Source organism: Glycine max, chromosome 15 (assembly GCF_000004515.6).
Source record: "Glycine max cultivar Williams 82 chromosome 15, Glycine_max_v4.0, whole genome shotgun sequence".
NCBI lineage: Eukaryota > Viridiplantae > Streptophyta > Magnoliopsida > Fabales > Fabaceae > Glycine > Glycine max.
Genome location: NC_038251.2, coordinates 9000392 through 9126439, shown reverse-complemented (window position 1 = coordinate 9126439; position 126048 = coordinate 9000392). Strand labels below are relative to the sequence as shown.

At 31.4% G+C, this 126048-nt stretch overlaps 13 protein-coding genes, 4 non-coding genes and 1 pseudogene across 23 annotated transcripts in view; 11 read left to right on the top strand and 7 right to left on the bottom strand.

Annotated features, from left to right (window-relative positions):
* Nucleotides 1-13549: 13549 nt before the first annotated feature.
* On the top strand, nt 13550-17504 carry LOC100819190 (scarecrow-like protein 13). Its single transcript, XM_003546144.5, has 2 exons — nt 13550-13787; nt 15323-17504. The coding sequence occupies exon 2, from the start codon at nt 15553-15555 to the stop codon at nt 17209-17211; it is 1659 nt and encodes a 552-aa protein (XP_003546192.1). The 5' UTR covers nt 13550-13787; nt 15323-15552; the 3' UTR covers nt 17212-17504.
* Nucleotides 17505-18787: 1283 nt separating this feature from the next.
* LOC100810286 (uncharacterized) lies at nt 18788-22354 on the top strand. Of its 4 annotated transcripts, none has more exons than XM_041009991.1 (6): nt 18788-19055; nt 20055-20512; nt 20759-20944; nt 21058-21246; nt 21374-21459; nt 22102-22354. In XM_041009991.1, the coding sequence occupies exons 2-4, from the start codon at nt 20173-20175 to the stop codon at nt 21210-21212; spliced, it is 681 nt and encodes a 226-aa protein (XP_040865925.1). In that variant the 5' UTR covers nt 18788-19055; nt 20055-20172; the 3' UTR covers nt 21213-21246; nt 21374-21459; nt 22102-22354. The 4 variants fall into 4 exon arrangements, with proteins under 4 accessions (XP_040865925.1, XP_025981473.1, XP_040865924.1 ...); XM_026125688.2 differs by lacking the exon at nt 18788-19055 and adding an exon at nt 19444-19686; XM_041009990.1 differs by lacking the exon at nt 18788-19055 and adding an exon at nt 19444-19686 and having other exon boundaries at nt 20026-20512.
* A 1186-nt stretch (nt 22355-23540) lies between these two features.
* On the top strand, nt 23541-23632 carry LOC112999675 (small nucleolar RNA SNORD96 family). Its single transcript, XR_003264885.1, has one exon. It is a non-coding gene; the product is annotated as a small nucleolar RNA SNORD96 family (small nucleolar RNA).
* A 245-nt stretch (nt 23633-23877) lies between these two features.
* LOC112999661 (small nucleolar RNA snoR109) lies at nt 23878-23982 on the top strand. Its single transcript, XR_003264871.1, has one exon. It is a non-coding gene; the product is annotated as a small nucleolar RNA snoR109 (small nucleolar RNA).
* A 358-nt stretch (nt 23983-24340) lies between these two features.
* On the top strand, nt 24341-24429 carry LOC112999676 (small nucleolar RNA SNORD96 family). Its single transcript, XR_003264886.1, has one exon. It is a non-coding gene; the product is annotated as a small nucleolar RNA SNORD96 family (small nucleolar RNA).
* Nucleotides 24430-25167: 738 nt separating this feature from the next.
* Nucleotides 25168-28585, bottom strand: LOC100809756 (thymidine kinase a). The gene is made up of 4 exons (XM_003547233.4): nt 28160-28585; nt 26334-26478; nt 25997-26118; nt 25168-25791 (listed from the first exon to the last, which is right to left on the bottom strand). Exons 1-4 carry the CDS (start codon nt 28474-28476, stop codon nt 25536-25538), a joined length of 840 nt encoding a protein of 279 aa, XP_003547281.1. The 5' UTR covers nt 28477-28585; the 3' UTR covers nt 25168-25535.
* A 329-nt stretch (nt 28586-28914) lies between these two features.
* Nucleotides 28915-28995, top strand: TRNAL-CAG (transfer RNA leucine (anticodon CAG)). Its single transcript has one exon. It is a non-coding gene; the product is annotated as a tRNA-Leu (tRNA).
* A 1315-nt stretch (nt 28996-30310) lies between these two features.
* Nucleotides 30311-33522, top strand: LOC100809218 (inositol transporter 4-like; annotated as a pseudogene).
* A 4090-nt stretch (nt 33523-37612) lies between these two features.
* On the bottom strand, nt 37613-40666 carry LOC100818658 (U-box domain-containing protein 4). The gene is made up of 2 exons (XM_003546143.5): nt 38777-40666; nt 37613-38166 (listed from the first exon to the last, which is right to left on the bottom strand). Exons 1-2 carry the CDS (start codon nt 40082-40084, stop codon nt 38101-38103), a joined length of 1374 nt encoding a protein of 457 aa, XP_003546191.1. The 5' UTR covers nt 40085-40666; the 3' UTR covers nt 37613-38100.
* A 9921-nt stretch (nt 40667-50587) lies between these two features.
* Nucleotides 50588-51067, top strand: LOC102665524 (cytochrome b561 and DOMON domain-containing protein At5g47530). Its single transcript, XM_006598282.3, has one exon. It carries the CDS (start codon nt 50588-50590, stop codon nt 51065-51067), a length of 480 nt encoding a protein of 159 aa, XP_006598345.1.
* Nucleotides 51068-62729: 11662 nt separating this feature from the next.
* Nucleotides 62730-64888, top strand: LOC100818119 (cytochrome b561 and DOMON domain-containing protein At5g47530). The gene is made up of 3 exons (XM_003546142.5): nt 62730-63730; nt 63951-64205; nt 64300-64888. The coding sequence occupies exons 1-3, from the start codon at nt 63092-63094 to the stop codon at nt 64624-64626; spliced, it is 1221 nt and encodes a 406-aa protein (XP_003546190.1). The 5' UTR covers nt 62730-63091; the 3' UTR covers nt 64627-64888.
* Nucleotides 64889-66043: 1155 nt separating this feature from the next.
* Nucleotides 66044-71170, bottom strand: LOC100817591 (inositol-phosphate phosphatase). The gene is made up of 12 exons (NM_001255695.3): nt 71045-71170; nt 70887-70942; nt 70741-70791; nt 69263-69343; nt 69029-69132; nt 68847-68931; nt 68385-68439; nt 68239-68282; nt 66944-67012; nt 66761-66861; nt 66630-66686; nt 66044-66335 (listed from the first exon to the last, which is right to left on the bottom strand). Exons 1-12 carry the CDS (start codon nt 71055-71057, stop codon nt 66239-66241), a joined length of 813 nt encoding a protein of 270 aa, NP_001242624.2. The 5' UTR covers nt 71058-71170; the 3' UTR covers nt 66044-66238.
* Nucleotides 71171-72842: 1672 nt separating this feature from the next.
* Nucleotides 72843-77515, bottom strand: LOC100817060 (putative MO25-like protein At5g47540). 2 transcript variants are annotated; one of them, XM_006597539.4, is made up of 11 exons: nt 76984-77515; nt 76222-76386; nt 75901-76019; nt 75481-75555; nt 75052-75145; nt 74891-74950; nt 74168-74236; nt 73689-73787; nt 73346-73390; nt 73162-73264; nt 72843-73067 (listed from the first exon to the last, which is right to left on the bottom strand). In XM_006597539.4, exons 1-11 carry the CDS (start codon nt 77101-77103, stop codon nt 73009-73011), a joined length of 1008 nt encoding a protein of 335 aa, XP_006597602.1. In that variant the 5' UTR covers nt 77104-77515; the 3' UTR covers nt 72843-73008. The 2 variants fall into 2 exon arrangements, with proteins under 2 accessions (XP_006597602.1, XP_003546188.1); XM_003546140.5 differs by having other exon boundaries at nt 76222-76383; nt 76984-77453.
* Nucleotides 77516-81372: 3857 nt separating this feature from the next.
* LOC100816527 (cysteine proteinase inhibitor 1) lies at nt 81373-82210 on the bottom strand. Its single transcript, XM_003546139.4, has one exon. The coding sequence runs from the start codon at nt 82007-82009 to the stop codon at nt 81671-81673; it is 339 nt and encodes a 112-aa protein (XP_003546187.1). The 5' UTR covers nt 82010-82210; the 3' UTR covers nt 81373-81670.
* A 2432-nt stretch (nt 82211-84642) lies between these two features.
* LOC100808680 (tonoplast dicarboxylate transporter) lies at nt 84643-89347 on the bottom strand. Its single transcript, XM_003547231.5, has 6 exons — nt 88518-89347; nt 87231-87708; nt 85972-86015; nt 85763-85858; nt 85122-85635; nt 84643-85023 (listed from the first exon to the last, which is right to left on the bottom strand). The coding sequence occupies exons 1-6, from the start codon at nt 88956-88958 to the stop codon at nt 84986-84988; spliced, it is 1611 nt and encodes a 536-aa protein (XP_003547279.1). The 5' UTR covers nt 88959-89347; the 3' UTR covers nt 84643-84985.
* Nucleotides 89348-102425: 13078 nt separating this feature from the next.
* Nucleotides 102426-105132, top strand: LOC100813865 (F-box protein CPR1). 2 transcript variants are annotated; one of them, XR_418330.3, is made up of 3 exons: nt 102426-103748; nt 104367-104507; nt 104688-105132. XR_418330.3 is itself a non-coding variant. In XM_003546134.5 (2 exons), the coding sequence occupies exons 1-2, from the start codon at nt 102604-102606 to the stop codon at nt 104404-104406; spliced, it is 1185 nt and encodes a 394-aa protein (XP_003546182.1). In that variant the 5' UTR covers nt 102426-102603; the 3' UTR covers nt 104407-105132. The 2 variants fall into 2 exon arrangements, 1 of the variants encoding a protein (XP_003546182.1); XM_003546134.5 differs by having other exon boundaries at nt 104367-105132.
* Nucleotides 105133-111611: 6479 nt separating this feature from the next.
* LOC100814402 (putative surface protein SACOL0050) lies at nt 111612-113939 on the bottom strand. Its single transcript, XM_003546135.4, has 2 exons — nt 113693-113939; nt 111612-112490 (listed from the first exon to the last, which is right to left on the bottom strand). Exons 1-2 carry the CDS (start codon nt 113705-113707, stop codon nt 112002-112004), a joined length of 504 nt encoding a protein of 167 aa, XP_003546183.1. The 5' UTR covers nt 113708-113939; the 3' UTR covers nt 111612-112001.
* Nucleotides 113940-125755: 11816 nt separating this feature from the next.
* LOC100808156 (uncharacterized) overlaps nt 125756-126048 on the top strand; it is a 1950-nt gene continuing 1657 nt past the window's right edge. For both annotated transcript variants that reach the window (XR_418329.4, XM_003547230.5), the window contains exon 1: nt 125756-126048. This exon is cut by the window's right edge. Coding sequence is in view for 1 of the 2 variants with exons in the window: in XM_003547230.5 (XP_003547278.1) it covers nt 125978-126048 (71 nt within the window). In the remaining variant the exon portion in view is untranslated.

Below are 126048 nucleotides of genomic sequence, written 5' to 3'. Positions count from 1 at the left end.
ATCATAATATAAAATGGATACTATTCACTACCATGTATAGATATATTAACAATTTAATAATTAAACAGTTTAACTGCTTGGTGAGTAGAAAGGGAAAGGAAAGCATGCGGTACTGATTTTACTTGTCAGAGTGGCTCATTATGAAAACAAATAAATATAAATTCTTACATGTTCTGTGCCCTTAATATAATTAGGCAAATCATATAAAATTATAGCATCTCGGGTCATATAAAATTCTTACATGTTCTGTGCCCTGAATGGATGGAGGTTTATTGCAGAGTTTGAAATGCCCGTTATGGTCCGTTTTCTTTTACCTTTCTATTTATTTTCCTGTACTTCTTGCAGTAATGCAGTCTCTCTATCTGTTTTACTGAACCAAAGATAATAATATATAATCTCTGTTTTCTGTCTTCCTTCTACATCTAGATATTTGTCTCTACTATTAGCTCACCTAGATTGCTGAGTTGAATGAATTGAGCCTTTGTACTTCAGAATATCAATGTAGAGTTTGAACCTCAGCTTTAAGTTTTCCATTGTGAATTTTGGAATACTCAACTTGAATATAGTGTTTTACCAGAAGAATTTGTCATAATCGTAAAGATGAAGATGGTTTCTGTATGGTAGCACCGGAAGGGTTTTAGCTCAGGTATACCAACTGTGCTAACAAGTCCTTTTAAAGATAGTTTTGTCTCTGAATCAAATTCTTACCCCCAGCTTCTTTGTCTAACATTTTAGCCAAATGATAATTTATAATTATATACTAAAGTCTGCAATTGAGGATGAGGAGTAACATTTTGGAACATTCTTAACTTTCGTCACTGTGCTTTGCCTAAAGTTATTATAGGCTTACAAGAGAAAGTGTTCACAATTTCAATTTAACGACAACAGTACAATTGGCCTGTTCGAGGGAAGGAAAGGGAGGCACTTTCATAATCTTGCATGACTTCTCTTTGATGCGAATGCTTAATTTGATGAGTAACAATTAATCAGCAAAAATAAAAATGGAAAAACTTTTAAATTGGGAAAGGTTGATTAACTATCAGAATGAGTTTGTTTTCAATGTCCTCCCTTCATTAAGTGTCTGGCTTTTCAAAAATAAAAATAGAATATAAAAAATATAGCAAAAATAAAAGATAAAAAAATAGAAGAGCAAATCCATTTTATTGGTAAGAGGAAGATTGTGGAGCACTTTAGGATTGACTTGCTCTTACTCCAAAATTTTGGTTTTACTTCACTCTACAATCTTACCACTTCTCCCACGCTAGATTTGGTATTGCATATTTTGCTTAGTGTCATTATTTTCAAACGCAATTCTCAAACACATTTTTGGAGGAGCTACTTGTTATAATATCTTTTGATTTTTATTTTTTTCAAACAAAAATATAGAAAAGAATGGAGAGCAAGAGAGATATTTGTTGCACGTAACTTTTTTTTTTTAACATTTACAATGGATATGGATATGACTCTAGCAGTCTAGACACAAGAGAAGAGGACCGGAACTATAAGTACTATCGTCGGATTCAGACACAGGAAGTAAAGGAAGCGTTGAAAAGAATGAGTAATGGTAAGGCGGTGGGATCAGACAACATACCTATTGAAGTGTGGAAAACTCTTGGAGATAGAGGTCTTGAGTGGCTCACCGAACTCTTTAACGAAATTATGAGGTCAAAACGCATGCCGGAGGAATGGAGGAGAAGCACGTTAGTGCCAATCTATAAGAACAAGGGGGATATACAAAATTGTGCAAATTATAGGGGAATCAAGCTCATGAGTCATACCATGAAATTATGGGAAAGAGTGATCGAACAGAGATTAAGAAAGGAGACTCAAGTTACTGAGAATCAATTTGGTTTCATGCCGGGAAGGTCGACCATGGAAGCGATTTATTTATTACGGCGGGTGATGGAGCAATATCGCATGGCCCAACAAGACTTGCATTTGATTTTTATTGACTTGGAGAAAGCGTATGATAGAGTGCCTAGAGAGATTTTGTGGAAAGCTCTAGAGAAGAAAGGGGTTAGGGTTGCATATATTCGAGCTATCCAAGATATGTATGATAGGGTATCGACTAGTGTTAGGACACAGGGTGGAGAGTCAGACGATTTTCCAATCACAATTGGTTTACATCAAGGATCAACCCTTAGCCCCTACCTTTTTACCTTAATTCTGGATGTCCTCACGGAACAAATCCAAAAGATAGCGCCGAGATGCATGCTTTTTGCAGATGACATAGTCCTCCTTGGAGAGTCGAGGGAGGAGTTGAATGAGAGGTTGGAAACTTGGAGACGAGCTCTAGAAACACATGGCTTTCGCCTAAGCAGAAGCAAATCGGAGTATATGGAATGTAAGTTCAACAAAAGAAGGAGGGTTTCTAACTCAGAGGTGAAAATAGGAGACCATATTATCCCTCAAGTCACACGGTTTAAATATCTTGGGTCTGTAATACAGGATGATGGGGAAATTGAAGGGGATGTGAATCATCGCATTCAAGCAGGATGGATGAAATGGAGAAAAGCATTGGGGGTGTTATGTGATGCAAAGGTACCGATCAAGCTAAAGGGAAAGTTTTATCGGACTGCGGTAAGACCGGCGATTTTGTACGGAACAGAATGTTGGGCGGTCAAGAGCCAACATGAGAATAAAGTAGGTGTAGCGGAGATGAGGATGTTGCGGTGGATGTGTGGTAAGACTCGACAGGATAAAATTAGAAACGAAGCTATTAGAGAGAGGGTTGGAGTAGCGCCTATTGTAGAGAAGATGGTGGAAAATAGACTTAGGTGGTTTGGGCATGTAGAGAGAAGACCGGTAGACTCTGTAGTGAGGAGAGTAGACCAGATAGAGAGAAGACAAACAATTCGAGGCAGAGGAAGACCCAAAAAGACTATAAGAGAGGTTATAAAAAATGATCTCGAAATTAATGGTTTGGATAGAAGTATGGTACTTGATAGAACATTATGGCGGAAGTTGATCCATGTAGCCGACTCCACCTAGTGGGATAAGGCGTTGTTGTTGTTGTTGTTGTTGTTGTTACAACATTTGTTTATCATGTGTAATGTTTTCAAACAATTAAGATATGTCAGAATAATATTTTTCAAATATTTTTTTTATTGACAAATGTTGGTGTATTAGTTTTGTTAATAGGATCCAAGCCCATATAGGTAAATACCCTTATTAGCCAGCATATAGGTTTGTATTGCAAAAGATCATACAGGTAGAAGAAGTCTTTGAGACAACTGAATTAGTGAAAGTGCCACACTGGCTTTGTTTTCTATTCCTTTTCTCCCTTTCTTTTTCTGTGGAAATCCCTATGTGCGTGTGCTGCGTGTGACAAGTGAGAACTAAAACCATAAGTGTTGGAAACATCAGTTGTTGAGTTGGTTTTAGAAAGCAGTTCACACCTGATTTGCTTGACTGGACAAGATTAGTAATAGTGTGTTTGGATACCACACAAGAATCAATTTTATTATATAAAATAATGGTAACACCATGAAAAAGTAAAAGTAACTATTTATTATTTTACATTCACCATGAAAATTTAATTAATTATTTTTCACCATGAATCTAATCCAAACTATAAGTATGTGAAGTATGTGTCAGTTGATCGCAAGGATTGCAAAATGGTGAGGCTAGAATTTGCCAACAAAGGATGAATGGGCTTCAATTCGCAATTGTAAATCTCTTGGATGGTTTAAGGGGTTGTTTATATGTGAGTTAGAATTTGGAAATTAACAAAAAGAAAGAAGATAAATTTTTTTTATTTCTAATTTGATATTTTCAAAATGAAAAAAGTAAAATAATAATTTAATTTAATATCTTAATGATTTATTTATTTTTTAAAACATTACATGATTTTGAATTTAAAAGTAAAAAAAGTATCCTCTTCTTTTTTCCTTTCATAATATTACTCGTAAACATACCCGTCATGCTTTCCTGGTAAACAAGAGTGTAGTTGAAAGGATTGATTGGAGGTGTGGACAAAATTAAAAGTAGCCGATTCCTTCACATCCGAATGCCCAGACGAGTAAAGAAATAGAAAGAATGTGGAAAAACAAAAAGTAAACATAATTTTTCATGGGTTGAAAGAAGAAATTGGATTTAAACTATCCTATTTCTATTGAAGCCTTTTGGGAAATGGGAAATTCCAGATAAATCTGTACACTGGCACTCTAACAGTTACGTAAAAAAAAATTAAACACATTTAGTGTGTGTGTGTTTGAAAATCCATTAAGTCTATGTTGAAAAGAATTTTAGCATTTTAATACACAAATGATAAAGAAATTAAGGGGGCATTTTTATTTCAAGGTATCATAATGAATTTCGAGAAAATGAGCTTGAAAATATCACATTTTTATAATCGGCACAAGTTTAAAAAAAATATTTGCAATAATTATTGACTTCCAAGAATATAAAATCTTATTGAAAAAAATATCTTACTTCTTACTTTGATAGTAAAATTTGAGTATACTATATTTTCATTAGAACAAAAGTTATTTCCTAGAACAATTATCTCTCTCCACTTCATTATTTCATGTTTTTATTTTATTTTTTCAATTTTTAATTAAATATTTTCTAAAATTATCAAATGTCAACCAAACATATATGCGAATATTATTTCGAAAAATATATAATATTCTTAGAAGTATAATTCTCAAGTATATAATAGTATATTTTAAAACAAACACCCCCAAAAATATATTGAAGTTACATTAAACATAACTGATTTCCAAATATTTCCTTTAACCCTAAATAAGTGTTTCTATATATCAATCATAAAAATCGTGGATAATTTTGTCTTATTAAATGATCAGACTCTCTAGAAAATATAAAAAATGTCAAATGTGGAGTAGGATTGGCCGGCAACATGTGAGTATTTTTATCAACATGTGACATTTTTTATTTTATAAAAATATTTTTTTTTATTGATTTATGTTTTAGTTACTTTGTTCTTGTAACAATCCTGAGGTGGAGTGCTGGAAAAGAAACTAATCATGCTTTTGGTCGTACATATGTTACATAAGCCGCACCACTTTAAACATCTCAATCTTAGCTTTATAGAATGAGCGAGTGAAATTTTGAAGATAACTTTACGCACTTTGTTCCCTGTAACTGTAAGGAGTGGGGATTAGTATAATAACAATTATTGTTAGGTTAATAAAAACATGCAGCGTTCTCACTCTTCTACCATCGTTGTTGCTTTTCCAGATAAAAGAATTGCAACTTGCAAGCGCAGGCTACGTGTTGCCTACGAATTTTCTTGAGAGGCAATTAACTTATATATGTAAAGCCCTTACAGTGATTAGTAATATAACCCTTTTCATAAACTCTGTATAAATCTGTCATTAAACAATTCAATTGTATACGGCGAAAAGGAATCTGCACAAAATATTATTGATTAAATTTGCGTGTTAGCCCAAATAACATATTCGAAGAACATTCAAACTAAGCTGTACTTACTTACATTCATAATCATCTATTAAATTTCCAAAATAACATGCATATAATAAGTAGCGTTATTAATTAGCATTACACTTTAAACTTGTGAATTTATTGGTGGAGAATAATTACAGTACAAGGAGGGAGGTAATATAGATAGATAGAGGGGTATACTTACTTCAAAGATTAACTTGTTTTAAAGTTATTTTTTATTTTTATTATTCATTTTCTTGAGATTTAATAGTTAAGATTATTTATTTATTATAATTATTAAATCTTGAAAAAATAAATAATAAAAATGAAAAAAAATATTTTTGGAATAATTGAATCTCTCCGTTTATATATATATATAATTTAAACTATAAATCAATAAGATTTTAGTGTATAATTGTAAATGAATACAAAGAATTGAGACTTTTTATCATAAGCTAAAACCCATTCAAACAAGAGTCTAATAACACAATTTCATTAAAAAAAATGTTTTATTAAAAGAAGGAAGTAAATATAATTGTTAGGATCCAACTGTAATGTATGAAACTATAAGATTCTAGTATTGGTCTTGGACTCCCTAACTACAATAACTAACTTTCCTATTGTGATTCTCCTAAGATTCTTATGAATTGGATTAGAGTCTTTCATCATGCCTCTCAAATGCAACAGACTAGTGGTGTGGATGGTAATGCATTTTAGTGTTCACTCATGGCTGGTCAATAGGGCTAGTGCACAAGCACACTCAGTGGGAGTGGGTGCTGGTTTTGTGGAGCATGGTGGAGGGTTAGGATCTAATTACAATGTATGGAATTTAACTATATTTAAAGTATGAGATTTTAGGGTGGTATTATAAGACTTTAGGCTCTCCAACTATAAACAGTTAACTTTTGCAATGCGTTTCTCCCAAAGATCTTATTAATAATATAAACTAGAAATATAGATTTGTTCCAAATTTGTTGGGTGACAAGTTAGCGTTTGGATTTCCTACAAATGTAAAACAACCGCAACATTGAATTATAAGTTTTAGGGGGGAACTAAATCATTAGATTGTGACTATTGGATCAACATTTATTTTCCTGACAAAGTATATTATTAAAGGCTAATGATATTTTTAGTCTCTATAAAAATGACTCACTATTAATTTTGGTCTTCACTTTTTGAAACCAAATACATTTGAATTACCCAAATTATGGTGCTTCAACTTTACGATTGATGTGCCTAATAGCAAGTACACCACAACACAATACAGGTGGACACCTTGAGTGACGTGGTAGCCACATAGCATCCATATGTCACTCACATCACATGACATTTTGTGTAGCATACATGATATATGACGATGCGTGACATCTACATGGTGTTCATATTTTAGACCAGTTACTGAAAAATTAATGTAGAAACACATTCTAGATTTGTTTTCATATAACCAATGTAGATAATATTTTTCAAATCAATTCTGTCAATAGATCTAAAATGTCCATCTTAGTATTATAAAAAAATGTCATCATCTCGCATAAATACTATATTGATTTCAAGATATCAATATGATTAATTATCAAAGTAAGAAACATTTTTTTGTACTATTGGGATTAGCTTTTTTTCCTTACAAATAAATTATGATTTTTTTTTATCAAAAGCAACAACTAAAATAAAAGTTACTAAAAAATAAAGGACAAAAAAATATATTTTAACATTGTTAATGACCAAAGTGTTGTTGTACTCAACTGCAAGATAAGTAGTAATGTGTTTGTATAGTTATAGTATTCATTTTTTTTTTCTTTTCTTCACAATTTGAAGAGAGATTCTGAAGTTTTCTTTTAATATTTTAATAAATTATAATTTTGATCTTTCTTTAATTTTTAATTTGTGAATATGATTTTTTTTATTTTTCACAAATTTTAATTTTGTTGGATCCTCAATTTTACATATGCTTTATTTTTTTATTTTGAGTCAGTTGAATCACCTAGGATATTCATCTAAGTTACTATTTTTTTTTAAAATAGGAAACAAAAATGAAAAAAAAAAGAAAATAAAAATCGTCAGTCAATCAACCATTAAGGAGAGACTAAAATTGGAATTTACTATTTAGACTAAAAGAAAAAAAAAAATGTTATGTCCATTGTAACAAACTGAAAAAAGTTTTCTATCTTTCAGTCGTTCCCATCCTCTCCTTCTCTTCTTTCTTTACTATTTCTACCATAACAGACAAAAAATAAGCAATGTGAGACAAATTTAAAACTTGGAGACAGAAACTGGCAGTTAACTCACGACAAATCTTTTTTTATAGGAATTATCATGATTGGAGTTTTTTTTTAAAGATGTACAACTAATTATGATAAATTTTTAATCAAATACCATAGAAGTTAGGAATTTATAACGTTTACTTTTTTTTTATCAGCCAAATAAAAAAGATTCATTAAAATTTAACGTTTACTTAATTTTTATTATTTATTATTACTCTCCCTTTGCTGACTGTTTGATTCTTTAATCACCGAATATTGGTAAATGATAAGTGAGATTATTTCTAGGGCGAAATTAGTGTTGATTTTGTCTGACTCGCATGACGTTCTAACTGACACATTTGGACCCATTTTTGTGACGTGAGATGATTATTAAGTATTTGAGTTTAATAGTAATGTATGATTAGCGTAAGAAATTATACACAATAATATTCACCAAAAATTTATACACTATAAATCAATAAAAAAATTATTGTTAATATAATTTTTAATTTAGTTAAAAAAAATTAATAAATTTATTATATATAAATAATTTTTAATTAAATAATATTATAAAAACTACTTTATATTATCAATATATGACTTATTTTCTTTTTCCTTTAGCGAAAAAAATTCTGTTTTTTTTTTGTTTTTTTGTTTATCGCTGGTTTCGTTTTTTAAACTTCATTTCGGTAGCTGTAACTTGTAACAGTAGCCAGATGGTCAACTTTTCAATCTCGTTTTTAAATTAAATATTTTGTTGATACAGAAACGTTTATACTAAGCATGTAAAATATATAGCTATAAAAAATGATATAATTTTTCCTGATTTTTTTTACGGCATGTTCGTGATTTATTTGTTCATTTCTTTAAATCAAAGTGAATAAAGATTTTAATAGTAATTAGTTTTCTGTTATTAAGTCATGAACGATTAAGGAAAAATAATACTTTGTATCATAAAAATGAAATAACTTTTATTATCTCCTTTAAGTTTTAGAAAACATGATTCAGGTACGAGTATATAGAAACAAATATAAATTTAAAAATATATTGGATACAAAAAGTTATATAGATTGACAAATGAAATACTTAAACAACTAAAATATTCAAGTTAGGCAATACTGCAATAGAGCTGACAATTAGAGTTACTCATATTGCGTTATTGATTGGTAGTATAAAATGTTTCTTATACTACTAATAATATTTTTTATTAGTTTGTAACATTTATTTTAAATATAAAGAATATTTTAAATATTATTATACATTATTTTAAAATTTTACATTTACTTATTAATAAATTATTTTTTTTCATTATAAATATATTTTATCTTATTTTCCATTAAATTTATTACTATAGTATTTTGTTTATTAATTTTTTTAAAAGTATAATTTAAAATTATTTTTTAGTTTACTTTATCTTACAACTTGTACTAGTTTTTAATTAGAAATTAGAAAGGTGAAAAACAATAACACAAACATGTAAAGAACGTGACGTAAATTATATATATTATATAAATTGAAAACAATAACTCTACCGAGTAAATAAATAAAGAAAAATACTGAGAAGGGTCTTTGCAATATTCATTAAAGAGTTATAAAGATAAAAAAATTATCCGTAATTATTTTTAATGCTTCTGTGATCTTTATAATAAATAATTGTTTTTCTTAATTCTTTAATTATTGTTTGAAGACGGATAAATAAATACCACTGCCGGGTAAGGTATCCAAATTCCAAACAGGAAGGAAGGAGGAAGGGTCCAAGGGTTTCCTAACTTTATTGCCTCTGCTGCTGCCACGTGCATAATTCATTTATCATTACAGAACTAGCCAAATATGAAGCCAGTTTTTCATGTCATTATTGTTATTTTGTGTTTTTGAAAATGTAAAGACATAATTATTATTTTTAAGTAATTAAAATAATTTAATACATACTGTTAAATATTTCTAAATGAACTCGAGTATCCTTAGAATTACAAAATCAATAAGTTTTGCATCTATATTTTTACAATCATTTTTCACCACTATATTAAATCAGCCATTAAAAATTGGAGAGAAAAAACTGTAATATATACATATATATATATATATATATTTAAATGTAAAAAAAAGGGAAAAATTTGTATCACACTTATTTTGTGGACAGTCGTTATTCCATGTGATTCTCCAAGAATAATAGAATTTTCGAAGAAACTGAGTTGATTGGTTGGCCTATCCGTGGAAGCCAATGTAATATTGGTCAAATTTTCCAGGGAAAATAATATAATACCCCGCAGACTTTAATAAATCAATACTCAACAATGCCATGTGGCGTGTACGCAACCTAATGCCAATGGCAATTCTGTCACAGGATTCTCAAATTAAGGTTATGGTCTTTTATTAATTTTTTTTGTTATGATGTGAAATTTAAAGGATTTAAATACATTTTTGTGTTTATAATTTATTTCAATTCTAAATTTTGTTTTTATATTTGAAAAAAAATGAATTTTAATTCTTATAATTTTGCAAGTTTAAGATTTGTTGGGAGTGGTTGTTAGTTTTAAGTTTTTAAAATCATTAGAAAGATCAGATTTAGGTGTAATATCTTATATAATTATATTTATATGCTTTTGATCTTTTTATTTTAATTGATATTGGAGTTTGCCTTCGTAAGCAATTTAATTTGCATTTTAAAGGTCATCAAGTGTTTACTAAGATGGAACTCTAGCTAATATTAATTATTTTGAGATCTATTACATGTATAAAAGTTATAAATTTAAATTTTATTTAGTTAAAAACTAAAAGTAGTTTTTAGTTTTATTACTTTCAATTATTTTATAGTTTTAATTTTTTTAAACTACTCAAAAAGTAGTTTCTAAGAAGTGTTTTTTTTTTATAAAAGAAAAGAAAAATATTTGTGAACATGTTTTTCGAAATAGTTTTCTCTTCTCAATACATCAACATTAAAAATAGTCTTGACGGTGACCACTATTGTTGTTGTTATTTAAAGTATATTTCATAAAAATAAGAAAATTAAATATGCCCACATATAAATAATTGGAAATAAAAATATTAGCTAGATGGAAAAAACTGCCACATTTTGAAATTAACAGATATAAAAATTGAAAAAAAAAATGTAACTACTAACTTATAAAATATGCACTACTTCAATTAATTTTTTTACAGACAAATAAATAATATGTTAATATAAGAGTACCAAAGGTACCATAGAGATAGAGATAGACAACCAATTCCCGTCACATGTTAGAAATTATAATATCAAGTTATTGAATAAAATATCACTAAACCCGAGGATCCAACAAAAAAGAAAGTTACATATCAAGCCAATAACATTCTCACCCATTGAAATCACACCCCAACCCAACTAATAAACCAAGATTATGAATTCCCTCCTTTGGATTAACATTCAAAATTTGAAATTCCTTGGAGAGTGGCAATTCCCTCTGCACTTCTTCCTCATTCCTGTCACAAAGATATCTTTTTGTCTCTACCAAACCCTACCAACATTGATATTTGCACCCCACCTTCTACTCTTGTCTCAACCCCTTTCACCTACAACACCATCGAGTACTCATCTCCTTGTATCTTCACCCTCTGCCTTCGTCTTTCACCTCAATCTCTCCTTTCCCCAAGACAAAACTCCCACCCATGAAGAATGAGCTTCTCCTCCTCTTCCATCACTAATTGCTTGATCACACCCTCGTCACTCATCACCTTCGACTTCATGGTCTATCTCATCACACTACTTCAATTAGTATGTTAAATCAGAGCTGTTAAGCTAGTGGCTTAAAAAACAACTTGACCAAACACTTATTTTTTGGTTTAGTACGATAGTCGACTAATTTTTAAGTTACCTAATTATTAACCTAAAGAGGTCATGCGATATATTTGAAAAGAAAGTAAATTAAAAGAAATTTTAACCCTCAAAAGAAAAGGCAAAGGATAGACACCTGGGTGAGAGTGCTTACCTTACCACTCAAACCAAGCCAAATTTACGCTTCTTTAAGTTTGTTTGTACTTGTTATCTTAAACAGTCATTCTTTTATCTCTTTCAGTCAAATACGAAATATCTCATTAAGTAATAATTAATGATACAAATACAATATTACATATGTTTGTCATATACGAATCATATAATGATATAAAAGAGTGGAAAAACTTCTGTTCAATAATGGTACTAACCAATAGCATTATAATAATTAAGGAGGGCTTGAAAAAAAAATTATATTTGTATTTTTATCTTTACAAATGATTATAAAATAGTATCTTATTATCATTATTTTTAAATAATTATACTGATATATATATATATATTTAAGTAATTACACACACACACATATAAATATAAATATTTGAAAATAAAAGGATTTTCATAATAATTTATAAAAAAAAAATAATAAAAAACATTTCTTATCAGCAAGTTATTGTTTCAATTAATTAACGTTAAAATTAGGCTGTCAAAATTGAACTTCTAACTCCAAATTTATGAATGAATTGATGGACACAAACTTGACATCACGGATGATATCAATATTTTCAAATTGTTTTCCTTTTCACGATAAAATAATGGTTTTCCAATCTGCTGCTTTTGGATGGATAGTACGCGAGATCTCTTGGATCAAGCCTCCTTTTAATAATCACGGATCCACGCTTTTAATTAGTAAGGCTGGTCCCGGGATTCAATGTTAGTATCATTTTAGGATTGGATTAACTTTAATTAAAGGTTAAAAAAGTATTATAATTTGATTAAATTTAATTAAGTTGGATTAGATTGACTTCTTGTACCAAAAACAATTGATTTTGTCAAAAATTGTAAATAAACTCAAGTTGAACTTGATTAGAAGTTAAATCAATATATTTACAATTTTAAATTTTCGAAAAGGAAACAATTCTTTAAAAAATAGTTGTGCTTGAACAATTCTTTAAGAGAGGAAATTTCGTATCATATATAAGGTGATAAGGTGTGCTTGAAAGAGTTATGGAAAGTTTATTTAAGTTTATCAAAATATATTATAGTTTAATTATATGATTCTATTAATATTTATATATAGTTTATTTTTAAGTCTCTTTTCTAGTGTACTTGATGATGATTCAATTCGACCAAGTACACAGTTTAATACTCGATTGGATAATGTTGGATTGCTCTTGAATCTTGATGATTCAACTCAACTAAGTATTCAAATTAACCCAGTACCTTTTTTTTACAACAAAAGGGTATAATTTTCTCGGTAAATTATACATTTGAGATAAGTTACATGCATTAAAATAGAAACTTAAAATTAAGTTGATTATTAATTTATGTCTTGTATAAACTTCATTTCAAAATTAAATTATTTTTTTTATCTCCTACATCTTAAAGTAAGTAGTAAATAATTTTTAACTTCATTCCCGCTTTCAACATGATTTCCATGATTTTGGACTCTCTTTTAAATTTGTTTCTTCTTAACTTCCGAAACGTGTGTCCAGTCCACACGCTAAATGAAATCAACAATCATTAATGAGTTTTGAAATAGTAACCGTAATAGTAATCGCTTACAGATTAATAAAACACTATGCGAGGTTAAAAAAAGTCAGCAACAAGATAAGGTACATATATGAACATTTTTTTTCCCTTTGTTTTTTAATGTATTAGTGTGAATGTGAGACTGCGAGTAAAAGAACGGTTTGTCTGATAAATGATAATTACTCGGAGAACCTACTTTACTCGGAGTCGGAGAAGAACCTTCAATAGTTCTATTGATTTTTCTATGCTCTGTTCTATTCCATATCTTTCTGGTGGCTGTTGCTAACTCTGAAACCGAGTGGCACTGTGACATGCCGGTCCCACGTTAAGGGTCATCACGTAATTATATTTCATTCATAAGGGCAATTCTTAATTAGCATGCATTTATTTATTATAAATTTATATGTCCTATGATGATATGATGTAATATGTAACATTAAAATCACAGAAACAACGCTCACTGATTACCAATCCATCGTTTTTTGGACTCCTCATTCACACAAGGCTAAACTAAACTAAACACCTCTCTCTGCAAAACAAAACAAAACAAAGTTACTCTCTTCCTTCCCACGAATCTCTGCCACATAGCACATAACACTGAACATATCAACCTAAGACCTGCCTCTGATTCTGAGTAACAAAAGGTACGTTCTGTCCTTTCTCTATGGTTGATGAGTTGAGATGAGATGGGTTTGTGTTGTTGGCAACATATATTATTTACGTGGTGTTTTCTTTCTGTTCTTGTTGTTGGACTCTGCTAATGGTTTTGTTTGAGCCTTTGAGGACCATGTTTGACTATAGAATTAATCTGGGTTTCTGTTAGAATCTGCTGAAACATCGGTTTCTATTTTCAAAAGTCAAAATTTTCGGGTCTGATTTGTTGTTGGAAGACATGTTTCTTGTATCTCGAGCTTATTGGTTCCATTTCTTTGACATGGAGGTTGTGGGTGTGCTTGGACCGTGTTTGGGTTGATTTTGTTCTAACATATGGCTTTTGGAGCATTGTTATTTGTGTTCTGGTGTTTTACTGATTTTTCTTGCCGACTTTGTTAATACAAAAAAAACAAGAGAAAAAACTAAAAACTACTTTCTCTTTATTTTGGGCTTTTGGCAGTTACCCTTTTTCTCTCTCCTAAAACTTTGTAGAATTTACATTTTTTTTCTTGGAATATATGAATTTTTATTTTATCTCTAGCAATAATTATGCTTGTTTCATATTTCCTTTGTTAATGACTTTCAATTTTGAGAGTCCTTATGTTCTGTAAAGTGAATTACGTGATAGTCTATAAGCTCAAAGTTATTTCTCAGGAAAAAGGAATGAAACTTGTTTTTGCTTCTTGCTTTGTGCTTTTGGTTGCCAAACTCTTCTCTGATCTCTAATTACATAAACTATTATAAGTTTTACTAGTGGATGATTTTTTTAAAGGTATTGCTAATTAACATCTATAAGATATTAGAGTTTTGACAGCAACACCTTGTTACATGAAAGAAATTCTAATTGGAGTGCGCATCTGTTTGCCCTTATCTTTTTCCCTTTCTTTTGACCCTTTCTAAATTTGACTCACATTGAGTTTGCATCTCGTGATTTCTAGAGCACCTGAATGGTCTTTCCCTTTTTCTATAATTCTCTTTCCCTTCCTTTGCCTTGTGGTAGAGAACTTCTAAAACAGAAATAAAATATAATCTTCTTAGTTTTTTTCCCTTTCTTTTGCACCTCTAGAAATTGTGCTACCCTTCCCAAGTCATCATGATCACAAGGTTGGGATATGTTGTGGGCATGCTATAATTAAATTTTTCTATTGTGGTATATTGTATTACATGATTCAATACAAACAAACATATCCTTGACTTGTTATTTGAGTATGAAAAGACAAGTGAGTAATTAAAACTACTCTCTTCCATAGTGATGGAGTCCTTGCTTCCTTTCATTTTTTGTGTTCCAATTGTGCCATCAGTGTTTGTGCTGGTGGATGCTAGCATGATTTTAGATTTTTTTCTCTCTATATAGAACCTCCTCAGTGGCCTGAAATGTTTGTATTATAGATTGTATCAGCATCATATTTCCAAGTTTGAATGTACTTTTATCTACTACATCTTCATTTTATCAGATCTTGCTTTGGCAGACTGTTAAAATTTTAATTAACATTTAACTTCATTGACACTTTATTCTATTATGCAGGCTTTGGCTCTTTTAACACATTGGTGAACCTTTGTACACAACACTTTTGCTCATATCTAAAGCATCCTAGCAGCTTAAAAAAGGGAGACTAACCATCCAGAAAAACTGTATGGTAGAGCTTTATGCATTTGATGAAAGGGTGACCAGGAACTGCTAGGAATACAATTACAAAGTTTGACCACTCATTGTTCTGATAACTTTTCTCCACTAAGTAAATAATTTCTTTTTAGATGCAAACTTCTCAGAAGCACCCAACTTCAGCTGGTATCCATTTATACCACCAGCCTGCACAAGATATTGATCCCTACACTCATTACCAAATACTACAAAGCAATTCATGCCATGAAATCCATGATAATAGCAGCAGCCAGGGAACCACTATTTCTTTTGAAACCAGCAAGGATCAATACTTTACCCTTGAATCATCCCCAGTAATCAATGATCTCATAGGTTGTGATTCTCCTTCCTATGCTAGTGTGTCATCTAATAGGAGTCCTTTTTCTCCACAAGCTTCTCATTCATACCATTCTGACCAGCATCAGTCATCAGACAACACATATGGATCACCAACAAGTTCACACTCTACTGCTGATGACAGCTACGAATTGAAGAACAAGCTTAGAGAACTCGAGATTTCGTTGTTGGGGCCTGATTCAGACATTGTTGACAGTTGCCACTGCTCCTACAAGGGTGGTTGCCACGGAGCATCTCCAATGGCTAAATACAATTGGGATCAGATTGTGGAAATGATTCCAAAATTAAACTTGAAAGAAGTCCTCATTCGGTGTGCACAAGCCGTGGCTGATGATGATATTGAAACAGCAGTGGGATTTATGAACAATGTATTGGCAAAGATGGTATCAGTTGGGGGTGATCCAATTCAGAGGTTAGGTGCTTACATGTTGGAGGGTCTAAGAGCAAGGTTGGAGTCTTCAGGGAGCATAATCTACAAAGCCTTGAAATGTGAACAACCAACAAGCAATGATCTCATGACTTACATGCACATCCTGTACCAGATTTGCCCATATTGGAAGTTTGCTTACACATCTGCAAATGCTGTCATTGGAGAAGCAATGCTAAATGAATCAAGAATTCGCATAATTGACTTCCAAATTGCACAGGGGACTCAGTGGTTGTTGCTTATTCAGGCTCTTGCATCTCGTCCAGGTGGACCACCTTTCGTTCACGTAACCGGTGTTGATGATTCCCAATCATTTCATGCAAGGGGTGGAGGACTTCACATTGTAGGGAAACGCCTCTCAGATTATGCCAAATCTTGTGGAGTGCCATTTGAGTTCCACAGTGCTGCAATGTGTGGAAGTGAGGTTGAACTAGAAAACCTTGTAATTCAACCAGGGGAAGCACTAGTTGTGAACTTCCCTTTTGTTTTGCACCACATGCCAGATGAGAGTGTGAGCACAGAGAACCACAGAGACAGGCTATTGAGATTGGTCAAAAGCTTGTCACCCAAGGTTGTGACACTTGTTGAGCAAGAATCCAACACCAACACTTCTCCCTTTTTCCAAAGGTTTGCTGAGACCTTGAGTTACTACACTGCTATGTTTGAGTCCATAGATGTGGCCCTCCCCAGAGATGATAAGCAAAGGATCAATGCAGAACAACACTGCGTGGCTCGCGACATTGTTAACATGGTAGCTTGTGAGGGGGATGAGAGGGTGGAAAGGCATGAACTCTTGGGGAAGTGGAGGTCAAGATTTTCAATGGCTGGTTTTGCACCATGCCCTTTGAGTTCCTTAGTCACGGATGCAGTTAGAAATATGTTGAATGAATTCAATGAAAATTATAGGCTCGAATATAGAGATGGTGCTCTCTATCTAGGATGGAAGAATAGAGCTATGTGTACCTCTTCTGCTTGGAGATGTTACTGACTCATTGTCATAGCCTCATAGGTATATGTATATTTTCCTCCTTGTTAATTTCTTCCCTTTTTTGGACACTTAGTCATTATTCAGTCGTATCTTCAGTTTCTCAATAGAACTAGCTAGTTAGAGACTTAGCTTTCTTCCAACGTGTATCCTTTACCTTTTGTGGGTTCAGCTGAGTCTTTTAACATTTTTGTACATTTCAATGCTACATAGAAGGTAAGAGAAAACCTCAGTTATTGACTTACCCTCTTCTGCAACTTTTTGAGTTCAATATAGTAGTTACTTACTTACTTTGAGATGAGGTGGTAACTCATTTTATTCACAACTTTATTTCCTTTTCCTTTTTTTTTTTTACATGAATCTTTAAAAGCTAAAGCTTTAATAGTACTACTGTTTGCTTTAAAGAAGAAAAGGAACAAGATCTTAACGAAAGAGAGACACAACTTGTTTTGTTAAAAGGAGAAAGACGAGGAGGAGAAATAAATATTATAGTATAATATTATATATTTAGAATAATCAAATAAAGCCATTGAGTTAATTAAGGATAATTTAATTTAATTAGTGTAAAAGTTACTCTCCCTACCAAATGTTCCAATTTTAGAGGAGAGTCAAAATTAATTGGGGAGGGATTTTAATTTTCCTCCCCTTTCCTTCAAAATTTTGAACTAAACAACATAAATTTATAAAAATCCCTACCTCCAACCAAACACTATATTTAAAGTACATGCATGGATCACAAGGGTTTGGTCTGTACTATTTTCCTTTGCTATTTTAAATTCAGAAAACAGCGAGTAGAATATTATTGAGCACGTTGCGACAAATTAATTAATGTAAACTGTTACAATAATGTAAATAGTCATTAATATATGCTGAAAAACATGATAGAATCCAAAGAGAAAAGATCCATTAAGAGGGATTGAAAAAAATCAGTAAATTTTATTATTAATTGAAATGAGAAAGATGAATAAATGAGGATAAATGAATCCAATGTGTGGCCCAAATGAAACAGGACATGAATTCTATAAATAAGGTATTCGGATGAAAAACAAGGGATTAAAATGTGACTTATCATAAATACTTTGCGTCAAAAAAAGCTAAATGAACCTTATATTCAAGGGGAATTAACTAACTCCTAATCAAGCAATGTTAATTGCGTAGCTAATTAATTGTAACTAATTAGTCAATCTTTTCAATCATATTTTTTGTATCCGCAAAATATATGTGACACATTCAGAGATATAACCCTCCATGTTTGTTCCGGTTACATGAGCACGGACATATGATCCTTAGTACTGGGCTCTCCAACAAATATGTTATCTCTAACATGTTAATATTTAAATTTATTTGAATATCTTATTTATTGATAAATAATTAATTATCTATAACCCCACACATTATCTATAAGCAATTTTTTATCTCTACCATTATCTATAAGCTCACACATTATCTACAAAGGTAAAACATCTATAAACAAATGTTTATCTCTAACATTATCTATAAGCTCCGAGCTATTATCTAGAAGCCTGAAATTATATGCAAAAAGCTGCAACAATCCCTACAAATAAGGATCGACAATCACCCTCAACTAATATAAATACAAAACTCCTCTATGCTATTTCATCACACACTCAACACACAAGCAGTAGCAAGCTTGTGTCTCTTTCACTCATATGAGTTTTACTTAAATTTATACTTGCTTATTTCTCTTCACTCATATTTGATTTGAGTGTCCGAGTGATTTGTTTTACAGGTCTCCTTCCCGTGAAAGATATATTTCCAAGCCAACGTGTGAAGCCTGAGACCCACTCAATCAAGTCCACCTTAACGTGTCACCCTTCCAGATTTTGGTAAGATCATCATCTAATTTCTGTAAAAAGATACTCGTGTAGAAACCTTGTTATGCAAAACTCATGAACAGCCGGTTAATATATGATAAGTCGTGCGTGATATACTACCTGAATACTTTTCCAAAGTTTTAACAAATTCTATTTTATTATATAAGGTAGATAATAATCTTTTGAAAGAAAAAAACAATACGTTACTTAAAAAGCCGATGTTAAATTAAGAATTTGTCATGCAAAAACGTAAAGGATGTCGTGATTCGTTTTTTTGGCATGTAAAACGAAATTAAATAATCCCTTTTTTTTCGGGTTTGCTACTAAATTTAAACTAAATAACAGTCATATTGATTACAAGGCATACCTTATATAGAAGCGACCACACCGTTAAGTGTCAATCACTGATTTGGCAAATTCTCCATTGAACCGTTATTATGGGACGCAGAAGCAAGGGAGGTCCACGAACCTTAGTCATGCAAATCTCAAGCAAAAAAAGAAGAAAAAGACTAATTAATTAAATAAAGATTTATTTTCTTTTATCATTTGCATCCCGCGTTTCATTTCATTTTAATGCATTTTATGTAACACACAAATAGCTTCCCTCTGTATCCCTAGTATTAATTCATATCTGCAGTGACAGGTAAGAAAATGTCTTCTTTCCCAATCTTCATTTGCCAAATCCACACATACTCACCCTTTTCAAGTATATAAGTATATTATTACTATTAGCCTTCTAAATAAAGAATGATCCTTGAAACTTTAATGTTCAATTTTCATAAATGAACCTCTTGTTATTTCATATTTGATACTACCAGTTTTAGCTTAAACACCATTATCATCATCTGGGATTTAGCTGGATTTCCATGAATTTCTAATTTGATTAGAGGCTTTACATTTAAGGATTCCATCCATATGAAATGTGCTGCATAATATAAGTTTCATCTTGATTCAGAATTCCTGTTCCTTGTTTTTTGGTTAGGAAAGCACATAACTGTCAATGTTTTGTAGAGGGTCAACAATTGTTATTCATCCAAAAAGATAAAAGAAAAAAAGTGGGGTGTTAAGAAGAGAGGTTATAAGGGTGAGTGAGCATCCAGGAGTTTCCAGAGAGAGGAGAATTAAGAGAATGCAGAGAGAGCAAGAGAGGGAGAGGAGGCGCATCCGTGACAGGCAGAGGAGACAATCAATGACTCGAGAACAAAGGGAAAGACATCTTGCAAGACGCCGCAGAAACTATCAGCTTCGAAGACAAAGAGCTGCAAATGCTCAAATTCCATATTCTCCTGTTCCTCAACTTCAACTTCTAGAATCAAGTGCAGGTGAAGCCAGTACCAGTGATGAGCTTCAAGTTGTCACTTCTTCTACCTTTCTAGACTATGGAGTCCTTTCTCAAGGCATTGTTTCCCCTCATCATGGCCTCAACCAAGGACAAGAAACATTACATTTTGGAACCAAAGTTCTTGAAGGTGAATTTTTCTTATTTTCACAAATGGAAATTATAAATCAAGATCAGACAACTACACAAGAATGGTCAAGATTATAAGTTAGCTGTTGATGTTCACATGATCACTTAAAAAACTTACGTGCATTTTTTTTAATCTTGATTATTCAATTCGGATCTAATAGTTAATATATATATTCCTTTCTTTTCAAGTTAGACGAGTTTATGCTTCTTTTTTTCCTTATGGTGTAAATTGTAATGCAACCAATAGGATCATCACTTCCGTTGGAAACTCTAGTTTATAAACCAGCCAATTCACCAAGGAGGATGCGTCTGAATCATATTAAAGGTCTTATGCGAAACCGGACACATTCAATAGATGATCCTGCTGTTACTCACCAGTTGGCAGCAGAGTTGATAGCTAAGGAAGATCAAGATGTATCACTTGGTAATTTTGGTGAGTTGTGTTATTTGATTAAAGAGAAATGTCCAAGAAAATATTTTTAGTGGAAAAATATGTTGTTGGCAACTTTGATTATTATTAGTTTGATTGTCCTAAAAATAATTCAGGAAGCACACCAAAATCCATGCGTTTGAACTGTGTGAAGCGTCTTGCCCGGTCAAAAAATTCTCCTCCCAAAGAGACTGCAGATCAAAAAGACCTTAAATTGCCACCAGAAGGAATTCAAGTACTTGGTAACGAGAGCTTCATAGCCTCTAACTAACTTTCTGAAATGAAGCCAAATAGTTCACTCAAAGGTACATTACAAACTGTTGCATATCTATGAATGTAATTGATACATACAGAAAAACTAATTATGTCTGTGGATTAAGTAAGTCATTTTTACTTTGTTTTCGCTAAAAATAATCACATCATGAATTTCAGGTAAATGCCTATCAAGTCTTTTGAGGAATGTGAGTTAGCATAGCAATTTCCAGTGGACACTGACAGAATATTCTTATTGAATAAATGTGAGTTTGCAGTGACATGTTGAAGATTTTTTGCTGATTTATCTCCATTTTATTATTTGAAATGCCATTTTTATTATGACATGAATGAAGAGTTTGTGGTTGGTTTTGACTTTTGATAACAGCTAACTTGCATTTAAGCGTCACATACACACACAAAAATTTACATTGGAAGGAAATGACTGCACTATGGTGGAGTGAATAGTGATAATCATTAATCAACGTCAACATTATGATAATTCTCCAGTATACATTCCTTTATATTTTATTGCGTCTAGCTGGTAGATGATGGCAGATCTTACTAGACTGATTTCTATATTTCTTTACATGTTAGTATATTTAGATAAGTACTAGATGAACTGCTTTCCTTGTCCTTCTTTTTACATTTCCTTTTTCATAAAGCTGAGATTGGTTCCCAATTATAGTGTTCACTGTAAAGAATTTCACCAATTGAGCCAATTGACATCTTTTCACATTATATAATAAATATACTTTACACCCTGTTGATGTTACGAATCTTAATCATTATCTTTCTTTTCTTTTCTTTTTTTCCGTTACTATCCAGCAATTGCATTATCAAGCATCAGCATTCATATACTTAGTTTAACTAGTAATTTCTTAATTCATTTTTGCCCCAATGAATAGGATGGAGAAAGCACGCGGGTAGCAAGAGATTGAAAATTTGGTTCTTGAAGATCAGCACCTTGGTGAACTGGATGGGGAAAAGAATCTTTCTAATACTTGGTCTTTAGCCTACAAAGATTTTAAAATACATAGTTTAAAAAATTAATTATTTACTCATGCTAGATTTCTCAGTCTGTTATTTCATTTAACTGTCCATTTATTTTCCCCATTTTCTTGTATACGACACTACCGAATAATTTGTGGTTTAAGAAAATGATGAGTATAATTATTACGTGTTTCACATTAGATAATTGATTCTAAGTTTAAAATTAATTTTAAATAAATGTTATATGTTTGATATAGTATTATAAAAGGGTTTGATTTAATTATAAGTTGAACCTTTGGATGTTGAACATCCTTTCAAGTGAAGAATCATAGATTAATTTTTTTGAAATACACAAATTCATTTAAAGAGTTTACCTTTTCACCATAAATAAATAAATTTAGTATTTATTTCTTTTAACAAATGTTCTTTTATATACACAATTTTTATTTGTTTCATTTTACAGCGCCTATGCACCCATTCTTAAAGAGTTTAATTTCTTGCTCTATTATCTTATCATATGATCCTATTAGAAGTAGAAGATGTTCTGGTGGATCCTCACACACAGAAAAAGATTATATTCAGTTTGATATGGGTTAAGTGACGTAGTTTTTTTTTAAAAGCTTCCAATTCTTCCAATAAGATTAAATTGATTAGTTAAAGGCTTAAAACTATTTAAATTTGATTAAACCAAATGTAAACTTTTGTTTGATGAATTGCGATTCATTTGGATATTCAAAAAATTAAAAGGGTTATGCTCAATTAAAATTAAAGATTTACCAATGAAGTTCAACACAATTGATAGATAGATAGTTGAATCCTATAAATATATTGTTGATTTCTAGTGGGAAGCCATTCAGTCCCGAAAGATGGTATTTTGGTGATTGATATCATCATCGGCTACATTTCGGTTTTAGAATAATAACACAAAGGAAAGAATGAGCTTTGATTCTTCACCTGATTTCTAATGGGAAGCTTTGAGAACAGAGAGGCGTGGCCCATGGGAAACATTAAAATAATTGGAAATATATTTTTATATAATAATAATAATAATAATAATAATAATAATAATAAAGGGAAGTGAAAATAACAATTTTTTTTTCAACTGAGTTATTGGACATAATAAAGCAACAAAGAGGGTGTGGCCCATAGGCCCAAATCAGCAAAGTCTAGCATCTATAAAAAAAATCTAACGCTAACAGCAAAAAGCAAACATAAACATAGCAAGAGAAACCCTCTTTTTAAACCTAGTTTTCACTGTGGTGCCGCCTCTCTGTTCTCAAAGCTTCCCATTAGAAATTAGGTGAAGAATCAAAGCTCATTCTTTCCTTTGTGTTTTTATTCTAAAACCGAAATGTAGCCAATGATGATATCAATCACCAAAATACCATCTTTCGGGACTGAATGGCTTGTTTGCCTTGCTGTTATTATTCTGCAATTCTGAGGCTGCTTGCAATTTTAGTTGTTATTATTATTTGATTAAGATATAAGTCTTTGGTGTTGTGAAAATGGCTTTTGATTTTGTGATTTAAAAAGTCTTGAATTTGTTGTGGGCAAACTCTTGTTTGTGTTTTCATAATGGTCCCAATCGAAAACGTTGGTTAGTTGATATTGGTGTTCTTGTGGTGAGGCTACATGTACCAAGGGAAGGGTTTCAGCAAAAAAGTGTACCCTTGATCTTGAATGTGCCATAGTGGCTGTAGCTATATCAATTCTATTACAGAAGCTAACTGGCCGGTTGTTGTGATATCCTTTTGGGGTCTCTGTCATCAAATCTGCTTACCGAGCTTCTCACATTCACTCTCTTCCTCTTGAAGTTCTTTTCTTTTTGTTTTGTTTGACCCTTTGGGGTTTGTGCTGAGAAGGGGAGAAGAGGAAAATAAGCCTACGATTTCGCTTTTTTCAGAGACCCTTCTCTTACATTGAACACTCAAATGGGTCACTTTCCAGGCAATCTGCTTTGATATTCCAGCAGTTTGCGTCTATGAGTGCCTACAGACACAATACTGCTTTATTATAGATTTTTTTTCCTTACCTTTGCTAAAGTTGAAATTCCTATGTGTGAATCATATATATTTTAATATTCTAAGCTTAACTTTGATTGCTAGTGTGTGTCCAACTTTTTTCATTTGTCTGTCCAAATGACAGTATAGCCACCTGCCAATGATGATAACATTTACCATAACCATCTTTCGGGACTGAATGGCTTTGTTATGCCTTGATGTTATTCTGCAATTCTGAGGTCTTGGCTATAGAAGTTTTATATTGTTCTCTCTGATTTTATTAATTGAAAATAATCATTTTTGTTACGAGGCTTATCGATTTCTCATGACCTGCTATCGTTTTGTTTTTGTTAACCTTGGTTTTATATAGTTTGCAATGATAGTGAGTGCCTGAAGAGAATCTTTGAAAGAGGAGTCGTGGAAGGGAAAGGTGATGAAAATATAAATGTATCTTTAAACTGAGAAGAATGTCACGATAACATCCTTGGTTTTATCATATAAATTAACAAAAAAAAAACTGAAAAATGTCACGAAAATAGTGTTTCATGATACTTAAAATTAATACGATTAGTAAATAAAATTGATGAATGACCAATTTATTCTATCAGAACCATCCTAGAGGACCAAATAAAACTTCCCTCATCTACCAGGATGTCACTTTAACCATCACTAATTAAAGAAAAAATTAAAATCGATTAATATTTTAATAACCCAAATAAATAATTGCATCAGAAATGGCCTTAAAAGTGCAGCTATGCAGCAGTTCTTTGATATCTGAAACAATCAGGCAGAAGCACAAGACCCTGAAAGGACCAAGTACTAGGAGGTTAGGTGTTCACCGATTCTCAGAACAAGAAAAACAAACTGCTATTGACTAATCCAACCCTGAAGTTTTGTACTTCAGTACTCCTTGAAAGCCATATAGAAGTGTCCAGTCAATTTGGATTTCCTTCACATTCACAGGTATAATAAAAGCAGCGATGTTGAACACGGGAAGATTGAAACTGGGATAGCAGTGACAATAGAGTGGTAGAGATTACTCAAGTGGTGCAGCACGAATAAATTGTTATTTTCAGATTGATTAATCCACATTTATATAGTCCCAAGCTGCACCAACCTCACAATCTAAACACAACATACATCAATGGTTTCATCTTAAAATTTGAATTGGGAAGAAGGGCGTTATATACTCCTCCCTGGCCCTCGTCTCTTCTCTGAGCTATTTGATCCACATTGACATGCTTACTTGAAAAATAATCTACTAGTTTCTTTCAATATATAGATATGGGACAACCATGAATAAACACTAGACAGGCAGGCAGGCAACCTGCTAAGAAATGTGGACCAATTCATGTATGGGAGCCACATTCAACCTTCTTAGATTCAAGGACATGCCTTGTGGCTTCCATGGCTACCTGTCCACTAGCATAGTGCTGCCGACACACTGGCATGTAGACATCAACACCACCAATCAGCTCAATCTGCTTATCCTGTGTCTTCCTCAGGGTAAAGCAAGCACGCTTCCCACATATTTCACATCTAGCAGTTAACTTGGTTACTGAATCAGCAAGGGGAATTATATCAAGGACGGAACCAAAGCTCCTCCTGCCAGTAAATGTAGAAACACTTTCAGCATGGACTCGATAATGTAAAATTCAACCATAACCTACTGGTAAAACCCCTATTAACACAAGAATAAACAAATAGAACTTATATGGAACAAGTCAAGCTTGTGTTATGACAAAACATCTGAAAGTATGGCTTCATTGCAACCCTACCAAAAAAAAATAATTTTAAAACTTAGTATTACCTCAAATAGTTACCATCTAGTCCTGCAACTATTACTGTTTTTCCATCATGATCAGCAGCTTGACGACAGAATTCATATAGGTCGTCAAAGAATTGAGCTTCATCAATACCAATCACATCCAGCTGTCATCATCAATAAATTGAGGGTCAACAAAATGCAGGAAGTAAACTAGTATACCTTGGAGGGGAAGGGGGAAAAATAAAATCATCAACAGTCATGCATCACACAAACCAATCATATAATTACCAATTAGAATCCATGTATACAACTACACATTGAATTTTCTGTGGTATAAATGATAAATAAATACAAGTTACAGAACTTCAAACTACAATACCTTCTCATAAGCATCCATTCCAAACTTCTGCTTGAATGATGATAAGTTTGCCAGTGCCCAACATGGTAATTTTGCACCATCGTGTGTAACAATTGAGTCTAATCCATATCTTGTATCTTTGCTTGATTTAATTATTGCTACATTTCTGCATCAAAGAAACATAAAATTAAAATATGCATCTCATGAATCATGTTATTGCCAAACCATTTAGTGAGTTTCCTGAAAGATAAACAAATATAACAATCAGGAACTTGCTATACATCCAGAGTCATCCCAGCAACATAAGCTTCACATATCAGTCTATCAGTATTCACATCCAGAATTAACTTTCCTTGCTTTCCAAAAGATGAAAGTAAGGAACCATTTGTTTCCAACCACTAGGTGTGACTCAATTGGAAAATTGAGCTCAAGGTGAGCAGACTTTAATGCAGTATAGGAATTCAAAACCCACCAAAGCACCTTATGCTCAGAGCCAAGCAAGCAGGTTAAAGATACATTATAGGTATTCAAAACCCACCAAAGCACCTTAAGCTCAGGGCCAAGACAACATTCCAATGCTTGGGGAGAGATTAGACTCATACCCAAAGGATGTGGACCAGCAATCCTGCTGTGACCAGGCTCCTTTGTAGCCCTAACCTCCTTAACATTGTCCCAGAACCCAGAGGAGGCATAAGCATTGCCAAGGCAACATAATATCCAGCATCTACACGTTTAAATTTAAAATACTTCTTAAATGTAATTTTTAACATGTCTAAGTCACCATTAATGTTGCAAGCCCCAAGGCACCCCATATCACTGAGTGCTCTTTACAAAGTGACTCGAGAACAAATCATAAGCCTCTTTTAAGTTCCCAGCATGCACTATAAGGTCAACATTGGTGCCTAATGTTTAGCTTGTGGCATAGTTTCATACTCTTTAATCATTGATTGAAAATACCTATGCCTTTCGCCAACCAAAACTGTAAGAAAAGTAACATAATTTGGTTTAAAATCTTCAGATATCTTTGAAAACAATCTAAAACCTCCACCCCTTATACTATTTCCAGAATAAGCGTTCCTGCAGCATCAGAGAATAAGAACCAATCCCATTGGGAACAAGAGCCCAATTACCTTCTCCAACCTTTGAGATATACACTATGAAGCACAGACACCTCTCTTATACGAAGTGTCGCTGCCGTGTTGGACACATTTCCAATACTGACAAATCCCAACACTTGTTGGGCACTTCTTATTAGGTGTCTAATTCAAAAATTACTTTTTTGTTGGCTTAATACTTAAGCCATCATCTATACACAATTAATATACTTGGAAAATAATAGAAGGTTGGTTTAAAAAGATGAATATACCATCAATTTAGATACTTTGTTATATGTTACTCACATTTCATTTCATTAGAATCTATGTTTGTGTGTGTGTGCAGTGTTCCCGTGTCTTATATTTTAGAGATTAGTTGTGTCGTCCTTGCTTCATAGGATATACACAGACCTCCCAAGAGGCCAAGACCTTACTCAAGTTGGGGTCTTTTCTGCAAGGCTTGACCTCAAAGTTGACAATATCTGACCAGTGAATATGGCATTGCACAGAAAAAGCCTTTCCAAGTCAAAGCACAAAACAATAATGACTTTGGGAATCAATAGTTGCAAGCATGATGCCCCTATAACCGTAAATGCATCTAGCCATGGCCCATGACAAACTACACTCAACAACCAATTAATCAAGCAGATAAATTAAGATAAGCAAAAATAAACAAACAAATAACCACTTCAGGTGAAAGGGTTTTGTTCTGTTAATAAGAAAACTAAAGATAAAGAGAGAAGAAGGGTTGACCTGCCGTTGGCGGTTTCTGACTGAATCCGACGAAGGAGCGAGGTGGTTTTTCCGGCGAACATGGGCCCCACAATGACGTGAATCTCGCCGGAGGGAGGCGGCGAGGGCTCCGTTTGCAAGCTTCGATTTTGAATGGCGCAAATGAAATTATTGGACGAAAAGGGTGGTGGGTTGAGGCGGAGGAGACGATTGGGGATTCGACGCGGGTTGCTGCGGAAAGAGAATCGAGTTGTGGATTGAGAAGGAAGTGAGAACAGAGCAAAAGGAGAGGCTTTGGGAGATAAAGCTGAGAACTTTGGGTTCAGAAGAGACTTCATAGCGTGGAAGGGGTTTAACGGTTTTGCAACTGGGAACAGAGATTTTGCATTTTATGCACTGAGTTGGAGGGAAATCTTGGGGGAACCACACTGACACACTGCTATATTTTAACTCAAGTTGTAATATTTTTAGGGTGAGCAAAGCATTCATGAAAATTAAAGAAAAATAATGAAATTCGTCTAAAAAATTAATACGGAGATAAATTAATTCTATTAAAGTGTAATATTTAATAATTAATTTCATCATAAATTATATTTTTTTAATTAATTTAATATTAAATTATATGTAAAATTAATTTATCGCATAGGGCTAAATTTAAAATTTTCAAATAAATTTACTGTCATTTCACAATTTTAATATTTAATCGAGAATTAATTTTGATTGGTTAAAACCAGATTTTTGGTTAATTAAATGTTATAGCCAAGTCTTCATTATATGTCAAGATGGCCGAGTTGGTCTAAGGCGCCAGTTTCAGGTACTGGTCCGAAAGGGCATGGGTTCGAATCCCATTCTTGACAATACTGTACCATTTATATTTTCTTATACCACACAGCCCCATAATAATTACATCATATTTAATTCATTTTTTTGTCAATGCCTTTGCGTCTTTTTAGATTTCACATTTTAGAGCTCATGGCCTTATTTAAAATAATAATAATAAGTACCTTGATCCGAGCAATGGGTTGGATTAAGTTAATATGTACGTTTACACTAAAATGATTATCAAATCAAAATAAAAAAGGCACCAAATGTTGTTGTAAGATTAACAAATAGTAATTGTGTTTATTGAATTGAAAGTGATTAGGCTATTTGGACATTTCACCATTTTCAACATTTTATGAATATTTTTTATTTCTTTTTATTTATGTTTTTTTATCATATCATATCACCTATTATATTTATATATTTTTTAAATTAACTATTAGTAACATGAATTAGTAACATGAATTAGTTGAAAGTATTTTATAATTAGAAACGAAAGAAATATATTTTTCCTATCGAGATAGAAAATTGTACTATCAAGAATAACAATAATAATTTGTACATTCTCTTGTGATTTTTACACTAAATATTTTTTCTTTTAGTTTTTTAATCAATTTACCAAGACATTAATTAACAAGAACATTTCTATTTACTTCAACATCACGTTAATGTAAACATGTCTCCTTTAGAAATATATTGTTGTAGCTTCTATGTCATTTAGATAGTTTGAAGCATTTTGGGTATCGGATGATGATATACACTTTGACATTAAGATAAAAAAAAAATTATTCTTTATTTATATATAAATTATGACAAATGTTAACTACTGTTTTTACAACATGTTAAAAAATTAAAACAATAAATATTTTTATTAAAATCCGTAAAATTTTATTGTTGATAATTTTTTTATAATTTTAATATTAAATATTTTTTTCTTTTAATTCTTTAATCAACATCTAAAAAAATTATTAACAAGACTGTTAGACATAATTTATAATGCAGCAGGCATATTATTAGGCACAAATCCAATAAACACATACATACGGTGGTTCTAAAAAATTACTATAGTATGAATTTCCGTAAGATTGCCACCTGGGGGGAAAGAGTGCAGAATTGACAATGTTCTTTAGGAAACTATGGAATTCACAGTTGCAATTCATGAACACGCCATGTGGGTCCAACACATCTTACTTGGATTCAGAGAAGTTTCACATGCGTTTTAGGGTCATTAATTATTAATAATTAATTTGACATGAAAACCATGTTCTTCTTCTTTAGTTTTACTTGTTCCATTTTGAGTTTTTGACACACACTTCACTTCCATGCATCTGTAACCTTTCAAGCTTCAAGATGGAGGAAAGGGTAGCAAGCAAGACCGAGTTCACAGAATGCTGGCGCAGAACAACTGAGTCACCTTACATCATGCGCCTTGCTTTATCTGCTGGCATAGGAGGCCTCCTCTTTGGTTATGATACAGGTCATACAAATACAAGCCTTGTTCAATTCACTTTTATTCTGTGTTTTGTTGAATATTTGTAAAAATGATTTTACAAAATTTATTTGGTTCGAATTGATATTGAAGTGAAGCAATTTATGTTTAAATGCTCGAGTTACATCCTTGATTTTGAAGTAAGTTAGTAGTCATATTTAGTCTAAATTTTTCTTATCCAACACGTAAGTTACACAAAATTATTTCAACTCAATCATCAATTTTGTACTTGAAATAATTCTTTTGACTTTTGACCAAACCCGTGAATATTAGTCTAAAATCATGTCAGTTGATGTTTCAATGTGATTTTACATTACTCATTGCAAAACCAAACATGCACCAAGTGTTTATTAGAGATGTTGATGTTGTGATCACATTGAATGACATTTATTTTTGACAAAATTACTCGCATATAGGGGTGATTTCTAGGGCTTTGTTATACATCCGTGATGATTTTGACCAAGTTGACAAGAAAACATGCTCCAAGTAAGTTTGTTTTGCTTTCTTCCATTTGGAACTAAGGGGGTGGGGGGCATTGATTTTTTTTTTTTATCCAATGTTCTGCAGGAAACCATTGTGAGTGTGGCTGTTGCTGGAGCTGTAATTGGTGTGCATTTGGAGGGTGGATGAATGACAAACTAGGGAGAAAGGGAACTATTTTGGTGGCTGATGTTGTATTCTTTATTGGTGCTTTGGTTATGGCCATTGCTCCTGCTCCATGGGTCATCATACTTGGAAGAGTGTTTGTTGGTTTGGGAGTAGGAATGGCATCTATGACAGCCCCTCTATACATCTCTGAAGCTTCCCCGGCTAAGATCAGAGGTGCTTTAGTCAGTATCAATGCTTTTCTCATCACTGGTGGCCAGTTTCTGTCTTACCTCATCAATTTGGCATTCACCAAGGTACATGCATATGCAAGATTGGAAGGCTTGTAGTTATTTGAAGTTCATTAACTTGAATGGTGTATATAAACACTTAATAAAGTGATTGTTTTCTTGTCATCAATTTGATTTGTTTCAGGCTCCTGGAAGCTGGCGTTGGATGCTTGGGGTGGCAGGAGTTCCCGCTGTGATACAGTTTGTGTCAATGTTGTCCCTCCCTGAATCACCTAGATGGCTCTATAGACAGGTAGTAATGCTGTTTGTCATGCATCATATTTTCCCTGCCATGCCAATGAAAATTGAGTTTTTCGTGCATTCTTTTTGACAGATTCTTAATACACTAAAAAACTTGTTCTGTTCGTGACGAAATATTTGCTTAAATATGTTTGTTGGGTGGCTGTGTTTTGATGTCTTAAGCATAATTAAAAATTTACGATGGAACCTGTCTTTCATTAACTTCTCTTACAGATTAAATTCATAATTCGGTCCGTGTACAAGTTACTACTTTTTTTTTTTTTTCTGTAGTGCCTACATAAAAAAGAAATCTCTACATGAAAAGAAAGTTTACAAGTCAGTTGTTTGCCAAAGTTATAACTTAATAAGAATAAAACAAAAATGGTGTTAAATATAAGAATAAATTTTAATTTAACGTACCTAACTTAACAAAATCTAATATCATCATGTTTGAAACTTTGACAAACGAAAGGGATTGATTTAATAAACATTTTTCAATGTAGGAACTAGAATGTTAGTTTTATTGTACAGACTAAAAGATATGGTGTTGAGTTAAGGGCCATGTTTAGAGTGTATCTGGTTTTTTGTAATACAAATTTCCAAACATGCAAACCAAAAAGTGATAACTAGTTATTTCTTAACAAATGTATATTATGCTCTATCCCAGCTAAAAAAACAAACTTTATCTTTTTTATATCTCACATTCACATTGCATAATGTTAAGGTTAATTATTTCTGAGCGTTCTCAGTTGCTATATATATTTAGCTGCGATGTGTGTATAAAGTGCAACTAAATTGTTACCTTTACATAGGAGTCTTTTAAATTGCATTGAACGTGACTTCATTTCTAACTTTGAATGATTAACATAAAACACAAATAAGTCCATAGTTTTCTTTTTTTGTAAGACTTGACTCTATAGATATCAGTGTTTTATTTCATGGCTCCATTTGTGAATGATCAAAGAGTAACGTCTTAATTTTTCACAAATATACTGTCTAAACAATCCTTTAGTCAGCTTTATGGCTTTTTTTTGGCTCATCTGCTATCGATCACAACAACAAAATATTATCCACAAGGGAAGGTCAGCTATATAAATCACATGATACCATTAAATTTGGTTAAAAACACTGCCTATGTTTTCATCGTCGGTCCCAAGCTCTGGTTAAGGAGGGTGTTGTTAGCCTCTTGGCAATTATCATAAAATTTGCAGATATACTGAACATGAATCACTCTTTTGACTACTCTCCTACCCCGTTAAAAAAATCGTTTTTGGAGTCTATTTCATGTCCACTATTTAATTTCTTTTCCCCAGAACAAGGAAGAGGAGGCAAAGTACATTCTGTCAAAAATCTATCGTCCAAGTGAAGTTGAAGACGAAATGAGAGCCATGCAAGAATCAATTGAAACTGAGAGGGAAGAGGAAGGTTTGATTGGGCATAGTCTAGCACAGAAACTGAAGAATGCCTTGGCTAATGTTGTAGTTCGAAGAGCGCTCTACGCAGGCATCACTGTCCAAGTGGCTCAACAGTTTGTTGGCATCAATACTGTCATGTATTACAGTCCAACCATAGTTCAGTTTGCTGGAATTGACTCCAACTCCACAGCTCTTGCCCTTTCTCTGGTTACTTCTGGATTGAACGCTGTTGGCTCTATCTTGAGCAAGGTTTTCAGTGATAGATATGGAAGGAGAAAGTTGATGCTCATATCCATGATTGGAATCATTGTTTGCCTCATAATGTTAAGTGTTACATTCAACCAAGCAGCTCATCATGCTCCTGCCATTAGTAACCAGGATACCCTTAGCTTTGGTGCTAACTCTACATGCCGGGCTTACACAAAGGCCCCAAATTTCTCCTCATGGAACTGCATGCATTGTTTGCAAGTGGACTGTGCCTTTTGTGCCAGTAGCAAGCGTGATGTAAGTGTTACTAAAGATTTGAGTTTACTTTTGATATAGTGTTAGTATAAAGTTTTTCACACAATCAACCAATTAGATATCATCCTAAACAAGTAAACATAGATCCTAAACTAGTAAACATAGAAATTATTACAAAAGTCAACAATCTTATCATACGTGACAATTTATGTTTGAAAACTCATTGAGAGGTAAGAAATCATGTATGATATGTGGAAGTTATAACTATTAACTTCTCAGCACCAGGTTAGCAACTGAATTCCGAACATTCTCACCATTGGGAATTACGAAAAGATAGGAGCGGAGAGAAAAATCCTTTTTATCCTAACTTTTTCTTTTCCCGTAGAAACCTAAAATTGTCTGAGTAAAACTATGATCATAAACTCGTTAATCGTTGGATTATTGTGAAATTTTGATATGTGGTTCAAGATTCATTTTCGCACATCTTCACCGTTGGGATTTGCAAAATATTGTTTGTGGAGGGATAAATACTCATCGCACATAGACAGTGGAATAAAGACTTCAATTCTTTCTCCTTCTCTCTAACGTTTAGGAATCCTATCAAAGCAAAAAATTTAAGGAATAAATTGCTAGAGATGCCGCTATTGCTGCCGAAACACACGTGAGCCGGCTTAGAGGTCAGGGATGAGTTTATCGCAATTGAAGTTAGAATGAACATGTGTAGAGATCCTTAGAGGATTAAATTGGGGTTTATTTTGAGATGTTTATTGAATTATAATTTTTCCTTTAAGATTATAAATACAATATTGTTATGTTTTACGTACCAATTGATGTTCTTATGAGAATTGATTGATAAATTTGAGTGTTCTTGATGTTTTTATGTTTTGACCTATGATTTTGATATAATTGTGCGAAATTATTTGGGGGATTTTACTCCCCATGTTGTGATAAACCTTTTGTATGAATTGTTATATTGAGATTATGAAATTTTGATTCAAATCGTGAGTATGTGATAAATTGAACCTGTGATTAAAGGTAAAATGCATGTATTGAGTTGTGAGCTATAAACTGTGCAATCATACAATTGTAAGACCCTTTAAGGGCGACGAGTATTGTGATGAGATCCACTATGGGAACCCGACGAGTTAAAATGATTTTGAAAACAATTGAATAGTTGTGTGTATTGCATAGTTCATAGGTAAGTGTATATTATTCATGAGGTGTGATAACGTGTTAAATTGAGATTATACCATTGTGATTGAGATCGAGTGTATGTGATAAATTGAGTATGTATGTCATTGATATGTTGTGTGCATTGAGTTATGAACTATGAATTGTACAATCGCACGACTATAAGACCCTTTAAGGGCGACGAGTTAAGGCGCGATGATTATTGTGATGAGAACCACTATGAAGACCCGACAAGTTTAATCACAAGCACAACGAGATAAAACTATTTTGAGAACAATTGAGGAGTCGTGTGTTTTGTACAGTTCATAGATAGAGTCTGTGTGCTAAAATGTTTTCTGGGTTGAACCTGAATCAGGAGGGAGAGACCTTGACGGACTCTTCGGAGTGTAAGCCTTGGGAGTAAATACACCCGGTTTACGTGCTCCTTTAAGCTTACGTCGATCCCACATGGTTGGAGCATTTTCGCAAAACAGTGTGACCCTGACTGGTCTCCCTATAATTTTATCTAGTGAGAGTGACCTGACTTACTAGTGTGTGGTTTGTCTTGTCATGTACTCTTAGGTGCCCGACGAGATTTTTCACTAACATGGTATCACATTGCATATAGGATTGAGTCTTAGTGTATATGTTGCATAACGCTTGTGTATTGATTGATATTGATTGACTTGGTGATATTGTGCTTTGATCCTTGAGTACGTGAATGTTGTGAAAATGAATGAGACGTGTTGTGTTGTGATGTGATGTTGGGCAACAAAGTGATGAAATGACATGAGCTATGTTTGAGTAAGTTTTATTTTGTTTATATGATATTTATACTTACATGTTGTCTTTTTTCTCTCCATTAGTTAGGAATGTGATAACTCACTCCCCGTGTGCTATTTGTGTTTAGATCCTGTGATGATCTCGAATTTTGTGTTCCTGGAAGTAGATGGTTAGGTGAATGACTATGAAGAACCTCATGCTAGAGGACATGACAACACAATACTCTGATAGGATGTGACATTGGGGTATAGATTTCTATATTTATTGCATGAAGTCTTGAATGACCTTGTTTTGAGCCGAGATAATTTATTATTTATTTGGACAAATTTTATTATGATGTTAGAAAAGTGAATGTGAGTCTTTTACCCTCTTTAAAGACTTGTACTTAAATATGTTTTAAAAACTTCTAATTAAATCTGATTCTTTATTCCTTTTATTATTAATACATATATACTCTCCTGGAATGGGAATTGTGCCTTGGGTTCTAAACTCTGAGATTTATCCATTGAGATCCAGAGGTCTTGGTGGGGGTATAGCAACAGTTTCCAATTTTGTGCCTGAAACCAAAGGTCTTCAGTTCGAGGAGGTCGGCTCTGTCATGTCTTTTGTTGGGGGGGGGAGGGGGGAGCCCATGACTGGATTTCATAAAAATAAACTTATGTAACTTATTTGAATGAAGTGTGAAAAATATTATACCATTATGTATAATTTGTTTTTATTTTCAAGAAATTGATTGAGAAACGTAAATTTATGATTAGGTATTTTAATTCATTAATATTTTGGGATTAAGATTGATGCTTGTATTGTAGGAAAAATTGTATTTCATGTGTGTTAAATTACCAAAAAGAGCGTTGAGGCATTTGGGGTAAAATGATATTGGGGGGGGGGGGGGGGGGGAGTTTGCTAAATCTGAATGTCATAAATAACCAGCTATTATAATTAATTTAAAATCTATGTAGAAAAAACAACTAAAAGGAAGTTGTCGTTATTAATCATTCACAAGCATCCCCTTGGTATATAAGCAGAACTAATGGAAAACTTAGTCAATATATATTATCATAAATAGTAAGAGTAACATTAAGTGTATAACTCTTATAGAAACCCTCCTCCCCCAAAAAAGTTTGATTGGTAGGGATTAAATAATTGTTAAAAGTTGCTGAATTCTATTTTATCTACTGGTTTTTTATTTTTTATTTTTCATTTTCTCCTGAAATGATGTAGATGTAAAAATTGAATAGTTTGAAGCCAACTTTGAGTAAAAGTTTTGCAAAATACTATAGAGGTGGTAGCTTAGTGATAGAAAACGTGAGAATTCAACTATCTTGGTGAAATCTTCTACGTTCCAAGATGTTTCAAACTTTTGCTTAAGATAAACCAGTACCATCTCTCACCAAACAGATTCGCCTTTTGATGATGCAAACAATGAACCTAAGTAATATATATAAGGCCCATACTTTTAAATGAATGAAAGAAGAGAACACCGACACGGGTTATTCAAAACCTCAAGATTAGAAAGTGCAACCATCCAAACAAACGGCAGGACAAAACATACCTGCCCTGCCAGCTAATTGGTGATTATTATAAGCGACAAGAAGATTTGAAAGGGGGAAAAAGAAAATAAAAATGATGCAAGGTGCTAGATGAGGAAAAATTGTACGGCAAAAATGATGCAATCTGTGGTGGAATTAAACTGCGAGGTGGGGCTATGATTTGCCATACAGATGTAACTAGGAACTTGACATGGTAGCATGCAGCGGGTGTACCGCTTCACAACAAGGACAACAAGCCTCAGGGACCTACACCATGTATCATAGTTTTTCACTACCAAACATTTCTTTCGATCTGGGTTAAGATCTTCTTCCACTACCATCTAAACGGTCCTTCTTACCAGGCTCATCTTAACTGAATTTATCTGAGTCGTGCTTTACTCTTTTCAGAACTTTGATTAAAAAAAAGTTTTCTTAAAGACTCTTCTGTCTTTTTTAGAATTCAGTTATATGCTGAGAAATTTCTTGCAAGTCACCACAAACCTAGTCCTTACAGAGTATTCCTAAAGACTTCAGCAAGAACATATTCCATATTTTATTTCTCAACTCTCAAGGCAAGCATATTCCAATATTTCAATTTTCATGGCAAAGTAGCACAAAATAAGGAATCAAATAAAGTACTGGCCACTGGGCATGAAAAATATGTATACGTTTTCAGAGTAACAGTTGAATCGCCAAAAACACCACACTCCAGTTGATCTAGACTGTCCAATACACAGTATCAAATCAAATAAACGAAACTCAAGCTGTGCTGACTCGAGAAATTATGGCCACAAACATTCCTGGATTTGCAGTACAAGCTCCGTACTTTCATTACGAGCGCAAATTAATTACCATACAATAATACAATCAGAAACCCTTTTCACAAAACTAGGGTCATCTAAACAAAAGGGAACCTAATCAACCCGAAAAAGACAACCATGTAACTCCAGGAAACACCAGCAAATCGAAACAAGGGAAAGCAAACTCCCAAACCTAGCTATATTCATACATCTAAAGGGTCAGTCTATAGATCGCTAGCTTCTTCTAACTTCAATAAACACGGTTCCAATTCCAACTATCTTAACCACACTGTACAAACCATCAAAAACACTATATATACAACAACCAATTACATTGTATAATTACCAACTTCCCAAGTAGCAATGTAATCACTTGTCTAAGAACTTGAAGTAGATGCTGCCTCTTGTCTTGATTCCCTCAAATATCGAAGAAGTGTTTCAGCCTGCAAAACAAACAAGCAAGCCAGAAGCGTTAACATCTAGTTCCATTTTTGAACATGACCATAAATCCCCAAATACAATTAAAACATACTTACATGCAATGCCTAGTAATGCTTAAGAAAAGACTAAATCAAACTAGTACTTTAGTATGTATCTGAGTGTATGTTTAGATTTCAGTTGGGAGAGCTCAAAATTACTATTACTTTCAAAAACATTATTTTTTTCCATAGCCTGGATGAGCATTTTGAAAAATGATTCTGAATAAAATTCATTTTGATTAGAATTAATTTTGAAGCAAAACCATTTATGTATGGATTTTTTTAATTCTAAAAGCAAGCTAGTAGCAAATCTCAGGAAAAAAAATTATGTAATACAATAAAACTAGTTGCTTCAACTCAAAATCAACTCTGACCCAGAATCAATTTGTCAACTTAAAATCAAACAAGTGAACATTCACCTAAATTTAGGTTAACAGTCATGTTATTATCTGAATACCATAATGATATGATTTGGGATGACTGAACATGAAACCAACAATCCATTTAATACAAAGATTGAATTGAAGTTTGTTAGTATGATCGAATAGAGAGGTTTGATTTGAGTTTGACTAACCTTGTGCTTAGCTCGAACACTCCCAGTTTGAGAAAGAGCAACGAGAGGAGGAATCCCACCCTCCCTAACAAGAAACCCTCTGTTTCTGACACTATCAACACAGAGCTGAAGAAGTGTCAAAACCGCAAATTCCTTCCCTTTCACAGACCCATCCTCAATAGCTTCCACAAGAGCAGCAATTCCACCTTCTTCAACAATCGCATTTTTCCCTTCCTGAATCCCCGCCAGGCTATTCAGCACCACCATGGCCTTCTCCGCCATGCCGCTCCCCTGCTCCGCCACTAGCTCCACCAGCGGCTTCACCGCGCCGGCACTCACCGTTCTCTCCTTGTTCTGCCTCACCGAACAGAGCTTATAAAGCGTCGTCAGCGCGTCCTTCTTCCCTCTGCTCGAACCATTCAGAAGCAAAGAAACCAGCGGCGGTATCGCACCTGAAGCCCCGATCGAGCTCTTGTTCTCTTCCACCAAAGCAAGGCTTAGAAGCGCGCACGCCGCGTTCTGCTTCGAAGTTTCGGTTCCGGTCTTTAGAACATAAACCAGAGACTTCACTGCTCCGGCATTGGTTATCAGCATTTTATTGTCCTCGTGGAGAGAGAGGTTTAACAGCGCGGTGACAGCGTGTTCCTGCGTCCACGGATCGCTGCACCGGAGAAGCGGAGCGAGGACGGGGACGGCGCCGGACTCCGCGATCAGAACGCGGTTGTCGGCGCGGTTTTTTGCGAGTAGGCGGAGTTTCGCCGCGGCGGAGCGCTTCACCGCCACCGACTGCGACTGGAGGCCGTCGATGCACATCTTCACCGTCGGCTGGAGATCCTCCGGCGAAATGCTCTCGATGATCTCCGTAGAGAAATTCTCCCTCTGCAGGAACCCCATGCAGGGCTCAATCTCCGGCTCCGGCGCCTCGTTCTCGCCGGAGAAGTCGCTCTTCTTCGGCGACGGCAGCGTGGCCAGACGCTGCAGCTCGCCGGAGATGTCGCTGCTGCAGGCGGAGAAGTCGCTGAAGGCCTGCGACAAATCGAGGAGCTCCTCCTCCGTCGGCGAGTATTTCACCGATTTGCTGTTCCGCAGCGCCAGCTCGCCGAGACGGAGGTCGACGACGGAGTCGGTGAGGTTTTCCGAGAGACACGTGGATTTCTCGGTGAAGGAGCAGCTGCTGCTGTTGTCGTCTTGGAAGAAATTGGAGCGTATAGTGCGCATGGACCTTCCAATTTGACGCTGCGTTTTGGACGAAACCGAGGAGTGGTACTGGTAACTCCTCGCCAAGGGGAAACGGCTCGAATTCGAGCGAGATTCCTCCAGCGAAACCATTCTCGAACCTTTCCACGCACAGGAATTGCAGAGATTAGGGTTTTGCGTTTTGTGTTATGTTATTTTGATCTCATTTCAGAGTTTCATAGTGGAAAAAAGTGAGTGAAGGCTGCGCCAGGTTGAAGACGACGAATAATAATTAATAATAATAAAGAGAAGGAGAATAACTGTTTGATTTTTCTTTTTTATTTTCGTATTATATTCTTATTTGGCTGAGTGTGAGTGGGGGAGGGCTTTGGTATGCGGGGCGGGCTACTCTAAGTGGGCGTTCAGATTTGTAGCGTGACAGGCGGTGATGATAAGGTGGGACCCTTTGAATCGACGTGACAAATGTGTTGGAAGGTGAACCAAGTGAGGGAGGAGATTGGGATAATAGTATCATGTGGGGTCGTCGGCGTCGGGCAGAACCGTCGTCGTTTTGTGCGACCTTTTTAAAACTTGAGTTCGTGTCTGGTTGAAATGACCTGATTTGGTGGCATGGATGGGAGGATTCTGGTGCTGGGAAATACAGTTGTCAAGTATAAGGAACGAGTGGCACGTGTTGATGGAATCAGAGCATGGGTGTTGCACTTTACCTGAACTTACTTGTATCTGCGCCGTATGATCTTGTGATCTGAGTTATTTATTGCAAGTCAAAGTCTTATTATGGCACGTAACCCAGATATGTTGTATGGGACTATGCCTTAGCTAAGACCACAGCTATGTATTGCATGGCCTTTGCTTTCGTATCCCAACATTTTAAAATTAAAAGAACGTACTATTGTTTGCCTTTAATTAAAAAGTAAAAAAAAAAAAAGTATTATGATTATACATGCAATGCAATGAAATCTGCACCCGTGGTATATGTGTCCAAACTCGTACTTATTTTGATGGAAAATACTCCTCGAGTTGATTGGACACAGATTCAGGAATTATTTAACTTTTTTAATCGGGAATAAGAATGTTAAATTATTAAATTTTTATTAATTATTTTTATAATTTTTATATAATTTAATTTTTTTTTATGATTTTTATAGATAAATCGGTTGCAAACTCAATCAATTTTTTAAATTAGATTTTTAATATTTTTTTTAAATAATTTTTTTTTTATAAATTTGATCCGAGAACCAGAATATCCAATATCCAACTGATACAAATATAGGTAACAAATTTCAAAACGAATACAGGTAATACCCATGTCTGGTCGCCATGTATAATTATGTTCTTGCTTTATTCAATTGTTATTGCCCGCTTTAAAATTAATATCTGAAAAACGTTTATAATTTAATATCTGGCTTCAACTAGTATCTCTCATCTCTCCCCACGGATAGTATCTTGTTTGGTGGTCCTCCGCGTACAGCCATAAAATGAATTTGTGTTAAAATTAGATAGTACTGGCCAAATGATCGTGGGGGAGTAGTACCAATCAACCATAGGAAATGGTAAATTTGACTCTTTTAAAGTAAATTAACATTTAAAATGAAAAAATAAAGAAATATTTAATATTGATTTGAGTAAGAATATTTTATAAATTTAACAGCGGTATTTTTAGTTTCTTTTCCATTTTATGTACTTAGTTACTTTAAAAAATAGAGTTAAATCATGAATTGAAATTGCCAAACAATCATTGAATTGGGTGTATCTAATATTAAGGTGATGTTAAATTTCAAGATGCACTCAATGAGTAATTAATTCTAATAGTAACACCTAATTTCTTTTAAACAAAGTCATGAATTTGATTTTTTTTTTATAAAAAAAACACTAAATAAAATCTTTGTACTTGAGTGTTATTTTAGACTTAAAAAAGCTTTAAACGTTTACACGTGGATAAATGTTCAGTTGGAAATCCATGTGCCTATGGGTGCTGGCATGCTGGGATAGCAAATGCGTTCTACTTGCCTAAATTTCGTGGCGCTTCTAGATTCTATGCTATGAATATTTTTATATTAATTAATAAATTATAAAAGTAAATAGGTCTTTGAGGAAATTTTGAATATTTTATTTAATTAATCAATTATAAAATTAAATTAAGTCTTTTGAGAAAATTCTTGTATATTTGAATGTTTTACTAATTTTATTTTATCATTTATAATAAATTTATTAATTTTTATGATAATTATTTTAAAAATCATATTAATGATAATTTGTAATTATATAACTACTAAACTATTTAATTATCCTTCGTGAAACACATGTCTCTAGAATTAAGTTAGGTAGACCAAAGTGATTAAACTTGACTGCAAGTCAATTTTAAATTAAACTATAATTAGTAATAATATTATTGAGAAAATTATACGAACATGCCAACACTCTTGCGTGTAAAATTGAAGATTTATAGTAATTATTATAAAATTAATTTTCCTAGAAATATTATAAATTTATTTAAATTGACATAAAAACATCAGAGAAAAAAAATTCAATAAATAATTATTGTGACAAACATTATTACTTGACAACTTGGATTTTAAATAAAATTTTAAAAAAATAAAGAATTTAAACATTTAGTGACTAGAGGCCTCAAGCAATTATCTCATTAACATAATGATACCCACGGGGCCACGGTCCTATATATACAGATATTGTAAATAATAATGTCTTTGTCAAAAAAATTGCAAATTGTAAATAATATAAATATACGCACATAATATAGATTGCAGTACTACGTACTCTGCATCCTTCAATAATTAAATTAAATGTAATAATTTAATTTTATTGTTATGTAAGGATGCAGCATTATGAGCTGTCCACAACCTTAGTTGTATTTTAATATAGATATAGATATATAGATAGAGTATTGGTTTCGTTCATACTTGGCAGGGTTTCGCTTTTCTGAAAATTTTATTATCTTGTGCACGCAGCGGATTCAGAAAATTTATATTACTGAAATTAACATTTTTTTTCTTTGAGAGTGACTGAAAATAACTAATGAATGAAGCAAATTGGATTGCATATCAATGAACAACTTGCCGAAAATGAAACAATAATTTCAAAGTCAGTGCGAAAGTTGAATGTCTAAGCCACACCAACACTTTGCCAATTTTCAGCAAATCCATGAACAATATAAAATTTTGCAGCTTACATTATTAATTAACTAGTGGATGATCCTGTGTGATGTATGGGACAAAATATAAATGGAAGTAATATTTTTATTATTTTAAAACTAAAATTAAAACTTACGAAGAAGAAGAATAAAATAAATAAATATTTTTTTATAAAATTAATATGAAATTACAACGACAAAAATTATTTTATCTTTAAATATAAAAAAAATCATATCCATAACCATTGGATAATGTTAACAAAAACGTTAAAAAAAATACTCCTTTTTATTTTTAAAATACGATGCTCTGTTAAAAGAAAAGAATACAGTGTAGTTTCTTAAGCTCTAATTAGAATATTTGAAACGTACAAATGAGACGTAATGATTATAACTGATACTTTGAAAAAAGTTATAATTTTTTGTTGGAATAGGTATTTAAATAATTAAATTACTTGAGTTTAATTAGTTGAACTAACGAATGTGATCCACGACAACGCGTTTTTGACCAAAAAAAAATCAGAAAGCCACCTACTGATGCCATCAGCTAAAGAACGTACTGCAAAGTGTTGGTTAGGGAATTGGGAAGTTGAACACGCAAAGAAGTGAGATCACAAAGAGTGGGGTTTACAGGAAGATCATTAAGAAACGAAAGATTATTTTGTATTCACATTAACAAAGTTACTTTTTGAGCTTTTATCTCTTCTCTTTATGAGACTAATGATGGCTACGCACACTTACTTATTTGTGCTCGCACTTTTGTAAATAATATAAAACATAGAAAACTTGTGCCAAATAAAAGGAATACGAATACCACTCGTATTAGTGGTCTTAATCACGTACTACTTACATTTGTGCACTGTCATTCTACTACATTTTGCAGCTTATGTATCTCGAATGTTCTATTATACATTAACAATTATGAAATACTGGATTATATACTTTATTATGAATTAGATTTATTTTTTAACTCATGTACCATCTAGGGTTAGCTTTTTTTACGGTCCATCTAGGGTTAGCTTGCTGCGAGAAACTTTGAAATTTTGGATAGTGAAAATCAAAGTAATATATACTCTTTAAAACATATTAAAATATGAATATGATTATCTTTTTAGTTTCTATAAATAATATATAATTATAATTTAACAGTTGGATTAATTAAATTGATGTGTTATAAAAAGTTATTGAACTATGTAATAATTTACATAAGTTATCTGATATCACTTGATCTCTCCGTGTATTTTTTACATAATTTATATTAAAAAAATGGATTGTGGGAGGAAAGTTAAAGACAATAAAATACTAATGAGAACCTAATTAAATTATACTAAGGAATTGTGAAAAAAATCTCTTAAGTAGATATGTATTAACTAGTATATGAAAAAAATGAAGAGAACAATAATTATATAAAATATTAATAAATTTAATGTTATTAATGAAATTTCTTCATTTTATAAATTGGTTAAAAGAATATTAATTAACTTTGGGAAGATCGGGTTGTTGTGGAACAAAATAAAACGAAACATGTCAAACTACTTAAATGAATCTTTTGGAATTTTATTAAATTATGTGGGTAAACAACTCTTATTATTGTACATCAAAAAATAGGTAGGAAAATGATAATACTAAGCTCGATGACGTATTGTAGTAAAAGACAAAATATTAAGGACAGAATTATAATTTCTTTCATTAAAATAAAAATTTCACATGAATAATTCATATAATAAAATTTGATTTTAAAAATTAATAAAAATTATGTAAATAAACTTTAATTTTAATTAAAGAATAACATAAAAAAATATGTATAATATCATACTTAATTTTTGTCGTATTAATGATGGTTAGGATGAATGCCATTTGAAATGGACAATAATGTGTTGACCTCACATTATTAGGTGCTTATCTCAAAATTAATGACCCTACAATGTTATTCGGAATCTCTTAGTCACAATCCACGTGGGGGCAGTGTATCCAAGAGCTAGAGTTTCATTTTTCAATGGATCCCTCCCGAGCATTCAAAAGGTTACTAGCATTGCATTATGCCTACAAATGAGTGTGTGGAGTGACATTGGTTGTTTTTAATTTTCATTTTCCTTCATCATTCTTCCCTGTTTACCATTCTTTTGAAATTGGATCCTTGTACAGTAGACACCTTGTTAAAAGAATCATCAGTTCCTAGTTATCATTGAGGGGATCGATTATCATTTTAATAATCGCAAAGTTTAACATTGCTTAAGAATCAAGATCACATATTATTTATTAACATTATCTCCTCTCAACCTAATGAAGCATCTTTTACAAGGATAAAATTGTGGCGATCGTCAAATATCAAAGCAGACAATAATTCAGATAGAGAAATCCTAACAATGTCTATAAATTTGAGGTTGAAACAATAATAATAAAAATGAATGCTATCTTATTCATTCTAAAAAAAAGTTGTCCTGGATAACTATCTCATTAAACAACACATTGGTTCATCCTTGCAACCAAAAAACGGAGGTCAATGTTAAAGATTGCCTTGGTCTGTGCATGTGCTATTGACCAGAGAAGAATTTTAAAATAGTGCTCTGCTTTTGGTTTTGACAGTGTTGCACGCTCTCTTTGTTTTTGCTCTTCCTTTTATCCTTCCCGAATCCAATTATAATATCAAACAAAATGCAAAAATTAAATATTAAATTTAACTTGTTGATGAGTTTATTATTTTTTATTCTAATTTATGGCAATCTAGTTCACTTTCACATCAATAGTGAGTTAGGAAAATAGACCTTACGATTCTGTAGAAAGAAATTATTTCCGTATACTCTATATGGTCGTACCAACCGTGTTCAAAAATCAAAACCAATCCCTCTCGTGTTGTCGTCTGCATTGTTTTTATATATCACCGACACTTCACCTATCTCTAGTTACAAGTAAAATAGATAGTACTGTACACAGTTGCAAATTAAACACTTAAATATGAATTTATTCTATGTAAATTTGTTTTTTTAGTTCTGGTAAGTTTTTTTCAGTTTTTGTATTTTCGTTTTTTAAGTTTTTCTTTTAATTCTTATAAGGTTACATTTTTTTTTTTATTTTGATCGCGAAAGCACAAACTTAAAATACAGGAACTAAAAATTAAAAAAAAAACTAAAATCTTAAAAGAGACTAAAATTGAAAAAAAACAAACTTACATAAAATAAAATGAACCAAAAATAACTTAAAAGAATCAAAATTGAAAAAAAATTAAAACTTATAATAATTCACATGAAAAAATCGCCAAAATGTCATATTATTACTTAACCGCTTACGTCAATAATAAAGACTAAAAATAAGATGAAAAATTATAAGACACTAAGACTAATAATTTATGTTTAGAAGGAGTTGGTAAATAAACTTATCTTCTTAACTTTTAATATTTTCTTACAATAAATAAAAAGATAAAATATGTTATTGGTATGTTTATTTTCAATCAAACTTGGTCTTAGTTCATAATAAAAAGACTTTGGTCCCTGTATTCTCTAAAATAAGTGTAATTCACCCTAACTCTATCAATCATGTATGTTGACGTAGCAAGTTTAAGGAAAGATAAATACACCCTCGAACTCGACTCCACTTCTATAAATGGTTAGTCACTTTAGTAAACAAGGTTAATAAAATTAGGATGAGGGATCAATTCCACTAATATAAAAAAAAGAGGATCAAAAGTACAAAGAAATCTAAAACAAAGAGATCTAAGCTAGCTTGATCGATAATAGAAAGACCTAAAACACATTTTACTCAAAATATAAACATACACTCATTTTCTTTTTCATGACATTTTTTCCCACCTCTTTATTCTTTTTTCACCATATTACTTATACTATACTAGTACACTACTAAAAATTTCCTTTTTTATAAGTATTTTCTATAACAGTCGCCAAAAAACCATTTTAATATATAAGGCGGTGATAATTTTATATAATTTTTTAATGAAAATTATTTTTATAAAACCGTTCTAAAAACTCACATTCCACGACAATTTTTGGTAAAAATTTCCTTTATATCATTTGCATTACACAAAATAAATGTTTATTTTATACAACTAAAATTTATAATTTATAATAAATAATTATTTCTAAATATATACAATATGTAATAATAAAAATTTTAACATATAAATTATATTTTAAATTAATAATAAATAACTTATGTTCCGATACGTTGTTATTTTTTTTTAAAAAAATCATATTCAAGTTAAAATTAAAGATGTTGAAAATGATAGTTTGAAAGAAAAAAATTAAAACATATTTAAATTTTGAAGATAATGTTATATATATATATATATATATATATATATATATATATATATATATATATATATATATATATATATATATATATATATATATTCCCTTGAAACTGTTTTATTTTTAGTATGTTAGTAAAAAATGAAAATAGTTTCTTTTACTTACAAAAAAGATCATATCCAATATAAATTCTTTATTTAGCATCAAATAATTCTATATCCTAAATCAAATTTTAACTTATTTACTGGCCATAAATTAAGCTTATTAAAGAAATACACTACGCCTATACCATCTGTTCCTTAGCAATTTCCTGCGGGCAGAAGAATAACAAAAAGTTCAAAACGACAGCTACATCACTCATGCACTCAAGCAGAACAGAATCTGCAAACATAAGGGAACAGTTGCAGTATGGGCCTAATTCCTAAGATAGAAAAGAACAAATAGAGATTTTATTCCCCTTCAATTACGAATCCCATCGTGAAGATAGTGGGAGCAAAATATTTTGATAATTGATTAGAGATTTTTACGAATCCATTGTTTTTCAGAGGCCCGTTGGAATCACACAGTGTAGTAGCACGCATCATAGACATTGAGATTTGAGTGAGTGTTTAAAAATAGGAACACAAAACTTTGGAGTATTCATTCAGAATCTAGCACCGTCCCTTGCATATCTAAAATTAATCTATCCCTCCGAAATGCAAATCATCATGACTGATGATGGCTGGCAAAAGAACGTAATTTTTAGTTTTTATCCACTCGACTGGCTGAGGATTTGCATATATATTAACGAGGATAATGATATTTACAATGTGAATCTAGTCTTAATCCAATTTTATAATATTGACTTATTATATATTCAATCTTAAAATTATTTCTAGTAAATGTGAAATTATGTTACATTAACTAGAATATGACAATGTTAGTTATTCTTTACATAAACTTTTCAAAATAAAAAATAATTAAACAAGTGTAATTTTAGTTATTAAAAGTAAAAATTTTAAAAATTAAAATAAATAATCTATACACTTTTAAAAAAAATCTCTTGAACCATTTTTCTTCCTCCTATTTTTTCTTGAAAGAAAATAAGAAATATAGTGCATAAATGTCTTATCCTAGCGGGTTGGAATAAAATTTTATTGACATCAAAATTGTGGATTGAGATTTAATTTGTTATTAGAGTTTATATAATTACATAAATTAGCTCATATATTGTATTAAGTTTAAGGAAAGGAAGATCCCTTGCCAAACCATGACAAAATTCAGAGGACAAAAACATGATGACTAAATATGTTTAGGAGCATGTCTTTGAAATGCAAATGGCGAGTTTGTTGCTGCAAGAACGTCATTACATGCTGGTCCCATTCCCATTGCTGAAGCCGAAGCTTCATCTCTTCTAGCAGCTATCAACTGGGTCATTGACTTGAGGCCACACAACGTGATCTTTGAGCTTAGTTGTAAGTAGGTCTTTGTTATGATCAGAACTTTGAAAGGAATGATCCTCCAAAGGAAAGGTGAGAAAAAGAGAGTTTTATTTCTGCTTGTCCATTAGAATACATCATTCATGCTTATATAGGCAATGTTCTAACAGATTTCTAAGGGAATTTGGCACTACTTGCCTTAGTGGAATTTAAATACAAGGGACCAAGGGAATAATTCCTAACAGAAAAGGAAATGCTTGCCAGCTCATCATTCTTCTTCATAGACAATTATACGAAATCCTTGAGGCGGCGAAGTTTGCTGATTTTCCTTTTGGACCTTTGATTCTCTTCTTTTTCTTTGTCTGATTGTTGCTCTGTGTCATATTGCCTACTGCTCCCTGTCATAACAGTCTTCGACAACGTTCACAACAGCACAAACATGATATCAGAACTGGGCTTCATTTTGAATGTATGTAATTAGAAACTTGGTTTTGTAAGCAATTCATCCATGAGTTTGATTCGTAAACAAGTCAATTAAGTTGTTTATATTCTTGGAAGGGCTGCTCAGTTTTTTGCTAATCCACATTTTATTGACACTCCCCTGATTACATCTATATATTGTGTTTATTAATGATATTTTGAAGTAAAAATAAATATGTTGAACAGAATAGATAAATAGATGGTGACACTTGTACATATGTATTATTTAATGTATATATTTAATAATAAATTTTAAGAAAATAATAAATCTTATTAAATACAATTAGTATGTATTTAATAAGTATTTATTAAATAATATTATATAATTAGGTAAGTGTTAATCAGTGTTTTTAAAATATTGATTAAGAAATTAAAAAAATTATCGGGATGTACAAAATTAAGCTACTATGACTTCTTTTTTTACGTATTATTATAATTTTCACTATAAATATTTTCTTTTTTTATTCATACCCATATAATTAATATTTTGTTATAAAGTACTATACCATTAATGTATGTATTTAATACAAACATATATAATTAACGTATCAAATAGTATTAATGTATATATTTAATTAATATTTAATATTGGGTTTGTGTCTACTCATTTCTCTGTTGATAAAATAAATATATTTGTACATTAAATCTTTATTAAAGAAATAGCATTGCTATATAGTGCAAGGTTTTCCACACGAACCCAAAAAGAAATGACATATTTAAATCTCATTGGTTGATATATTAATTCAAAAAATAACAAAAAATAAGTTTTTGACGGAATTCACGCAATATGTTACTAAAAAATGGTTTTCGTCAAAATCGTGCAGTATTTTTTCATATCATTAAGTATTTCCCTTAAACCAAACCAATTATATCATATCCTTTTTAGAAAGAAATAATTCACCCAAAAAATATCCTTTTTAGAAAGAAACAAAATAAATCTAATAAATGATTAACATTCTTTCTTTATTTTAATTTACTAGTTATAAATTTTCTATTGATTATGTTTAAAAATGAAGTGTATATGTTGAATTTGTACCCAACCAATAGCTTCTCATAGATGATGACGTGTTTAAGATTTAACTCCTTTTTTTTTTAATAATGTCTTTTTCTTTTTCTTTTTTCGATTCTTTTTCTTGTCTCAAACTGGTCATCATTGAACGTTATAGAATCAAAACAACTATTCCACTCCTATAAAAAAAAAAAAAAATCCATTTTTCCTTCTTTTTCTCTCACAACTAGTTTATTCAATTTTGAGAAGGTTGGATTTGTTATATAGAAGCAGATTGGAGAGAAACAACAACGATACAATAAGTTAGATAGCAACATGGTTGGAAAGTTGTTGGTGATGAGGCTTGTGTTGGTCATCTATATGTTGAGCACTGTCATTTTGAAATCCTCAGCACAAGCATGCAAGAACAAGACCTTCAATGACAACAAGGTGTTCGCCAAATGTCGTGATCTTCCTCAGTCATCCTCATATCTCTACTGGACCTATGATCAAGCCACAGGGAAGTTGGACATGACATTCACACATGCTGGAATCACTGCACCAGAAAGGTGGGTCGCATGGGCTATCAATCCCAACAACAACCTCAAAACAGCTATGGTTGGAGCACATGCAGGCTCTGGTGGTGCTCCAAGGGCATATACTACTTCCACAACCAATTACTCAACTCATTTGGAAGAAGGGAACATTTCGTATCCTCACTCAGGCTTGGCGGCTACCCGTCAAAACAATGAGATCACTATCTATGCTATCCTGCACCAAAGTTGTTCACCTTTGGCAAGATGGTCCTCTCTCTAGTTCTATCCCTCAAGCCCATCAACTAGCTACTTCTAACATCCAAGCCAAGGGAATCTTACATCTTGTCTAATTTTGGTATATGTATCTATTATCAATTTCCGAGTACATAATAATCATGAATTAATGAAGGAAGTTTAATTCGATTGAGTGAGCACTGCGTGAGTTGTTGTAAACTTCTAGCATTATGTTTAACTCTTCTATAAGAATAAAAAAATAATCATAAACTATACAAATATATTTTATATATAACAACTTATTATTATATTTAAATGTCATTTTGATAGATGCATAGAGAAAACTAACTATGAGAAAAATTATATACAAATATATTTTAACTCTTCTATAAGAATAAAAAAATAATCATAAACCATACAAATATATTTTATATATAACAACTTATTATTATATTTAAATGTCATTTTGATGGATGCATAGAGAAAATAATTAAGAGTATAGAAGTCAATGTATTAATTTTAACACATGACGAGAAGTGCATGAGACAAGATCTAAGATTTAAAATGTGTTAAATGTGTTGAATCGTTAAACAGATCTCCCATGGGGGCGTAAGGTATAATTTACTTGTAAAGTTTGAAATTAACTTATTTAAAATAATTGGCCTCAACTTTAAGTTTAATAATATTTAGTTTCAGTTAAATAAATAAATGTAATTAAGTATTTAATAAACTTAAACTGATTAACTTACTAATAGCACAACAAAAAATAAGTTTCTGTTGTGTTTCTGAAACTGTAACAACATAAATTAGTTTCCGTTAAATCAGGAAACCAAAAAAAAAACCCTAATGGGCGAGTAAGCAACAAAAGAGAGAGAACAGAGAGCTTGACAACTATAGTGAGAAAGGGAGAGGGGATGGGCCGGGCTGGGGACGTTAAAAGTTTAAACGGAAGGGGGTTGAAGTTTAGGAATAGTTGATATAATTTTTAAACTTATTCTTTTTAGTTCCTATATTTAGTAAGTTGATTTTTTTAGTTCTAAAATTTAATAATTGAATTTTTTAATCCCTGAAATTTAAATTTTAATTCTCAAAATGTCTTTACTATTAAATTTTTTTTAACTTCGTTAGTTAAAAAAAATTAACAACAAGGACCTTTTTGGAATTAAAATATGTAAATTTCAAGGACTAAAAAATCTATTTATTAACCATAGGGCCTAAAAAGGATAAATTTAAAACAATGGATAATTAAACCTTTCATATATTTTTAAATAGAGGGTTAATAGTAAAATGTAGGGGGCCAATAATAATGCCCTCAAAAAATTATATGTAGCCACTTTGTATTTACAAAATGGGCCAATAGAATAGAAATTTGGCTGAACAAAACCCAACATTGTGGGCTGATCACTTGGGCTATCTGAATTATTATTACCAATAAAATAGTTTTCGGATATTCTCAACATAAAGGTGCTTTTTAACCCGAAAAATATTTTTTAAATACAAATTTAGTTTTTTAGGATATATATTTTAGATTGTATATATAAAAAAAAGAAGATAAAAAGCAAGTAGAAGATAAGAAAAAATATATAATATGTTTGATGTTAGGGTAATGAAATTATTTTTACCCCAGGCATATTAACTATAATTAAAAGGGACATGACCACAAAAATTGTCGAGATTGAAAGGAAAAATATTATTAGCGGGGAAATGCATTATATGGGACATGAGAAGCAAGAAAGGCTATATTAAGCCCAATATCCATGCGAAGCATTATTTTGATCTCTAACAACATTTCACAGTGAGGTTTCCAGCAATAATTTTTCTTTTGAATAATTTCCTACGTTTTGTTAATCTCTCTTGTGCATGACCTAGTATCCCACCGTCCTTATTTTGTTAATCTCTCTTTCTTTCCACGCTATTTTGTTCTGTAAAACCTTCACCTTCAAATAGAAATTAATATCTATATAAATTAAAGCTAGTTCATAAGATCAAACCATTTGTCGCAGGCATGCACTGCTTAACTGGTCAACCTAGCCCAAAGCCCGTAACTGGGTCTAACAAACGATTCGATACTCGCAAATTAATATCTATATATATTGTTTTGTACGGGTGTGAGAGAGAACTAGTAAACAAAACATAAATATTATTTTATTTGCCAATAAAAAAGAAGAATGCATTCTTGAGAAGGCTTCAAGTTAAAAGCATTTGTCCCGGATCTTAAACTTCAGAGATTGAGTTTAAAAGTTAAAAATGGATACTGATGGAGATGTTACACGAACCTTGGTTCCAAGACCATGCCCATCAACAAAAGATCTTGTTTGAAGCTTGAGGGGGTCAAGGTTATTTTCTGAAGACTTTCAGCCACCTACCTTATGAAGTAATATTATATTTTTTAATTAAATATTATAAAGAAAAGAAACGTTAATGGACAATTATCTTGAAAACTTGTGACTTGACTGAGATATCTCCACCAACGACTCCGCCAAATTTACTACTCGTAACTTCTAATCAAGCTTCAAGCATTAAAATCATCTCGGATCTTTTTTTATTATTATTTTTATTTCTTGCAAATTTCTTACGCTAAATATTTTTCAATAGGTCATAACACATGTCAATCTCCCAAGCAACACGTCACTCAGATCAATGGGGGTGTGCTGGGAACGAAGAAAAAATCGTTCATATAAAACAAAAGTCTTCATATATCAACCAAGCGGTGACGAATTCAGGGCTTAATATTCAAATTAATGCAACTATTTCGGAGCTTTTTATACCTTCCTCATCAAGCATGCTTACGTAGGTCCTGGTGCGGTTCTTCTAACTTTTTTAAACGTCTCTTTTTATTCAGTTGTAAAAAAAAATGAAAAAGGGTTTAAGGGCATGACAAATACTACGATTAAGCTTAAATGTTCACACATTAATAATATTTTTTTGGTTAATAATGAAATACGGTACTCCTTGAATAAGCTATATATATATATATATATATATATATATATATATATATATATATATATATATATATATATATATATATATATATATATATATATATATATATATATATGTAGCTTTCTAGAGTATAAGTACAAAACATTCCTACTCCTTTATTTTTGTTGGGTTTCTAAAGTCAGGTGAGTCCAACATACCCAATTTCATCGGATGCATGTCCCCTAAGGAAAGGTGAATCCGATATACGCACAAGTCAACTACGAAATTAAAGTAAAACTTAAATCGGAGTAGGAATTTGCACAAGCATACTTGTGATGCAGTTCTCAATTGCACCTCCAACTCTTAATTTCTTAATTTCGGACCTTTGTCGACTTGTTACATTAATGGCAGTTGTCAACACAAGAATTAGTATCAATATACGTTTAATATACTATTTAGTATTTGCAACCCATTTTTATTGAATGACTTTTATGTAAATATAATTCAGTTAAACAGCGAACGAACTTGTATAGATTATTTAGTAATATACACATGAAATAATAAACTAATAATGATAAAAAAATAATGTCAAAATTAATGGCACGTTTTTTTTCTTCTCAAATTAAAGGCATGTTATTACAATCTTTTATCATTAATTCAAATAAGGAAAATGATCTACACAACATTACGGATTACGGTCCATTCAATTTTACCAATTACCACCTCTTTTGTTAACTTCAAATACAATAGGTTTCCAATATGACTTCCACAAATGACTTCAAACATTTTATTAATTAATAAGGCTCTTTCTTCCATTATTTTTCTTTGTCTGTACCTATACGATGAAAATGCACGGCTTTGGAATTTTGAAAGTCTGACCATTACGTTCTCAACCATGAATTGGATTCACATATCTAAAATAAAAAACGTAAGATTATAAACGGAAGAATTCAATAGTATATATATTACTTCCTCCATTTTAAAATATAAAATAAGCCGACCTTCAAGTTTTTCTTTAAAAAAAAAAAAATAACATAATGACTATAACAATTTTACTAAATTATATATTAATTGGTTGCTGAAAAATTGATGCACAAAATACACAAAAACCATTATGTTTCTTTTTTAGTATAATTAGAATAAAAGGTTCAATATTTTATATTGAAAACTAAAATGCTACGTATTTTGAAATAATATAAATAAAATTATATATAACAACGAGGTTGTCACTAATTAATATTTTTCTTTCCTTCACATATATATAACACACGTCAATTTAGTGAATTTACATGTGATGAAGAACACATAGTTGATCAATACATGCTAAACGATCGATATTAAATTGAGAAGACTATTCAACTACTCTATATATATTTGGTTTCCAATTAGTAAACTTGGTTGACAAAATTTATTTTGACTCTATCACGTATTAATTGAATTAATAATTTGAATGTAGACTCCTTTTTCCTTCAACGGTAAGATCAGCATGCGCGATTGCTTTTGAAAGCTTTTAATAGTATTATAAAAGTTTCTGTCACAAATTAATAGTCTTATAATTACGTTCACATAAAGTTATGTATCGTGACATATTACATGAGTCATATGGGATCCTATTTACGTCTATTATGGATGGTATATAATGAATTCACACACACACAATTCAAAATAGAAAATTTTGATGTATTTCCAACATGAATTACTATAAAAAAAAATAGATTTTGCATTAATTATAAGAAATTTTATTTTTAAAAGTTTGGATATATTAAACTTTTGTATTCTCTTACACACACATATTAACCTTTATACAATAACTAAACTAATTAATTATAAGCATTTTTATTTTTTAAGAAGTGTGAATATATATATTAAACTTTATTATTCTTTTACACACTGACACACACATGTTTGAAGTGGTAAGGTATTCACCAATCGTTACTCTTGAAAATAGTCAGTAAATCATTTAGCCTTTATACAATAATTAAAATAATTAATTATAAGCATTTTAAATTTTTTGAAAGTATGAATGTATTAAACTTTATTATTCTCTTCCTTTATTAATATTTTATCATTTTACTTGGTAGAAATATTAAAAATAAACATGAAGCGAAAAAAAAATAATTAACGTTTTTTAATAGATGAATAATTAAAATTGCAGAACTCGTGAACTTTGACGAGTGTGTTTTCTTGCTATGATATTTAGCCTGTCATTGTTGCACATGGCAAGTTGGCAACGTAGATAAGTTCCGAGGGTGATAAGTGATAACTGATAAAAAAAAAAAGATTGACCCATTAACGTTGGAGTTGGGGGGCTTTTCTACTCTGGAAAACCATTGAGGGAAGGTGATAACTGATAAAAATGACACGGAAGAAAGAAATATCAGAGAGAAGCTAAGGAGATATAAAGTTGAGCAACTTATTAGGGGAAGAGGAAGAGAGAGAGGGAGAAGTTACTGATCTAATAACATTTGTCAATAAAAAAACCATAATAAACAAAGAGAGAAGCTATTTTTCAATACTTTCTTTAAATTAAAAACTAAGGTGTAGAATCGAACTTGATTGACGAAGCAAATAAAATTTGATATTTATTTTTACACATATTCTAATTAGCATGCAAACACAAAGAAAGAAATGGCATGAATGTAGTTTCTTTCTCAACCAAAAACCAAACTCGTACAAAACAGTGAAAACAAATGTTACAATATAACATGCTCAACTTGTACTGGGTTCATAATCTGTAGTCTGAACCATTGGATCTGCATACTTAATATATATTTATGTATGGCTCTGATTTTTTCACCTAGGCAGTGACACACATCATCTATGACTGGAACTATATATAAGGCGTAATAACTTGCTTCAGCTGTTACCTAAAGAGGGATGTAAGCGTAGGCAAAGTAGATAGAAAGCAAGCAAACCAATAGTGACATTAAACAAGAATCGCGTGCTACAAATTGACTTGTTAAACAGATGTTTTAACTATAAAATACTATTATAATTCCATAGTTTAGTGTTAATTAATCAATATACTCCAAATTACTCGTTTCAGCTTTTCCGGACTTATGCTAAACTTGTCTGGAAAAAGTCAGTAACTCAACCAAAGGTTTCAAAATGAGTGATAACTAATCAATGTACTCCAAATTGCTCGTTTCATATTTTGTAACTTCTGTTAAACAAGTAAGGAAAATGTTAATAACACGACAAAAATGTGGAATACATTGCCATATACGTACCCAGAGTTACTAAAAAAAAGAAGGAAAAAACAACAACCGAGTTAATTATTAATTTAAGTCTCTTTATTTATTTAGAATGTTTAATTAGGTCATTTGATTTCTAAAACTTATAATCAGCACCTTTATAATTTTTAAAAAATACTTCAATGCAGTTCTTTATTATTTAATTTGATTTAATTTCATCTTTTATTTTTTTTAAATATCTTAATGTAGTCCTTTTTTGCCGGAATTTGCAACTTAATATTGCTATCTCAATTAGATGGAAAGAATCACATCGAGGATTTTTTTAAAAAATAAAGGATCATCTTGAAGCATTTTAAAAAACAAAGAACCTAAAAGTTTTTAAAAATAGAGGAATTTTATTGAATATTTCAAATAAATAAAGGAACCAAATTAATAATTAAATCAAAACAAAAAATACACATGGAAGTTTGCTTCAAGGATTATTTTTTTAATTTTGAGAACATTTTTCTTAAAAATATGATATGAGAATGTTATTCTTGAGTATTTAGAAAAATGTGATATATTTTATAATAATTATTTTATTACTTCATAATAAACATGAGAATAATTTTTTTCAATCTCGTATTTCTTTTAAAAAATAAATAATCCATGAAACAACCTCTCCCTAATAATTTTGATATATTGGTGAAAAAAAAGAAGTAAATAATACTTCAAACATGATGAGTCTAATTATGTCAACAGAGTTCAAGTGGGAGCAATATATATAATTTAATTCAGAACCTATTTATTATTTTTCTAACAAATATTCTAAAAAGTACAAAATGAGAGAAGTCAGTCAATAGACTTTTTAAGTTTGTTCTCGTTAGACATAACACTCAAAACACTTACATGCAGAACTAACGAAGTAGTTTCTCATTGTCTTTTCTTAGTTTAGGAATTATTGCATACGTCACATTAAAATGTCATAAGCGGAAATGAAAGTTTGGTAGAATTCAGAAAATAGAAATTCAATTGTTATTCATTTTAGAAGAAAAAAAATACAATTTGCTTTTAGAACCATATTATATTAATTTAAGTTTAATTTAAAATACAGTACAATTATCTGTAATATTCTGAGTAGATTTTGGTTTTATATTGTTTGATTATATTAAATTACTTCTTTAATGATCAACACAATCAATGATTTAAATTATGAGAACCATCTTTTTCAAAAGTAAAAATTATTTATTTGATAAGAATAATTTAATTTTCATGAATACAAATTAAAAGAACATAAATAAACAATGGAAATTTACATAAATAAAATTAACAATGAAAATCTAAAAAACGTTATAAATGTTAAATATATTGTATTTTCTATATAAATTTTGAAAATATTATTTTTTTCTTTATTTTTTTTATTACATCATTTTCTCTCTTTCCATGTTATATCTTTTTTTGTTTATTATTTAAATACAATCTTCCATAGTAGTAGTATTTTCAGCGGTGAATTTTTTATTTGTGGTTTGAATAAAGAGAGAAGACCGGCGTACGGAACGATCGCCAGAATGGAAAAAAAGTGGCAACGTATAACGCGGGGCGCCCTCTGTGGGTCCCATTATGAAATCTGAAACCCTTTGACGCGGTACTCCTCCTCCCCCACACGCCGGTGTACTGTGCGGTGCCGTTTAACTTTCCGTTGGTGAAAAAACGTTTTTTTGTCTCTTTCATTCTCTACCTCATTTTTTATAGATTAGATTAATTTATTGATTCTCTAATTTATTTTTTACATTTATTTAGTTTTTTATTTTTTTATTCATTTTGATTTTTAAAATTTATTTAACGTTATTTTTATTTTTATTATCCATCAATCAATCCATGATTTCAATCCTTGTTGTATTTAGACACTCAAAATTGGAAGATTATGTACCTTAATGATTATTCATTGACTCACCCAAGACTTCTCTCACGTAGTCTAATCTTTATTCATTGGTTTCCACCCAATTCCTTCCTAGTAACCATAAATCATTCTTATAACCTCATTTGAAATTGGAATAGTTGTCCAAAAGTCATTATAAAACACTCATAATAATGATTAATTGAAAATTAAAGGCAAATGCGATCAATACAAAGCTTAGGAGAAGATCGTGTCTATAAGAACCTCAAAAACAGAGCCCAGAAAATAAGTTACATTTGATCTCAATTGAATGTTCTTGGATTAGGTCCAATAAATCTTAAATAAGATTTAGTCATAGGAACATGTTTAATTTAGTTCTCTAATTTTTAAAGTCTGCTCAATTTGATCATGTGTCTATATTAATTAGATTGATCATATAATCTAAATTTGATCATATGGTAGTAGCAATCTAAAACCATCACTAAATAATTTTGAGTAATCATAAAATGTGATTTCTTAATATTATTTATCTAATTTAGATGATATGATCAAATTAAATCAATTTTAAAAATTAGAAAATTAAATTAAATTCCAAAAATTAAATAACAAAATCGAACATAAGAAATAAATTAATTTAACTTTTTATATTCTTTTTAATTTATGTACTATTATTCCGTTCTTAAGAATTCCCATATATCATAATTATATAATTACCTCCGAATAGAAACTAATTAAATAACAAAAGTTAAGGATAGGCATAAAAAAAAAAGAATGTAGGTGTAAAGAAAAAGTTGTGGAAAATTTAAAGTATTTCCAACACCTATGTACCAACCAAGCCGATTCAATTTATAATATCTGAGATTTAAAAAATATTGATTGACTCGAAGTTACACATTGTGGAAGACTACTCAGAGTGGAAATCTACGCGGAATGTATACTTCAAAGTTCAAGCAGTGTTTTATCACTTTAAATCACTTCGGTAGCTTTTTAAAGTGACTTGAATGAGATTGAATAGAAGGGAAATAATTTCTTAGTTTAAGGTCACTTATATGAGAAACATATTTAGGATTTAAATTCATTTGTTTAAAATTAAAATAATTTCATACTTAATCCATCAACTCAGTAACTATAAAAGTGAAAGAATTAATAAGTTTTACATGTGCATGTGTTTATTACTCTTAATTATTTAATATGCCAATATTACTTTTTAATCAAAATATTTACACTATTACATGCTTTTGGCACATCTTGTCCTTAAGCTAGTTTTCTTTTATATAATTGAATCTTTTGCTTAAAAAAATATAAATGATTTAAACATAAATTACTTCAAACTTATTTTTAATCAAAATAAATTTATAAAATCTAAATCATTTAAAATCAAGCCGCCAAACACATGGGCTCTCAAAGGAAATATAGTAGCTAGTTATGGTAGCTTTCAAAACAAATATTTTTTCTAAACTTCATGTAAACTCAATACTCCCCTTGAGAGTAATATTATTCTATATATAAAAGTAATATTTTGGATTCAAATATTATGAATATGAAAATAAAAAAGCGTTAGAAAAATGTAACCCTTGCTCGTTCTATTTTAGATCAAAATCCAAAATGATTTTCTGAATACTATAGATTCTAAAAATAACATTATAAAAACATTTCAAACAAGTACACTTTTGCTCAATCAAACAGTCTAAAAGCTTACTCGTTGATTTATTTTAAGAAAAAAATATCACTTTTTATTGTTTGTTTATTGGAAAGGCATGAAAAAATGCACCATTATTCCTCTAATATGGAGATGACCTAATCTGGACAAAATTCCTCTTCCACCGCATTAAAGGGTATTGATTCGTTGGTTGTTAGCTAAAGCACATGTTAATGCTAACTAATGCTAATGATCAAAAACTGAGTCCCAGTCTTAGGTGTATGGAATTGGTTGCATTAGCTTAGTTCCGCTTGCGTTTCTTGACTTGTGACGCGTCTTCCAATTTCCATGTGAGTGCCAATTCTAGCTTCGCTGACTAACTCAAATGAGGCAGCCACAATAGTTGAAATAAATTACTCATAACTAAACACATTCTCCTAGTTGACTCCCACCCAAACTTGCGGAGAATGCTAATGCCCTGTGTCATAATCTATATATTGCTCAATGAAAGACTATGGGGAAAAAAAATAGAACACTTAAAAGAAACAAAAATTTAAGAATCTTCTAACGTTGACTACGACATTTTATTGCACTTAACAAATATGTTTGTTAACTCAATATGCTTTGATGAAGATCCCTTAATTATTCAATCATCACTGCTAAATTTATTTCCAGCCACATGGTAACGATGTACCGGTTAAGAAGTCTTCTCTTTGCCCCGTTAAGGCTTATAAAAAGTATTCAGAAACTTAAATTGGAAGTCTATGATTATTCGTTTTGGAATAATTATAAATTTGTAGTTTTCTTTTTTAAGTTAGCTTAAAAGAATTTCTCTAGTTAATTTAACATAAATGTGCTTAATTCATTCCGTACTATGGAATTATATATAACAAATATCTGCATGTTTGATTCCCGGTCTAACATCCTATACCGTGCATCAAAAACATGAAAGAAACACAAGTTATACAAAGTTATTTTTACTTGAAGGTGGAAAATGGAGGTGTATTACTTTTAATGTAATGTTAAACCAAACACCCACTATATCGATAAATTTGCAAACCTTACATGCAAAATATCATAAAATCAGTCTTAAATTCATAAAATTTAATATTATCCGATAGTTGAAACTTCAAAATCGTGTTTTGAGAATATAAATAGACACAATTTTTTTTGTATACGTCGACATAATGAATTGATGCTTGTGAATTCGAATTCTAAGTTATATTAACATTTTCATCGAAAAATAATATATATTAACCTTGAAGCCAACTTTTGATGGGAAACATGAGATTGCATAATGCTTAAAAGGTTAAGTAAATATTGGTATCTAATGGAGTATACATAATTAAATACCACTACCGCACCGTATGTCTATGTCATGGGGTAAAAAATACGCTCAACCCCGTTGGTGTGGGACTGACGATATTACAACGCAAGCAAGCCAAAACGGATGAAAGAAAGAGGTTGCTAGACAGTACAAATGGCACCGTTTGGTTAAACCGGCCAACAATATTATTTCTGATCCTTCACTTCAACCATAAAAATCAGGTTTGCAAATTTATATTTGAAAAAAAAAACAAAAAACAAATGTGCTTGTGAAGCCTTGAGTTGCACAAAGAGACAGGTGTGAAAGGGGGATGGGCGTTTCACAATCACAAGTCGTAATTCCAATTTATTTTTTGGAACAAATCAAATTGCTTGTTCATGGCACACGTAATGGAAACTTCCTCTCATAGGGAGGGTGGACCAGTGGTGAGACATAACGCGCCGTTTATAATTGATATTTTAAGAGGTGTTTCTATGTCAATAAAAAAATTATACCTTTTTTTAATTTTAATTGATACAAAGGAATAAAAAATAAATAAATATTAATAAGTGTTTTAAAGACAAGAAATATTTTTGTTAAAAGATGAAAAATTACGTTTTCTTATCATTTATATAATAAATATTTTTTTTTTAATTTTTTAATTAATTTCCTTACGAAAGTGGTCAGTAACATCCTAATGAATATCATAATGTAAAATAAATTCATACTTTTACATGAATTAATTAGAGCATCTAGATTTTGCGGTGTTTTAATTTAAGATTTAACCCCTTACTGTTTGTTTTTTTGTTTTTCTTCTCTCAGACTTTAGTCATCTTGGACATCAACCACTCAACTACCTAAACCCACCCACCCCTATAATAACCCCTCTCATCCCTCTTTCTCTCCCACAACCTGCTCCAGTTCATTAAACTTGTTTTTTGCTAGAAGCAGGAAGAGAAGCGAAACAAACAAACAACAAAATAATCAATTGAGCCACTTACCATCAGATTTAGATCTCCCAACAGAGAGTTTCTCAAAATTGCCAAGTACCCTTTTCAGGATCAAGGAAGAGAATCAAGAACCACCAAAAGGTGTTGTTCTTTGTTGTAGTTGTTTGTAACTGTAGCAACATGAAGATGGTTAGAAAGTTGGTTGTGGTGAGGCTTGTGTTGGCCATATCTGTGTTGAGCTCTCTCCTTCTGACAACCTCGGCACAGACAGCATGCAGGGGCCAGGCCTTCACCGAAAACAAGGTTTTCTCCTCATGCCGTGATCTTCCTCACCTATCCTCGTACCTCCACTGGAACTTTAACCAGAGCACAGGGAAGTTGGACATAGCATTCAGACACACAGGAATCTCTGGAACAGACAAGTGGGTTGCATGGGCTATCAATCCCAGCAACAACCTCAATTCAGCTATGACGGGAGCACAAGCACTGGTGGCTATCATACCATCTAGCGGTGCCCCAAATGCATATACTTCTTCCATCCAAAATCCCGGAACCACACTGGCAGAGGGAGCCATCTCTTATAATCACTCAGGATTGACGGCTACCCATCAGAACACTGAGGTCACCATCTATGCTACCCTCACTCTTCCCAGTGGTACCACCACTTTGGTCCACCTTTGGAACGATGGTCCTGTGTCTTCTGGTACCCCTGCAATGCATGCTATGACTTCTTCTAACACCCAATCCAAGGAAAGCTTGGATCTTCTTTCTGGCTCCAGTCAAGCAGGAAGTGGGAATTCACTTAGGAGAAGAAGAAATGTAAGTACCTGTTATTCTACTTGCTTTTTTTTTTTCGACAAATGTTGGTTTTGTTAGAGAGGGGATTGAACCCACCACCTTTCCCTTCCCCCTTAACCATCCAATCCACCTTATATCTCCCTGCATGGTTTCCTTGGCATCAAACCATAAGGGATGTTTGGAAATTCGTTTTCTTCTTTTTTAGGGAGATTGATTGAAGAGTGTATGTTGATTTGTTCAGGTCCATGGAGTCCTGAATGCACTGAGCTGGGGGATTTTGATGCCCGTTGGTGCCATAATAGCAAGGTATTTGAAGGTGTTCAAATCTGCAGACCCTGCTTGGTTTTACCTTCATGTTACATGCCAAACCTCTGCCTACATAGTTGGTGTTGCTGGGTGGGGAACTGGTCTCAAACTCGGAAGTGACTCGGTTGGTATTAAGTATAACACCCATAGAGCACTCGGGATCACCCTCTTCTGCCTTGGAACCCTTCAGGTATATGACTTAGGAGATGTTCTTGATTTGTTTGTTTCTTAAGCCTCTGGAATGTTATGGGACTCACAGAAACTATCTATTTTGTTGAATACAGGTTTTTGCTCTGCTCTTGAGGCCCAACAAAGACCACAAAATCAGAATCTACTGGAACATTTACCACTACGCCGTTGGATACTCCACCATAATCATCAGCATCATCAACGTCTTTAAAGGGTTTGATGCATTGGAGACTTCTGTAGGGGATCGCTACAATGACTGGAAGCATGCTTACATTGGCATCATTGCAGCTTTGGGTGGCATTGCTGTGCTTTTGGAGGCCTACACATGGATCGTTGTGTTGAAGAGGAGGAACTCAGAGAACAAGACAGCACATGGCGTCAATGGAACAAATGGGTATGATTCTAGGGGACAGCAGGTGTAAGGGAAAGTGGCCTCAGAGATACTGGATTTTTTGCTTCGGAATTCTACTTATATGAGTTTGGTTGTTAAAACTTATAACATTTTCTGTTTGTATATTTGTTCACTTATATGGAGTGTATTTAGGACACTCCCGGTAGCTTAGAGTCTGGTTTTGATATAAAATTCTTTCATAGGATAGACAGTGAGTTCCTGGGGCATGGTTTCCGGAGGATACCTTGTATTGATTTTCTTCATATTTGTATTTATTGTTTACGTTTATCTTACTCTTTCTCCATACCTTCCAGTTTCAAATATCTTGGCTTGTTATGTTATCTCTCTGGATTAGATGAAGGTATTCGATTCTTCTTTGTTCCTTTCGGCTGGGGGCAACAACCTAGTGGATTTTATTGCATGTACAATTTGGTAAAGTTCTTCCAAAAACTTTGTATCGAATCAAATTTATTTCTGCATATTGGATTTCAAAAGTGAAGCTGCGAATAGCATAAAGGCTATAAAGAATACAGTCTGTACATGACATATTTTGGTGAGCATCATTGACCAAACCTCTTGGGAATCGTTTGAATTTATCAAACCGAAGGGATGGATGCATTATGCTCCCTGTTTGTCATATTCCTTCCTCTATTTGGACATTTGGACCATTCTCTTCGTACCTGACTTTACACTATTCCGCATCAATCATTTTCTATATTTAATACACCGTGTTCCCCTTTTTCTGAGAGTTTGAAAACCAAACCCACAAGCGGGAGCGCACGCCATCTTATTTTAATTAGCAATGAGTTGCTAGTTGCATGTCTTCTCGTATTTCGGCCAAACTTTGTTAACACCGTGCCAAGAGACAAAGGCACAAGGCCATAGCGGTATCACAGTAAATTAGATTAAAAAGAAAAGTCACGAGAAAATGTCAAAAGAATCCCAGCATAATCCATGACGAAAGTTTACGGGAAACCTCTCATACCCCATGTGAATGGAATTAATTTAAAGCGAGTTGCATCGTTAACACGTGAGACAATCAATCAGAATTAGAGTATATATGCTCAAACAATCACATTACCATCAAATTCTATCAGAGTAGCGCTATTCTCACTAATTTTTTTCTGCAATACTTTCTACAGAGAGAAAAAGAGATAGAAACCAAAGAGAAATTTGAAATAAAATAAATAATGTGATAAAAAGGGATAGAAGAAAAAAATGAATTGCTAAAAAAAAGTTATGAAAATTTTCAGTGAAAATAACATTACTTATTCTATTATTAGATGATAAAAAAATTGTAGGCCTTGCTAAATAACTGTACTCAACCCTTTTATTTAATGGGAGCATTCTCTACCCAATCACCGATGATGAAAAAAATATCAAAAGAGCGTGTTTTAACATTCTTAATATACTGATATTTTAGCAATGTAATATAAAAGGAATTGTACTTGTTTGAAAGGATTTAAAGTGATTTATTATTGAATACTCTGAATCCACAGAAGAAGTTAAAAATTCTAAAACATTTTTATCATGCAACTTTTACTTAAAACTGAGAATCTAAAAAATTATTTGAGCAAAAGCTAAACGAACTAACAAAGATGGCTTATATGATAAGTTCTTGCCATTGATTAATAGTAAATTTCTCACACCATTTGGCGCAGAGTATCAACAAGTGCATCCTTTAAGAAAGGGTTTGAAGCTGCTACTCGCTGAGATGTTATGTCAAAATCTGCACCGGACCTGAAGCAAGTGAAACATCAGACGTTGACATAAGCACGAAATCTTTCCAACATATCTATGCAACTTTGTGTTATAGCTTTATAAAGTGCTAGTAAGTCCTGTCAACGGTGCATAAAATAATAAAATATATCACAATGCATGTCCATCCAACAATGTCTACATAACTGTCCACAAGATGAAGATGCAACATGCGAAGAGCCAAATGGACTATGTACCTAACTGTGCGGAGACTATCTAGAACTAAATACTTAGTCCCTTCGTGAAGAATAAGGATATCTAAGCAAAGTTACTTACGGATCAAATACAACACCTCCAGCTTCTCTAACAATGACAGCACCACCTGCTACATCCCTGGAAAAAGAAAGAGGCCTTGTGAATCACATTATCGCATTACCCAACATTAATGTAGAAGGAGATATTCATACCAAGGACCACCAAAGCCAAGTTCAAAGAATACATCCAGCCTTCCACATGCAATTCCACACAGATTCAGAGCACAGGAGCCACTCATTCGAAGAGATCTCACCTGACATAGAAAAGGTATGGTTATGGCAGAATCAGCAGCATCAACTTAGTCCAATAGATTCCATGGTAAGTCCCAGCTTTACCTTGAAAAGTAAGCTTTTAATCCTATCGGTAGAGGCATCTACTGTTTCTTTGTCACGTTTTGTTCCAGCCTGCTCTTTCAGAAGGGGAAAAAACACTTAATGAATTTCAAATTTGTCTTGTTTCAAAAGGCAAAATAGTTATGTGGATCTGACCAAATAATCTGGGACTTCCTAGTTAAGTTGGTATAAGATAACCTTACTGACCAAAAGGACCAGATTTGTAGGTAATTAAGCACAATAATGCAGGTAAAAAACACATGCACGTTCAGTGGGGATACAACCTAAAGCAGACTTAGTAAGCACAAGTTACAATCTGCTAGATGATCACATTGATATTTTGGGATGTTTGCAGTTTCCTAAGACTAAAATATACTCATATAAAATGCAAATTTCACTTCCAAAATTAGATTCTTATTATTTGTTCAACAACTCAGAGTTATAGCCTGATTAAAACAAAAAGTTTAGAAGTTGTTGCTTTCAAGAACGCAAACAACACTCAACTGATTACAAAGGTTATGATATGCATACATAGGGAATAAGCTTAAAACTTGGAAGATTTGGGTGGCATATAGGAATCAAAATGTAAGGCTCTAATATAATTTGCCTGCCCTGATATGATTTCAAATCATTTTAAAAAACATCTAGATGTGGAGGAGTGAGTAAAAATTTTAAATTCAATCAGGCAAATTACAGACATACGGATAATTTGATACACATTTTTTTAGAATAGTTTTTATGAAAATAGAGACACTTCAGAGGGGTTACTAGCAGTATATAAAGTGGAATCATAAAAAGGTACCATAAGGGGAAAAGTGAGTATCATGATTTAAATGGGTTCAGCAGTAATGGCCATGACTTATGCACAGTGTCATAATAAAAAGATTACACACTAGCTACTGAGATTTAAAATGTTAAACAACTACAGATCTAAAAAGTTAGTCTGATGCAAATTGTGTTGAACAAGACTATTTCGTTGCAATAGGAATCATCTACTTAATAGAAAGTCATGCCATATATAAGTCGAATTGGGTGTTAGACCAACCAAATACAGGACATAAACAATATTACTATTCACAGGGTTTATACGTAGCCAACTTGATTAACTGAAAGAAGCATTCTTACTTAGAAGGCCATTCCACCCATTGATATTTTGCAGCAAACTATATTTATCAGTTCCATGTGTTATCAACACAAATGCACAGTAAGGACAGGGAGTGAAATGCACTTCAATGATGCAAAAAATATATGGAAAAAAAATAGATTTCACATAGTAAACTATAACAGGTTTGACTTACCTCAGTTGCAAGAAGAGAGCTGATTAGTTCAGTTTGTGACGATACTGTGAAATTTCAAGGCATAAGCATAACATTTTTTTTAATGCAATAAGCATAACATTTAAATTAACAACAATCAATCAAAACATAAAGAACAGATGACACACCTTTTATGGGATTCCCATTCAAAAAGGCACCTTTTCCATGGATTCCAGTAAAAAGCTACATACAGCAATCCCAGATTTTAATTTCTATACTAAGCAACAGAGGAAAATAAATTAAAAATACTACAAAGTGTCATACTATTAAGGCTAATTTACACATAAATTAGAGTGTCATGCCTAAATAAATCACTTCAAAGTCTAGTCTCCAACAAGTCTTTTATCACATCAAGGATACAAAAAAGAATGATGATAAAAGAAGACAAAAGAACAATTGATTAAAATTTGCCCATAAAATTCAATTTTGTCCTGTTTCTACATTTTCAGTGTTCCAGAACCACAAACAAAAAATACTACATACAGAATTTTAACATTGTATAAAACTTTGCATGTTTCTAACTTATGGAAATTTTAATTGTTTTGTAGTCAATCACTTATAAAGCATCAGTAAGAGGGAAGATTTGTCACCTCATTAATTATTGGATTGTATACAACACCAATTGTAGGAGTTTTTCCAATTGTGAGACCAATGGAGACACAAACAAAGGGGAACCTACAAAGTACAAATAGTAGAATTATAGTCAACCAACATGGAAATATTAGTGTATAACTAATCCACAGTCAACTTAAAAATCAGAATTGATGATTACCCATGCACAAAGTTAGTAGTTCCATCCAGGGGATCAACTATCCATGTGGGTTCATCTGTAAGTTCTGTAGTGCCATAGGCAGCTGTGGTCTCTTCCCCAATGAACTAAGAACACCAATTTAAATGAACTTAAGGAAATATATACTGGCAAAAAAGAGAAAAAATAGCCACTCATCTTAAACTTGATTAATGATTATATGTATGGTTGTTCAGTTTAAAGGAGATATGAATTGACCTTGTGAGTGGGATAAAGCTGTTTCAGATGATTAAATATGAGTTCTTCACATGCTTTATCAGTTTCTGTGACCAAATCAACCTGTTCATCACATAAAAACATTAAAATACGGTAAGCAAAAGAGATATAATTCAATGCATAACAGTCAAAATGAACTTCAAAATAGACAAAGACTATGTAAGGGTACACTTTCACAGTGGCTTCATGTAATAACATCCTCTTTACATAGTGGCTTCGCATGATAACAACCTCTTTCTTTTTATTTGCATGACTCATTTTTCACCCTTTCGGATCATGGAGCACATGCACAGGACACAACAACAAAATAGAGATATAACAGCAAAAACAAAAAACAGAGTGTAGGAGACCGTGGGACCTTGAATAATGAATGCAAGCAGCAATAAATACTAGGAAACACAGAATAGATGAAGCATGCGAAGTGTGTTGGAGACTGGAGGGAGGGGGGAAGACATTAATTGAATTGATCCAGGGCGAAGCATGACCCCTAGTTTGAGATTACTACTAGGTGAATACACCTGGGATTGTGATAAGCATGATATGTATAGATGAGTTGAGTACTTCTCGGCTAGAACTTATTTGGTTCTTCATACGTGTTGGAACCAAGGGCATTTCATGTTCATAAGCCCTAAAAGTTTTGATAACTACCTTTCCTTAACAAAATTGCCTAGAGTACAGAATCAGATGATGTCCATAATAATCAGCGATAGTCTGAAGTCTTCGATGAAAGAATCATATAAGGATTGTCTAAAGTATTGTCTCTTGAAAGCTTGTACTACCTCGTTTAAAATCAAACATGATACACTTAAATTTTAAAGTTTGTAATGTGCTCAGTACACTACAGTATAAAGACACAGAGAAAAAAAACAATGAAGTTCTGTCATTTCAATACAGAAAGAAGAAAAACACAAACAAAATACGATAAATCTTTGAAAAGTAGATTGGCTCCCAATTAAAGCAAACTATACCACAAGACAAGTCCAAAAAGGTGGCACCGTTTTAAATTTAATATTAATACTATATTGAAATCAAGGTTTAAAAAACGGTTGCAAACCACAATTGCAGCCACAATGTAAAGGTTTTTGAGGTCTCTGCAATCACATTGCAGCTGCAAGTGTGGCCCCACCAGCTGCATTTTTCGCGATATTAAGAATCGTCACAAAACCACAAATTGCAACTGTAACGCAATTTTAAAACATTAATTAAAATTATAAGGTTTTAGGTACAGACTGAATCATCTGAAAGTGGTTTTAACTTCATATGATGTGATCTATTACAATGCAATGATAAAACATAAACTAACCCTTATGTATACCAATTTGAAAACTGATTTGAGAACTTCATTCATCACCAAAAGTTTAATTTAACACATACTCGTACACAAGCTGACACCACAACATAAGTTTGAAGTATGCACTAGTGAAATCGACCTGAAGGCGAGGAAGAAAAATGAAACAAACCTGTCCTTTGTGTTCCACATTTTTGGTCTGGTAGAAGCCTTTTCGAATAATCTGGAAAAATGGAAATCAACAAAATACAATTACAAGAGAATCAGAAAAGGAACGAAATCGAAAAATGGAGAGGCGTAGAATGAAAATGAAGTTACCTCGCCAGCTTTCTGAGCCGCGTCGACCGCAGATGCGAGGAATTCCGAGAGCGAATCTACAGTTCAATTTGAGTGAGTGAAGTTCATAATCAATAATTAGGTACGGCTACGAGATCCCACATCATAAAGTAAAAGGAGAGAAAGATAGTAGGAGGTACCATTGTCAACCATTTTCTTCTTCAATTGTTGTGTGTGAGAGACTGGGAGAAAGAGAAGGTACTGAAATGTGAATGTGATGATGTAGTAGAGGCTCTGCTTTCTTCTTGCGATTTCCTTTTCACGTAGTGTACACTATTTCCTACACCTGCTATATATAGCTACATTTTGGAAAAACAACTAAATTCGCTATTAAATAAGTTCTTATATAAATAACTATTATATATAATTGAAAAAAATAGAATGGGATTATTTTCATCCAAGCAAGCAATTTTTCAAAAGTTGAAAGCAACTTATTCACGTATTAGAGTTTTTTTTTTAACTTCTCTCAAAAACTTATGCAAGTGTTTATAAAATAACTCTCAACAAATTGTAATTAAGTTCTTTTAAATGCATTTATATCATGATCTTTTATACTAAAACGAAAATGGAGACTTCTGTTAAATGGAAAGAATCTCTACTCACTTAGCAATAAATCAAGAAGGAATTTGTTAACTAATCCCTTTAAATATTGATTAAGAAACTAAAACGAAAAAATATTTATTATATAAATTATACTATGAATAGTGTATTTTTTTTTCTCTTCATAAAAATATTTATATTTTGAGTTTCTTGATCAAATAATCTTGAGAAACTGGTTAGCATTTGTCAATGAAGAAAGTAGAAAAGAGAGATTATGAGTTCAAACATCCTCCATTGATTAAAAATTAATCATTAATAATTAATATTTGTTGATAAAAAAATGAATTTTAATTTTTAAATAATTCTGAAGACATATGGAATATGCTCTAGATTATGCTGATGCGTTGTTTTCATTCCGCACCATACACTTTTCCAAGTTCTAGGTTCCGTAGTCATGTTCATATAGGTACCGAACATATATAACTGAGAAAGTGGGGGATGGCCCCCCATCTTATGATTCTCTTTTATTGGTTCGTAAAAGCCTCCTCTCAAGTCTCAACCACAAATGAAGAAAAGCCCCACTCTTAGTATTATTGCAAAATAGAGAAAAAGGACATGTATATACTTGATTGACTGCTAGTTCTTCATCCTTCCAAGAAGAAATGCAATTATGATTTCCATTTTTGGGAACTTAGGTTGGAAATTATGGTATTTGAAATCGACCAGCGTCAAGGAAACAAAGTCATGGACGCAAATCAACAAGGCCTGTGGAGAGTGCAAACTTCCAAAACTTTCAACTAGTTTTGGAAATAATGAAGCCTTGCTAGTACAATCTCATCCTATGAGCAATTTCCCAACAGATCTTTGGCTGAAAATTAATTTCCCAGGATAAAAGAGAAAAGGAGTAGTTCACTTGACAGTATAAAAACCTTTGCTGAGACATCCAATTTAATCACAACCCATAATGTATATTGTATGATAAATTTATTATTTTTTCAAAAAATTATCTTAAATTAATTTAAACGATGATTTAATATACTTTCACCGATCATAATTTAATAAAAATCACAAAAACTTGCAAGTTGCACATCTTATCAAATTTTTCTCTCTCAATAGTTTTTAATAAATTTTAACTAACAGGATAGAATGTGTTAGAAACAGTACTTCCTTACCATCTTCTCCACAAAATACTAGATTATATCCCAACCAAGCAGCATAACGCCATCACCCATGAGTAACAGTTTAGTTAAACAAATGTGATTGTCAGATTATTGCATGACCTTGCACAATTAATAATTTACACGGCAGCTTGGAAGACCTTATTACTAACACCTACAAAGACACTAATAATGTAGCTCATTTAAGCAATTATTTATCTACAATTTTAAAGGACGGTTATAAAATTACAGAAAGGATGCATTGAAGTCTGTATGAAACGGATGGTCTCATATCGTGATAAAGACTAACAGAACTATTACAATACACAATTCGCTAAAGTGAAATGCCACATTGCAACTTGCCACTTAACACAATTTGCAGTTCAGGTGCGTCGTTGTTCCCTTGTTTAAAGAGCTTCAATTTCCCTCATCACTTGAGCTTTGTCGGCTTCAAATTGTTCATCCTCTGCACAATCACAACACACATGTGATCATGAATGAGAAACTGATAATTGATACCATAAAAAGCAACTAAACTATCCAGAGATGACATCACTTACCTTTATCAATTTTGAAGTCTTCCAATAGTCTCAGCATCTTACTTTTGTTCGCAACAAATATACTGACGATATCAGCTGGCTTATGTTGGTTGGCAGCAAATAGCTGTTATGACAAGAAATCATCAATAAACGCATGATTAAGACCAGTCACTTCCAAATGTGTGCTATAATATTATTATAGTACCTTGAAAACATGAAATGCTTCAATCTGTATGCTCTTGCTTGACTCCTGCAGAAAGAAATCAACACCAACCCATTAAATTCAACTTTAAACACATACCCAATTTCTTAATTTTCTCTCAGAAGCTCAATTTGAACATTAGTGTTCAGTATTCTAATATTGATGCTTAGACAAACTGCAACAATAGCAGCGGGGTGAAGGGCTATATATTTTGATGGAACTGATGCACTTGCACTAGCTAAAAACAGCAAAATAATCGAAGATAGGAAAAATATAACAAGGATACATAAGGATTGGAAGACAGGCAGCACACAAGCAAGGCAAGAAGGTAAGTAATAAGACATACTCTAAGAAGATTCATTAAAATCCTCAAGTTGTCTCTTGAGCTCACATATCGTGTCATTACAGCTGAATTTGAACGATCAAGTAACATATCTCCCAACAACTGTGAAAGAGAAAGAAATCAACTAAGCAATCATATATGCATCTATTCAACATGAAACTAACATTAATTAAACAGTAGACTGCAAAAACCAAAAATCCAAAATTCTTGGGGGGAAAAACAAAGGAAATCCACTAGCAATGTAACTGTTGACTAGATGTGATTTTTTTTAATTTTTCAGGAACATTCATAGGTCAAATGAACTGCAAATGTATACACAAACAAGAGAAGGTTTCTCAAACCCAAATTTAAGTTTTCAACAGGGAAATTTCTAATTCCCAAACATCAGCCGCTTACTTCATTCAATGTTCTTACAAATTAGCAAGTTATAGTTGAGGTCAAAGTAGAATTTATATGGATAGACCAAAAAAAATATATAGAACCTTGACAGCTTGGCGCCTTGTAATATAATTGGAAGATTCCAACAGCTTAGTGTTATATTCTGCAAAAAACTGAAAGCAGCAACAACGACGTTAGTAGTTGATAAAAATTGAAATGTAACTACTTAAATAAACCAGGTACAAATAAAACATTAATATAATGTTAAAACAAATCTTAAAAAATGTAGTATTTAAAAAAAAAAATCACTAAATATAGTGAAGGAACATGCTTGTCTGGTTAGCAATCATATAAAAAAATACGCAAGTTAATAACCACAAAAACAAATATGGCTATTTGATAGAAAATGTGTTCATCCACCATGCATGCAGAATAATTTTCCAGAAGTGTGTATTTTAATCTGTACAGAAGTCAATGTTTAGAAGCAGAGAAACAAAAAATATAGATCTACTAGGACCATGCCATATGAATGAAAAGAATAAAAATTAGAATAGTTGTCAGAACTAGAGGTTCTAAAATTGTTTGTCAGATTATAATTTATACCAAAAGCATTGCCCATCAAAACTCTTTAATTCTAAAATCAAAATTTATGCCATGCCCATATTAGCACCAAACTATAAACCCTTATACGAGAACCTTTATCAATCAAATATTTCATCCATGCATGTTATTTACCAATAGAATGTTAGGAAAAGAAAAAGGCGGTATACAAGTGTATAAATTAAAATTAAAATGCTACTTTAAACTGGGGTTGAAAGGGAACCTACCCATTCATAATTCTTGGATAGGAATTCAGCTACAGTAGATTTATGTCTTGTCAAGAGCTCCTGAAACAACACAACACCATATACCATTGACTCTGCTGCAAAAAAGTGCATGGCACAAAATATGGAAACTGTGATCACGACTTCTTTCACAGAAAACCCACCTTAAAGGTTGCTGCAGCATCCGCAGCAATGTCAAAATTTGGAAGTTGGATATAGTCAAAAAACTTCTTCATACGAGGTGAGTTCAGCACATATCTGATACAAAACCATGAAGAATTACAGCAACACAATAGTTATGATGGGGAAAAAAATTATAAGACCTAGGCCATTTTCCCTTTTCTAATTCTAGTGTTCAGTTCTTTATACGAGCTTCCTACACAGCTACACAGCACCATCCACATTTGGCAAGAATCTAGAAGTGCACTTAAAATGAAAAGTATAGGAACCAAAAGTGCCAGCATATGACTAGAAAATGCAATACTATTCTAACAGAGATTACAACCCTGATAGTTTCTAGCAGTCATCTACCATTAATAGCTTTGAGCTTGATAACACACAACACAATGAATTATCACATTCTTTTTCCTTACTTTGCAACAATCTGGTGTCTTATGCACTCCCTCAGCATCGCACCATAGTGTAAAGCCATATCTTGGTTTTCATAGCTGAAAGGCAACAGTTGTTAGTCATTTGCACACTAGAATTAGAGCCTATAAGGGTAAGCGTAATTTAATGACAACCGCAATGTGAAACATAAGAAATAACATGGGCATCACAAGATATGAACAAGACATACATAAGACAAAACTAAATTTAAAAATCACCAAAAATCAGTGATCAGGGACATGACATTGCCGTGTCTAATTGATGGAGATATTAAATTTTCAAGGTTGGTAAAAAAATTGATTTCTATTCATTTGATCAAGCAGAAGAAGAGTCCACCATACTGATTGCAAAGCTTACTAGAAGAAGAATCAAGAAATCAAAAGTGTCATCCAATGTTTTCTTACCCAACTATCAAAATATCCATAAGATCCATATTTTTCTCCAGGTAATCAGATGCAATCAACTTAAACTGAACCTGTTGCCTTTGTAAATTTGCAACAACTTGAGTGGCATCTTTTCTGGCCTGCAAAGCCCATAGTCTCCAGGTTACCAAATAGTAAACAATCGCAGTACAGCATCAAAATAAACATGTGATTCCACTGATCACCCAGATTCTTATTTCTTAATAAGCATAACCATCTTTCAGAGGGAATCTAACAGAATCAAACAGGTAAGCACAACATATTTATTGACTGCAAGAGGTCTATCATAAATTTCTTTACTACCTCCAAATTCAATTTTGGAAGACATTTGATAAGCAGTCGCAACGTGTCCTCCTTAAAGAACTCCTGAGTCAACTGCGCACAAGCTTCTGAGACTGGTTCAGATTCACTATTTCCATACAGGATTGACTTTAGCTCCCTGATATTTTTAAATAGCTCGGACATCTGCTGTTAGATGGACCACACGAACATCAAATAAGAACGGGGCGGGTGACTTTGCCGGCCCAAGAAGCCAAGATCCAATAAAAAAAACAAGCAAAATAATTCCAGCAGTTCATTTTTGCTCACACAAATTCCCACTACTGCTCGTATAATGCCTGATGATGGCATGTCGAGCTCAATTATACTTACCACTAAGCTCCGCCTCGCAAAGCCAAACAAATGAACAAAAATTGGAATACCAAAACGCGAGCATTAACCACCAACAATTGAAATATGTAAAACAAATCACCACCTACTACAGTGATTAATCATATTATGCGCTAAACTGAACTAATAAGATACAGTAGCAATCATCAAGTAAAAGAACATCATCAACAGCACAGAGATTATTCTGATTCACCAATCAAGGCTCTAAGGTTCCGCTCAACGGTGATGTAATGATGTTATTAAGCATTGGGAATCCAATAAAGAGCTTTATTTTTATTTATTTATCAGCGAGCAAACACAATTGCAGAGAGTTAGTTGAGATCAGACTCACGAAGATAAAAACAAAAGCATAAAAATTTAAAATTTGAGATCCAAAGATAATGAAACGAGATGAACCTTCTCCTCACGTTTGCTTTCGCGGGTTTCGGGGCTGCGATCAACAAAGAGCAGAAGATCTCTGGTCTGGCGCACTACATCTGCAGGAGTGCGAGGCTTAGACTTGAAGAGACCCTTCATCTGTTTAAATTTCTTTATCTGAAATCCCAAACACTGATTAGGGTTTCTGATTCGGGAGACCAGAAGAAAAAGGGGGCAAAATAAGAACAAGATGAATCCCGATATCTTTATTAATTGTAAATAAAAATGCTATTTTTTAATTTATTTATGTTTGAGATTTTGTTGGAAAATTAAGGAGGAGAAGATAAAATGAAAATCCACACAGAGGAAGCATGGATACATAGAGCTAACACTAACACCAGAAAAAACAACCCTGCTTTCATAATTCATGTCTACCAATTTTAATTTAACCGCTCCAGTTTCAGCAAAACTAAAAACACTCCCATTTAGCAAAAACATAAACCAATTAAATTGTAAAAAAAAAATAAAAAAAATCCACTGCTGTAACGGAGCAGCAAATTTCTTACCTAATAATTTGTTTTTTTAACGGAACAACGGTTCTGTCGCTGTTATTATCCATTCGTGTTAAATAGTACTAACTACTAGTATTATTTTAATTTAAGTAGTGGGTTGTAGAGGATAAATAATTATTTTTATATAATTAAATATTTAAATTTATAGTAATATTTTTAATCTATTAATTATATTTTAGATTTATCATGAATAATTAAAGTTCTAATCTCAGATTTTTTTAAGTATTAATAAGTTTTTGCTAATTATTAAATTTAATTTAGAATTAAAAAGATTGGTATACGAATAAAAATAAAAGGAGAATAGTAAACAAATACTTTTTAACATGTAAATCATATCGTAGTAAAAACTCATAATTTATAAATAATTTAAGTTATAATGTAAGGTTGTTTTTAATGACAGTTATTTCATTTGTAACAAAAAATATTAAATTCAATTTAGAAGTAAGAAGATGGGTAGATAGTTAAAAATAAACGGAGAGTTGCTTGATATGACTAAAAGATAAATTTTTGTTCATGCACGTTTAAAGAAGGAGAGAAAAAATATATTAAAAATATTTAATTAAGAGAGTAAAGATATCAAGGATGAATTTGGTGATTAAAATATGATAGATAAGATACAAGAGTATGATAAATTTAAATTTCATCTAATAGTGCATAACAGATAATATATCATCTCAATTTATCTATAAGAAAATAATTAAATTATGATTTTTATTTATATTATCATAAATTTAAATTTGATTTCAAAATTATCTATAGAATTAACGGGTTTAAGTAGTGATCAGATATAATAGCACTACTCGTACCTATAAAATGATTTTTTCAACCAATGAACATGAGCTATTTTATTTATCAATATATTATTAATTATTAATAACTAAATAAATGCATCAACTTTTTAAAAAAATGGACAATATCCATCATAAATCATATACCGCTACCATCTGTGAAAAAGAATGGTGATGTGTGAATTATGATAGATAATTATGATAAATAATTTAAAATTAATTTAATTGACAAAATCCGCACAATCGCAGACTTTAAGGATTAAAAGTAAAATTAAGTTTTAATAATATTATATGTTCCGTAATTAACATAAGTTTTTGTAATAAAAAAAAATAATAATAATAACATAAGTTGGAGATCGCATATGCACTACCCATTACCCAAGGCCTATAACACAAGTTTCCGGCATTTATGACATTCACATGTTTCCGGTACTTAGCCAATTAGCTTTTATGTAAGTTCTACTACCCAAGCTAGGTTAAACTAAATACAGTAACATGTGAGGACGGGTTAGCACTTTGCACAAATATGAACCCAATTTAATGCTAAAGGACTTTTAAGAGTCACAAACACGTATCTTAAAGGAAGAGAAGTGTTTTAGTCGAAGATAAGGTTCAAAACGACAATTATAAAGGACATATAGTTACCCACTCTAAAGAGATTAATGCAAACTTTGCTTATAAGATAATAAGATCGATCTTATGCTAAGTTTTCTTCATATTTGTGGTTTTGATAAACAGAAAATGAATCTACGTACATTTTTTTAGTTAAAAAGATGACTGTTTATATCAAATCAAGTGGTTTTTAAATCTATGGTTAAAATATATAACTCAAAAAATATTATTTTTCGCACCTGTTTTTTTCCTTCCCCGCACCTTACATTTTATGGTAAGAATTAGGAAAAAAATAGTTTCAGATTCTCTTTCATCCTTGATGGTTGTAAAAATAATATAAAAGAATGTTATGAAAACGATCACCATCAAATTTATGGTAAAGTATTTAAAATTTTCTCCTTTAGCGCATATTTTAACAACTTATCAATCAAGCAGTTCAACGTGATTTAACTTAAAATACTAAAATAATATATACCTTTGTCGCAAACTAGATATGATACATTAATAGATTGATTTGTAAGAATTTTATATTATCTTCGTATCTTACCTTTTAATATAAAAGAGAAAATAAAAATTCTCTCTTTCGTTTTCTAATCATGAAGTATAAATAATATATTTTGGTAGACTTTATTTACATGATTTTTTTAGAGTAAATTATACTCACACTTTAAAGTTTTTTGAGAGGGCACATAACTCATCTTCTTTTTTTAACGTTTTCAACAATTTTCTTCGTTGGTTTGTAACATACAATGTTTTTCAAACAATTAAAATAAGTTAATGTAAAGTTTGAGTCGTGTCAACGCAATAATTTCAAAGAATTAAATGGATATAGACATAAAAAAATATTAGTAAAATATTTGTTATATCAGAAATATAAAATTACCACTCTATATACTTTATTTTTTTTAGCAAAAACTTTCTAATTTTAATTTTTTAAAATCAACCCCTGACAAAATATTTTAAATTTTCCGACATTTATGCAACCATAATTTAATATATTATCATGAATTCAACACTACACTACACGGCAAAGAAAAATGTTCGCAAAGATTTAAATGGAAACGGCCCTACACAGTTCCATATCCAAAACAACAAGCTGCAAACAAACAAGAGGCGAAAAGATCAGACTCTAATAATTCATTTCTCAAACAACTAGCATGCATCATCAAAATTTTAAATTATATACTACTATGACAGTAATATCATGATTTAGAAAAATTTCACAATCACATTACCCATATTTCTTCATAATTTTTACACAAGTTGTTCAACAATCACTATTCACTACCCAACCCCAGTCACAATATTACTAAAGACTCGAGTCATTTAAAACCTTGAGCCGCATTTGACCCCGTTCCACAACCTTGCTGCTTTTTCTCTTCCATGGTTTCAAAGAAGAGAAATTATACTTGTATAAATGTTTGTAAAATTAATTTTGAATGAAATTAATTTTTATAAAAAAATTAAAAATAATTTTAAAATAACATGACTTATATTTAAATATTTTTATTATAAAAATAAGTTAAAAAATTCAATTTTTTATTTAATATAAAAGTTACTTGATATATACTCCCTCCTGTTCCAAGTATAAAGAAAAAAATATTCACTCTAATTAAAAAAAGTTAATTAATCACATTTAATTATATCAATCTCAATTAAAAATTATTTTTCTTAACTTATCCTTTCTTAAAACTTATAATGAGAAATAAATAAGAGCTATTGGAACTAAAACATCAAATAAAGGATGTCTTAAAGATAGATGGTAACATTAAATAAGTTAACAAATTTTATATTTGACTAAAAAAATATTTTCTCTTATATTTGAGAAATAGGGTAGAATTTAAATAAAATCACGTTAATTAATATTTCAAGGTTATAAATTGACTTGTTGGTTGGAAATTTAATGGTGGAAGGAAGATTGAGGGAGTTGGAAGTTTAAGGATAAAATGGAGAGGAGAGATGAATCCATTATTAATCTTTTAACAAAAAACAAAGAACAACTACTCCCCCTGTTTCTTTTTTAAGTGCCGCATTTTTTTAAATTTTTTTGTTATTTTTTATCTGTCATTTTCAGATTTCAAGGTAATTTTTTCTCAATTACACCTTTGTATCCTTTAATTATTTTATATATTTTTCATAAAATTAGATAATAAATAATTAAAAAATCCAAGGGTATACTTATTACCAATCAACCAAAAGAACATGAATTGTTGCATGGAGAGAAGTTTCAATACTTTGTATCTCACAAAACGTTTTGTTTTCCAATAAGAGAACTTGTTAGTGCAAACTTTAAATGTGAGAGAATAAATTTATGATAGTTAATTTGAAGAATTATGTGAAAACAAATCATTTAAAAGGAATAAAATAGGAAATATATTAACAAAATCACTTAAAAAAAAAATTTACTCGGTTATGTCAATTTAAATTAAAAAGAAAAAAGAGGAGTAACATATTTATTTACAGGTACAAAATCATTAAATTACTATTTCAAATTGATATGGGTAACTAAATACACACTTAGACATTGAAATTACAAAGTCGAATCGCCCACAGAAATAAATATGAAAACCTGAAAAGCAGAAACCACAAACAAAATTTCCAGAAAAACCCGAGAGCGAGAGAATAGAGGAATCCATAATCCAACATACAATTTGAGATTAATTAGCACATGACAGGAACCTTATTGAGAAAAACAGAATAGCTAACACATGAAATATGATAAGAGAGAAAGTGAAGAAAAGTATGGATCTAAGATTAATGAAGGGGTTTGAAGGAAGTGAGATTCATGAAATGGAGCCAAGGCTTCTCCCAGACGATGGCTTCGTAACTGGCCGTGGCGGATCCATCCTTGGCTTTGAGGACGAGACGGTAGTTGGTGCCGGAAACGACCTGAGTCTCGCCCTTGACGACCTTGACAAGGGTGAGCTTGGCCCCAGAACGCTTGTCGTACTCGCTCAGCGCGTAGTTGGCGATCTCCGCCACGTGGCTGTCGTTTACGTCCTTGATGGGGCTCCAGCCGCCCAGCGCTGATTCCGACCGGGCAGCGTAGGAGACCAACACCAGGGAGACCAGAAGGAGGCAGTGATGTCTCATTGTCAAACAAATGCTGGATAATCATCTTAAGCTATGGCCTCTGCTATTTATAGCATTGCAAAAACGCGCTTAACGCCCTTTTCCTCAATTTTCTCGTGTGGGCTAGCGCTACCGTATCTTTGCCCTCTCAGTTCCTATCATATTGCGGGTGAAACACGCGTTCCTGTCCCCGCTCAATTATAAAAGTTACTACTAGAGTGTTAAGGAATCAAAGCTAATTTCTCTCCCTAAACAAAATTACAATTTATTAATAAAAAATAATCATTAATTAGTTTTTAGGATATTAGTTAAGAAACTTAAGATAAAAATATCTTTATTGGAAGGTAGAAAATTATGTTATATATGATCATTCTTACATCTTCTTATGAATTTCACACTAAATTTTTTCTCTTTTAATTATTAACCGATGTTTTAAGCACATCTCGAATAAAAGATGAAATTTTATCATCTTAATCATCCTGCGCTGTCATATTATTTTAGAGATCTCTCTAATTTTTTTGTTTTAATAAAAATTAAATTTTGTGATCTTAAAACACTTTTTTAGTTTTATAATTGACCAGATATGTATCTAAATTTTTTTGAAGAGAAATATTAAAATATTTATTTTTTTGAAACACTTGCAAATCTTGTTTGTACTTATAGAAGAAAAGATCTCCAGTGTGGAAATCAGGTTGGAAGAATACTTATTGGAAATACTCTAAGAGACCAACTTGCAGGATCCATGCAAAAATACACATCAATCTCTGGTTAATTATAATTTATTACATATGATAACATAACCGATAATTGAGTCTCGTAACAGTTTATATTTGAAGTAATATAATTGAGTCTCGTAACAGCTTTATCGATAATTTATTAAAATTGAATTCTTATTTTATTTTGTCTTATAATATATATATATTTTTAGAAATATATAAACACCCGGGGATCAATTTAATAGTTGGTTAACTTTCAGATGAGAAAATATCGTCCTCTTTAGTCTTGCAAAAATTGTTTTTTAGTATAATAAAAATAATAAAATGTTATTTTTTTTCTTTAATTTTAGGAAAATATATATTTTTTTAAAAAAATACCCATAAAATAAAAAATGTCGTGTGATTTGATTAGTGGGACGAGAAGGGAAGGGATGTGATATAGAAGCCCATGGATACGCATGGCCGAAACCATGTGCGCTAATGAAAGAAATAATAGATATGGACGATTTTATCATAATAAATTAATAATGTAAAATGGACTAAATTTGGAATTGAACTACGTGCTACGGCCCACAAATCAAGACATCCAATTCCACCTTCCTCCCTATGACTTGTCACAAACGTTGGGATTATTTGGTGATAATGACTCTCAAATCCACTAATACAAGGCACAATGAGTAAATGAGTAAATCATAAATTCAATTATAAAAAAATATATATACCCGCATATTTTTATTTTTTGTTATAATTAATTCCATCTTTATTTTTATATAGTAAAAATCTAATACTGTTAATTTGCCCAAGTATACATGATATTTAACTATGAGATGATTTTTAATATTTTATCACAAATAATCTTATTTCCTATATTCTATGAATTTGTCTTGATATGTAATTTACAATAATGTTATTTTTTTCAAACAGAAAAATAATTTTAATTGGTAATTACGAAAAACAAGTATTTCAAATCATTAGTATAATTATTAATTATTTTTATGTATATCTTGATTATTATTATATTTTTATAAATGACTATTCTTTATTAAAAGTAATTTTGTTTGAGGTAAATAAGATTTTCAAGGAGAAACAAAATTTTTCATTTAAATATTTAATGTAAGTGGCACATTTACATATTTAAGACTTTTATATAAATCAAAACAACTATGTATCAATTAATTTATACGCTTGATGGCATGTATATCTTCGTTAGGGGTAAAAAAATATTATACCACATGCACAATCTATTACAGATTGGATTTAAGTAGCTTAATTCGTACCTACAAATAAAAGAAAAGGCAATTACTAAATATATTGCTAAATGTACTCCTTTTTTCAAAATAATTTAACTTAAATATATTTGTCTTCCTCTTTTCACCCATTCCAACACCTCTCACTTCCATATTCATTTCATTTCTCTTACCTTTTCTTTCCTTTCTTGTTCTCAAGCAACACTTTTTGGTTTTCATCCTCATTCCTTAGATATTTAATTCTTGTCTTCCAATTATCTTATAAGCTTCAGCTAGGTTATCAATTTAGTTAACTTATAAATTAGTTTTCCCAAATACACCCATTTTCTACTTCTAATATTATTCTTTATAACACGTACATATATAGGATAACTACCCAACCCACTCAAAAATTATAAAGTGGAGTTTGGAGAAATTGACAGCACCGCTATTCAGTAAAATAGCACAAGACATGAAACACACATAAATTTAAATAAAGGAAATGATCTTCTTTTAAATAAATATTAATTAAGAATTAAGAATATATATATATATATATATATATATAAATAGATTTATGACAGAAATCAGCACTTTCTTGCTAAAATACCAAAACTAATTCGAACCAAATAGTTTTTCTTTGGAGAAAAAATCAGTTTCCTAGCGACAAAGAGTTTTCCAGATCAACAAAATGCATTTTACACAATAAAAATAATCAATTCCGTTCATCTATTACTGGTTTAAAGATTTACAACAGCTGGAAATTCATCCTATACTTAATAATTGTATCTATATAATATAACCCTGTAAAAAACTTATAAACAAATTAACAAAGAAATACAAAATAGAAGCAAGAAAGAAAGAGATGGAGATCTTTCTCTCCTTCTCCTTTGCCCTGTTGATATCTACACAGGGTATTCCCCATTACCTAAATATAGCAGAAGGCCCTGCACATTTAAATTTTCATTAACCTCCTAGACAAACAAGATTCTGCAATTTGGAGAAGAAATCAATCAATTTCCAAACCAACGAGAGTTTTCCTTGGTCAATGTCCCTTATTGAGTATCATTGTTTGTTCCAAAAACAATAGTTCCTACAACAACAAAACTTAAAACGTCAGAATACCTTCAACCAAATTATTTTCTCAAAGCATTTGTTTACTAGAACAGAGATTAATTGTAGGCAACTCACCTAGTGATGGCATGAGAAGAGATAACACAACAATCCCAACAACCTTGAGTGGCACGCCAACTTTGAGCATGTCTTTAATTTCTATGTGTCCAGTGGCAAAGCCAACTACATTTGATGGTGTAGAAGTTGGAAGCCAGAAAGCAAACTCGGTTGCTATTCCTCCAGGGACCATAAGAAGAAGAGGGTGCACATGCATTGTTCTTGCTATGTGATAAAGAAGTGGGACTAGAAGGGTGGCAGTAGCATCATTAGAGGTGATGAACTCAGTGATAATACTACATATTAGACTAACAGCAGGAACAATTGCCAAGTATGGAGCATCTTCCAAGAAATCCAAGGCTCTTGATAACACATCTGCCAGGCCACTAGATTGTACTCCATCAGCTATGGCAAAACCAGCTCCTAGAAGCAAAATGAGGTTCCAAGGTAGCTTTTTGCAGTCATTCCAGCTCATTAGCTTCTCCCCCTCTTGCTTCATGTTTGGGATTATGAACAATAAAACAGCCACCATAATCTACATTGTATAAAAAAGGCTTCATTTTGGTTCTGTTTCAATAATATTTGGAGACTCCAATTCTTGGTGTAATTAATGAGTCATATATAAATAAAAACAAAACCTCTATAGTAGGTACAGTACTTACACTGACACTTCCATCTCCAACAAGGTCATGGAATAAAGATCCCCATCCAGGAATGTCATCTGTTATTCTTCTTGTCATCCAAAGTATGATCAGCAACTGCATTCAATTCACCATTTCACTTCAGTTAATGCCATATTTGAAGACAAATTAATCTCTTTCATGGTTAAGTGTAAGAATTTAAAACGTGTTAGTTAGTTCGGTATACATACCCCAAACACAGACAACACCATCTTCTCGGCAAAAGCCATGGGACCTGCAAACATCAATAAAAAGTATTGCAACTGTCTTAACTTTTTGAAGTATTTTTTATTATTAAAATTAAACTCGAGTTTATTTATTATTTATAAATAAAATAATGTGAAGGACATGTCACATGTGAGATGTGTCCATAATGTGCATTGTTAAGACTTAAGATGCAATGAGCAATTTCCATGGGAAGCGTCATTCCAAACATGTCCCTTATTATCCTTCCGACCCGTTTCACGCGAGGCCAGACACGAAGATCACTCCTTTCGGACTACTATGCAAAAATACATTCAAGTTGAAAAAACCAAACGTGTTAAATTTTACTTGCTTTTGGTGTGTCCGTATCTTTTTCTTTTTCACTTTCTCTAGCTTTCACGATTTAATTAATCACTTCCTTACAATATAATACTTTTTTTTTTAAACCAACAATGTAATACTTTTAAAAGCGGTTATATTATATTACCTATTTTTCTTGAAAATTTTGATTAAGAAATTGATAAATGTAGTTTTATTAAAAAATACACTAATGATATTTTTTTTAAAGAACAGTAATGATATTAAAGATAACGAATAACCTAATTGTTTTTAAAATATTGTCTTGAGTCTTAACAGTCTGACATTCCCATTTTGATCATAGATAACTGAAGATGATATGTCGTGCCTTATCCATCTCATAAAATATGAGTAATAATATTCCTCCTAATAATAAAGATATTAAATGCCTTATCTTTTAACTTATAGTTAAAATATTAAATTACAATATTTATTTATTTATTTATTTTTAGAGCAAATGGCTAGATTGAAGTTGACAAGTGTCCTACGTGCCAGATAAGCATAAACTTTTTCTGAAAAATAGTTATGTAATGGTTAAACAAGAAAAAAATAAAATTAGTCAAATTCGTTCAAAAAGAATGATGGTGACAAATTGATATTAAAAAATAAATAATATAAGTTTAATTTTTAAATATAAAAAATATGTGACTAATTAATTTGATACTTAAAATTAGAAGATTATTTTATTATTAAGTTATATCATTAAAAACTAATTTAATATTAAATTATCTACCGAATTAATTTATCATATTTATCATATTTTTCATGTATTCAGAAATTAAATTTAAATTTTTCTTTTTGTAAAAATTAATTTATCAAATTTTCACATTTTTAATACGAATTTAATTATTTAAAAAAAAAATGAATATGATTGAAATGAGAAACTTACCGAGAGCTTCGAGGTCTCTCTTCAAGTGAGCTCTATCCAAGTAAGCAGACAAAGCCCGAGCCGAACCTTTGGGCACATAGAGGAGGCAAATGATGCACCAATAACAAATGAGGATGAGAACAGCCACAGGGAAACCGTAGAAGAACCACGTGTTGAAGCTTATTGGCTTTGCCTCAGGGAAGAGGCTCTTCCACATTCCGATTATTATCAAGTTCACACCCGTTCCCGTTAGAGTGCTTATTCCACCGATGGGCGTGGCGTAAACCACCGTGAGAATCACCGCGCGGCAGAATTTGTTCACCGCCTCCGACTGCTCGTGCGCCGGCGGCAGCCGCTGCACGATCCCCGTCGCCACCGGCATCATCATCACCGCCGTCGCCACGTTGTGCAGCCACATGCTCACGAAGAATATTGTCGCGCATAGCCCTAACAGTAACAGCGCTGGATTCACCGGGTCGCCACAAAACAGCAGTGTTACCTGTAGGTCCCACGCCACGTTTACAAATCATATCACGCTTGGTACGACGCTGTTTTTTTTTTTTTCCCATAAAACAACAGAAATAGGAAACATTGCCTCTTCCCCACCCTAATAATATTTGTTTTTAATAATAACACATTTTTAACGGGACACAAATAGAAAATACTAAATCATCTTATATTTCTCTTATTTATCTTCTTATAATTCCTCATAAATATTAAATGAAAAATTAAATATTCTTAGTATTTTGTAATTAATATGTGTTCCATTTTCAGTCAAAAGAAAAATATTTGTTTCATTTAATAATTAAAAATATGAAAAAAATTATAAACTAACTTTATATTATCTTTCAATTACAAATTATTATCTCTAATAAATTTATTAATTTTAAAAAAATATATCAAACAATAATAATTTTAAAATTTATTATTATGATTAAATGATAATATAAAATTATTTTATTAGATAATCATTAAATTCTAAGAAAAAATATAGAATTATTCAATACAAAATTGCCTTCCTCTTGGATTGAGAGAGAAAGTCCAACTTTAATTATTTCCAAAAGCAAATAATTGAGTATATCTGGTCATGATATTGACTCCCCAAAATAATTGCAAGACACGTAAATCAAATCTGAATAAATTTTAGAATAAATAACGAAAATTATTATACACCACTACTTAATCACAAAATTGTCATGAAAACTCAGTTGTAATTATAAAAATAAAAAAAAACTGCAAAAATTTAAAAGTTAGGGAAAGTCTGTTTTTTTACGAAACTAAAGTAGAGACAAAAAGGAAGTGACTCACATTCAAGGCCAATCTCCGGTGAACGTTGTAGCGTTCGACGGCGAGAGCGAGAATGAAGCTTCCCAAAACGAGGGTGATGACGTCGTCCATGTAAGAGTGCGCCACGCTATCAGCTGAAGCTATCCCAAAAATTGGGAACAGAAACAGAGGACACATGGAGGTGACGGGAAGTGGCACGGCCTGCGTCACCCACCAAGAGAAGACCCAAGCAATCACACCAAGCATTTTCTGGCTGGTGGGTGGCGCGTCGAGTTTCACGAAGAGGCATATGAAAAGAGACAGCATAGGTCCCAGAATCACGTAGAAGTTTTGTAGTGTTAGAATCGATTTGGTGCTGAAGGAGATGTTTGTATGTGTTCCTTCCACTGGCTCGTGAACGGGAAGAAGTGGTATTTTGTGATCACCGGAAGCTGGTGACGTCGTACTGTGTTCTCCGACCATCTTGGAGAGAACAAAAATCCTATCGCAGAGAGAATGAGTTTGCGGGAGACGGTTTTTGTGAAAGAGATGAAGTTATGCGTGAGGGCTTTTATTATTGAATATTGGACTTTTCAGAATTAGTGGGCAAATTTGCTTCCTTTTTTTTTTATTATTATTTGGATGGGAACAAATGAGATTAGTGTTAGAATTACGGTTACTCGTTGCTACAACCTAGGTCTGATTAGGATGCTTTTGGCTGACGTGGCTCGTGTTGTATGAGTTGTTCGAGTTTTGAAGTCAAGACTTTATGGCAAATCTTAACTTGTTAAGCATGTGAAAGTGGTTGGTGCGAGATTCTAAATTGCGAGAGAGCATTTTACTCATAAATCTTAAATCTTAAATTGAGATTTTAGATTACTTTCTTTATGTATCTACAATATTATATAGAATTGAAGATTTTTTAATATCTGTCTTATTTTTTTTCTTTAATCTTAGATTTTATTTTGCGATCGTAGATAATTTTTGTAGATTTTATATAAATATTATTTTTAAATATTTTATTTAATTATTTATTAAATTAAATATAATTAATTAAATAATTAAATTTGATGAAACATTGAAGAAGAAAAATTATAAATATTAAGAAATAGGAAAATGAGTATAAATTTAATTTTTATAAACTGCTTTAACTATTTCGATTGATCTTTCAAAAGTCATCAAGCATGTTCTAAACCAAAATCGGTTCTTTCATCTTCCTTCCAAATGGCATATGTATTAAGCATGATATTGTTATTTGTGCAACAACTTTTTCTTCAATGATACCGTTTGCTTGTAAGTTGTAATGACCTTTGAATTTTTGCACGCTCAGATTAATTTTTTGTCATCGTGATTAACTACTGTTTCATGGAGTTCACCTCAAAATTTGTTATAATTTTTCATGACTCTTGATAACTCATGTGCATAAGTAGATTTTGTAATTAAAACATATAAGAATTAATAATTTTCTCTCATTTTTATTGCTTCTTTTGTGTAAATCATTGAAATTTTGGCATCCTTTGAGTTTTTAAACTGTTAATTCATACTATTTTGGTGATTTTAATTTTGTAGAAATACAGACAAGGGATAGGAAAAGAAGTTGAAGTTCGAAGATTCGCGCTTAGCGCGCTAGGCTCGCTTAATGAGCTGTTGTTGCTTAGCGGGAGGGTTTCCACTTAGCATGAAGAAACAACATGGAGAGTCTACAATCATGCGAAGGGACGCTTAGCGCACATAGCACGCTCAACGCATTTTCATGAAATCTCAAGCTCATGATGGTTTTTAAGTGAAAAAAAATAGAGAGGAAGGGGGTTCGTGTTCATAAAGAATGTAGAGTCCTAAAGCTTGAGTTAGAGGAAGAAGACAACCATTGGGAGCCCATCCTCTTCCATGGATTCATCTTCATTCCTTACCCCTTCATCTTTTACACCCTTTTGTACAATTGAGTTCTTCGTGATCATGAAGGGCTAAACAACTCATTGTTTATGGAGTTTTCAACCAAACTCTCTTGATGCAATGACTCTTACTATCTATTTAATATTATTACTAGTTTCATTGTTCCTTTGTGTTTATTTCCATGTGTTTGGTCTGATCATCCATTTATATGCTGTTAGGGTTTAAGCATTGGAAAATGTGGTTAATCCTTAGAACTTGGAAGAGCATCTAAAATGCTTCATTGCTAGGGATAGTGTGAGACAGTTTAGTTGAATTGTACATCTTTATTAATCATGCAGTTCAACTAATTTAGTTCTTGAGGGATTAAGAAAGGAACTAGGGGAATTAAGCTCTCTCATGTGAAGAATCACGATTAAATAGAGAAAAATTAACCAAATTACATCAAGAGAAGTTTCGGTTGGAAGTCCCCAACATAATCAACTCCTGCATTCACTTTTCTTCGCCAGTCTCAATGTTTGTTTTTTTTTTTTTGCTGAGTCTTAGTTTAAAATCACATGATTGTCTAATTTACAAACAAAATGATTCACTTCGCATTTCTCAATTTTATTCATTAATTGCACACAAATTGAATATGCACTAGTTTGAGTACAAACAAAATTCTTACGGAAAATGATACTTGATTTTATCATTTTAAAATATTACTTTGACAAATTGATACACTTACCAAGGAGTTAACAACTCTAAACCAAAACGCTTATTTTCCTTGACCAGCACCAATAATTGGATCGGTTGAGATATTGAGTCATTAACTAATGAGGTGTATATCTTCTTCTACTACAAAGGTGACTCGAGGCTTCCTTTATGTCGAAGACCCTCCTATTTCGTCAACGACGATCTTGTCTAGTCCAATTTGAGTAGAAAATTATGGAAATTACGAACCAACGTCATTATTTGAAACCATCATAGGACTATTTGCTGGGATTGAAGGAAATGTTTGTGAACTTTGAGAATTAACGGTATAAGGGATTAAGTGTTTGACATTAAATAATTTGGTGGTGGTGGTAAAATCGGGGGTGGGGGGAGGACAATTTTGTGAATTTTGGGTTGAAGGAGGCATGTTGTAATTTTGTAAAAAAATTATAAAACTTCATCAATCAAATTGATTTGGATCAATTTGGGAAAAAATTAATTGAGCTTAAATTTGGAAAAAAAAATTAACTTGGCTTGAATATGAAAAATAGAGGTTCACAACTGAAAAATGAGAATGACAATGAGATGTACAAATTGGTATTGTTTCAACCAATTTATACTATATAAATTTTTTTTAGGATTCGTTGTACTGTGTTTTTTCATTTTTTTCGACCGTTCGCGCTTCCTTCGTTCAATTTTTCAAACATACACAATAACAGTCATTGTGTACACAATGACCATTCTCTCCTTCCCAACGTCTCACTTCCTCCTTCTCCTAATGTTCACTTTCTTCTTTCTTCTTTTTTTTTTCTTTCAATTTTTTCTCCTCCCCCTCTTGTCTCTTCTTCCTTCTCCTTTCGCCCCTCCCCCTCCCACGGTCTCCCCTCCCTCTCCCTCCCCCTCCCCCTCCCCCTCTCCCTTCTTCCTTCTGCCCCTCCCCAACCTCCCTCCCCGTTCGCGGCCTTTAGGTATGTTTTTTTTTTCTTCCTCTTCTGTTGGAATGTTTTTCATTCTTGTATTTTTTTTCCTTCTTCCATTTTTTGCTTCTTCCCGCGTGTCGGTCGGTTGGTTTATTTTTAAGTAATTTTTTGTTTTCTAAACTTGTACAAAGATCTTTAAAATTCTTCTAAAAAACTCATTCTTTACTCTGCCTGAAATACCTTTATTGTAAGATCTACATAAGACCAGATCTTGAATTTAAGATCTTGGCTTAATATCTGACACTAAAAATGCTCTAATGAAAGGTAGGGTCTTTGTCTTTGGCTTCAACATGCGTGGTCCATTCAATGATCATTAAAAAAAAATTATTAAAAAATTTAGGTGAATTAAGGTCTTATTGATAGGTTATATATATATTTTCAGATCTTCTACCAATAAAATCCTTAATCGATCTTTGTTGGCTCATGTTCATTATTTTGATTAGTTTGGCAGCTACTGTGTACTAATTGTCGAAAACATAAAATTATTTTGATACGATGCACCGAGGAAAAGCACACATAAAACGTTGAAAAAGGTAAATTCTATGCAGGGTGGTTTCTAACAAGAATAATACGAAATGAAGTCTCTTTCCAAGTAGGTTCCGTAGATGGCAGTGTTTTTCTTCGCAAAATTGGAAATCATTATTAACTCATGGCTAGCTACATTCACGTGGCCAATTTTTAATTTACACGGAATATAATGGAAATTGTTTGAAAAAAAAACTACATTGATTATTTCTTGGCTTGCGATCTGCCGTAAAAACTTGAGTATGTGTTGATAGTTTGTCTATTCGTAAAAGTTTTTTGTTGAATCATTTTTTAGTTACTAATATAAACAATTCATGTTGATCTTTTTGTCCCAATTTTTTGTGATATAATTAAAGATAAACGAATCCAAATGATCGTGTAGTGAATTAGAGAGTATATGTGTATTGCATGATTTTTTAAAAAATTATATGAAATTAATCATCTAAACTAATAAAAGAATATGTATGAGTAGAAAAAAATATATTCGCTTCCGTGTAAGATATTTTTGGTACCGTATCAAATAATAATAATAAAATTGAACTTAAATTTTAATTAATAAAATCAAAATGATATGTTCTGTTTTGAAAATTAGTGGAATATATTATTTCTAAGAAAAAAAATTAAAAATAACATTTGGTATCTTTTGAAAAATAACATTATAAAATTTAAATGTAAATATAATATAATTTAATAAATAAAAATAAATATTTTTGAACCCTATATTTATGGTTTCATATCACTTGTTCCAATATATAATATCCATATTCAGTTTGTCGATCTTCAATAAATTGAAGTTTTCTGCTTCGTTGATCTTGGATAATTGTGACAATGTGTATGGATTTTATTTTAGTGGTCGTCGCACAACTAATCTACTTGTTGAATGGTATTGGTCAATCTACTGCGTGTTTCCATCTGATCACGTTTTATTACAAATCTTCATGATTAGCGTTGAATATTAACAATAATATATATTAAATTAACTTCGTGCACATCAATACATCCAATAGTTGTCCTGTGAATTAAAATGATTTTTTAAATTTAATTGTAATATAAATAATTTAAAATCATTTTACATTTAAGTTTTATAATAAAATATTATTAAACCATATGATAATTTAAAGATTTAATTACTCATTTAATCTCTATAATTTTACCATTCTTTCTTATAAGTATAACGTACTAAAAAGTAATTTTTTTAATTCTTATAATTTATATTTTCTTCTTTTAGTTCTTTTAATTTGAAAGTGATATTTTTAGTTTTTAATTTATATTTTAATTCTTTTTTAGTCTATATAATTTAAAAATAATTTTTTTAGTTCCTATATTTTATATTTTAATTCTTTTTAGTCTTTATCATCAAAATATGAGTAATCAATTACAATCAATTACAAAAATATTAACAAATAATTTGTAATAAAAAATAGTTAATAATTTATAATTAATCTGTAACTAATTATTTTTATATATTTTTTTATAATAAGAATTAAAAGATAATTAAAATAAAAATTATAAGAACTAAAAAAAGCAGATACAAACTATATAGGAACTAAAGAATAATTGAAATACAAACTATACGAACTAAAAAAATAACTTTTAAACTATATGAACTAAAAAATAATTAAAACGTAAATGACAAAAACTAAAAATATCACTTTCAAATTATAGGAACTAAAAAATACAAATCATAAAATTATAAGAATCAAATGAATAATTTAATTTAGTATAAAATAAAATAATGGTTTAAAATTCACAATATATATATATATATATATATTATAAAGGATGAAAACTAATAAATAGTTAATATTTCTTAATTGTGGTTATTTGGCTGCACTGAAAATGGATAAGATCTTTTTATACACTTGCAAGGTTCAAGTCACAATAAACATAATAGGAATGTTTCTTCTTCTTCTTCTTTTTTTTACGTCCATAATAGGAATGCTTAGACCTTATAGATAATGCATAATAAAATAGAATTTAGTTTGTATATTGTCAATAAATTTTTTTATAGATATATATTTAACAGCATATGATTATTTCACCATATCATCGTATTGATGACTTAATATAATGCGGTGATAAGATGAAATCTGATTAAATATTTATGTAAAAATATTTTATAATATCTATGCATAATTAATTATTTTAATCAAAAAATATTTTTTACGCGTGCTTTTACTTTGCATGCACACATGTTAACATATGTGAAACCAATAATAGTTAAGATAAATAATATTGATTTGTATTTCTTAATCAAATGGTTTAGAGATATGATTAATTCTTGGACATGATGAAACAAGTCGAGCCAACTCACTATCAATTTGACGTGGTGAGATGTAGATCTTGATCCATCCCACCTAACCTGTTAGTTTGCTAGGTTAGAGGTAAGGCGGGACGAGTTGACATATTAGCTTGTAATATTAATTATTTATTTATAAGTAATAATTATATTAATACGTGAGACTACTAAAAAAAGATAGGAAAAGTTTTTTAAGTATGATTTATGTTTAATTATTTTGTATTATTTAAAATTTTAAGATTAATTTTAGAATTTATGATTTTATATTGTGATTAGTTACTTGGTAGACTTATTATTATTAGTTATTATTGAAGATTATTAGTATTTTATGTGATTTAAATAGTTTGTGTAATTTAAAATTTTAAGACTAATTTGTCATTTTAAACACATTGTATTGTAAATTATTTTTTTAAGAGTTTTTGTTTATTTAAAAGGCAAGTCAGTCCACCTTTAAGCAGGATGACTCAACATGTTTAATCCGTCCCAGCGGCCAACTCGTTGCGTTCCATTTTTGGCGAGTCAGTGGCAAGACAAGCCAAAATGGCTTAAGACAACCCATTTTATCATCGCTATCAATTCCTGAGTGACCATGGGATATATAATAACCTGTGTTAAAAAACATGCTACCCATGCTAGACAATACAAATTATTTTATGATTGGTTTGATTTGTACAACAATACATTGGTTATTTGATAAACAAATTACTTGAATGAAGTTTGCATCTAAAAAAACGCTTACTAATTTACCCCATCCAAGGCTTTAAACCAAAGAAAGCAAATTGATTCATGCATGCAAATTGTATACTTAAATTATGTTATAGTATTAGACAAATTGTATGTCCTTTTAAAAAACAAATTGATTCACCCACGTCGTATATCCAAATTATGTAATATTTCGATTTTATCAAATTTTTATATCAAAAATTGATTCATGTAATATGTTTGCTTTAAACTTAAATATCATATTCAACTTATTATTTTTAAAAATATTAGGATGTTATTTTAAATTTTTGTCTTTAGACTGAATGATATAATGTTATTTTATCTTACTAAATTATTTTTCAATGTTATTTTTTATGATTATGTGTTTGATAAAAGATTACGGTTGACATGTTGAAGAATGATAATTTATAACTCTTTCTTATTTTTTAAGAAGAAAAATTGATTCATGTAATATGTTTGCTTTAAACTTAAATTTACAGTTGACATAAGATTCAAATAATTCACTACAAAGTTTTGAACTTTATGAATGATTTTTAAAATGTAGAAAAATTCAGTTAGAAGAAATTGATGTCATTAATATAGAGTGTTGGATTAAATTTGTCTAAACATATATACATAATAGTTTTCTTTTAATCCAAGATTAAATATCACATGTTTATCTCAAAATTAGTCCATATCAACTAAAAAAATATAATTAAAATATATTTTCATTTTCAAGAGGCGGGGACAATTGTCAATGATTTCAAACAATTATTAATAGTGAAATTAATTTTTATTAATTTTGGTGATAATTTTTTGTCCTTCCTCACATTTTTTCTTAGTTTTATTTTTGTGCGTACTGATGCATAAAAATTAATCATTATTTTTTATATAATTATTCTTATCAATAACATAATTAAGAAAAAATAACATACACAATGCCTAGTAGTATTTGTTTATTTATTTTTGTCAAAGTATGCATTATTTAATAAGGGAGGCCCACTAATAATGCATACCTGGGTCCTGCATGTTTCTATATTCATGATTCCTTTGACCAAAATAAATAGAGAAAAATGCATGATGTGTGACTGGACTACTGCCCCATCGAAGGACGTGGCAGTGACAGGTGGCAGAAGTGTAGACATGGTCGTGGAATGTTGCCATGTTGGAATGAGAGGCACAAGAATGAACACAGTGTGAAATACGTTTGCAAATCCTGAATCAAAGTTGAACGTGTCTTGATTGCTTGCTTATCCAGAATAATGTTCAATATATAAACCTATTTATTTCTTTTTGACAAAAAGGACCTTATATAACTTCATTCATAATCAAAGATTCGTACCTAGGTAGGAATGAAATAAAATAATAAAAAAAAACATGTGACTTTAATTTATTGTATCAGCATAATTTGTTGGTTTGAACTAAAATTAATTTATTCAATTTTGAGAATATGTAATTAGTAAAAAAGTTGAAGTTAAAATTTATTATGAACTGCTTCTAAGAAGAAGAAGAAGAAAAACTCAAACATATCACCTCCTTTTAAATTTTCTTTTTGGAAAAAAAAAATTAATTCTACAAAGTAGAAGCTTAAGATAATTCGAAACCAAATTTATACACGATCACCATCCAAATGACGCCAGCTACTTGCAGACTAGGATAACTGATAAGGTCAAAAGCCGCCTATTAGAAAATAGGAATCGAAACTACAAGGATTTTGACAGAATATTTTAAAATGTAACTATATACTGTCATTTTTATATCTCTATTTATTCTTATTTGGATATTTCCATTTAAAATGTTTTCCATATTTAATAATTAAATTAATAATCTTAAAGAATTATAAAATTTAATTAATCAAAATGACAATAGAGTGAATAGACATATTGAATTAACAATAAATTCCTTTGAAAAATTGTGATATGTTTAAGTTTGAAAAAATCGTGATATGTTTAAGTTGGATTAACACATTGGAGTATCTTGGTTCATTTCTGACTGAGCCACTGCCTCACTGGATATAAATTTAAGTAGTTATATAAAGCAGGTGTTTATGTCACTCGCTATAAATTTTGAAAGATAATTGCATTTTTTTTTACTCATAAAAATAAAAAATAACCAGTGTCAAAAAATTTATAACAATTTTTATACATTTTTATTTATCCAAGTGAGTTATACCTCTTCACAGATGATAATTGCATTTGAAACAAATAACAAGTATCCATAATAAAGATGACATTTTGTATCTATAAATGAGTTAAGGCTTGGGTGCAAATATTTTCTATACTAAAAATTGTGCAAATGAGTGCCACTGTGCAGATCAAGAAGTATTTTACAGTTTATCCCGTCTCAAGTCAGAATATTATTTGACAGAAATTCTAAGCGTGGCTCTTGTTGACTTTAAAATAGATACAAGCCTGTTAAGAGTGGATATATATATATACAGTATAATTTATAGGGAAGCAAACTCTGTAGTAGATTGGTCGGCTAATTGGGGCCATTCACTACCCTTGGGCATCTCTGAACTGTTAATCCCTCCTGTGAGAATTAGTCATATGTTATTATATGTTGTAAGTGGTGTTGCTAACTCTAGATCGATCTGTGAGGTTGATGCAGTCTTTCAAGGTTTAAGATTCTCCTTATTGGACCAGCGGCCTTAATAACTTAAGAGGAATAGACTTAGAATGTAGAAGAAATAATAAGCAATTTAATCATGTTATTTAAGCATGCAAGACAAAATTGATTGCAACAAAATAAATGAGATAAGGGAAGAGGGAATGCAAACACTTTATACTGGTTTGGCAAAGTCCGTGTCTACGTCCAGTACTCAAGCAACCCACTTGAGATTTTTCACTCCCTTTGTAAAAATCCGTTTACAAAGTCTGAACCACACATGAACAACTCATTCCTTGTGTTCAGGAATTCTTACAACTTAAGATACCCTTAGTTCCTTAATCAATCTCTTTGAATGAAAAGAATGAAAGAATAATTCTTTCTTAAAGAGAAGGATATTACAATTGAAGTTCATGAAGAAACTCTTAATGGATTTGCAAGTGTTTGTCCAAGAGTTTCTTTTGAGAGAGCATTTGACAATGAAGTTCTCTTGGAATATCTTTCTCATACATTTTGTGTCCCAAGTCACCTATTTATAGGCTTTTGATGACCATTCAAAAATCTCTTGAATAGATGTGACTCTCAGGAGTTATTTTCTGAATTTCTGAATTCTTGACTTGGATCAAACTTGAAAAGCGCTTATCTTTGACATCATCAAAATCATGTATACATACATTCACATTTTCCCCTTTTTGATGATGATAATCAAGTGATTTCAATTCGACATTGTCAAAACAATACATGATCGACATTCTCCCCCTTTTTGATGATGACGCTCATTATCTAAGGCTTGATATTTTTTACATCATCAAAATCTTCATGATTTACACTCCTCGATACCAACAAAAAAAAACTTTTTTCCTCTACTTTTGTTTCTTAAATCTATATTATAAATCATCAAATCAATCTTATAAATTCAATAAACAAAATATAATAATAATTATATTTGACAATTGGGGAGGTGCATCAGAAATAATTTTTTACAATAAGAGGTTGTATAGAGATTTTTTTTTTATTTAAAATCACTAGCCCTGTTTAATTGAAATGAGAATTCTGTGATCTTTTTTATTCTCTGTATTTCTATCATAAGGGACGAGCCTTACAGGTTTTGGAGCGGAGATTCTTGAAACTGAATGACGACCGTAACAGTGCCATGTCAATTTGAAGAAAATTATGTAGAAGCTTTACATAATTATGATGAGGCTATGCGATTGGAAATTGATCCCTATAATCAAATCAAAGTCTATACTTTATAACTAACATAGGCAACTGGACTTGGGAGGTGCAAGAAGCAAAACTAAGAGTTACAAGACCCAATAGCCCAAAACTTGTTTGCCTATTTTGATCCATCAAAAAGGCTGTTAGTGAGACTGGGGCGAGCCAACTTGATGGGCATTTTGTTTAAAATTTCATTTCGATATAAAAGTAGTATTATATCTAGGACACAATATTTTAAAGCAGAGGATGATCGAAGAAGATAGATGCAAAGTAATAATAAACTATTGGTCTTTGAAGCATCCTTCCAACGAATGAGTTTCTAGAAGTGTTAATATTTCAACACTTCAAAAAGCTCATTTTTTGAATATATTGGATACATCCCATAAACTATTTTTTAAATCATTCAAAAGTATTTTCCAAATGAAAATATTTTTTTTTGGGAGGATAATAATAAAAGTGTAAAAGAGAGCAATTTATTATTTAGGGTATGTATTTTGTAATTCTTGGCATAATGAACCAAAATCAACTTGACCAATCAATTATGGTCACATACATATTTCATGGTAAGCAATCATATTTAATCAATTATGGTCACATGCATGTTTCATGGTAAGCAGTTATATTTAAGTTAAATATGGTCATTAGAGTGAAAATTATCTTTTAAATATTTAATATAATTGTATATTTGAGTATTTGAACTCAAAATTGGTGGTTAGATTAGAGTAATCGTGTGAATGTCAGATGATTAACTTTATTATGAGTCATGAATGAGTATAATATTATATCATTTATATTTTCGTTCTTCTATTTTTCATACTTTCTTGTATTTTAGTATTTTATATAAAAACATTCTTATTTTTTATTTTCATATTTTTCCATTTATCATTATGTCAAGCCATAAGTAAGGTGAAATAGGGGCGGATCAAGGATTTGAGAGAAAAGTAAATTTAAAAATAAGATATTTTATTTATTTATAAAATAGTTTATAAAAATGATCACTGTTTTATTTAAAATTAATTTTTCTTTAACTACTAACTATTAAATCTCTTTTTTCTAAACAAAATTATTATATTGGTGAAGATTTATTGTTAATTAATTATTACTTAAGATACCAATAAAAGAATTAATAGTTACTTATAATATTTTAATTAAAATTTATTTTCAAATATAATTTTATAATATTTTTTTAGGTATATTAGTATTAAAAAAAATTCTCGAAACTTTTTTTTGGAATCTAAAGTCTTTGCTTAGATTGCTTAGGTCTTAAACAACAGTGTAAAACCCTTACCTATCCCAAACAACAGTGCAAAATCGATTTTGTCTCCCTTTTCCTACCAAACGAGCAACTTTATGCAATTGCACAATTGTCCAATAACTACAACACTAGCATCTTCATGGAAACCCCAATATTGACCATCTCAACCAAATCCTGTACCTTCTTGTAAAGAGAGAAAGGGGGGAAATAACGACAGCAAGGAGAAAAAAGAAAATTGCTAACCTGAGGCAGTAAAAGGGACAACTTTGGATTAACAATTTATTATAATTCTTTTATTTTTTTTATTAGATTTCCCAATGAATATTTTGATCAAACTAATAAATGAGATTAAAAGTAATGTAAAAAAATACAAGTGTAATAAAAGCATATTAAAAAATAATCATTATAATTAACTTTTTTTTATCAGATGGTAAACTTTATCATAGTTATTAATATGTTTTTTTTTGGAAAAAATGTAAATTATATTAAACCTAAAATGATACAACAATAAATGGGACATACCTCGCAGTTAGAGAAAATCAAAAGTCTCCCTAATACAAGAAGGTCTATATCAAGATGCTAAAATAAATGCAACAGGTGCGCATATTTATACATAAGAAACTTAATCTTGCTAATAACCTCTATTACAGAAAATTGATAGTCTTCAAAAATCAGCTTGTTCATAGACAGCCAGATGCAGTAGACTGTAATTGCTATAGCCAGACAACGTAATTTTACTTGAACACCTGATGCGGATCTGCCCCTAATTAAAGAGTCAGTAATGCGCTGTAAAGAAGTGAAACGCATGCGAAAAGGAGCCAAATCACGAATGTGAGTCCAAACTTGAAGAAATTTCTTGCAAGAAAAGAACAAATGAGTATTTGACTCAGCCTCATTTGAACATAAAGGGTAGAGGGAACCCTTGTTCAAAAAAACAACTTTGTCAAGAGTAAGCAGCCGGTTCCTTTTAACAAGCCACAGAATGAAAGACATCTTAAGGGGAATTGCTGGGTTCCATATTACAAAACACCAACTAACAGTAGGCTTGACACCTCTAATATATTCATAGACTTTACCAACAAACAATTGTTCATTGGTACTTCAAGATTGAATCCTCTTTTTAACCTATTCCGTACTTAATTCTATAGAGATAATAAAGTTCCTTTTGGTCCTTGACATATTAAATGTCGACAAGACATTTTATTATTGCTTATTTGTGCAATCAAATGTGGTTGTCTAACGCACATCCCAACGTGAGAACTAAGGTAGGAAGTCAACATTTGATTTAGGAATTCAGCCCCACTTTCATAAACAGAATGCGTTACAGTAACTACTTTCATTATTTTTCTTTTAATTAGGTGAACCTAACTTGTTTCTAAACCATAGTTCAATAAAAAAAGGTTCATGTCTCTCTCTCTCTCTAGTTTTTAATCATATGTACTATAGGACCACTCTTTAATTAATCAACTATCGCATTTAACTTTTAAAAGTAAAGTAAAAGCTTGCAGGCAGCGCTAAGGGCCAATTAATTCGTTTTAAACTAATTGGAGTAGCAGACGTAATATACGGCCCATGTCGCTGCTGGCAGAGAATACTCCTCTGAAAGAAAGGGCCAAATAAACCAACAAATTAACAAAAGTGATAAAAATTTGTATTTTTAATTTCTTATGTATATAATAAATTATATTAAAAAATATTTATTTTCTATGTATCGATGGTTTTCAATAAAAATAAATTATTATTTTTAATTAAGATTACTTTATATCAAAATAAAAAAAAGGAGCCAAATGAGAAAATTCATGGTATTTATGATTTTACATTACATTTTATATACCGAGTGAGGACGCTAGTAGTAGAGCACTGAATTGGATATGTGTCTATCACCTAATCTAAGTCATCGTGTGGTGGTGGTTTTGGTCGGTGGCAAAGAGAGAAGAAACAAAGCCTGTTCTTCTTACCATGTCGGATCATCTTCCGCGCGAAGTGCTAACCGAAATCCTCTCCCGGTTACCGGTCAGATCCCTACTGAGATTCCGGTCAACGTCCAAGTCATGGAAGTCCTTAATCGACAGCCAGCACTTGAACTGGCTTCATCTGACTAGATCCCTGACCTTAACCTCCAACACGAGCCTCATCCTCCGTGTGGACTCCGATCTATACCAGACCAATTTCCCAACCCTAGACCCTCCCGTATCCCTTAACCACCCTCTCATGTGCTACAGCAACAGCATAACCCTCCTCGGTTCCTGCAACGGCCTTCTCTGTATATCCAACGTCGCCGACGACATCGCCTTTTGGAACCCCTCCCTCCGCCAACACCGTATTCTTCCTTACCTCCCTGTCCCCCGCCGCCGTCACCCCGACACGACGCTCTTTGCCGCCCGCGTCTGCGGCTTCGGCTTCGACCATAAAACTCGCGACTACAAGCTCGTCCGCATCTCTTATTTCGTCGACCTTCATGACCGCTCCTTCGACTCCCAGGTCAAGCTCTACACGCTCCGCGCCAACGCCTGGAAGACACTTCCCAGCTTGCCCTACGCGCTCTGCTGCGCCCGTACCATGGGCGTCTTCGTCGGAAACTCCCTCCACTGGGTCGTCACGCGCAAACTCGAACCCGACCAACCCGATCTCATCATCGCCTTCGATCTCACCCACGACATCTTCCGCGAGCTCCCGCTTCCTGACACCGGAGGTGTCGACGGCGGGTTCGAGATCGACCTGGCGCTGTTAGGTGGTTCCCTCTGCATGACCGTGAACTTTCACAAAACGAGAATCGACGTTTGGGTGATGAGGGAGTATAACCGTAGAGACAGTTGGTGTAAGGTGTTCACGCTCGAGGAGTCGCGTGAGATGAGATCGTTGAAATGCGTGAGGCCGTTGGGCTACTCGAGCGATGGGAACAAGGTTCTGTTGGAACACGACAGGAAGAGGCTGTTTTGGTATGACCTGGAAAAGAAAGAGGTTGCCCTTGTTAAAATTCAGGGTTTGCCTAATTTAAATGAAGCCATGATTTGTTTGGGAACCCTCGTACCACCATACTTCTTACCTCGTCAAATTTGTAGGAAGCCGCGTGCTTTAGGATGCGAACGTCCCAGGAAGACGAGGTACTTACTTATTCACACGCCTAATTTCTTTTTTTGAAGAAATATCTCAATGTAACGGGCCCTTCATGATCCTTAGTCCTTACTACTCTTTTGTGTGTCTATGTTTGTGTTACAAAATATATCTGGTTATGAGTTGGCTTTGACTAACTCAACTCCTTCCTTAAAAAAAAAAAACAGAAATAACCCATAAGGATTGAAAAATACTTTAAGTCTAAAAATAAAGTTAAATTAAAATATATAAATGAGGAGCAACCCTTACTCAGGAGTTAACTTTTGGGGTTTAATTAGGCCTCTCATATTATTCATTTTAAGAATAACTCTTGAAGAGACATTTCAATGATATTCAACTCGTGTCTATATTCTGCCCACTATATAATTGCTTCAAATTTATGTATACTCTGCCGAATAGTATATGCACCGGTAAAGATTTTACATTAACAACTAATTACAGGCTAACATGTACTAGTATGGTATTGAGTTACACCTACCATGATTCACCGTGTATAAGCTTTTACACTAAATAATGCACAGAAATTTAACTCTAATTTATTTTGTGAAAATTGCTGTGCCAAATTGATCTTTCAACACCTTACTCTGATGGAATTCAAATTTTTCCAGGGATGACTTCCTGTCGCAGGGTTTCAAATTGACATTATGAGGAAGTCTAAGAAGAAGAAGCAATGGTACATGGGGGTAGCTGAAACTGGCTCGGCGGGTTTGTTTTGCAGTTGATTCAAGCCAAAGGGAGGTTGAGGAAAAGTAAGAAAATGTTGCTTCCGTTACAATGACTGTAATGTATAGTTAAATTAATACTATCAGCTACATATTTTACTTTGGGATGTGTGCCACATTTGACGAACTCTGAAACAAACATGCTCTTATTGGTTACTTGCTGAGTTATCTGACTCTGATGATGAAATTCGTGGCCCTGGTTCACAGGACGAGTTAAATTGATCAAGAGCAGGAACAGAGACACCGTTTTGCCTGTTAAGATATAAGACTCTTTCCTTGTACAGTTTTTGCACCTTTTGTTTTCTTAGCGATTTAGGGGCGAACAAAGCCCCCCACCAAAGTGAAAGAAAGGGCTGCAGACCTGCCATTCAGAATGTTGAAGAAGGAAACAATGACTGAAGAACAGATACCAAATATACAAATGCTGCTTTCCTCACTTATTAACAGTCTCCAATTACTAAGATCCCGTAAGACACTCGCTTTCCGCAATAGAAAAAAAATGGCCTATATGGTTTTGTCTAAGCTTGGATTGCCTCAGTGGTTTGGTTGTAAAGAAGTGTCATGTATGTACGTGTGTTAATCTGGTTGTACCAGCAAACTGTAATTAAATTTTTGCAGTTAACTTGACATGAAATATTGTTGTTTTTGTTTATTGGTAGGTGGACTTTGCAAATTGAATGCGGAAAGGTTGACAATTTACATTAACGAAGGATTTGACACTAGGCTTTTTGTCCTTTAGATGAAACTAAGTTGAAGTGCTTTCTAGTGCTGGCCTTGTCCTTCGATACTTGTGGTTTTAGGATGTTAATCTTTTGTTGCTTAAATGAATTTAACTAACGCTTATTTAGCGCTTGTGTGTATACTTTCACAATATGTTCAATACGATTTTTCGTAAATTTTGGTCATCTGACATGGAGAGAGTAGATGCATTGGAGAATTTGTTATAAGCATGCACTTAGCTTTCTGATAGTGTATAATTTCAAAATTTATCTCCACTTTTTACAAGAAATTACCGGATAGTGTATTAACGTTTTGATGTCTAGTGCTTAACCATCAATTTGTTCATGTTTTCAAATTTATCACGTTCAATTTAGAAGTTGGATGCGGTAGGCAGTTGTTATTGAAATTCTTCTGAATTCCTGAATCCTCAAGGACCAAGAGCAATTTTACCTCATGGATGTGTGAGAATGTATCAATGAGACTCATGCAGTAGCTTCCAATGGTTAGAATATATTTAGAGGAAGAAATTTTTTATTTTTTATTCTAGATCAAGAATTTTCTTTGTTTAAGTTTTGAATACTTAACGAATTTGATTATTAATGGAATTTTTATAATTAATAGATGTGTTCTTGAACCATCAAGTCTGATTGCCAATCATTTAAACTAAATTTTGGGTTGCATTTTTTGAATGAAGATTGGGTTGTTAGGAGAAAAATTGCAAATTTGCACAGCTAGTACATCAAGTTCAATAAGAAGGTTTTCAAAACTTACCAAAGCCACATACACAAATGCTAACTCAAAAGTAAAATACTACCAAATGAGATATTTAAAAATTATATGTAAAAGCAAATAATGGGGTGTATTAATATTCAAAACAATGAATACAAATGAATATTGAAAAAATAAGGCAGTTTAGAAAAATAAATAATAAAAAAGGAACACAGGTGCATGAAAATATGTAATTAAGAAAAAATATTAAAAAACATGACTTACCCAAAAAAATATTACAAATAATGAAAAAATTCCACAAATGGAGTAGATATAGAAACAACCTCAACAACCTATTTCAACATTGAAATAGAACATGCAATAGAGAAGAATGAAGATGAGATGTAAAAGTGTTACTCCCTCGTTAAAAAAGTGATCTTGTATATTAAACTAAAAAATTTGTAAATTTAACTAATTTCGTTATTTAATGTTATTATTTTTAAAACATTATTTATTTAATTCTAATTATATTTTCAATGATTCAATTATTTATGATAGCAAGTTCCAATGACATTTTAGAAATAACTTTCTTTTTAATTGAGATTATAAAAATCAAATGATGTTAATTAATTTTCTTAATTAATTATTTTTGTTTGTATATGAATTTAAATAGAGTATTTTTTGCATGGCGAATATTACATAAAAAAATAGAGAAATGCTAGCAGTATCTCTGTCTAACACATTCTCTTAAACACATCTCCTATGATTGATTGAAATTTATTATAAATTACAAATTTTTGTGATTCCACTTGTTATTTGATGAGTCTATCATGATTTTATATGTTCAACCAGCCTATCTTATGACCCTTCTATCACTGTTATATTTCTCTCTGTCTCTCACTATATTTTCTTTCAACTTTCTTATTTCCTCTCTCCCTTTTTCTTTTGTATTTTTTGGTTTCACAGGTAACATGCAGCAGAGAATCTATATTCGTTCGTTAGAGTATATTACTACGTGGTCGGGTCTAAAGAATTTGAGGTCTAAGACAAAAAATTTGAGGGGAAAAATAATACATCAATTAATGTTTTATAATCAATTAATTCTAGTATTTCACTCGATAAGTTACTAACTTATTTAATCTATCTCGGAATATTATTGACTTTAGATAGATTTTAAGCAATTCTAATTTTTAAGATCTTTTACATGTAATATTCAATAACTTCACTAAATCTTAGTTTTTTTTTTTAAAGTTTTCTTCACCCAAAATTTTTATTTTTTTGGATGCAAAATAAAAAACAAAAATATTTTTATAATGTAAAAATTGTTCAAATTAAATCCCAATAAAAAATATTATTAGCTTTAATTAAATTACCTCTAAAAATGGTAAAATTATCTTAAAAATAATATATTCAATTATTAGTTTTAATTTGTATATTATTTAATGAAGTCAAATAATCAACAGCGCTTTCCATAAAAAAAATAATAGGCCAATACAAAATACATTTTTTTTACTTTATATATTAATTAATGAGTGATATTTGTGATATTATAATAAATATGTTGCATATTGATGTCTATTGAAATAATAAGAAGTTTGGAACACAAGTCTTTATATTTTATATGTTTAAATGGAATTATTAAAGAATAAAATTCACCAAAGAAAAACAAAATTAAATGGTTAAGGCACTTGCCTTAATTGCCTTGCGGGTTACACCACCCTATATTACTAGCACTCCTCTAAAATATATCCCTTTATTGTTGTTGCTGCATTGTTAGTGGCACTAGAAGAAGGAGAAGATAAACTGAATTCGAGGCCAAAGAAAGGCAGGAAACGGAAGCTTTGATATTTCACACATTTTCTTGAATTACAATTGCTTTATTTATACTAGTTTTCCTACTACCAACTTTTGTCATCTTGTGCCAAGAGGCAATCATTGGTGCTCAAATATGGTTATGCTGTCCCCCCATTACCAACAATTCCTCCCTAGCAATACCAGTATCCAAGCCACGTCAGCTTCCTCTCAACAAAGCTTCTCTATACGTGGTCACTAAGGTAAGAGGGCCTTGTGATGGTCCTCTTTGCCTTTGCTGCTATCTGCACCCCTTTGTCCTGTGTCTGCATCTTTGTTTCTTTCTCCTTGAATATGTCTTCTGCTGCTATCTTTCATTCCCTATCAGTGTATCACGTCTAATCATATAGCATTTTGTCACTAAACTTGAGTTCCCATTTGTTAACATTAGGGACTATGGCTGCTTAGTCAGTGTTGAGTATTGATGTGTTCTGTTGTATATCTTTATCAGTTGATATTGTTAGAGCTCTTTTGAACAATCACGTTTAGTTTATTCTTTGTCTACTTGTCTGCAGCATCTAAGGTACATCCTCGGCAGCTTGATTACTTTAGGTTCTCTGGTCGTGTTATTGCATTGGTTTTGATGGAAAAAGGTGCAAGTGGGTATTGTTTTTGATCGAGTGTTTTTCATGCAATTGGCTGGAAATGGTGTTACTTTAGAAGATATATGGGATGCAGATCCTTACTTGTATAGAAGCTGCAAGCAAATATTAGAGATGGATGCTGATTTCATTGATTCAGATGCATCGGGACTGACATTTGTTAGAGAGGTGGAGGAATTAGGATGCAGGAAAGTGGTTGAGCTTTGCCCTGGTGGGAAAACATTGTAATGAATAGTAAGAAGTATGTTGATCTTCTTATACAGAGTTGTTTTGTAATATCCATATCTGAGCAGGTACCACATTTTGCCAAGGGTTTTGCTGCTATCCTTTCCAATTCAAAGCTCCAACAGTTCTTCCAATGCTTAGACCTTGAAGATCTTGATTGGATGCTGCATGGGAGTGAAAATGGCATTTCTATTGAAGATTGGAAGGCACATACCAAGTACAAGGGTTATAAAGAGACTGATCGTCATATATCATGGTTTTAGGAGGTTTGTAGCATACTGATCTTCCCTTGTTTTTTTTTTATATATTTTCTTTTTATATTTCCACCCTTTCTTCCTTTTTTTTTCAGATTCTTTGCTTTTGCTATTCTAATTTTATTACACTTTTATCATTCAAGAACATATTAAATCAATTCCCCCCTATATGATTTTGTTTTATAAGAAGGAGTGGCTTTATTGGTCAGCAGGTATCTGCTGCATGGTGTCCTATATGTCTGTCTCTGTTTCCATTATGTCCAGTGTAGCAAAAAGGGGTTTTATTGCCTTATTGCTTCTTAGAAAGCATCACTGTCTTGGCTACTTGTTAAAGTTTCCCTCCTTTCCACAAAGGAATTGTTTGCTTTGTTACAACTTAAAACCACTATTGAAATCTACTTTCCTAACTGGTCATCAACCAGTTAGAGTTCTCATCTGTGTTTATTTTAAATTATTTCTTTCGTCAGGCCCTCCCTGATTAGTTCAACCTTTGATGTGCTACGTTATTTACAAATGTCTCCCATAAGTTCAGTCATGTCTCCCGATATTTTTTTTTGTTATGAAGCATGAATTATAATTTTGATACTTTGTTTATGAAAAGAAAATACCATAGCGCATAACATATTTTTCCTTTGCTGAAACCTGGCTAATAAAATTGTGTTAATGATTATCATCAGTTTGAGCACTTACTCAGATAGAATGTAATTTTCTAACATAATCAATAACCTGTTTTCATGTTGAATCGCATAATCATGTTAAAATCTATTAGTGTTATGGTGGATTAATCCAAAATGCTAGAGTGTAGTAGTTTTATTGAGATGCAATAAATCTGAAGAATAAGTTCTCCTGTCTTATTTTTATTTGGTTAGGATCTCCTTTTAACTAAAAGTGTTGTGATTATTGAAGCCTCTGAAATAATTATTTCTTGTGGAAAGAAAATTTGGCAGATTGTTGGGAGAATCAGCTTTAACCCAAAACCTTAAGACTCAGGTTTATGGATCTTCTCCTCACTTATATGGTGTTCAACCTTTCCATTTCTACCCGATGTGGGACTTCATCCCACACTTGTAATCCAATATGTGGAACCTAACAATCACCTGCTCTCATCCCACACATGTTTTTACCAGCTGTGTTTCCCCCGGTATTCATCTATGGTTGTCATGCAAGATCGCTTTTAAGTCATCACTCAAGAACACATTGGTTGCAATCTGCAATTTTGGTAGAGGTGGTTTTAACAGCATACTGGAATATCGGTGCTCAAATTTGTACAAATTATAGGGTAGGATAGGATTATTTATCTCTTCTCAAGGCTGTCTAGTTCTGTTTCTTACAGCAGTTCTGGATGCTTTGTCATTGATCTTGTGTCAAATGTTTATAATATATATGGGGGTTCAAGTATCAATGAAAAAGGATCCAAGGAAAGAAAAATTCATGATTTTTTTATGTGGTCATTCTTGATAACACTGTTTGTTCGTCCTGCTTTGGTATATAAGTTTGGACAATAAAGCTCAAAGCGCTATTCTTCCTTGTAAATTAAATTAGTGTGGGTTTGGAAGGAGAATGATAAAATTGATTTTGAAAGGAATTAATTTTAGTTAAAATTGATTGGAAAGAGATATGATTTATGTTTACATGTTTTATTATAAAAAAAATAAGAGTAAAATTTAATATAAAATTTTAAATTCAACTTAAAATTATTTAAATTTAAAATCAATTTTAAATTCTTATTCAACGTCAAATTAAACATAACAAAATATATTAAAAGGCTCAAATGCAAAACCAAACACCCACTGGTCGCCTTCAAAATTTTTATAACTTGCATCTTCTCTTTGAATTTTGTCTTCAGGAAGGAGAAGCCTTCATCTGTGACGTCAGGAATATAATTTAAGAATAATAAGAGCTTAGATGCGATCCCCCGCCCTACATTGCGATTGTTTAATTGATAGTGCGTACACTGGCATAAACTTATATTTGACTACGTATTCTATTGCAATATTCCTAAATGATAAATTTTCTTTCGATATCAGTTTCTGATTAATAAATGATCTTTTTTCTATTAAAAATTTATTATAAAGCATAATAATGCAGTGTTAAAAATCCCAATCCATTGCCATAGAATATTTATTAGGCAAAAGCTTGCATAAGTTCTTGATATCTCTACCAACAAGTTTTATAATCAAATGATAATACATATTTTTTTAGAATAAATAATCTCTATTAAAAATGTATCATATAATTTTAAATAGATATTTACTTGTGATTATATAATTAGAAAACTTGACGAACATAATATAAATAATTTGATCTAGTTTTTTTTTTCTTATTGATATATCCATTATTTGTCCTTTATTTTTTATTATTTACCTTCCAACTCCTTGTAATTTTTTTTGGAAGAAAAATATTTTGTGGATATCCAATTATGCTATAAGACACTTGAGAGAGAAAATATAGGTGTTACAAAATTTATGATGTAATAAAAAAGAAAAAAATAAAAAATATTGATGAAATATTTAACAATAATAAGTAGATTTTGTGTACTATTGTGTTTTTGAAACATGTGAGGCCGCTAGGAAACAGAAAATTCTTAGGTAGTTTTCATTAATACCTAGGTAAGTCTACTGGTTCATGTTCAATTAATAGAAAATATATAATTATAACACGAATTGATCGAAGATATATGAATTCAGATATAATAACTTTGCAATATTAAAAGTGTAATGTGGAAGAAAGCAAGTTTAAAAACGAAATATTCTTTTGCACAAACAACAATATAAATTATAAAGTAAATATCATTTATTCAAACCTAAAGAAACACAGTAACACACCATCACAAACTCATGTAACCCTGCCAATAAACCATCACCCCTAAACTCCAGCACCAGCAGCTTGCTCACTTCAATACACAACTCCCAGAATTTCTCATGTCACCACGTGGCAAGCACGCTGATGTGGAGCCAAGTGTTGTGCTTACACGTAGGTGTACCCTCCATAATACAACCAAAGACTTAAGCATCATATAATAATATTAATAAAGTAAACTAAAGAAATAAAAAGAAAAAAAAAAAAGAGGCTTTTCAACATGGCATGCAAAATGGTAGACCTGATCCCCACAACTAGGACCATTTTTAAACTTGTTTTTCTCACTCACACTGTCCATAGGTCTAAGCTTCAGTCTTCTCAACAGGAACCTCTACTGGGGTTTCAACTGACTCAGCTGGTTTGTTCTCTTCCTCTGTGGTTGCTGGTGGTGCTGCTGCTGCTGATTCTGTTTCAGTAGTTTCTTTAGGCTCCTCTGCTTCTTCTTTCACTTCTTCAGTTTTCTCCTCTGATTTCTCTTCTGCTGGCTTCTCTTCCTCTGTCTCCTTTGCCACCACCTCCTCGGTCTCAACTGGAACTTCTTTAGGCTCCTCTGGGGCTACTTCTGTAGTTGTTTTTTCTACTGTTTCTGTTGGTGCCTCGGTGGTTTCTTCCTTTGGTGCTTCGGTGGTTGATTCTGGGGCAGGAGCCTCAGCGGCTGGTTGTTCTGTTGCAGGAACCTCAGCTGCTGGTTGTTCTGTTGCAGGAGCCTCAGTGACTGGGGTTGTTTCCTGGGTCTTGCTTACCTCGGTTGTTTCATTTTCTGGAACTGTTGTTGGTGTTTGCTGTGCAACCTGTGAGATTTCTAATTTTATTTAACAAAGTCTTCTAGTGCCAAGCTTAAACAAAGGTGGATTTGTAAACATGAGAAACAAATAACTTGATGGTATAGACTATAGAGACACACAAGTGAAACATCACATGATCAGCACTAGCACAATGTGTTATAAGATAACTAAAATGACTTTTGCACACCCAATAAAAACCTATTTGACACTTAGAAGGTGAGATAAAATAAAGAAATGTGATAGGAATAAAAAAATAAAGAGAAATAGTTCATGAGATATTAAGATAAATGGGGTGCAGTACAAAACTCATTACTTATAAGATAAACGTAAATTGTTTAATACTACTATGAAATTAATAGGACTTATAAATTAAAGTGTCAACTTGGTGATATAATTAATTGTTCTCCTTTTCTTTTAAGTTTTAAGCTTGAAGAAGTTCAACGTGGCTACGGGGGAGTTAATTAGCTTCTACAACTAGCTGGGATATGTTGGTTTTTGAGCTTTAAAGAAATTAACAATAGCCTATTTAGCGAAAAAAAAACAAGAAAAAAAGCTTACGTAATAAATTGATCAATGTTTTTTGTTTCTGATGATGCAACTGTGATTATATAAACAAAAACAAAAAACTAGGTCCACATAGAACTGCTAATCACAATCCAATTCCACACACCGATGAATATTTCAGATGTTGATCATCAACTGGAAAATGGTTCGTGATTTATATATATTCAATTAATCAATGATCAATTAAGAAAGCTATGAAACAAGTTGATCCCCTCAAATCTCGTGTAGTTTAAGTGGTTGACCGCAGTAATATATAATTTATGCTTCGTATATAATGATGGTTATCAAACACCGCAGCAACAAAAACAAAGATAGATCGGGAGAAACCAAAAAGAAATTAAAATCAAAGTGCGGTATATTAAGACTAGCTAGTACCATCGCATACATAACTTGCTAGATCGTACGTTCGCACGTAATAAAAAACCAAACTGGTTCTTTGATCGATAATGAATCACAACAAAGAAAGTAAGAAAGTGAAGAAACAGTTGTATATATACAGTTAGTTACTAAAGTGTTGAGTTTCACCGTGTGCACGTAGGAACCATATAAAGTACTACCACTGCTACACACGTTGGAGTAATAAAGGAATGTACAAAACCAGCTGAGGCAAAATTATAAACAACGAAACTGTGTCTTTGAATTACCTCAACGCTGGCCATTTGGAAAGGAGATTGAGAGAGGGATTCGAATAAAACTGAGAAACGAAAGTGAAAGGTTGGAGAGATGTGTAAACGAGACAGAGAGAAATTAAGAGTGGTTGTGATGAGTGTGGTGATCGAAGGTGAGAGAGGTTTATATAGAGATGCAGAGTCATGAATAGTATAAGCAATTCCAAAGAGAGAAATAGAAGGAGTGTGTGTGCGGTGTGATCACTTGGAAGAATCTTTTTCAAACAGAGACGGCTCATGTCACTGACAGAAAATAAAAGACACCAGTATGACCAGTTGTCAATGTTTTTTCTTTTGATTCTCTCTCTCTTCAAAATAACATAAAAAAATAGTGTGGTGTCTTAAAATATTAATTAAAAAAATTATTTATTATGAAAATCATAAAAAAAATTATCAACTAGATGACATCTTACCGATACAATTATTTGGGGTAAGTGTATAGTATAGAAATTAAGTGAAACCAATTTACTTTCATGTTATTATTTTATACTAAATATAATATAATATAAATCCTTTTAGTATTATTTTGAAACCAAATTACTCTTTTAAGTTATTTTGATGTAAAAATGTTAAATCCGAGTGAATAAAATTTTGTATGACAACTCACATAATAAAACATTATTTTTAATTATGATTAGTTATTACGCATTCATAATCCTTTTCATATCAAAGATTTTAAACCAAATAGTATTTTCTATCATTATATTTATCATCAAAGAACCAAACTAGTATCGCTTTTTTAAAAGAAATTATGTATACTCAAATTACAAAAATTTACAGGATGACTACTAACGGACCCCGTTTGTACTTCGTACGAGTGGGGTTCTATATGTTTCGGAGCTATATTATTATTTTAACTTATATATTTTTTACATTATTATTTTTCTAATTTATCTTCATTTTTAATTTTTTATTATATCACTTATTTTATTTTATATATTTTTCTCTTTTAACTGTAAAAAATATTTGTGAATAAAACTTTTAGAATAATATAGTGCTCTACTAGGCCTCTACCCTTTAGAATTGACCCACCGTTTCCCTTGATCGAAAAGCTAGCCAGCTAGGCAGCAAAAAATGGAGCAATCATAAATAATGAAAAACAAATGAACAAAAGATATAATAATTTTCAAAGACAATAACAACACAAACGAGCTTCATCTCATTACGTACAGAGAATTTAATTACTTCACTTCTGTAGATAATTGGCATTGTTATACACCTACAAAATCGGGCCTTGGTTAATGGATGTTGTACTGATTGAAGTAATATTTTTGTCTAATTCAAGCTCTAATTCAATGTAATTAAATTAGTGGGCACATAGCAACTCTGGCATGGTATTATTATCATGTGAAAGAAGCTTGTTGCCCTCAACATGTTAAAGAAAAGATGAGTATGCTTTTCCCTGTTCTGGTCAAGTTAAGATGTTAGCCAAAATTTAAGGTTTGTGAGATTATTCGGTGACTTTTAAGTGTTTTTTGTTTTTATTTTAGAGAAAATATAAAAAAGGAAAAATATGTTTTTCTAAAATTTAAAAATGAAAATATTTTAAAAAATATACCTAAAATTGAAAATATCATATTAACGTTGTCAGTCTTTTTTAAAATAAAAAAATATGATGGCACCTTATATTTTTTTTTTCTTGATATATATTTTCTAAATCTTAAAAAATTTAAAATAAAAATAAAAACAAAAATAAACAGCAAAGGCCACGTTAATTTTTTTTGCCAAGCATGAAGCAAAATTTGAAATGGACGTTTGGGAGTTTGGAAAAATGGCAAATGGAAAGGCAACAAAGGAAATAGGCCGGTGCTTGATGTGGGGCCCATCATCAATGGGCATCATTAACCTCCAAAACCCAAAATGAAAATGGTGGGTCCACATGAGAAAAAATAGGAAAGAAAAAACAACAACCCAAAAAAAGAAGTTAATTGCGTGGACAACTTTTGGTGCCATTTGCATTGCTCATAGCCCCTTTTCCAAAAGATTAAAATTTCACATGGCCCCACATGGCTATGCTTTCCACGTCGTACACTCGTGACAGAGGCTCACTTCTAGCCCTCTGATCAGCCACGTCACACCATTCATTCTCTACCACACAAAAATATTTGTAACTTGTGTATTCAGTATTCTTCAAAATTCAAACATATATACTATACACTTCAAATTGATACGTTTGGATGAGATAAACGTTTTAAAATATTATGTGATAACATTTTGGTTATAAATTATCGTGAATCATAAAAAAATGATTTAAAGACTAATTGCATAACAAAATAGATACCATTAATAAATGTGGGCATATGTACCGTAATATTATTTTGTAGTTTTACAAAGGGATGCATTGCGTGAGGTGATTGGATCATTTCACAATACAAAATTAGCTTTTGTCCTTTATTTATATTTCTTTTTAACCCTTACACGTCTTATTGCTCCTTTGCGCTAAGACACTATCATGTTGATCATGAAATTATAAAACATTATCGTGGATCTTCATAATAATGGTCATCTATGATATCAAGATAATATTAATTCCAATTCTGAACGTAAGCTTAAATGTTTGCTTTGCCAATTTCTTGTCACTAAATTATCAATTTCGAACCTTTCCCTCCTCCCACATCAGCAGTGGCAAAACAGATTAGCTCATCTCGCCACCAATCCATAAAAATGGGTTAATTTGTCCAAGTTTGTATTTCATATATGGGTTGAAAGTAATAGTTCATCCTATTTTTGATTGGATTGAAAGGTTAATCCGTCAAAGCTAAAATGTTAAAAAAAAATTAAATAATAAATATAGTTTAATTGATTTTATCTTTTATAAATATCAAATAATAAATACTTATTAAAAAATCTAATGTATTACCTTAAGTTTTGAATAATAATTTATTTGGACAAAAAATAAATTAATTAATTTTTTTAATATATTTATAAAATATTAAAATAAATATTAATTCTTAAAAAAAATGAGTTGAATTGGCTTGTTTGACTTTTCTGTCAACTATTTTTTGACTGACTAAAATGGGATTATAATCCAAAAACTCCAACCTAATCCCCAAAAAGGACCAAACACAAGAAGGGTTCAATCTGTTTTGTTACTCCTATACTGCATCTCCCGATTTTTCTGTGGGCTTAGTTACTTAAATTTGATCGTTGTAATCGATAGAATTTTATTTAGTAACATGATACCTTACTCTCTAAAAACAATAAATCAATAGTCGTAGAAGATGTTTGGATTACAATTGCTAAAAAAAAAAAAATCACATGATATTGGGTAATCCAAGCATTTGATCGAAAGTAGGGAAAATTTCTAGCAATGTTTTGAATGATGACTGAAACATGAATCATCATTCCGACATTCTACCGTTGTTTGGTTATATTAATTAAAAAGACACTAATATTGAAAATCAAGTAATCAGAATTGAATTGAATTAACATTTAAAAATAGTAATACAAGTTGATGTAATCAATTCAATTCTTATGATATTTTTACCACAAGAAAGCAAAGCAAGAAGGGATTGGCTGTAAAGCGACAAAGTTTAGGTGAAAAGTGGAGGGGCGGTGGAGAGACATTCTGAAACGTAAACTAATGATGGATTTGATTTGTAGCCAATAAGCTTAACCTTGGACCAATAAGAACATGCCAGGTGAATGCTAACGAGGATTACACATTTGAATGGCTGTCTTGGATATTATGGGCGTGATTCCCTCAGATAACAAAAACATACATAACATGCAATGCCTCGGTTTTCCAACCAGGTGACTGAATCATTCAATGTTGATGATGTGGACCAATTATCGCCATCCTCATGTGTGGCCTAGCCTACTCTCTCAAGATTCCCTTCTCCTATATTCTATTCAAGCCTAACTATTTAATTTCGTTAAGAATGCATAATAATTAATTAATGATGCTGCTTCCAGCGTCTACTCCCGTAGTAATGTAAGCATGGCAACTGGCTGCGGTCAATTAATCCAAGTTTGGTTTCAGACAGCTACTTTTAATTATCATCAAGTCTAGTATTGTGAGCAAGAAAGTAAACTTCTCTCATAAGTGAAAATCATACACAATTATATTTAAAATGGTTAAACCATGAAATTATTAAGAAAATTACTGCTCTGTAGAGTTATTGAGCGATAGATCACATCCACCGGCTGCGTTATATACTTTACTTTCCTAAATCTAAGTTTACATAAGAAGGAAGAGGAACTTGAAATACAGAGAGAGAGAAACATGTTTTGAAATACAGAAATAATGGAGTTAAAAATTTAGTTATAAAGTTGTTAGTAGCCTCTTAAAAATAATTGTCAGCTCTGTGAACAGAGCATTTACATATATTCAATCAATTACAGGTTTTTTTTTTTGTTTTTTTATGGTACTACTCTTTTTTACTTTGATTTTTATGATGTGTGGCTACAAATACGGTGGTGTTACTTGTCTCTTTTCTCAAAGTTTTGATATGGTGCAAGAGTTTTCCCATGGAAAGAGCAATGATTCCGCTGCTGGAGACGATAAAAACGAAGGAGACATATGTTTGTGTAACAATGGATATGAAGTCAACGATTTCAGATGCAAAAGAAACAAAGACAAAGAACACACAGAAAGTGGAAACTAATAAGGATGATATATTCGAGAAGAAAATCAAACGTGAGAACTTATGGTGCTCCTGATTTTTACTTTGATCATTGTGTGGCCAAAATATGTTGGTTTTACTTGTCTTTTACTCAAAGTTTTGCTATGCTATAAAAACTCTCTCTCGAAGAGAACAAGTTGTTGAGATTATAAGAATGAAAGAGATATGTTTAGCAATGAAGGCAAAGTCGATGATTTTAGATGCATAAAGAAACAAAGACAGAGAAAAATACACGAGAGTGGTAAACAACAACAAGGATAACATGTCCGAGAAGAAGATCAAATACATAAACCTTAATCTAATTTAATTTAAACCTCTCTCTTCTCTTTAAATTTCTTCTAAACAATAAAAACTATTACAATTGTAAAGTTATAAAGCTCTAAATGTAAAATGATTAACCACCATTCGCTAGGATCATATACACACCATTATTACTATTTTCAATATTGTAAAATTTTGTTACAATCAATTACCATCAATAACATTAACACATTTATTACTATAACTAACATGTTATTGCATTACCTGTGCCCCTAACATCACCCAACATAATTAATATTATCGTCATTACCTTCACACAAACACATCATTAAACTAATTTTAATATGATAGAAAACTTTTAAAATGAATTTATTATAAAACTAAAAATTAGAGAAAAAAAACTAAAACTAAAACTAAAAAGAAATCGATTTTTATTTTTAATTTTTTTTAAAACTTATAACTAAAAATCACCCGAGTAATCTGTTATAAAGTATAATATACCTATTTTCACCCTTGTTACATGCCTTGAGCAGCAGTAATATTAGTTTTCACAGTTTCTAATTTGTTTTACATAAAGTTTTTCCATGTTGGCTTATTAGCCAAATAGTTTATAACGTTTATAGAAAAAGGAAAATATTTTAACATATAAAATTAAGTGAATCCCATCTATCTATGTGTATATATATAGTAAAGGAGACCTGGAAAAAAAAGTTCTAACTTGACAGTCGTTGATTGGGTATAATTAAATTTAATGAATCAAACTGTATTTAACGAAGAATTCAATAGTTCATATTAATGCTTTTTATTATACTACTTTGATGATTAAATATCATGATATTTGATAATGATATTAAATGGAAAAATGTTATTTATTATGGAATTTTGATGACTAAAAATTATTTTTTAAAATTTAGATATTAAGTAGTAATATTAAATATTAAGTCAACATGTAATTTTGGTTCATTATTTAAATTTTAAATTAAAAAAATTTCACCTTAACCCTTTAAAGTGTCTCTGTTATATTAAATTCTATTTATTTTGGTCACAAGTGATGTGAATTTTGATTGACATAACACGCGTTTATTTAATACAATATTTCTCATAATTTATCATATGTTTTCAAATTAATCAAATTAGTATGTTAAACTATCGAAAAAGACTACTTTGGTTTAATAAAGACATTTTAAAGCACAAAAATTACTACTCATACTCATTTTTTTAAAATTGATTACTATAAAATATATTTTCCGAAAATATTACTTAAACTTAATAATTTTATAAATATGTAGTTACATTTAAGATAATTCATAATATGTTATTTTAATTTATAATCATTGAGAGAAATCAATATATAAATTATCGTATATATATATATATACACACACACTTTATTTTAATTTATTTATTAAGTATATTTCACAAATAATAATAATAATAATAATTAAAATGAATGATATTATAAATACACAATTAAACTAATTAAAATGATTCATAATATGTTAATTTAGGCTAAAATACAAATCTTTTATTTCGTTCAATCTACAATTTTGGTCATTTTATTTGAAAATAAAGACATTTGGTCTTTCTATTTTAGAAAATTTATAATTTTGATACAATTCTTAATTTTGTCAAAATTTATTTCCTTTGATACAATCCTCAATTTTCATTAATTAGATCATTTCTTGATGATAATTTAAATGAATATGATAGGTGTAAGATTTAATTGGGTTAAAATATAAGAAACAAAACAAAAAATTATAAATTAGACTAAAATTGTAAATTTTTTAAAATAAAGAGAACAAAAGTCTATTTTAAAATAAAAGAATCAAAACTCCATATCAAACAAAATCGAAAAACTAAAATTATATTTGATTCTTTGAGAATAGAAATCAAGAAATAAATTATGTATATGCACACATGTCTATTTTATTGTTCAATTTAGTGAACAATAATAATGACTACAAGAAATTGCAAATAAGCGACCCAACGTTCCCTAACAAATCCGTTGCTAAATGGTCTCTCTCTATAAAGGACATTATATTTTTATTCTTATAAATTCAGACCCTAAAGAACAATATATACCCATTATGAATAATAAATATGTTAACATAATATTCATAATAACAAAAAATAAACATTCAAATTTAAATAATTATATATTCATTAATTTTTTAAGTTATACATTTCATATAGATATTTTATCATATAATTACTTAGAAAAAGAACATAACGTAATAATAAATTTTAATAAGCATAATATTTTTAATACAACATTTTTTTAATTCAAAAATATAATTTAAGCATTTATGTAGTTATATTTAAAATATTATTAAATACCTTTAAATTAATATTTTTATTTATATACATATACTTTTAAAAATACTAAATAAAATATCAAAAGTTTATAATTTAAACAAGTTGCTTTATATTATTCTTGTGAACATATAATTTCTATTAGAGAAGCTCTAAAGTTTTGAGTTCCTATGCATACCGTTTCTGTCAGAAATCAGAATAACAACTGTATTAGAGATCCTCTAAGTGGTATTATATACTTAGTATTGGTATGTTTCAAATCCTTTGCATCCTAATGAATCCTTTTAAATAAACTTTATATATGTTTATGTAATTAAAGAGAAAAGAACGTCTTTATGTGTTGATCATGCATGTGGATCCGTTTGGAGTAATGTTGCTTTTGTTTGAGTGGACTCCATCAACTCGATTATTTTTAAAGAATAATTAAAGGTGAAGAAAAGAACGTTTGTTTGAATGGCCATATCCTCACTTGAAACAGGTGAAAGGTTATGCTTTGAATCAAGAAAACTTGCGAGTGTGTATGATAGGTAATAAAATGAAAATTGAACAGTGTGTTGGTGTGGTGTTAGAGATATTGATTCATAAAAGAAATAGTCAGTAGAATTAATACTGTGACGTTCAGTTTGAAAAGTCAAGCCCGGGGACTCATTGTCGAAGTTGCTTTTGGGAGACATATGATTCATTTTGGAAAACGACCACTTGGCCAACATCGTTTTCACTCTGATCTTTCTTTTTGGAACTTTCTTTTATTATTTTTCGATAATGTATTTGCTTCATCGTCTTGTGTCCCAAATTAGCAACATACTAGGTCCCTTTGTGAAAGTTGGGAAAGGGATAGTGTGATATTGTTGTAATAACTTTAACTGTCGTGAATGATTGTAATGGATTTTATATCTAAATTTCTAATAGATTGGACTTATGGTATGATTCCATGACTCTTAACACCCCAACCCTTAACCAAATAAAGTTGGCTGAATCTTTAACAATATTCTAGATCACAGGTTCCTTCCCAACCACGTACAATTACGTTCTTTTTCATTTAGCAGCATTGCATTGCCAGCTGCCATCCCATATTATTGGAATATACACAAACAAGAAAAAACAGACAAAAAAGTGGGTTAGTTTATTAGTTAGGAGCAAGAGGGAGAAAATACGTACGTTTGGGGGAAGAAAGAAAGTTGCACTAGATCTAATCTATTAGCAAATATTTGTGTCTGTTCCGGAAGCTTGTAAATCAATTTTTTTGAGTTAACAAAAAGAATATATCGTAAAGCTTCTGATAAAAATTCTGAAGTAACCAAAATGACACGAGATTGTTTCAGTTTAATTAAAAAATTTGAATTTCAATTGTAAGTATGATTACCTGTCGTGAGTGATGCTTATTATCTTTACAAAAAAAGAAGCGGATGGGATGGCTCGAACATAGTAGTGAGTACAGGGTTCAAAATTTAATGGGAGATCTCATGCTTTTTATGGACATAACCTAATCTAAAATAATGGGATAAATATATGAAATCACGATTACGCTTCAAAATTATTGATGATCACTTAACCCTCAACATGAGGAGCAACATCTTTGAATACGGAGGATGGTAAAGTTCCAACAGCAACAGTTTGAGTATATAATTAATGTATATATAACCTGCTGTCTTGTGTACTGTGAATTCCATGAAGTGCTCAACAACCAACTTCCCCCAATCCTGTTTCATCATCCTGCTCAAGATTTGGTAACACTCAACATGTTCAATGATTACAAGTTAGAGGGGAAATTTATTGGTGAAATATTGATTTTTTCTAAAAATCCGCAAATTTGGATTAATTGCATTTTGGACTGTATTTTCCAACCACTGTGATTTTGACATTTAATAGCAAATACCTGTATGCTTATTATGTTTATTTTATGTTGTATTTTTGAATTTTCTTAGAACCACGACAACGTGGAGGTGGAATCGAGGATTAATCACAGTTTGAAGTGTGTGTTTCGAGGACATCAAATATGTTGAATTGTAAAAAAAGTTATAAATTATTTCTTCTGCTGAAGCGTGCATAGAATACATCAAGATGAAAACAAACACCTTGGGAGTATGTACTTGAAAATGTTGAAGTAAAAATGTATAAATATAAGATAAAGTTTTACGTTGAATAGAAATAGAAAATTGAGCATCATATAAGTGAAGAAAAAATTTATAAACTCGAACTTTAAGATTTTAGGTTAAAGTGTGGTGTCAAATTCATTTGTATGTTTACTCATGTCATATTTTTTATATGTTTTCATTTAATGATCATTTGTATTTTTGTATTTGATGTAGTTACATATTAAAAATTGAATTTGAGACTTATAATTATGGTAGAACAATCCTTCTCAATTGATCACATGCTTGACCGTCATTCAATGTATATGCTTCTTAGTTCTTACTATGCAACATTAATTCTTGATTTCTTGTATTACGTTTACTGCTTACAACACTATATCCATTTCTTAACAAAAATAAATTTTCCCTTCCCTCTATTATTTAATTCAGACATATATTTTTTTTAAAAAAAGTTTACAACAGTTATTGGAATTTTTTAAAAAGAAAATCCCCAAAAAACTGTTTTAATATTTTTCATAAAATTTAAAAATAATAATTTTTAAAAATTCCAAAAACATAAAACTATCTTGCTGCATTTAATAATCATCTAGACTGCCATGACTAAAACACTAAACGGAGTAAAAGTTTGAAAATTAAGGAAGAAAAATATATTTTATCCTACTTGTAATTATTCGTATTATTGAAAGTAGTTTTTTAAAATTAAAATTACTCAACTCCTATTTGATACTAACTACATTAAAAGATAAAATAGATATTTTGTTTTTGTTTTGAATATTGATAGTAAAAGGTTATAAATACATAATTATATAATTTTGTAATCGATAGAAAAATAAAATGAAATTTAAAAAATTATATTGAATTAATCTTTAAATATAAAATTTTCCTAAGATCTTAAATGTTTAGACACGCCCTAATAATTCATTTAATATTTTAAATTTAAATTTTATTTTCGCCTTAGAAAAAAAAACCCACAAATACTACCCACACTTGCCCTGCTCTCTAAAAACATAAAGTAGCTAGCTAAACAAATATGTCAAGCACAGCCAAATCTTTCTCTTATTGAAGAGTGAAGATGGTAGCTTTCCACAAAATAAAGTTTGGAACCTCTAATTACCTATTATAGGAACTTTTGGCCGAAAATATGGTTCACCAAAATCCAAAATGCATGGAGCTTCCCTAGTTTAAACCTGCAACAAAGATAAAGCGTGCTATCTCCCTGGATTTGGGCCAACCTAGTTTGAGCTTCGATATCTATTAGGCCTGCTGGCCCAAAAGTAATACTATTATTCAACACACAAAAATAGTTGTTGAAGTTCAGCTTGAATTTTTATTTTACGGTTGCATTATTGGTTTGAACTTCACCAAAGATAAACCTACGCGAGTTGGGTTAAAAATTCCTTAACATGATGTGGATCTACAATCTATGGTCTGTATGGTTGTGGGGGAGAGAAATAAAATGCATGAAAATAGAAGATAAATAATCAGAGAAGAAAGAAATAGGTAAGAACTAAAAAAAAGATATAATGTAAATATATATTTAGGCTGTGTTTGTTTCTACCGAGACAAACAATTTACAGCAGGTATTAGTGTTGGTATTTGTTACAAGTGATTGAGGAGGGAATTCTATTAAAATTGTTGGGACTCGCTTATTTTTATTCATGTTTCTATTATATTTTCTTCAACAAAATATCATTATTTTTCACTTTATTTTTTAATATATATTTTTACTTATTTTTAAGCGTGTCCAAAAGAATGTGTTAAAATATATGTTTTTAATATTTTTATCTTTTTTATTTTTATCTTTTTTATTTTTTATCTATTCTATTTCTCTGTTCTCTGTCCAAAGACTCAGATATTTTGCCACCTCGAAACACGGGGAATGTTTCACTTTCGGGTGGTTCTTCCTATACATAGTATTCTCGTTACAAATTTATGCCTATAAACTATTAGACATGGATCAGACGATGCAATCTTGCCAAGGAAAAGGTTATTTTGGAAATGAAGATACCTAATTAAACTTTTCTTTTGGAGAGCTAGTTGGAACAAACTCCTCAAGCCACCTACTTCAACTAAAGAAGAAAGCACATGCAGAACGTCTTGCAATTATCCTTACGCCTGTATTGTTAGCATAAACAATCAAGGTTCTATATAAGTATAATACATGTATTGGATCGATAAAGATTACATTTCTATCGATAGTCTAATTATTTTTTTTCAATTATTGATAATCTAATGAATATAACTTAAGTAAAACGTGAATTTTATTGAATTAATCTTTAAATTATAATTTTATATTATTTTAATTATTTATGTTAATCATCATCAAAATTAAAAAATAACAAAAAATTCATATTTATATTTAATATATTTTAAAAATATATATATTACTATATGGATGATGTATCAAATAATTATCAATTAATATAAAATTATATTTATATATATGTATAAAACTAAAGTGATTTTAATGTTAATATTTACTCTTTTTTTTTTAAAAAAAAAACTAATATTTACTCTCATCATTACTGATTTGTTTTTATTCATGAGAATCAAAGATAATATTAAAAGTTTATAATAATTCATGCATCTTATTTGACAATTGAACTAGATCAATCAAAACTACTCTAATTAGAATCATCATTATCATTCTAAAGATGATTTTCTTTTTCTATATCCGTTAAAATCCCTTTGATCTCTTATATATGATTGAAATCGTGGATAATAGCACAAGACTATCCACCAAAAAAAATAGCACAAGACTTCGTGATACCTAGCTTTGCGGTTGAAGCATGGTTCAATTACTTTACCCCTTTTCATATCATCAAATGTTCTTAAACCTTGCCTTTGGCTTTAAGCATGTTTTTCCATCTTCTATATACAATATAGTTTTCTGTCTCTTTTAGTCAGAAGATGCGGAACTGAACTGCTTTTTCCCCCCATGTTGAAAACTTGAGATTGTTCCATCTTAGATGGCATCCTTTTCAATCACTGGTCCCATAAAATGCAAAACATTTGCCTCATTTTCCCCACTGTCCTTTTC

Bases quoted from the DNA above. Each gene is read 5' to 3' on its own strand.
- LOC100819190 (XM_003546144.5), top strand. From the start codon at position 15,553: ATGCAAACTTCTCAGAAGCACCCAACTTCAGCTGGTATCCATTTATAC.
- LOC100810286 (XM_041009991.1), top strand. From the start codon at position 20,173: ATGCAGAGAGAGCAAGAGAGGGAGAGGAGGCGCATCCGTGACAGGCAG. The intron at 20,513-20,758 runs GTGAATTTTTCT...TGCAACCAATAG, and splicing joins TGGAACCAAAGTTCTTGAAG to GATCATCACTTCCGTTGGAA. The intron at 20,945-21,057 runs GTGAGTTGTGTT...AAAATAATTCAG, and splicing joins TGTATCACTTGGTAATTTTG to GAAGCACACCAAAATCCATG.
- LOC100809756 (XM_003547233.4), bottom strand. From the start codon at position 28,476: ATGAAGTCTCTTCTGAACCCAAAGTTCTCAGCTTTATCTCCCAAAGCC. The intron at 26,479-28,159 runs GTCAACCCTTCT...TCTTTGATGCAG, and splicing joins TCAGAAACCGCCAACGGCAG to AAATGTAGCAATAATTAAAT. The intron at 25,792-25,996 runs GTAATACTAAGT...ATTTACTGGCAG, and splicing joins CTAGATGGTAACTATTTGAG to GAGGAGCTTTGGTTCCGTCC.
- LOC100818658 (XM_003546143.5), bottom strand. From the start codon at position 40,084: ATGGTTTCGCTGGAGGAATCTCGCTCGAATTCGAGCCGTTTCCCCTTG. The intron at 38,167-38,776 runs GTTAGTCAAACT...TTTGTTTTGCAG, and splicing joins GTGTTCGAGCTAAGCACAAG to GCTGAAACACTTCTTCGATA.
- LOC102665524 (XM_006598282.3), top strand. From the start codon at position 50,588: ATGGTTGGAAAGTTGTTGGTGATGAGGCTTGTGTTGGTCATCTATATG.
- LOC100818119 (XM_003546142.5), top strand. From the start codon at position 63,092: ATGAAGATGGTTAGAAAGTTGGTTGTGGTGAGGCTTGTGTTGGCCATA. The intron at 63,731-63,950 runs GTAAGTACCTGT...TGATTTGTTCAG, and splicing joins CACTTAGGAGAAGAAGAAAT to GTCCATGGAGTCCTGAATGC. The intron at 64,206-64,299 runs GTATATGACTTA...TGTTGAATACAG, and splicing joins TCTGCCTTGGAACCCTTCAG to GTTTTTGCTCTGCTCTTGAG.
- LOC100817591 (NM_001255695.3), bottom strand. The intron at 68,932-69,028 runs GTAATCATCAAT...TGTACTTTGTAG, and splicing joins ACTACTAACTTTGTGCATGG to GTTCCCCTTTGTTTGTGTCT. The intron at 66,336-66,629 runs GTAAGTAACTTT...CACTTGCTTCAG, and splicing joins GGAGGTGTTGTATTTGATCC to GTCCGGTGCAGATTTTGACA.
- LOC100817060 (XM_006597539.4), bottom strand. From the start codon at position 77,103: ATGAAGGGTCTCTTCAAGTCTAAGCCTCGCACTCCTGCAGATGTAGTG. The intron at 75,146-75,480 runs GTAAGGAAAAAG...GTTTTGTATCAG, and splicing joins AGACACCAGATTGTTGCAAA to ATATGTGCTGAACTCACCTC. The intron at 73,788-74,167 runs GTTCTATATATT...TCTCTTTCACAG, and splicing joins CAAGGCGCCAAGCTGTCAAG to TTGTTGGGAGATATGTTACT.
- LOC100816527 (XM_003546139.4), bottom strand. From the start codon at position 82,009: ATGAGACATCACTGCCTCCTTCTGGTCTCCCTGGTGTTGGTCTCCTAC.
- LOC100808680 (XM_003547231.5), bottom strand. From the start codon at position 88,958: ATGGTCGGAGAACACAGTACGACGTCACCAGCTTCCGGTGATCACAAA. The intron at 85,636-85,762 runs GTAAGTACTGTA...TATACAATGTAG, and splicing joins TTGGAGATGGAAGTGTCAGT to ATTATGGTGGCTGTTTTATT. The intron at 85,024-85,121 runs GTGAGTTGCCTA...TTGTTGTTGTAG, and splicing joins TCTTCTCATGCCATCACTAG to GAACTATTGTTTTTGGAACA.
- LOC100813865 (XM_003546134.5), top strand. From the start codon at position 102,604: ATGTCGGATCATCTTCCGCGCGAAGTGCTAACCGAAATCCTCTCCCGG. The intron at 103,749-104,366 runs GTACTTACTTAT...AAATTTTTCCAG, and splicing joins GAACGTCCCAGGAAGACGAG to GGATGACTTCCTGTCGCAGG.